Source organism: Hippichthys cyanospilos, chromosome 1 (assembly GCF_059441005.1).
Source record: "Hippichthys cyanospilos isolate Australia breed blue-spotted pipefish chromosome 1, RoL_Hcya_1.0, whole genome shotgun sequence".
Lineage (NCBI taxonomy): Eukaryota > Metazoa > Chordata > Actinopteri > Syngnathiformes > Syngnathidae > Hippichthys > Hippichthys cyanospilos.
Window position 1 is genome coordinate 10,380,538 of NC_142369.1, and position 115,512 is coordinate 10,496,049.

Genomic DNA, 115,512 nt, shown 5'->3' on the forward strand with positions numbered 1-115,512 from the left:
TGTTGAAAATGATATTTGGCTCTTCTAGAACGATTGACCATTATTTCATTAATATGAGATGATTCAATGACAACAAAATGATATAGTCCACTTTGACACAAAAACAACATTTGGATTCATTTAGATTCTAACCAATGACATCATAAATCTATCGATTAAAAATGAAGATTTGACTTTTCAGTGGGAATCTTTCCCTCCAAAAAACCTTAGCTTTTTTTTTTTCCAAACGCATAAGGTTGCCTGGTGCAGGTGTACCTAATGAAGTGTCCGGGTGAGTGTACAAGTGACACGATGCGTGACGTGCTAGTAGAAAGCCGCAAACAATGCGTAAAAAGAGGTGGAGAGGGTGGAGAGAGGGTGGGCGCACAGATCGGGGCGACGGCAAAAGAGTTGCTTCTCGCACACGCTCCGTTGGATGTGGATGCTGTGAGCATCCCCCCGGGGGGCGGTAGGAGTAGGAAGGAAGAGCGAGGGCGCGCACGGCCAACAAGTGGCTCCCCCGCCACGCACAACCACGCTGTCGCAGCGTGTGCGCGCACCCTTGTCTTTTTTTCTTTAATTATTATTGTGATTATAATAATTTTCAATGAACGGCAGTGAGCGAGGCAAGATTTTGCCTCCACCTTGTTCCATGGACTCGCTGCTGACGCCGACGCCGCCGCCGCCGATGCTGCCGCTGCTGCGCTCCCCCGGTGGCCGTCGAGGCGAGTCGGGCTCCCGTCGCTAGATTTTCCCCCGCCCGCCTTTACCCCGCGACTGGAAGGAGGAGGGTCGCAGCCATGCCGATGCATCCGGTCACCTCCACGCTCATGTACCGGGGGATGTGCACCATCCCGGACATCCTCTCCTACAGCGCCCCGGTCAACCTGCCCGAGGATGAGGTGGAAGGTGAGACGTTACTCCCGCAGACCCTCGGTGTAGGTGCAAGGCGCTGCTCCCAGACCAAACATTAGATACACTTAAGGAGCTCTATTTATGGATGCAATGATTTTTCACAGCGCTATCCCTAATGCGGTGCTTCACATTATTTTTTTTTTGCAATGCTCCCCCTAGTAGAGAGAAAACATTTCGCACCCCCTCCACACGCGCAACTTACCGCGGTGACTATTAATAAGATCATTATGTAAAACCGTATCCTTTTTAACATTGACAAAGAAAATAATCATATAAATCGTCTTTCAACAAATGTTAACAGGTTACAGGTTAGTCTGAAACTGAAAAAAACTTAATTCCCCAAATATAAGACACTTTTCCCCCCCAAAATAGGAAAGCTGATGACGTGGATGATACGATGTGCAGAACACACAGAAAGGCCTTTCATTTGATCTAATAATTGTAGTTTTTTCGCATATTGAGGCTATCATAAACTTCGGGTATTTATGGTAATCTGAACTTGAGCTGTGTTGCGATTAAAAGAAAAAACAACTGCTTCGAGCGCATTCGACGTTACACTATGGTGCAGTCTTCACTGACAGCTCAAAGTGTGGGAAATCTGAAACACACTTAACCCGAAACAAATATATAACTTAACGGATAAGAACACAAGAAATTACAAGGCGTTTAAGAAGACGAGATTTATTCTTTTTTGCTCTTGTTTTTTACATTGTCGCCAAACCGCTGGTGCGTCCTATACACGGTAACATAGATAATACTAGAATTTGATTCGCAGGTCAGTCCAATATATGGGGATTTACTGTAGTCTATCAAAAATGTTCATCCTTATTCAAACTCGAAACATTTTGACCACCTGAATTGTTTCGTAATGAAACAAAAGTATTGAATCAATCAAAAAATAATAAATGTAAATTGATCTGAAATAGTAACACTGGGGCTCCTGTGTCTTAAGTCTTTTAACCCGAAGAAATTGTTGTAAAACATTGTGCTGAGCGTTTGGGAAATCACTTCATCAATCATACATCAATAATGTGATGTAGTCAAAAAATGTTGTTGAGAACAATTTCAAAAGTTTATAACGCACACACAGGCTTAGAGTCCCTCTACACCACTTGGTGCCGTGGATGTGCGATCGCACTTCACACGGCAATCACACTTTACATGGCCAAAACAAAGCCTGCCGCCCGAGGTCATTCGCACCCCCCCCACAAACCCCCAAACCCCAATATTTGCCTCTATAGTTCTCCTATTGAATAATAACATAGAACAGGTTCGTTGCGGCTTCACTCTGTTGGATTTTCATTTATGACCTTAACTTTTTGTAATGTTTGCATCCCTGTTTTATTGCAATTTTATTTCCTACAAAAAAAAAAAAAATCAACTACATGGAGTCAGAGCGGACAAAAAAAAAATTGATTTTGTGTATCATTTTTTTTCAACATGTAAAAAAAAAAAAGTTAACAAATGCAACCGGTTATTGCCATTATTTTTGGGGACAAAAAACTCACAATAAACAAGGGAAAAGTGTATATACAGAAATTGTGAGCCATATTGTGTTAATGGGTTTAAAATGTTTTCCTGTATGAAGGAAAGTTTAAATTTTGAGTCACTCTGCCACTTTTGAGAAACCTCTGTTGAACAATATATCTAATTCAAATTCTTTTTTTTTTAATGACAAATTAATCAAATTAATATGATTTATTGATCAGCCCTACTACCCTTAAATATATCATGTAAAGTGATCATAATTGAGCCATTACCATAATACATGCATGTTGTACCGTATAAAGTGAAACTCAGCCCCGGGGGCCAGTCTCATGTAGCTGTAAGAATTTTGGTTTTCTTGTCCATGATGAGTGGACCCACAAAGAAATTTCCAAAATATGTTCCCAAATAGACATAACAAGATAGCCAATTTGGCTTTTTATTAAAAAGCCAAAAATACTCAAGTCTTTTTGAGAATTCAGCCTCCAGCCTCTGTTTTACTTAGCAATGAAACACTTTTTTGACATGCCCGTCAGAAGTAGTCAGAAAAAGTCTAAAACATCAGTGAAACCAAAGAAACAAAAAAACTGCTAAAGCCTCTCAACAAGCTATGTTAAAAAAAAAAGATAATAATTCCGTTATTATGGATCAAAGTGGCCATTTTAAGGTTGTTTTTGGAGTCCTACAAAATATAAAACTCTTGAAAAATCAGACTAACCCTAACCCTAAGGTAAGTAAACCCATAAAAATAATTTCAAGATAGCTAACTAACTAACTAACTAACTAACTAACTAACTAACTAACTAACTAACTAACTAACTAACAGAGATGGGAAATCCAGATCCAAAAAGTAAAAACCCTGCCACAGTTTGACTTTAGCCACAGGTGCTTCTAATCAACTTGCAGTCAAATGAGCTCGTTAACTTACCTTGTTAAGTGAAAACACATGCAAATGAAGCTAAACTGTAGCAGGGTTTTTCCTTTCTGGACCTGATATTTCCTCTCTGCTAACTAACTAACTAACTAACTAACTAACTAACTAACTAACTATCTCAACTTAAAATCCACACAATTCGTCTGCGATTTTAGATCGCGTCTTAGATCAAATTTAGGTTAGCTTAACAACACAAGGCTATTGCTATTTTTGTACTTCCGGGATATGTCACGATAGCGTGTTTTTTTTCATTATCTTCTCAGCAGTTACGAGCAGCTTCCGTAGCAACTTTTCGTTGTTGTATGAAGTTAGCACTAGCCTAGCATTAGCTTATAATTTTTGATTTTGTGAGTGTAGCTGTAAAACTTGCCATTTTGACCATTTGTGTTGTCTTGTGGAGGCCTCCGCTGTCTCCAGTGGATAGTGGAGTTAAGATACAATAAATAGTTAGTGTAACAATGCATTTGTGATGTGCTTCCAAAAAGCCAGACTCCATCCGGACCGATTGTGGCGGGCACGATGTTGCCACTTATTGGCGCATGGGGATACTTGGCGCTAATGCACATTTAACAGCAACGGCGTTAGTGATCCCCTGCGAGGGAGCTCCAAACTCCGCACGGGGCTTCGGCTCTCGGCTTTTGATGGCACACAAGAACCTTGTTGACTTTTAAAGGGCAAACCTCCTCCAACGGCCAATTTGAGGGCCGCAATCATTAGTCCTATTAATCTTCAAGGGACTTTACGCTGATAGACAAAATCCACGTGGTGCAAAAATGATCACTGTATGCACTTTTCTGACCACTTGTTGCTCGGTCAAATTTATGACTCATTGTCTTTTTTTGTAACTCTGGTTGCTATGGAGAATTTGTAGGGCACATTTTGTTGCCGTTCATTTATTTTATTAAGAAGAATTTGGAGGGCACAATCGGTTACACAAGCAAATGTGATGTCTGAGCACTTGTTGGGCATGATTTCAATTGTACATATTTATTTGAGCACCATTTGTAAGGCAAAATTCAATTGGCTCAGGAGCTGGTCAGGTTGACTGATCTTCGCTGTTAGGCGTAGTTCGCCAGTGCGCCATCATTGTTCATTTATGGATTCGTGCGGGCACTTGGCAGAATTCGTCGTTCACTAATTTGCATTTTACTGACCGATTGTTACCATGCAGATGCGGTTGAACAGTGAAGTATTTTGTGAATGCTTGTTGCAAGGCAGACTTTGTGAGTCACAATCATTAGTTTGTTTCCTCATTTGTGAGGTCACCTGTTACCAGGCAGGATTTGTGTGGTAGTCATTGGTTTTGCGTGTGTTTGTGAGACAACAAAATTCTTTTGGCTAAATTTGTGCAATCACTTGTTGCCAGGAAGAATTGATGAGGAAAAAAAATGTGTGGTACAATGTTTTGTCACATTGAATATTTTTGTGACAACTTGCTAGAATTTGAGAGGCACAATTGTTGGCTATTTACTTATTTCTGCCACCACTTTTTGGCGGGATAGTTTTTAGTAGCGATGGGAAAATGAAGCCCCATGAACCATTTGATATTTTTTCGCTACTCAAGATTACGCACATTTGTTTAAAGATGCAGTCGATATTTCATACATTTCCATTGCATTAGCCTTTATCTTTAAACCAAGAGCACCGTCAAGACTCGAGGAGGAAAACATTACACAAGTGGTTCACAGGGCTTTATTTTCCCATCACAAGTTCAGTGTAGTGTTGAAGAAATGAAGCCTCATGGCCCACTAGTAACATTTTTTACTCCTCAAGATGTTTTCCTGGTTTAAAGTTAAAGACTAGTAGAATGCAATTTTATTTAATCTCCATTCATTTGTAATCCAAGAGTGGTGGGAAAATGAAGCCTCATGAAGCACTTATAATATTTTTTATTCTTCTAGATGGCGCTCTTGGTTTAAAGATAAATGCGAACGTAATGAAAATGTGGAAATGGATCTTTTGTGTCTTTAAATTAAGCATTCCATCTAGAGGAGCAAAAAAGTATCACAAGTGTTTCATGAGGCTTCATTTTCCCATTGCAAGTAGCTCGTAGTGATGGGGAAATGAAGCCTCATGGCCCACAAGTAACATTTTTTAACTCCTCAAGATGTTTTCTTGGTTTAAAGATAAACACTAGTAACATTTCGCTTCCCACATTTTGTGGGAGATACTGCTTAGATGCCCATTTTGCCAACCTGTTGCTCAGCAGAATTTGTGGCACAATAATAGAGTGTCTACAAAATTTCGGTGTTTGTCGTGGCACAATGTTTAGTTATATTGCATATTTTTGCAATCACTTGTTGCTAGGAAATGCACAAATTGTTCAGCAGCGCCATCACCTAGTGGAATTTTGCCCTTCAAGAGGTTCACGAGGCTTGATTTTCTCATCACAAATTAAAGCCAACCAAACTGCTCTGAAAAATGATTTTATAGGTTACAAATCATGAAAACTGAAAGATTCCGGTGCAGATGTCGGCGTCTTTCTGTACAGTATTAAAAAAATAATTTATTATCCCGTGTATATAAAATAGAATTTTTTTGTAGTCCAAAAAAGACCCTTTAATATTGTGATGATGATGAGTTTTTTTATTATTATTTTTAATTACAGCTCTTTCTATTCAAAACATGTAACCCAAAACCCAAAGTCCATGCATGATCACAAGAGGAAAGTGAATGTTTTTTCTTCCAGCTATCTGAAAGAGGTTATTCATGACAGATTTATGAAAAATCGCCTGCTTACCATCCAAATAAACAAATCCAATAGCACAAAATGTACACGTACCACAAATGGGCACTAAAATAGCTTTTATTCCGATAGCCCGATAAAAGCAAAGTCTGACGAGCATTTCTTCCTTTGTGGACAATCTCACGCAGCTGCCAATCAACAAAGTGATACCCTGAATGACGTGCAGGTGACAGCTGCTTTTCCAGCCATCATTGCCCTTTTCTCTGGAGGGGCACGTCAAGAAATAAAATTGTATATTAGTGTGTGTGTGCAGTTGGGACGCATGGCAGCACAAGGAGTTGATTTTCAATTACCAGCCTGGAGGCCCTCAGGGCTTGGTGACATGGTCGCCCGAGCTTGAATTGAAACACAATTTTCTGATGCTCGCTACGTGTGTGCGCGCACATGCATGCGTATGAATGTTGCAAGCGCTGCCGTACTTGTGCGGTGACATGGCCATCAAAGTGTGTGCATTTGCTCAATCGGCACGGCAAGGAGTGTATTTTCAGTTAATGGTGCCACCATACACTGCTCGTGTATTGACATGCCGGAGATAGAATTGGGATACTATTTTCCTAATGCTCGATATGTGAGCGTGTGTGTGCGTGGAGGGGGCGGTAGCGCGCTCCTTAATGTACCTTGATGAGAGTGATGGAAAAAAAAAATAATAGATGGAAGCGGACTCCATATTCTCCATTTCACCTCCTACACTTGAGGGATGAAAGAACATAGATGGTCAAATTACTGGAGCTGGATATAGATAGCAACAAACGCACACATGTGCGCGCACGCACACACACACTCAGACAATCACACATTCACAGCAGGTGGAATAAAGTGGGTTGTCCATTTCCATGCTTGCGATGTCAATATGAGTCCCAGTACTCAACTTAAAGTCTGTGTGTGTTTGTGTGTGTGTCAGAAACACCATGCGCACACGCACACACACACACACACACAAAGGTAGGAGCATCCAATACAAGTATCAAAAACATGTATATGAGGTTCGTTATTCATTACCAATGCATGTTCAATGCATACGGTAAACTACAAACACATACACACTTTTGATGGAGACTATAGCGTCTTTGATGTTTACAAAGCAATCGTCTTTGAAATTTACATAAGTGCATATGTTTGGTAACAGTTAATTGTAGATTAAGGTTTTATATTAGTTTGCTGGGGACTAAATTGCCTTTGATGTCCATAAAAATGCACATAAGATTGACTAAATACACAAAGTTCAAGATTCAAGAGTTTTATTGTCATATGTATAGTATTATTTTACCCAATAATGAAATGACACAATGAATAGGAATATTAATGCTGATGAATTGTCTTTTATTTTGAGATTTGATTTTGGCCCCAGTTTCATTCAAATGTTCGGTTCATTGTCATTGATTTGTTGAAGACAAATTGGTCATTTAGTAATGACTGTAAAGTGTCTAATGTTAAGGGGGTTTTAATGTTTACTGTCAAAGGGTATCAATAAGAGAGACTGGAGGCAAACTGAGTCAATTTGTCTTTTATAAAAGGAGAAGTTTGCCTGGTCAGACCAAACGGTTCTGTTCACTGTTTGGCTCTTCCGCCATTTTATTTCTTTGGGTGTTTTCATAATTTTATCCTTACGTTCAGTGAATTTTGTATTGTCTTGAATTTTACAGAAATGAGTTTGATGATGGCTCAAAATCCTGCTTCGATGAAGACTAAAGTGTCTTTGATGTTTACAAATACACATAAGTTGGGTTCATAGTGTAACTTAAAATCGTCCAAAGTTTCCAAAACTTGTTAAACTAAGACGTCTAAAATATTTACAAAAAAAAAAACACATACATTATGTTCATTCGAAAGGGTCTTTGATTTTTCTAAAGCATTTACAAAATTTTTAGTCTCGGCTAACTGAATTTTGTATTGCGTTTGATTCTAACCAAAACGTGTTAGCGTCTTCAAAGGCTCTAACGTCTCGATGCTTTCGTTTGGTTTAGACTCAAACTGAAGGTTTCATGAAGACTAAGGTGTCTTTGATGTTAATAAAAAGACATCAATTAGGTCCTTAAGAAACTCTAAATAATCCAATGTTTCCAGAACATAGTTTCATGAAAGACTACTCTTTTCATAATGTTTACGAAACAAATACAAATAGGTTCACTCGAAACATTCCCCAGACGTTTTCCACACGGAAGATCTGGGGAAGGGGTCCGGTCTCGTGACCGACAGCTCGCTAGCGCCGCCTCAGCCGTCGGCTTCTTGTCTGCTGGCTCGTCCGTCTTTGATGTTTTTGCTTCACTCCTACTGCGGCGCAAACACTGACTCATCCTCGCTTTGGCCGCGAGGTGGAGGAAACATGACGGTACGAATGCAAATCAAGCCTATTTTAAGCATGTAAAAATGGAAAAGCTACTGTAAAGCTGGGGTCATCAGCCTGCAGGCCCCTTCTAAAAATCGCTCGCCAGTTTTGCGATGTGATTTCCTAGAAATGGTTTCATCATTTGCCGAGCTTTAACGTGATATTTCAATTGTTTCCGCGGTGTAATATGTACATATATAAATTGCGTTTTGCACATTGACAATTTAATTTCTTATTATCGTGTAGCTGCCTTGACGCGGCGTAGCTCAATGCCGGCCGGCCAGATAACCCAAAACACGCATCCATCCGTCATCTTGAGCGCTCGTCCTCACGAGGCTCGCGGATGATGAAGACTATTTCAACGGTGTGAATAATGAGGCCAAAAACAGGCGTTTTACTGACATTAAAATGCAAAGTAGTGTTAATACAGCGCTCTCACTAACACGCACAGAATAAGCAAGGAATTCTAAGAAATGCATCAGTGAAGGAAAATAATATTTTGGGAGTGTTTGGTGTGAGAAATCAACACTGCAATATGGTTAAAAGCGCCAAAATGTGAGTTTTCATATTACAGACCCTTGGGAGTTTCATATATTTATGAAATTGAAATATATTTATTATGTTATAATTAGAGTATTATGACTTTTGAAGACTTTTGCATTATGGGTGTCCAGGCTAAGCCAATCGTCAAAGTCATTGAAAGGCTTGCTAATGTCATAAGTTGGCCACTAGCGCCACCCGATGGTTTTGGGGTATCAACACAAAAATTTCTATTGCGCTCCATTTGCAAATTGCCATTGAAAAAATCGGGAGAAATGCATGATAAAACATTGGGTTTTCAATATGTCCAAAATTGACCATATTTCCAATTTTGAATGGCAGTAAATTGGCCCGACACGGGCTAAATTTGACACCTATAAGGGTGTACCTCTCAACCTCTCATTTGCAAACATTTAGAAGGGATGGCAGCGTCATACTGAAGGTTTTCACATTGGACAATCTATGCAATAGTTTAGCCTCCTAGTTTTTTTTTTTTTGTTTGCTTTTCCTTTGATATCACGCATGAAAAACATCCAAAAAGCCCGAGTTTGGTCAAAATTTTCCCCAGGGGTGAAATATTACGGTAAAGAACCAACTGAAAACACCTAGCACTGAATGAGTTATTATTTAACTAGCTACCTTGTTGAACAATTGTTGATTAATATGATGAGAATTCCTTCTCATTATCCTTCATCACAAAGATACACATAAATATATTTAAAATATGGACACCCACCCTGCACAAAAGAACAATATTTCCAACTCAGAGACTCAATCCACTTCCTTCTAGTCGTCGGGTCAGCCGGTGTGGAAAAGCGCAACTTGACACGAGCAAGACGAGAGGGTAACAATGAGACACGTGGCAAAGGGGCAAGTGGCTCATGCGGCGCTCTCATCCAACATCAGGAAGCTCATTTGTCATTCATGAAAACCCTAACACATACATTGTTTGAATTATTCAAACTGACACAAGAGCATTTTGTTGCTTCCAAAAAAAGTAAATGGTCTTTGATGTTCACAGCACACAAGCAGGGCCAAAATTTTTCCAATTAGGGGCACATACAGAATTATCAAAGTATGCAAGGGCCGCTTAGATTTCTTTTCATTATTTCAATGTATTCATAATGCCAAAATCTACTTTGTTTATAATTTTTTTTTTTAAACTACCTTCATCCCACACTTCTTTATGCTTTGATATTTGTAAAATATAGTGATTAAATAGCAAAATGGCCATTAATGATCACAAAGTTGGTTCTTTAAAGGGACAGTGTGTAAGATTTAGACCGTTTTACATTACGGACAGCAGGAGGTGCTGCAGGTGCTGCATTTACCGTTGTCCGTAGTTATAACAAACATGGCCGCCTCCGGAGAAGTGCCACCCCCCATGTAATATCATTTAATGATAACTAGACCTACGATTATATTTTAAACATTCTCTTGGACAATTCATTTGCAAGTTTTTGAAATTAACATTCATTTAATTTATTCCTTTTTAATGAAAAACGGTCTAAATCTGATACACTGTCCCTTTAATGTTGCTTAAGTGCCTTCCTCAGAATATAGTTATTAAAGGGACACTGTGTAAAATTTGACGGGTTTTTACAACAGACAGCAGGAGGTGCTGCATTTACCATTGTCCATAGCTATAACAAACATGGCCGCCTCTAGAGAAGTGCCACCCCACATGTAATATCATTTCATGATAACCAAGGCCTACGATTATATTTTAAACATACTGTTGGTCATTAATAACACACTCATTTGCGAGTTTTTGAAATTTACAATCTTTTATTTTATTCCTTTTTAAACGGTCTAAATCTTATACACGTATAAGATAGGGTTATACACTTATAATGTTGCTTAAGTGTCTTCCTTCCTTCTTTAATCACCTCCCACCCTTCATGAAATTGTCTTTGCTTTACAAAATATAGTTATTAAAGGGACACTGTGTAAGATGTGGCGTTTTTTTTACCACGGACAGCAGGAGGTGCTGCATTTACCATTGTCCGTAGCTATAATAAACAAGTGCCACCTGCCATGTAATATCATTTCATGATAACTAGATCTACGATTATACTGTTGGTCATTAAGAACACATTCATTTGGAAATTTAATTAATTAATTCCATCCATCCATGGAGGGGTCGCAGGCTTGCTGGCGCCTATCTCAGCTGGCTTTGGGCAGTTGGCGGGGGACACCCTGAACTGGTTGCCAGCCAATCGCAGGGCACACAAAGATGAACGGCCAATCACGCACCCAATCACACCTAAGGACAATTTAGTATGTCCAATTCACCTGCCATGCATGTTTTTGGGGAGTGGGAGGAAGCCAGAGAGAGCGCACGCAGGCTTGGGGAGAACATGCAAACTCCACACAGGAAGGCCGGAGCCAGGTGGATTTGAACCGGGACCTTTGAACTGTGAGGCGGACGTACTATTCACTGCACCACCGAGCCGCCCTAATTAATTAATTATTTAATTGATTTCTTTTTAATGAAAAACTGCCCAAATCTTACACACTGTCCCTTTAAGGCGCTAAACGGCCATAGATGTTCACAAAGTTGGTTCTTTTTTTATTAAGTGTCGTAATTCCTTCCTTCCTTTTCTCCTTGTTGTCTTAGATATTTGCACAATATAGTTATTCAAGTACAAAATGGCCATTGACGTTCATAAAGTTAGTTCTTTAATGTTGCTTACGCACCTTCCTTCCTTCCTTTCATGCCCTCGCTTCTTCCTTACTTACCTACTTCCTTTTTGAACTTACTTATCTGATGTTTAAGGCATGAGGTGCTCTGAAAATCAAACTCTTTGATGTTTGCGAAAACAAACTCGCGAGATTAGTTGCACACTAAATGCGTCAAAAATGGTATTGAAATAGTCTAGTCGTCGGCGTTCACAAGCGCATCCTGTGTTTAGTATGTTAAATAAATACATATGCTCATTTCCTTGAGTTGTCATTTATTTTTACAAAAACGTCAGCTGTGAACAATATTGTCTTTGATGTATTTTTCCTGATGGCGTTTTTTTATGTGCGCGCAAAAAAAAAAAAAAAAATTCCATCCATCCTTTTTTGACGTGGCGTCTGGCGTATCGTCTGCTCGGAATGACAGCGATGAGGTTGAAGCCGTTGTCAGATGGCCGCTAACGATCGGCGTCCTTTTTGTTTGAGGCGTAGTCTCGTGATGAAATCTGCCGGCTGCGAGGATAGAGAGAAAAATCAATGAGAGGGACAGAAGCTGAGAAACGAGCCGAGAAATCTCCGGCCGACCTTTTGCCCGACTTCAATCGGCGGAGGTGGAGGAAGATTTAAGAGCGGGAAGTTGGCAGCCGCGTGGATTTTCTTGCTTTTCCTCATTCATGTTAGATTTGATGTTTGCTTTTGTTTTCTTTACCGCTCTTAATTGTTTTCCTCGTCTGGCAGCTTCATTGTAGACGTAGTTGTCAATGGAAAAAAAAGAAAAAAAAGGCTTTGTTGAAGATGGAACTGCCTTTAATTTTCTCAATGTCGTTTTCATTCAAAAAAATTCAGTCTTAGAGGTAATTTTTTTTGGCAGTCATACACAACATGTTAATTTTTTTTTTTGCTGTTTACGAAAGACAGTTTAACGAAAAAATCTAGAATGTTTATTATTGTTAAATTGTTTGATTAATACAAAAAACTGTTTAGTAGTTTGAAGACTTGAAGACAAAGTGCTCTTGATATTTTTTGGTTGACAAAATTGATTGTTTTACAAGACATATTTGCCTCAATTTTTTTGCAAAATCAATCAATCAATCAATCAATCAATCAAATTTTCTTTGCCCTGAATCACCGAAAAAATACATAAAATACATACTAAAAAATGCATAATTGACTTTGATGTTTTCAAAATGTGGTTATTTGAAGATGCTAATTTTTTGTGGTCTCCAAAATTGAGGTACTAAAAATTTGGGTCCTTGAAGCCGCTACATTTATGGATTATTTATTTTTTATGGGAATTCGTCCCTCATTTTTCATGGGTTTTGAACGTGTTTTAGAATAATATAATGGGGTCATTCAAAATATATTTATATTTTTCTTGCCAATGCATTTCAATGGACGTCAATTATATGTGTATTTTCACTATTTATGGGTCCGCTTCATCAGTGTTGTCTTTTATGAATATTTGATGCTAATAATGCAATTTATTAGCATCAACAAACCCAACAGCTGTGTGTTTTATGTTCTTGTAAACCTCAATGACACGCAGGCTATGAAAACAAAGTTTTGAGCAAAAAATACAATTAAAAAAAAAATAGGTGAAACCTTATCAGCAATACTATGTGACCAGTTTGGGAAAAGAAAAACGGCAAAACTAATCCGTCTTTAGCCGGCTACGTTTGGATATTAGCATAACACTGCGCTAACAAGCCTCAAGAGGATTGCCTTATCCCGTCAAAAAAAAAAAAATTTGAATCGCAAATTTATGTGACCGGAACCTCTTTTTATGCACACATCAGGCACGATTTAGTCTTCAATTAACTGAAGATTTTTTCAAAGACAACATTGCCTTGAAATGAGACACGAGCAACAATCTCATCATCCAGACAGCTATAACGCCGCAAATTTCCCACGCTTTCCCGCGCCGCCTGCAAGCCAGCAAAATAGTGAAAATATAACCTGAAAGAAAGGTTTCATCACTCCGATCCGATCCGTCTTTTGATGCTTGCAGACCAAAGGTCCCGTGAGACGTTCTCCCGAAGAAAAGCTTAGTTTCGAATTAAGGTTTTAGCGAGTTAAGATTTCTGACTAAGGCTTGGAGTCAGGCTTAGGGTTTGAGTCAGATTTTTGGTTTCAAAGAGTTCTGCGTTAGAGTAGAACGGGACTAGCAAGAGATCCGTTTTTCAAATAAGGCTTTTAACCAATGGTTAGGGTTTATAATTAAGGGTTATGGATAATGGGTGATGTGAAGGTAAATTGTACTTAAAAAAAAACTGGATTGTAGTTTTAAGGTTGTAAATTCTTTTCACAGTACTATAGATTTCAAACTGGAGATATGGTTTCAAAGTGGTGATGCAAATAAAAGTTTGGGTTTGAAAGTAAGGTTAGGGATTCAAAAAAGTCTCAAACGAGGTGGTTATACAAGATTTAAGGTTTCAAAGTATGGTTTTAAATCGGTTGTTTTAAACTAGGATTAGGGCTCCAAAGTGGTATTATAGTTCCAAAGTATTGGCTTGAATTAATGCTTCTCAAATAGTAAGGCGGTTTGGGGTCAGGGAAAAGACTTTATTGTCATGTGAAGTGTAATTGCAATAAAATAAGATTCTTCATCTTTTTTTTCCAGGTACTTTAATGCGCTTGGTTATTTTTTTTTCTGTTTTAGACTAAGCTGTAACCCATCTAAACACTGTAAAAAATAATTAACAGATGTTGAAAGTTGATTTATATTATATTGCTCTTTTGTTCATGTTAAAAAAGGAAACAGGTTTAGGTATATGTATTTTGATTAATGGTTAAGATTTCCACACCTGCTGTCAACTGAAAATGACATCACATGTGCTCAAGGCTCAGGTAACGATTCAATGTTTTGTCATGTGACATTCAACTGGCACTGTGATTGGTTGTTACTCAAGCCACCAGCACTTGCAATGTTTTTTTTCAGCAGGGCTAAGGTTTCAAAATAAGGTATTTAGCTCGTTTAATCCCTAAAACACATTTTTACATCTTTTTTAAGAAGCCACAAATGAATTCCCAGTTATTTATTTTATTTTTTTAAGTGTTAGGCTAAAGGAGGACTTGAAACTGGCTGGAATTAAATGAAGTGCTTATGTAATCAATAATTAAGTACATCAGGTAATCCATTAATTTAATACTTTAGTACCAAAAGTAATTGATTACTCTATTAGACAATTACTTAAAGTAATCTTTTATTTTTTTAGTACCTAATTACCTAAAATAATCGATTATTTTGCCACTGAATCACCTAAAGTAAGGTGCTTACCAAAAGTAATGGATTACTGAAATACTTAATGACTTAAAGTAACTGATTACGTTAGCGCTCAAATCGTGCCAACCATTTTTGACATTCATTTTGCTAAACAAATAAAGGTGAAAGAAAAGTAAATGAGTGACTGGGTCGAATTAGGAAACTCAGAATAAAGTTTTAAAGCAGGTTTTAAATGAAGGTTAAGGTTTAAAATTAGGGCTAGGGCTGCAAAAGATGCTTTAGAACTGGGTTTTGGTTACCTAATAGGGTTTCAAATTAGGATTTTGAATTCCGTTTTGATTTCGAAAGGGAGGTTTCAAAGTGGGGGTGAAGCTGTTGAAGTCGGTTTAGTGTTTCAAATTGGGATCAACAAGCGTTAGCTTTCAACAAGAGTTTCGACGCGGGTCTCAAACTCGGCCTCGAACCTGCCAATCACATTCAAGCGTATCCACAGTTAATCCTTGCATGTGTGTGCACGCGTGTGTGTAGAGATCCGCGAGGCGTTCAAAGTGTTCGACCGCGACGGCAACGGCTTCATCTCCAAGCAGGAGCTGGGCATGGCCATGCGCTCGCTCGGCTACATGCCCAACGAGGTCGAGCTGGAGGTCATCATACAGCGGCTCGACATGGACGGTGACAAACACAAATTAAAAAAAAAAAAAAAAAAATCTTTTTTTTTTTAAGTTTTGTAAGTCTGGTTGTGTTTGTTGGTAAGGCGATGGGCAGGTGGACTTTGAGGAGTTCGTCACACTGCTTGGTCCCAAGTTGACGGCGGCCGCCATGCCCGATAAATTCAACGGAACTGACTTTGACTCAGTTTTCTGGAAGGTAAAACTATTGTGACCAAATATAGAATTTTTACATTCAAAAACATGCCAGACATGGAACAAAAATGAAAAAAAAAAAAGATCTCCTAACCCTTGTGCAGTATTTTGTCCGATCCTTTGATCTTTACATCAATGCATTTCACAACAAAGGGAAAGCTTTAAAAGAAGTAACTCGTGAGCTGAAATTTCACTCAGATGGTGACAACATTTTAGAGTTCCATATGACACCACCACTTACCAGAAGTGTGCCATCTCCGGTTAAAAAGTTGCGAGAATAATGTGGAGGAAAATGACCCCAAAATGGTCAAAATACCACTGCACAAGGTTTAAACTTTTGATCTGACAAAATTGGATTTTTCCAAAACAAATCAACAAAAAAAATACAACTTAAATTCATTTAATAGAAAAGAGTACATTTAAATTAACTTTTAGGCAGTACAATAGGTTTGAGAAGTCCAAAAATCCGGCAATAAATCACCAACACATCTTTGAAATGGGCCAGATTTGATTTGGCTAATGCAAGCTAACATAAAACCACATGCTAATGGACTCTGAACTAATATTCATTTTCATGCACAACACATACCAAAACTGACATGAGTTGATGTACAAATCAATGTTGAAATGAGTATTTTGCTTATAGTCACATTCAGAACACTTTCCTCTAAACTGACTAATGCTAACATGGGCTAGCATGATCTAACATTGGCTAAATCTGCTAGCATGTTTTGTTATGCACTTGCCGTACATGCAGTTAATAAGTTGACTTTTTTCACCTAGAACATGGATTTATTTGTATTCTATCAGACAGTTTTTCATTACAACTATATATTTTTTTGTATTTTGTGTATGTGTTTTCTTCTTTTTGTTTTTTTTTTGTTGGTTCAAGTGTGATATGCAGAAGCTAACGGTGGAGGAGCTAAAGCGTCTGCTCTACGACACCTTCTGTGACCACCTGTCCATGAAGGACATCGAGAACATCATCATGACCGAGGAGAACCACATCGAGAACCCCGAAGACTGCCAGGTGGATATTGACAGTAAGGAACCCCCGGCGTCTTGCGAAAATTACAACTCACGATTGAAAATCTGAACAAAAATTGTATTTTCTCCATGTCAACGTTGTCAGAAAAACATATGCCTACAATGAAAAAATACTTATGAATATGCTCATAATTAAAGCAGTTTCTCAAATACAAAAAAAATGATATTCTATTAATGGTGAAGTTTATTTTCTTAAAAGTTAGTCAAATTTTTTTGTTCATCATTTTTACAGAATAAATCAAAAACACTTTCATGAAAGGCAACTTAAGACATAACACAATGACTTTGTCCAAAATAAAACAAACCTTTTTTTCTTTGGTTGTTAAACTTTGAGAAAGACAGCTTTTCATTGTAAGACAGCTTATACTGTATTTTTTTTCCCTGCAAAACAATCGCATTTTACAAAAGATTTTTTTTCATAAAGATATTTTGAGTTACATTTTTAAACATTTTTAAATAAAAAAAAATAGTTTAGTGAGCAAAAGAGTTATTTTTATTTGAAAATATCCTGAAAACTATTAAAAACAAAATGGAAAAAAAAACAAGAAGAAAATAAAACTTTTTCAAAAAACATTTCACACTAAAATTTATGTAATTGAAAAAAAAATCCGTTGATATTTGATTATGAAGATATCTATCTGAAAAAAACACGAAGAAGAAATGAATTGATTTGGAAAAAATTAAAAATTTCATGTTTTTTTTCATTAGAATTAAATTGTTTCAAGATAAAAAACTAATATTATAGTGTACTTTAAAATTAAAATTGATGAAGTTATATATATATATATATATATATATATATATATATATATATATATATATATATATATATTAAAAACTTTAAAATACTTTTTTCTAGTGAAAAAAATCCATTTATTTTGAAAAATAAAGCAGAGCCATCCCACCCAATATTTTTACAACAAAAATGAACTTTTTCGCTTTAATCATTGTACGTTGTGTAGTAATGGGAAAATGTTAATCCATGAAGCGCTGGTGATATTTTTACTTCTCTTGATGGCATCGTTGATTTTAAGCTACAGTAGAAATATTTAATACGTTTTTATTGCACCCTCCTTTGTCTTAAAACCAAGAGCAGTGGAGTAAAAATCTACTAGTGCTTGATGAAGTGTCAATTTCCCATCACTAATGTTTTGGTGTTTGCGGTGTGGAGGTTCCAGCCCGACGCAGCAGGTCAAGCAGACGTGCGTGCGCAAGAGCCTGATCTGCGCCTTCGCCATCGCCTTCATCATCAGCGTTATGCTGATCGCTGCCAATCAGGTGCTGCGCAGCGGCATGAAATAGTCAACAAACTGCAAACTTACGGACAACAAAAATAATGCGGATGTTTTCCCAAGGAGCTGGTGTACAAAGACACTTTGTCATCGTGCAAGTCGTGACGTGCGTGTTTGCGTGTGTGTGTGTGTGTGGAACACAGTACAGTGAACCCCCATATATCACAGGGATATGCCCTTAACACACCTGCAAAAGGTAAAAATCCACAATATAGAAAAAGCACAAAAATAATTTAAACTATCATTTTGGCGTTATAGTAACAATAATAGGAATCGCCATAGAAAGGCTAAAGAAATTAGAATTGATGTCATGGTAATCATATACTTTCAAACAACTACTACTTCACACACAGAGACTATCAAATCATACTCTACTCTGAGGGAGCAATCAATAAAAAAAGGTAAAGTATGCTGCATCTATTCTCAGTGCTGCCTTGGCATGTTGTGGCACGTTGTGGTACTACACTTCTGGTGTGCAACTCAAAAATGAGATTCAACTGTACAAATTCATTAGAAAAAAAAAGACATGACTGCTTAACAAGCTGCAATCTCACAGGGGTTCACTGTACTAGGGAGTGTCCCAAGGCTACAGGGGGCGCTGTTGGTGGAAAAACCGAGCAACAAACTGGGATAACCTCATCTATGCATGAAATGCATGGACTTCAGCGACAGTGTTTTTGTATATCCATGTTTACGTCAAGATCACACCAACTGTGTATTAATGCTAAACTGTGAGCCAGAGTGCTTGCGCGTGTGTATTTGTTTGAAAGGGAAGGGCTGCATTACCTTGGGCTTGTCAAATTGGGGAAGGTCACAAAAATGTCTGACGTAGTGCGTGTGTGTTTGTGTGTGCGCAAAGTGCGCACGTGTGTGAGGGAATGTGTTGCAATGAAGCAATAAACAAAGATGGCGTCCAGTGGCGTTCCAACCTCTCATTTCAAAAAGCACTTTTGTAAAAAATGAAATAAAGAAAAAGTCAAATCATCCAAATGAACATTTTGGCAATACAATAGGGTTGAGAAGCCTCAAAATGCGGCAATAAATCACAAACACATCTTTGAAATGTACCTGATTTGAATTGGCTCACACAAGCTAACATATGCTAACATGCTAACATACTATAAATTAATCATTATCGTGTATAAACCATGCCGTCAAGCTGACATAAGTTAATGTATGAACCAATGTTTAGATGGATACTTTGCTAATGGTCACATTAAGAACACATACCACCAAGTTCACAAATACTAATACTAGCTAAGATAGGCTAACTCACGGTAACAAGTGCTAAAATGGGCTAAATCTGCCAGCAAGTATTGTCATGCACTTGACCCAATGCACAACAAATGCTGGAGGCACACTAATACAATGAAAACGTGTTAAAATACAGCATATGCTAACATAGATTAATTTGTGCATCCATTAGAACACACAATGTGCCAACGTATGTGTACATGCTAACATGTGCTAACATTGTCTTGCATTTAAATCACATGCCACCAAGCTGATTTATGCTAACACATACTTGAACACACTAACTCGTGCGAATATTCATTAAGATTATAAAATTGGTCAACACAATCTAGCTAATGCTAAAAAAAAAGCTAACATGCTCTAGCATGCACTAAGATAAGCTACTTTTGAAAAGTAATTACATTCAGAACATACCCCCAAGTTGACGTATTTTGTATCCTCATACATTGTTAAATTGTGCTAACACATGCTAACGTGCTGATATTTACTTACAGCCATCAGACTGACAAAAAAACACAATGCTAACATGTTCTACCACTGCTGTGCTAACATTATACAATATTCGCTAACATAAAAATTCAATTTCAAGTCAACTTCACTATTCAGGTGCACAGAACATATACTGTTCATACAAGACATGCAGCATAGATAAGATTGCAAATTCTCATTCAAGGCGCAAACATGCAGTAAAAACGTATTAACAGTCATTAACATGAAAAAACTTGATTTCAATTTAAATGTTTTCTGGAATGATCAAAAACAGTCTACAATGGCAACTCATTTTAACTTGCGTTAAGACGTAATGCGATAATACTTGTGTACCAATGCGCTAATACTTACTAATGTACGCTAATATTCGTTGAAACACGAAAGACGAACCACCTATCTTATGCTAACATGTTAGCACTTACCAACACACGAACTTGTACTAATGTGCTAACATTCATATACACTCATGCATCAACATGAGCTCACATATGCTAATATGGTTGCATGGTAGCATAATGTGAACATGCTAACATGCTACCATCTTTAAAAATGATAACATGTAGCAAATTGTGCTAAATGATAATAATATGAGCTAACATTGTAACTAATACTAACAAATACTAAAATGCACTAACATGAGCTAACACATGCTAACCTGCTAGTGTGCTCCATGCTAGAACATACAAAGTTTTGTACAAATTGTAAATAAATGATAGTGATCAATTCCCATGACGGAGGTAATGTCATGACACAATTCCATTTTGCACTTTACAACTCGCTGCTGCGCACAACAAAAACGACAAAAATAACAAGTGACCGCCATGATTGTCCCACACATACTATGTGATAAATTAGTAATAAATAGTTCATTTATTGCCTTATTATTTTCTTGATACTTGTTGAAATACAACAACAATAATAAAAAACAAAACAGGAAAAAAAAAAACGTGTTGATGGTGTGAAAGTTTTCGAAGTGTTTTCATGTTTCCAAGTGGACTTGACTTTTGCTGTCTAATTGGCTGTCTGTTAGTGTTTGACTCTTATACGTCCGTGGAATGTGGTGTTTTCTGCCCCAAAAAGAAAACCAAATAAAACATGAAACATATTTTGCATCTCTACTTTTTTTTCTTGGTCATTGACCCATACTTGTTAATGTGCTAACACATGCTAACATGCCTTAGCATAAAAATACATTCGTTTGGCGACATTTACTCTCAAATGTTTAAACAAAGGTCAAAGTAGAATTTTGAACTCTAAATTTTCAGAGTATTTCAGAGTAGAGTTTCGAACGTTTTAAACAAGGGTTTGGATTTCAAAGTAAGGTTTCAAATTAGGATTAAGGTTTCAAAGTAGTGTTATGATCTCAAACTAGGTTTTCAAACTATGATGAAGTTTTCATATTAGGGTTTCAAATTAGGGTTTGTGTTGGGTCAGGGTTTCTGATTAAGGTCTTAAACTTGGATTAGGCATTCACAAGTGGGTTCTAAACAAAAGTTAAGGTTTTCAATTACGGATTTTTAAACAAGAGTTTGGATTTTAAAGAAGGGTTTCAAACTAGGTTTGGTTTAGGGTTAGGGTTGGGGTTTGGGTTAGGGTTCAACAGTTAGGATTAGGGTTAGTGGTTATGTTCAGTAAAAAGCGTTAGCACAGATTTCTCTCTGCTAACAGATGCAGGGTTAGGGTTAGGTGTTAGGTTAGAGGGTGTGGGTTAGGTAAATGGTTTTGAAAAGTGTTTTGAACTTGTAGTAATGTAAAGTTTCTATCTTGTTAGGATTTTGAAGTAAGGCATTGAACTAGGGTTAGGGTTTCTGAGTAAGATTTTAAACTGGTGGTTAGAGTTAGGTGTGTGAGGGTTAGTGGTTATGGTTAGGTTGGGGATTAGGGTCAGGGTTAGAGGATTGGGGTTAAGGTTTGGATTAGAGTTAGGTGTTAGGATAGGGTTAGGGTCAAACTTTCAAAATAAGGTTTAAAAATAAGTTTTTCAATTTAGGGTTAGGGTTTAAAAGTCAGGTTCAAGCGAGGCTCAACTAAGGGTTTGGGTTTGAAAATATGGTTTTAAACTAGGGTAAGGGTATCTAATCAGATTAATAAATGTGGTTTTGGATTCCAAAGTAATTTTTTAAACCTTGGTCAGGGTTTTAAACTTAGGTTTAGGTTTAAAAGTCGTAGGGTTTAAGGTTTCAAAGTCGGTATTCTAGCTAGGAGAAGGGCTCCAAAAAATTTTAGGGTCTCAAAGAAAGATTTTAAACTTGGGTTATGGTTTCAAAATAGGTTTCCAATCTAGAGTACAGGTTCTAAAGTCATGCTTTAAAGTGATCTTAGAATTTTAAAATAGTTTGAAAATTTGGTTAGTTTTTTTTTTATGGTAAAGAAAGGCTTGCATATTTTAACACCTTACCCAGGGTTTTTTTTTTTTTTAAATGCTTTACTATACATAGCTACTTTGAATAAATACTATACTATACAAGGTATTTTATTTTAGTTTTATTATTAATTTTTTGTTGTTGTTTTAGATAAAAGGCACATGGCATGCCACCACCCTGCAACAGCCTATCAGATCCATGTGTCCCATCCGTGTATTACTGTGATAGTTTTTTTTTCTTTCCTTTACTTGGTTGCTAATGGAAACAGGATGGATGGGATTGGGGATACGGGGATACAGGGAGGGGGCGCTGCAGAGGTGCGGATCCATTCTTGGCAAAAATGAACAAAGCACCTCCTGCTTGGTGTGCGTCAGTTTGCCTGTACGTCACACACATGCAGATAAAAATATATTTGAAAATGTAGGCCAACGTTGCCGTGACGACACCAAGCAGCTTCAAGTGTTTTACCGCAAAAAAAAGAGATGGCGTGCACTTTGGTTGTCATGGTGATGATGACCAAGAGTGAAAAAATTGAATTGGGAAAATACCCATCATAAAAACACTTTATGTTCATGAAAAAATTGATTATTTTTGTGGTAATATCACTTGCTATTTAATAAAAAAGTTTTTCACGCTTGTAAAAATATGACTGATTATGTTGCAAAATTTGTAGTTTTTTCATTAATAAAATAAAGTGAATGAAGGGTTAGGGTTACACACTGAGTTTTTTTTTTAAATGCATGTTTGTTAGTTTTTAGAAAAATGTAACCAGTCTTAAATATCCTATATTTTTCCTAAAATGTGTACATATTTTTGAATAATATTTCATTAAATTCAATTCTTTATTGAATACAAATTTTCGTGAACCTGCGTGAAAAGTTGTACATGTTTCTGAGTGTCATTTGACCATTCCTTACCCACATTTCAAGTGTAAAAGATAAGCAAGCTCGTTTAGCTCATGTGCCAGATGTTGGGGATTGTCTAGGCCCCGACTGCCCTCTAGTGGTCATTAATCCACAAAACAAAAGCGATGTTTGTGAGGAGAATATGTGACTTGCAAAATAGTAAAATCACATTGTAAAAATAATAAATAAAATAACATATTTGATATCAATGATTAATATCATGAAATAATATTGCGAATATTATTTTGCTTATGGAGAGCTATTCTTCTATTGAACTTTATTTTCATGACCGTTGACCACAATTGCTAAAAACAAAGCTATTTTCTAAAATCTGGGTCCCCCCCCCAAAAAAAAACGTTAAAAATACACATTTACTCATGCAATGCTAGGGTCGTATTTTCACGTTTTTTTTTTAAGATCCAGACACTCAATTCCAGATACTTAAATATCGATTTACGTAAGGGTCCGGAAATTACTGTCCTTAATGTACTTGAAGATCGATTTAATACTTAAGTATTTTGGGTTTAATGACTGGACTCTTACAACAACATGAAAATACCTCCTTGGTATTGAGAATTGTAGTTCTTAATATCTTTTCAGTATGGTATTTGTGGTAGATCATAGTCATAACCCAGTCACTGCCAGTGCAGTTTGAATCAATTTTTGATGTCTACGAGCTGTCATTGGCAGTGAATGAGTTAAATGGAGTCAAATTAAAAATGTCCATTAAAATAATGTGTTCCATGTGCCCCCACTGTCCTAAAATTGTCATTTTGATTAATATTATGTCGAGTGAAATATGAATTCAGGAGAAAAATGCACTTGTTTTGTATCCATTTCAGGGGCAGCCATCTTGTCACTTGTTATCGACCGGAAATGACATCACAAGGGCTCAGATACCGTAGTGTATTTTGGGACGTGAGCCTTCATTTACTTTTTAATAATTTCCTTATTATGTTGCTAAAGTCTCATTGTAGAAGTATTGGTCAGTGTAATTTGCAACGGGTGGATTTTGCTACTTAATTCAGTATCCGCAGTCAATATTTCGACAAGTGGTGTAACTTTTTTTTTTGCTTGACTTCCCTCTTAGAAGGGAAATGGCAAATAAGCGGAAGAAATCAGCGGACTGTAACCCGGCGATACGCCAGGCCGAGGGCGGGCGCGGCGTGTCCAAAGCTGTCCACCTTGGCCAGCTGGCGGAGGTGGAAGAGCAGCGTCAGCTTCCTGGTCATGTTGCGCAGAGCCAGCGCGGCGGCCACAATCTGGGCCAGCGCGGCGGCCAGGAGCAGGCAGTGGACGGTGCGCTCCAGCGGAAGGATGAGCGCCTCCTCGTCCGTCACGAAGAACAGCAGCACCGGCAGCTCAAACGACAGCGTCAGCACGCAGAAGCAGCACAGCGCCGAAACCTCAACACAAAAATACACAAAGCAGTAGGTCGAAAATGGAACGCGCATTCTACGAAATACACAAAATAAGCGCTATATAAATTCCAGTTAATAATATTTTATGAAGTCAAATCACAGGGGTGTCAAACTCATCTTAGTCCCAAGTGGGCTGGAAAACAAATAGTCGTAATTTTAGTAATATATATTTAATGATATTTAGTGAAAAACACGTATAGGTATATGTAGTTTTTACATACATAAATGAATAAACCCCCGGAATTATATTTTACAAAAATATAATTTCGCCCTCACTACGCTAAACAAACTATTCTGATTAATATCACGTTTGTGGAATATAAATTCACCTGTTTTTAATCCATCATAGGGTGGCCATTTTGCCCTGAGCTACTATGATTTCAGTAGCAGGAAACGTCCAATCACAGCTCAGTTTGGGAATCTCGTTAGCAAACTCAGAAAAAAAGTGATTTATCATTGGTCGTTACAGTGGTGGGCCCTCAGGGCCAGCAAGGTCTTCTCTGCTGGCCTTACATAATCTGACTCTCTCTCTCTCACTATATATATATATATATATATATATATATATATATATATATATATATATATATATATATATATATATATATATATATATATATATATATATATATATATATATATATATATATATATCCATATTCTGTTCTCTTTGTGTCATATTATATCAATTTGGTTACGCTCATTCCAGTGTTGTCGTTTTAGGTTAGAGTTTTTATCCAATCATAGTTCAGCTAACTTATGTTGCCGGGCTGTATAAAATCTGCCCAAGGCTTTCAGAATCAACAATGCAGGCATCTGTGCACTGTAAGTGAATGGGCACATATTGTTAATAGATAGTTCCGATAGCCAATTAGATCAAGAGTTGGCAACAGTGAGGCCAGCTAGAGGGCCTCACGTTGAATGTGACATGTACGCGCCCTGCGATTGGATGGATTGGATAGGAAGCATATGTTTTTGTCATTTTATTACCTTTATATTCCATCAATTGTTTTCACGATTATGGTGATGCAACACCAGTATATGATTTTTTTCAGCCGTGGCCACATAAATGATGTTATTATGAGGGGTATTGATTTGAGTCTAAGCACTGAAGGCCTAAGTGTGAAATGGACGGCTCGCCACTGGGTCGTTACCTGTGCCTTGAGCAAATGTCATATCATTTTTCGTCAAAATTTGAAGGAAAGCACTTACGTTCTCATGGAGGTTTCCAAAGCAGCCCAGATAAAGGCGAAGAATTTCCACGATGGCGATGAGTACGATTCCGCTGATGATCAGTCCCTGATAATATCCTGGAAGGTAAACAAACTGAAAAACAAAACAGGAGTGCTTTCGTTTTCAACCAAAACTCTTAAGCCCCGCCCCTTACAATCCCATGACCACCAACATAACTCCCAAATTGCAACATGGTAAAAGAACCAACTTCAGTGGGCCAACTCCACTTTTGGTCTAGTTCCGATTTGGAAGTGAAGACGACGCCAGTGGAGCTGGCCATTTGTCGTTGTCAGTTTTTTTAGTGACCTTTAGTGACCTTTAGTGACCTTGACTTCCAGCATGCAGACGGAAGAGCAGCACCAGCAGGGGAAATAAAACACGTTGAAGTAGATCAACATCTGCAGAACTACGTCGCACGCCGACACTGAAAATCACAACCGCAGCATGGCACGAGCCACTGTTATTTTCACAAATGTGCAAGGTAAAATGGCATTCCTTTTCCTCGTTAAATATTTGCATCATATTCAACCTTTTATTGGCAACTCGAATATCATAATTTCACTTTTCAAAACTGTACTTTTTTCCTGAAACTGTTGTTTTTAAATAATGTAAATAAAATCTATTTCGCACTATTCCATTTTATTAAAGTGATCAAAAATATAAATCTAAAAAAAAAAAACATGACTTTGATTCTTTAAAACATTAGGCTGATAAAGTTAAATAAATGTTTTTTTTAACAATGTTTCATTTTTTTATGACATCACTGAAAAAACATTTAAAATGTCTTTTTCTTGTCTTTAAAATTTTCCGAATATTTAGTCAATTTCTTCCCCCCAAAAACTACGATTTAACTTAGGTTTTTTGACTTTATATATTTCAAATAAATTCATGTCATAGCCACATTTTTCTTCTTAAAATAATATATTATTTTTCTTACTTTATAACAAGTTTTTTATTTACAATATTCTGTAATGTTCCAACGTTTTCCAGAGATGTTAAATCTATAAAAAAATGACTAAAGGCTTTCTCAAATTTAAAGTAAAAAATCAAACTTTTTCTTACAACATGACTGACAATATGATTAGAAAACAATTTCTCCCCAAATATTTTATTGAACTATTTTTTTTTTCAACGGTATGTCATTTTTTCCTCTGAGAATTGATTTCCTTCAATTATGTTGAAAAAAAATCTTTTAACATTTTTTTTCCTAAAAAGGATGGAAATTTTTGGTACTATCATTAATTACTGCAATATCATGAGTGACTTTATTTACTATATATAAATACTACTAAATATACTGGAATACTCCAGTAAAATATACTTCCATAAAATAATTTATTTACTTTAAAACTTTAATTCCAACCTTAAATAATAGAAAATGTTTCAAATATATGACTGTGTATATGTTTATATACACCATATATAGCACACAGATGTACTTGTTGAAAAAGTATGACTTTTATGGTTTTTCTATAAAAAAAGAAAAACATTTATGATGATGAATGTGCGTTTTCACGTGTTCCTGATCCCCTTTGAACGAACGTACTCAAGACAAGGACCGACCTGAACGTGAAACTGAAGGCGGAGGTGAAAGGTCACGATGCTCTCTGCTGACGTGCGTCGTTCCCACGGTGGCCGGGCCCACGCCGACGTGGTCGGGGACCGGGGAGTAGAACACCGGCATCACGCACGCAAACACATGCACGCGCGCATTCGCATTTACACGCATGCGCTGTACACGCATGCGCAGAGGCCGCTAATCAGATTACCAAACAGGTGGACGTCTGCGGATTAGTCGAAAACTTCTCGAGTCAAACTGAAACAATAACAACGTGCTGGCAAGTCAACATACAGAACACATTTTGAATGACGCACACAATGTTTTTGCTTGTAATAAACATATCTCAATTAGACCAATATCAATCAAATTGGACATTTACAGATGAATTTTGATTCAAACGAGACAGGATTAAACAAAAGAATCGGAAATCTGATCGTTCCAGAATTGGCTGCACGTGCGTCACAATGCCAGTGTACGGCGCTGTGGAGCAATCAGCAGACAGCCAGAGAAGTATCCACATTTCCTGCTGTGTCACATGGGTAGACTCACACATGCCTACAAAGGTGGCCATGTTGGAAGGGGCAACTTTCCTATAAATATAAGATTCGCCTCACCTTAAAAGGAACTAACTTTTTTTTATCTACGGAGCTAGTTGTGTTATGTGCACACGCTAGCCAACATACTTTTTTTGCTACTTATTTTTGTTTTGTCAAGCCCTTTATACGGAAAAGACGCACACTGAGATTGTAACACTATTAAATTAGAAAAGGTACAAAACACTTTTTAGGGAAAAAAAAAACATTTCAATTTAAATAATGGACGGACAATCCGCTATGATTGCCCCAACCACTCCATTAAATCGAGGTTCCTCAGTGCCCCCCAAGGTCAACCGTACCACCCTCCAAAAAGGATTTACAGGATTTACTAAAAGGACTTAGAATTTTGACATTTCGTTTTTTAAAGATGTTTTGTTATTTGTCTTGTTTGGGGCATAATGTAATTTTCTAGAATTAATTACTGGAAAATTAAGCCTCGTGATCCACTTATTATTTCTTTACTCATCTAGATGCCTTGCATGCTTTAAAGGCAAATGCAATGGAAACCCATCAGATTGAACCCATTGCATTTTTAAACCAAGTGTGCCCTCTAGAGGAGCAAAAAATATCACACATTAAGGCTTCATTCTTCCATGACTGAGATTAATATCAATCAATACTGCAAAAATAAAGATTGCACAACGTAAGATGCACACTTGTAAAATAAATAAAGAAATAAAACTTGGTTTCACTTTGCGACATGTAATATTCCCCCCCCCCCAAACAACAATTTTTTTCTACCACTACTAAAAAAAATGTAGGAAATAATCATTTTGATTTTTAGGCATCCTCCTGCATCTTAGATTTTTTTTTATTACTAAAAGTAAATGATGCTTTCTTGTTTGAATTATTTTGTTTATTTTTGTGCATAAAACACGTGACAAACAAACGTTTGAAGAGCGCACACTACGTCGGGCCCAGCGAGCCGTCAGAACGGAGCCGGGATTTTGTTTTTTGGGGAACACCTTGAGGCTCCGTTCGTCATCAATGGCATGCGCGGGACGCAGTGGCGGCATTCGGCCATCGGAGGGCGTCATAGCTCATCGCGAGGGGCGCGCAGGGGGAAGTTCTGGAATTCTTCCGGCACCGCTTCACCCTTTTGCGACCGCTTGTAGAAGCCCAGGGAGTCCAGCAGGGCGGCGATCTCCGTCGCCTTCATGTTTTTCACACTGACCGTCTACAAAGAAATAGGTTTTGTTGAGCTTTTCAGCTTAGCTTAATACAACATTTTCCAAATACACTTTTATTGTTTTAAGAAAAGGGTACAATGTTGACTGTTGTGATTTTGTACAAATCCGACAAAATTAACAGAAATCATTTTCATTTTTTGCACTGTTCGGATTCCTTGAACATCAGCTAGCTAGCTCCACATTGCGGCTAATGCGAAGCATGAGCTGACCTTTACAACCTCGTCCTTGTCATCATAAAAAACAAGTCTGGGGTTCACTTCCTCCGAGGAATCGTACTCCAGGTTGTGACTGAATTAGGAAAACTCGGGTCAAGGAAATTTCAACTTCTGACACAGCTCGCGCACATGTTTTCGGAAATGGAATCAAAACCAATGAACATATTTTTTTTAAACATTGTAAACAATTTACACATCTAACGTTATTTTAAAATCAAAAGTAATTTCGTTAACAGCCACAGTAACTCACATGTTTTTTTCAAATTGAATATTTCATTATCATTGAAGCCAAAGTAATGCCCATGTCTTTTTTTAATTTTTTTTGTTAAACAATGCTCATCTTGTGACAAATTCATAATAAGGTGGTTTCATAAATATTCAAAATAATGTGTCTTTCTTATAATGTTGCTAAAACAAAATTGCATGGAAAGCTGTTGACAAAAAGGATACTACAATGCCCAACGCTCCAACAGGAAGTGATGCAACTCGGGCATTTTCTTGATACCTCATCCAACCAGACTGGGAGCCTGAAAAACAAAACTCATTTTTATTCACTAATTCCTCATTGGTTTTGATTGAATTATTAACTCATTCAATCTCAAATACTTTTTTTTTTTAACTCATTCAATGCCAAGGACGTAATTTCACTTTTTTTTTTTAAGATTCTGGACATTAAATCCCAGATACTTAAGTATTACATCAATACTTAAGGATCTGGGATTGAATGTCTGGACCCTGGAAAAAAAAAGTGAAAATACGTCCCTGGCATTGAATGAGTTAATTGTCCAGATATTCAATTACAGGTGCTTTTTTTTTTTTTCTTTTTAAGCACTAAGTTCTAAAGTTAAATATCTAATTTAAAAAAATACTTTAGAACTTAAGTACTGAAGTAATTTAGGAACTCAAAGTGCTAAAGTAACCGATTACTTTATGCACTACAGTACTGAAATGATTAATTACTTTAGGTAATTAGGTACTGAAGTCATCAACTAATTTAGATAAAAGGTACTAATGTAAGTGATTACTTGAGGTAATCAAGCACTAAATTAGTCATTACACAAGACCTAAAGTAATCGAGTCCTAAAGTAAAAGAGTCCGGACATTAGATCCCCGATACTTAAGTATAAAATCGATACTTAATTACATTAAGGACATTCATTTCCAGATACTTAAGTATTAAAAAAACACAAGTATCTAGGACTGAATGTCAGGACTTGTAAAAAATGTGAAAATATGTCCCTGGCATTGAAAGAGTTAATTACCAAAGTACCTACAGTAATTAATTACTTTAGTACTTGATTAATTTAATACCAGCCATTCTTAGGCTTTCCCATTAGCTAAACAGGTGAACAAATGTGAAGAAAAAAATATATAATCACCTGTGATTTAATGTCTGGAGTCTTAAAAACCAAAACTATGTCTTTGAGATAGAGATTTTTGATGAGATTTTTTTTTAATCAAACAAACATATGAACATATTTTACCTGATCCTCTTTCATGTTTTAAAAAAATATTTGCCTCGTTCCACAATTGCGTCATTCGGTTATTGTCAGTGAGTTCTTGGGTGATTATAATTATAGTATGAAATATTATTATAGAATTATAAAATATGATACATTATAAAATATAATTATAGTAGAAAAATTGACATAGAGGCAACAAAAGGCTCACCAATAATTTTCCCCGTGCAATGACGACCTGGCCCTCCGTTCCGGCTGTGGTTATGTTATCGCTTCCCGTCACCGCCACCATAGCGGTGAGGGTTAGCATCATGAAGTTGGGCAACATGCTGATGAGCTTCTATGAGCTTCCCTGAGTTGCTTTGACCCACGCAGATGCTTCCTCCTGGACTTGACTCACATGGGTGAGACTACCTCACACTTTTTGGGAGGGGGGGACGGGGGACGGGGGTGCTATCTTCTAATCAAGAAAATTGTAGTTATGATATTATGAACATCTCTGAAAACATTGACTTCAGTCGACACAAATGTCTTTTTTAGCCGACTTAGGTTTTATATTCTTGGGTTGCTTTAATTATTATCATTTTCAAAGTCACCCGTCAACCCTTAGTTGGTGTTAGCGTCCATATTTGGTGATGTCACAGACTGGCAACACCTGGGTTCTTATCACATTTTCCCATGTCAAAAAGCTACATGTGGATTTTTAAAACACAAAGAAAATGCAGTCTTAAAGATCTTCCTAAAGTCCATTTCTTCATAAATTTGAATGCCAATTCATGCAAAAAAAACATGTTTATTTAACCCATTCAATCCTAAAGACGTTTTTGTACGTTTTTAATTAAAGCATTCAATCCAAGGCATTTGGTCTTAAAGATCTTCCTAAAGTCCATTTCTTCATAAATTTCAATGCCAATTCATGCAAAAAAACATGTCTATTTAACCCATTCAATCCCAAAGACGTTTTTATACGTTTTTAATTCAAGCATTCAATCCAAGGCATTTGGTCATTTCAGGAACAGACAATGCGGATGCTAAAACATCTACATTAGTTTGAAGCTTCCCAAAGCCATGTTGTCTTTTAATTTTGCATGAGTGGAAACGCACTGAGGCGCACCTAATGGGTGCTGCTGAATATACGGAACACTTTGTTCTTTTCCCTTATTCCAAAATGGTGTCCAACAGAAAAAAAACGAATGATACAAAAGTTGCTTATTACTATTAAAAATGCTTATAAAAACACTTTGTGAAAAAGGCTGGAGGGAAAATTTGTTTGATGAAATCTCATTATTCACTTTTACCGCTAGCTAAATGTGCTCTTCAAAGCTAATGACGATAAACATCGAGGACAATTTAGAATCTTTCACTCATTAATGTATGTTTTTCTAGACTAACGACACTTTAAGATCCTTTCAAACATCATTTGTATTGGTCCACAATAAATAATCAACCTAAAGTGTCCTCTTTTGGATCATAGATGAGAAGACATAACCTAATTATTAATAAATATTATCCACCAAAAATAATCAACATAAAGTGTCAGACCTGTTCTCAAAAAGAAATAATTACAAATATTTGTCCACAGAAAAATATTCAATATGAATCTTCTAGGATTACAGTAGAGATCGCTTCACAAAAATACATCATTAACTTAATTATTAATAAATATTTGTCCACAAAAAATGATCAATAAAAAGTGGCAGACCTGTTCTCAAAAAAAAGAATTATAAATAAATATATGTCCACAGAAAAACATTCAACTTAAAAGTGTCCTCTTTCTGGATCACAGAGGGGAGGGATGTGATCACAAAAATAAATCATTATCTTGACAGGTAACGAGAGGTGGCACATGACAAGTCGGGTCCAACCATTCTAGTATGAGGGAGAATCTTGCTTTTTACAATAATGAAAATGAATAACCTACTGAAAAGATTTTTCCTGAACTTGTATTTTCCTGAAACAGCGAATGAACTCACTAATTATTTTGAAAGGATTTTTGCTTGTTTGTTGTTTATCGAGTACCCTGGAGTTCCTTCAAGTACCCCAGGGGTACCCCTACCCCCATTTGAGAACCGCTGATAGACCATTTAGAATTGACAACAACCTCTTATTTTTTTTTCCATGAACTTAGAAGAGGAGTGTGTCACTTTCACGCATACGGTCAAACACACATTTGGATCCTGTGTAACAAGCAGAGAATGTGTGTGTGTGTGTGTGTTTGGGGTGGGGGTGGTGGGGGGGCATCACTGTATATAGAGTCTGCTCTCTGAGGCGCTCCTTTCACTCCATCTATTATTTTCATCTTGATCCGTGATCCTCGCACAGCGACATGCCCAGCAATAGGAAGAAGAAGCAACGTCGCTTAAGGAGACTGGTGAGTCAACTGCACGCCATAAAATATTTACTGTACACTCAACTTCAGCAACATTTATTATCATTCAGTTTTTTTTAAGGAGGCGCTTTTAACGAAGGAAAACTTCTTTCGAAGGCAGAAAATAAATGGCGCATTAAAATGCATATGATGTGTGCAAGAAAACTTCAGATTGTTGTCATTTAATGAAAGTTGTCATTCTGATAGAGTGGCTAAAAAGTGCAATGTCAGAATGATAGGATGGAAGATGATGATGATGATGATGATGATGTTTTCCTAGAAAGCGAGGCCCTGCCTAGTTTTGGTTTGTTTATTGAAAAAAATCTTTTCAATAATTCATAATTCACTTGAACAATTTTCATTAAAAAAAAAAAGAAAAGAAAAATGCATTTGGGGAAAACACAGAATAAACACCATTGATGTGAAATGATGCCGACAGAAAACCTATGGCATTTTTTTTTTTTGTTTTTTTTTTAAATACTGGCATTTAAAGAGTTAAGGAGACATTTATGGAACTAGGCAAGAGTTTCTATATTGAGCTAGGCGAAAAAAATGTGGTGGATTAAGTGGAGATTTTGCGCAAGTTTTTAATAGCTTGACATTCAGGAGGCTTGCTGGGGAATGCGTTTTTTTTTTTTTCCCCTCGCCTTACCCCCGGTGTGAATTCCTACCATACGAGAGCTTCCACGCTGAGTCATGACACCAAATCGGACATGGACAGTCGACCCCTGATGAGCGATGGATGAATGCTGAGTGGGGGACAAGTTGGAGTTTTAGTGGGAGGAGTTTAGGATGTGGAATACCCAACAATATATATTTTTTGTGAGCACTGCAGACTAATGTCTTTGATTTATTTTAATTTTATTTTTGTCTCTTTTTTTGGTCTATTTTATTCGTTTTTTTATTTATTGATTGATTTTTTTATTTTTGTAAACATTTACCACAATTGAAGCTAATATACAGTTTGAGTAATAATTCAAGACAATTTAATGAATTATTTTGCAAGCAATGTTTTTGTAAACATCGTAAGCATGTTTTAGCATTAGGACGTTAACAAAACCATTGATGGTTTTTCAAACAAGGGCAAAGCCTTTGAAAAACCTAGCGCACATTTTTTAACATACACTTTTAAAAATTCAAGAAAAATGGAAGGAAACTTCGAGATGTCGCAGTACACATGTACTGCGAGTAGTATTTTAAAGAGTGAATTCCAAGTATTTATTTTTAAATAATCAACAATGAATTTAAAGTTTTTGCTGAGTTAAGTGGTTTTGGAGTCTATAGGGACATTTTTGTAAACATTAAAACCAGCTAATGAACAAAGCTAGACAACTGGCTCTTATGAACATCAAGCAACATTTTGCATCTTTAAACAAATGTTTTTCGTAATTTAGAAAAAAAAGCTAACTAACTCTACATGATTGTAAGCTTTGGTCTCTGACAAACTTAACAATACGGCTTCATTGACGTTGAATACAAAGTTAAACAAACAAACTAACATTTGTCTGTAATTTTATAAGTTCTGGCAATCAAACAATTGGGCTTTGTGATTCCTATGGGTGTCTCAATACTTTTGATCACATACAGTACCTCCCATTAGCCTTTGCCTGTGTTGCACGCCACCAAATATGGTGGAGTGTCCTAACGGAATGTCTTGAATGGACGTCTGCACAATGTCTTCCACTACAATGGAGGTGATATGCTGTCCAAAAAAAAAAAAAAAAGTAATCTAAAGTCAGTCCACGTTATCAGCCTCGCGCCATGTTTGGAGAGTGTTGTTTGTGCTAGCTGCCCCTGACGAAAATATTCTCCGAACATTAAAAGCAGCGCAGAGCAAATGATTCACTACTTCATTGATCTCGAGTGCATTTAAAACGTTTAATAACAATTTAATCTTGACCAAAACCAGTGTATGTGTTTTGTTATCACCCAGTGTACGTACATTTTATGCAAATGAAGATCATTAAAACTTAGATAAACCTAACACCGCCTATGTGTTTTGTAAACATTGTGGACAGTCTTCAAGAAGCCTAATGTACAAAACAATGTATAGTAATAGACAATTCGTGGACAAAGGAGAAAACTAGCATGAAGTACGCGCTTTGTAAACATCTGAACAATTTCGTCTTTAACAAAAAAGCTAATATGCATTGGTAAACACGATAAATTGACTCGCCAAACAAACGCAATGTACCGTTTTTGTAAACATTGAAGACACTTTAGAGATCGTGATACCATTTATGTGCGTTTCTATAAACGTGCTAATGCTAACGTGCTAGTGTTTTCAACATAGCTAACGTGTTTTTTGGGGGGAAAAGTATAGTCAATTTACTCTTTTACAAATTTTAAGTACATGCTGATAAACGTTTTGTATTGTACATTTTTATAAACAAAGACAATCAGGACTTTGCTAAAGCTAACAAACGTGAAGCTAACATACAATTATTGCTAGCAAAAGCAAAGTCATTAGCAAAATACTGTAATTTTATAAACAATGGAATTAATTTTGGGGCCTGAAATGACAAAATGTTTTTGTTTTTTTTAATTACAACCCTTTCAAGTAGCTTCCAAACACGAAGAATATCTTGTGAAACCAGTGTTTCTCAAAGTGGGGCAGCGCGGATGACCCCTGGGAAAGGGACTTGTTTTTGCCATGTGAAGTATCATTTTGATAAAATAAGGGTTGACATCTTTTTGTTCAGGCACTTTGATGCACTTGGTTTTTTTTCTGCTTAGATCATAAAGCATTTCAAGTTTTTCCTTTATTAAAAAATTCAGCTCATTTTATCCTTAAAAAAAACATCTCACAGGCCAGATTAAACTCACTTGCGGCCAGAACTGGCCCGGGGGCCATATGTTTGACACCCCTGGCTTAGACAAACCTTTAACCTGTAGAAATACTGTAAAAAAATATTTAACACAGTTTTAGGTATACTAATACAATTTTTATCGATAATAATCTTATTTATGTTCAGCGTGGCAAGTTTCAGCCTTGACAAAAAATTAAAACAAAATATACAAGGACCTGGATGTCTTCACTCTAAAAAAACATTTCAGGATCATACAGCCGTTTTGAGCCACGTTTATACGTTTTGGTGAGCAAGGGTTTTGTTTTGACGGCCATCGGCAGGGCTAACAAAAGCATTTTCCCGCCAGCGATTGTGTTGTGATTGGCACGCGGCGTTGATGCGATTAGGCTGGCTGCCTCTCGTCTATGCGGATTCTGCTGACCGTCACATTTTCATGCTCGTCGCACCTGTCAGGACGCTTCGCGTTCTGATCGCTGGCGTTGATCCACTTACATAACGGAATGGACTTTGTTGTTGTTGCTATTGGGCACTTGATTTGAAAGCAGATGCAGAACTGTAGGGGGCGATGAGCTTGCAGGTTTTGGGAATAATAGTACGCATTGATATAAACATTTAAGACGATTCGGTCAATGTAGTCATATACGAAGCTACTGTATCATACTAGTTTTTATAAATGTCATATTTGCACCTGTTGTTCTATTTCCAGCTAGTGCAGCGACAAGCGCTGGAGGAGCAAAACAGATGCGGCTCACCCGCAAAATCCTCACCTGCAATTGCCCTCAAAGAAGCAAAAAAGAAGACAAAAGAGGTCCAATCTGAAGTCATGAAGGAAGCGCCAGCTCCGGTTGGCCTGGCAGTCCGGAAACCGGTTTCCACTGAAAAGGCGCCTGGAGAAGTGACTCGAGAACCACAACCAGTAAGTCATTTGAACCCAGCAAAGGTGGTGTATTTCCACTTTTAAGCCGCGAGCCTAAAAAAAGAGCGGCATCGAGATGTTTTACAACTTTGTAGCATGGGCGCTAATCTGGGCATTTTCGTGCTTTTCACACAGAGTACTGCAAAGACACCAATCTTCACATTCTACCAAAGATATGCCAAAAAAAAAATGTCAGAAGACATTTTCCCAACTTTACACAGAGCTCAATGAAGACAGTCATGGCTTGACATTGATCCCTTAAACCAGTGGTCTCTAACCTTTTTATTACCACAGACAGGTGGACACTTGAGAGTCGGGGGGGCTCAAAATGTACAAAAATGCACGCAAATTACATTAAGTGCGTCTCACTACAAAATGTAATATCAACAGCGGCCAGGGGCGGCGCCCAAAAACAAAGATCAAGCCAAACAAAGCACAAATGAATAAACTAACTAAATCAGTTCCAAAACATTATTTGGGTGCGGCCCGATATCAGTTGATCCACGGACCGATACCGGGCCGCGGACCCATGGTTGGTGACCGAGGGGGTCGCTATTATGTATGTTTTTGAACCTTCTCGTTGAAAGACACCCGGTTCAAATGATCAGGATAATTTTCAAGTTCCTATAGTGCTTGCTAATAAGCTAATCACTTGAGTCAGGTGTGTTGGGCAAAGAAAAGCAGAAAGCATGCCTTACTCTAAAACATCAGAGTTCAAATCCAGCATTTATAGAGGATTCCGATTTTAGACATTGAAATTGCAAAACTTTGACATGTTGTCTCAATCTGGGTGAAATTTCAGCTACTTAGTGTCTTTTTTCAATGCTTCCCCTTTGATGTATAGATAAAGGGATTGGACAAAATATCGCACAAGGGTTAAACAGAACCGAGCAAAAGAATGAAATCGCCCTCAAAATTGTCGCTAACACTTTCACACAGAGAAGGAGAAACGATCGTCCGAAGATTCTGCATTCGTCCAACATCCAAACAAAGGTTCAATTTTTTACTAGCACAAGACTCCAAACCCCTAAAATCCCCATGCGAGAGTCCAAACAGACTATCTGTGTGAAAATTGCACACATTTGGCAAAACCCTCATTTCACTAGATTCTGTGTGTACAAAGTGTGTTCGACACCCTGATGTCCCAAAGTTTTGAGAAATCTGTCAAAGTCTGTGTGTATTTATTCATTTATTTTTTTGTACTGCAAACAGCTTGTGACCTTTTTGATGGTGAGGAAAAAAAGGGGCGGAAAACAGCTTTTACGATTCTTTTGCTCTCACTACATAGCCTGTGGCAGGGCCATATGGAAAACGGGGGTGCGTATGTACGCTGCAGGTCGGGTGGTGGCATTGGATGGAGGGAACAGCGTGTTCCATTTAGCAAAGGGGTGGAAAATCAGAGGACGCTTTTCACTGATGCCCTACATGTTATTAACACGCACATGCTTTCGGCTCTAAATATTAGGGACAGCTCTCACTGGCACGCAGTATGTATTTGTATTCAGAAATACTTCAAGATTCAAGAGCTTTATTGTCATATGAATGCTAATATCACACATTGAAATTCTTATTTTGCTCACTTCCTCGAGCGGACTACATTCCATAATCGAGCAAGTAATAAGGCAGGCAATAACTGTAATAGAGCAATAAGGGCCGTAATAATGAACCACTAATAAATGAATAGACTTCAATAATTAAATTAGATCAGAATTAATAAATAATGAAATAGACTGAGTAGACCTAACAGACTTAAGAAATTCTTTATTGTTCTCAAATAAATAATCTGATGTACAACATCAGTACTAGTTTAAAAGCCCTAATTTTTCAACTACTGTAGAAATAAAAGTTTTTGTCACTGATGCATAATGTAATGACATTATCAAGTATTTATGCCTTGCATCTGTGATTATGCAATTTTACTCAAACTGGGGCAGTAAATGTGGTTTTCTGCGAGTTTATTGTGCTCATAAGCGCTCCAAAAAAGAAAAAAAAATGCTGATCCGCAGCACTTTTCCTTGATATGGGGAAAATTGGTGAAGATATCTGTAAATACTAAAATGTACTTGTCAATCAAAACATAAAAATCTTTTGTCAGAGGCCGTTTTGTATTTACTGATTGTCACGATTGTCCTGTGGATTTGGGGGTTAACTGCCCGCTTTTCATACACATGGAATGAACAGAATGTTCTGTTTGGGCCATGTAGGTGTTGTGCAAATGACGTATGTGCATAAGGCGTGTGTGTGTGTGTGTGTGCGTACAATGTGTGTACAAGTGTCAGTGGCAGTCGGAAGGGAGGCCCACGTCAGTCACCGCATGAATAAAGACTACAGAACACAATGTTGGTTGTTAAGTACACGAGGCAACCATGTTTTTTGTCACTGTTGGGCAAAGTATAGAAAAAAAATATGTAAGCGTCCTTAATGATAGAAATAAGATGAATTTAGAATGGAAATTAAAGCTTTGTTAAAGTGATTTTCATGTCGAAATCTGTGTACAAAAATGTGTCGCATCATAAATGCGAAAAGTACCAAAGGAAATTTACTTCATAAATTAAAAACCAAGCCAGTATTAAAAAAAAAAAAAATGGAATGGAAAATATTTAAAAGTGTGAATGAAAAGTAAAACAAAAAGTTTAAAGATGAAATCTTAGTAATATATGTGTAATAGTAATCATTTGTCAAACACAAAAATATAATTTAAGAAACTATTTTTAACTCAAAAGCTTATTATGACAATTTATGTTCAAGAAATCTTCAATTCAAGTTTTGTCTGAAGATTTATGTATTTTCAGCAATTTTTCAACTCAAATTTTGCATAATTATTGTACACCGAAAGGTTTGTTGAACAATTTTTCTAAAACATTTCCAACAAAATTTGAACATAAGTTAGGTCTGAAGACTTATCTAAGATCTAAAATATTCTAAGCTCATTTTCAACTCTAATTTTGTATTGATAATTTTTCTGGAATTTTCCCCACTTTTTTTTAACTCCAAAGGTTTTGTTTGATAATTTTCTCAATTTTTCAACAATTTTTTCCAAGGTTTTGTCTTACAATTTGACCCATATGTTTGATTAAAAAAAAAAAAGAAGTCAACTCTATTGCTTTCTAGAACAGCGGCTCTCAACCTTTTTTCAGTGATGTACCCCCTGTGAAATATCTTTTCAGCCAAGTAAAAAAGCTTAAACTTAAAACATGCAATCAGAGTCTGATTTAACTTTAGACCCTTTCAAACTTCATTTGCTTCTGTTTTGGTCCACAAAAAAACAAACAAACAAAAAACAATCAACCTAAAGTGTTGTCTTTTGGATCATAGAAGAAATTGGCTATAAAAAAAAGACATAACTTATTAATAAATATTTGTCCACAAAATATATGGTGTCAGACCTAATCTCAAAAATAAATAATTATAAATAAATATTTGTCCACAGAAAAAATATTAAACTTTTGGGAACTTTTGGATAGTGTTCACAAAAATAAATCATGAACTTGACAGGTAACGAGACGTGGCACATGACAAGTTGGGTCGACCCATTCTAGTATGGTGCAGAATCTGGCTTTTAAAAATAATTCAATTGAATAACCTAATGAACATGAAATGTGTTTTATGAACATATATTTTCCCGAAACAATTAATTAATTCAATAATTATTTTTAAAGGATTTTGCATGTTCATTTGTTTTACCTAAAATCTCAAGTACCCAATGAAGTTCCTTCAAGTAGTAGCCCAAGCTGAGTATTTTTCAGATTTTTTTAACTCAAAATTGCAGTTAAAAAAGATCCCCCCCCCAAAAAAACCCCCAAAACAATCAAATATTTTCCCTTCCAAAGAACTCCACAAAACATTGAGCCCTGTCTTCCTCTGCGACAACAGTGCTGTGCTTTCCTCACAAATGGGTGGCGGCATTCTTGAGGTGTGAGGCACTTTTGAGTTACCACTTGTTGATGTCTTTGTTTGAAGAACTCCCTCACCGGGTCCTCTTACATAAGCGTCAACGCATACTGGGCCCGATATAGCTTCCTCCTACAGTGGAAGGCCGCCCCGGTATACATTGCAAAGCTGGGAGTGCCCGTCCCTCCGTCCTCCTGTCCCTCCCGCTTCTAGACAAGCGCTCACACGAGCTTCACCGGCTAGCAAACGCAGACGGGAGACGCCGACCCGTAACCGCTTTTCATAAGGGCCGTGGAACGTCGCGGTAGTCAGAATGGGGATTATGTTCAGCTGGCTCTGGCCGCAAGCCAAGGTGACCACGACCACCGAGGATTCAGAGGTGAGCAGGGATTCACGAATGTGTGTGTGTGTGTGTTTCCAGCTGAGTCAGAACATTGTGTAACTCACCCTTCTGCCCTCCCCCACCTTCTGCATCACTCATCATCCCCCTTACTTCTCCTTCCTTTTGCTATTTGTCTGTTATCACTTGTTTGCCTTGGAGGGTACGGTGGAGAGTTGAGGAGGTATGGCGGGGTGCTCCTTGACTACATTTTGGGAACACTATGTTCTACAAGGGAAATTACACCCACACGTGTATAATATGCCCTCCCGTTATCAGGGTTAGAGTTAGGCAAAGTGACACTCTCTCTGATTGGTTCTTAGTCAGGAAATGCAAGATAGAAGTTTTAAAATTCCCCCCAAAAAGGTCATCTGGTAAATTTAGGTAGGAAAAACTGCATTTTTAATTGTAGTGTATGTGACAGATGACAAGTAACAGTGATGATGGAAGTGCCATAACTCAAGTCCAGACATTCTTTTCAAGGTAGTTATTTCCATTTTTTTTTCCAATTCAAGTAAAAAAAAATGACTGCACTAAATGAATTTAGCAATCAATTACTTCAGATAGTTAATTAGCAAGTAATTGTAGTGCCTAATGATCTAAAGTATTGACTAGATAATGAAGTACTAAAGTAAAGAGATCAATAATTCAATCCATTTCGTAGTAACCATTTTAAAAGCCCCTCCCAATGACTGGACTCCCATAAAAGAAGACTCCCACCTGGTCTGTAGCCACTGTGAATTGACTTTCTAACTGGGTCCACGTTTGCTGCCGTTTGGCTTTTATGTGCATCTATTTGGAGACGTGAAGCATAGCTATCCTGGATTAAAAATGGATGTTAGTAACATGGATGAATTATTGAATGTCACACTATGACTTGCAATTATTCATGTGACCTCAAACACTTGGCCGCGGCTGAGGGCTGGGGAAGTGTGTGTGTGTCTTGGGGGGTATTTTTTTTTATTTTATTTTTGGTTGTTTGCTTTACTTGATAAGTAGCAACCTCCCTTCTTTGGTCCTGGTAACACATTCTATTTTAGGAGCCAGTGTATCTTACTTCCTGTTATGGTCTGCTCGCCTTCCTGGATAATAAGACCTGATTTACTTGTTAGAAACGGCCTTATTGGGTCTTGTTTGTGGGTAGCAAAGTTCCTTCTTTGGTCTTTTGAACTTTTTAGGTAAAAAAAAAAAAAAAAACTTTAATTCTTTGGTACACGCTACTTGATGCACAAAACTCATCATTCTTACTTCCCAGGTAACAACATTCCTCATATTGATTCTAGGTACTCGTCCAATTTCTCTGTTTTTTTCCCCCGTTCTTGTGTACTGATCTGACCAACACACTTGGGCACCATACAGTTTTTTTTGCAGGGTGGATAATCAGAGATTTTGCTTACACTTGGAAACCAAGATGTCCAAATTTGAGATTGGATATCATGTCTCAAATGTGTCCTCTTCTCTACAGGTCAAGGCCAAAGTCTTGGCACCGGAGCCTGTGGCAGAAGCATGTGGGCCTGTCTCTGCCACCGCACCTGAACCAGAACCAGTTGCTGGGCAAAAAGTAGAACCTGAATCAATGCAGAAAGTGGCCTCCAATGATCCAAAACCAAAAACCATAACGGAGAAAATAAAATCAGTAGAGAAAGTTGTCACTAGTGGGCCGGAACTGGTCAGTTGCACTTTTGACCCACAACCAGTCACTGCAACAGAACCAGCCGCAAAAGTGGAACCGGAAGCGGTGGAACAGGTTAGCAATGTTGTACCTGAAAAGGTCCGTTGCACCTTTGACTCACAACAATTAATTAAAGCAGAACCAGTTGTTAAGGTGGAACCAAAACTGGGAGAGCTGATTGTTGCCAGTGTACAAGAACCAGTTAGTAAGGCAGAACCAGCTGTTAAGGTGGAACCAGAATTGGTTGAGAAGGTGATTGCAAGTATACCAGAGCTAGTCAGTTCCACGGTGAACCCAGAACCAGTAAGTAAAGTCGAACCAGTAGTTAAGGTGGAACCAGAATCAGTGAAAAAGGTTGTAGCCAGTGTACCAGAACTGGTCAGTTGTGCCACTGACCCCAAACCAGTAGCTGAAGAGTTGGTAGAGAAACGTGTCGCCAAAACTGAACCAGAACTGGTCAGTTGCACCTTTGACTCGGAACTCATCAAGCCATCTGTTGCAAAAGTGCCAGAACAAATGGAACCCAAAAAGATTCCTGAACAAGTAGCCGGAGGAGAGCAGACAGCCCAAATGCTGGCCCAGCAAGTCGTCGGATGCTCTCCTGACCCAGAACCGAAACCGGAAACAGTTGAACCACAGCACGTAGTCGTACCAAAACCAGAACTAGATGTTGCTGGTTGCATACCAAAGTCAGAACAAGAACCAAAGACTGAAACGGAACCTATTGCGGTTAAGGTAGAAGCAAAATTGGAAAAGCAGGTTGTTGAACCTGCCACAGGTGTCCCAACAGAAATCCAAGAGGTGCGTACCACACAGAGTTCTGTCAGTACTGATTGTTGAATGGTTAGATGCTAACTTTTTTTCCCCCCACAGGACACCACACCCCCAAGTCTGACATGTCCCTCAGAAGAGAGTAGCACACCATCATGTCAGATGCAGTTGGGATCAACTATGGTGAGGTGGAACACACGCAGATTTTTTTGTGGTACATAGACTCAAGATTTTGTGTGTTCAGGAAATACCATTGGAGCCGGCGCTGAACGGTCAGCTAGTGTCCAGTGAGGGATAGACCTTCAACACACTCCGTTTTTTGGTCTTGGTAAGTTAGGAGCCTTGCCTTTGTTCTTTGGTACCAGCCGAGCAAACTTTCCCAGTGAAAAACGTCCTTTTTTTTGGTGCCAGTTCAGCTTCTTTCCTGACAACTCCTTGTTCATTAGTAGCGGTTGACCTTACTCCCTTCAAGCAACAACTGGTCTACTTTTTATTCTTTGCAAGAACCCTCATTCAAATCCACCATTGGTGAAGGTTCACCATGCAGTTCTCTGTGAAATAATGAGGATCACAAACCTGTAGTTCTGGCCGTTTGCTCCTAAACACAAATTTTCACCACTTGGACATATTCTACAATCAAACTTTTTAACATACATGAAATGTTGTTACTTGGCCGACTCGGTGCAAAATCTCTCCTTCTCCAACTCTGGTGTAAAACCAAGAATAAAAATAAGGAACGTCTGTTCGGCTAATGTGGGCGTGTGTTCACGCTGCACGTGGGATATGGGGACACTATTGAGGCGATACGAGGGCCTTCCTCTTCACGCTGACTTCATCGTGTCTCTCGCCAAAATTGAGAAGCACTGAGCTCTCCACCAGCTTGCTGATGAGTCTGTACTCATCTCTTTTTTAATTTCTTTTTTCCAGATAGCACACGCTCATTTGGTGGACTGGAAGACTTACTGCGGATGAACCGGATGCCTTTGTTTCATTTTATATTCAGGGCTTAGAGCAGGAAATTGAAGGGGCATCCACACTTTGAAGTGCCTTGGTTCCTGTCCAGAGTCCCCAGAAGCCCCCGTTTGTGTATGTTGCCGCGGGCCAAGGCCGGGCCAACCAAGTGCACGCAAGTGGAACCACATTGTAGATCTTTCGGCACGCTAATCATTAACAGCGAAAAAAAAACATGCAAGATGTCTGCCTGCTAAAGACTAAGGGACATTCAAGCCTGGTTTTCACCAAGCACTACAGTTTAACACTTGTAATTTTGGGGTCTGAATCTGTGACAAATGATTACAATATACGCCATTGATACAATTGACATTCTCCGATGAAAATGCAAACCTGGTAGGGATTAACCGATGTATGCCGAACTCAAGCAAGCCACTTGGTAGAAAGGAAGCGTAGCGGGATCACTTTAACCTAGAACATTATATTTCTGGTGTGTTCTTCCCCCTTCTTTTCTACATTCTTTTGTATCACTTGATGTGTCCTGTTATTGAGAGTGAGGTGTTGAATGCAAAAGCACCACATAATTGCCAACTTTTGAAATAAAGATGTAAAAATTGTGGATTTTTTTTTTTAATGCAAATACAACATGATCTTCGTCAGTGAAATTAGCGGAATGCTAACTGCTAGCATTTGACTAGTGTGTAGTAGTGTGTTCTTGTGTTTATTGCAGCGTTTACATTAAGTAAACGATTAAATGAGTTATTGGAATTTCCTTTTTAATATTTTTTTTAGGTTTTCAATTTGTTTTATCATTTATTAGTTTGTGTATTATGTTTTAAGGATGAAAAACCCCTTGCTACAGCAAAAACAAAAAGCACAAAAAAGAAGTCTGAAACAGCAAGGCCGTAAAAGTCAAAGCACATTATAGCGAGGTATCATTGTGAATGAATTTTTAAAATGTACCGCACACAGCTTCAGTTATGTGAAGTAGCAAATTTTTTAGAGTATTTTTTTAATATTAGAGTGGGTGGGAGTCCTTTGAGTTAATGGCTTCGGAAAGTGCAGTCGGTTAGCTAATTAGCAAAATAGCATGACACCGATTAGGCCATGTGGAAAAAAAACAGACATGAAAATGTTTGCGGTCATTAGGTAAAAAAAGGAAAAAATATGTTTCCCACAGAACTTTGAATCATGTTTTTCCTACATTCATATTTATTAGTTAATGACAATTTGATGCAGTAAAGCTGTAATGAAGTTTTCCGCCCTAATACTCATGATCATACTGTCAACTGAAATAAAAAAACAACAAAAAAAGCAAGTAAAAATAAAAGTGTATAACAAGATAGAAGGTGATATATATTTATATATTTGTAAAAAGCACATTCATATTAATAACCTTTGGAATGAAATCAAAGTGGTCCCCCACACGGCCTATAATATATTATCATATGAAAATCTAACCTTTGTTTTTTTTCCCCAATTAATATTAGTTTTGATCAGGCAAGAATAGAATGTGAAAAAAACCCTAATAACAATAAATAAGAAAATGATTGGGTTGGTCCATGAGGTAAAAATGTGAACTAAAACGAGGAAGTCAATGAACAATAGAGTGTGATATTATTCTTAGAAAACACACGCACCCGTATGCACAAGAACCTGTCACTCAAACATCATCTTCACAAAGTCACTTGATGAATGTGTTGTATTTACAATAATTATGTACACAACAGACCCTCAAATCAATCACACCCTGTTCCGGTTGATGCATGTCAATCAAAAATCGTAAGCCTGCCCTGTTCGCACCTGTTAGCAAGCAATGCTAACATGTGAGAGCTCCTGTCCGACATTCAGTGTATGACTTATGTGGTCAGCGTTACGATGCTAACTTCACGCGGTCATTTTTTGCCTAGTTAGCATCATACGTAGCTTTAGCCTAACGAAAACTAGCTTGACTGTCAAGGTTCATGTGATTGGCGAGTTAGGACAGCATCAAGCTAACGGACACGCTCCCTTCAACATTAATTGCTTCATAATCGGAGAACATCCGGTTAGCGACAAGATTAGCATGAGGCTAACCCGCCACATCAAAAAGCCTGATTGTCGGGGTGCATGATGTACAGCACGATGCTAACTGCATGCACACCATCCTTCATTAAGTGTCACATTGTCGTGAGCGCCAAATGCTGCGTCGTTTAAGTGTAAGTACTGAGTGGTGGGAAAGTGAGGCCTTATAAACCACTTTTGATATATTTTTTTGCTGCTCTAGACTGCACTCGTGGTTCACAGATACAAAGGAAATGTAATACTTTTCTATTGCATTATTTTTAAACAAAGAGCACAGTGAAAAGGAGTAAAAAAAACATTGCAAACGAGGCTTCAATTTCCCATCAATAGTTAGCGGTAGCACTTCGCAAACAGAATGCTTGCCACCCACTATCTTTCCAAGCTACGTTGTTAGCGGTTAGCAACATAGCATACCACAATCGTCATAAAAAAAGAGCACTTTTGTTAAGGTGGAGGTTGCTTTTTTTTTTTTTGTCGGAAATTAGCGCTAGGCTAACTAACCCAATCTATGAAAGTGAATGTGTTAGAATAGTAAATGGCACCACATTCTTTTGGCAGCCATTTTGTATGCTTATCAGCAATACTGACAGGCACTAACACAGCAGATATTAGCATTTTAAACGTGATGTTTTTTGTTTGTAAAATTCATTACAATTTCTCGGCATTCAAGAATTCCTCATTCTCTCCCCGATTGTCACTCCTTGAATGTTTGCCGTCAGCAGTTGAGTGTTTTGTTTTTCTTTCACGGATGTGGCAAGGACACGGAGAGATAGCAAAAGGTGTGTGAGCGTGGACGCCTCCAAAAAAAAAAAAAAGAAGGCCCAATGTGGGCTCAGTCCTGTCCAATCAGGCCCCATGAGGCTGGATATTTTGTTCAAAGGCAGTCCAAATCCGGACCGTCTATTTGTGTGTGTGGGTTATTTTTGTTTTTTCGTACTAAAAGAGCGCTTTGGATCCCTGGTTCTCAAACTCTGACCAGGCGTCGTTCAGCTCCATGAAGATCATCTTTGCATAGTCCTCGTAAGGCTTGCCAGTTGCCTGCAGGAGGTGCCGACGAATCAAAAACGGGAAAAAGGAAGAGACAACATGACTGTGTGAGTGGTGGACAATACAGGTGCAAAAAATATTTGGTTAAACAACTATTTCATATCACCAGATTAACTATACTGATTATGAGATAAAGTGGTTTAATTTAAAATGGTCCAAATTCTCAGAATTTTAGCCTCTCAAAAATAACTAAAGTGAGAATTCTGTGGACCTCCTTTAAAGAGGACTGAAAATTATCTTTGTTTTTTTACCTTATCTGGATGGACCACCAGGACGGCCTTCCTGTAGAACTTCTTCACTTGGTCGGGCGTCACCAGGTCGGCCATGCCCACCGGCTTCCAGCGGGTCTCGCCCTCCCACAGCACGGTGTGTAGCGTCGACAGCAGCGCGCGGATGTTTCTCTCCTTGCCTTCGATCCAGTCCAAAATCTAACGGGAGAGACGGCAAATAGTCATCTGAATGCATAAGGGAAGTAGAACATCGGAGTTACAAGCAACTACATTCAATACAAAGACAGTTAAATTGGCGGTTAAATGATGATAGTTTTTGCATGCCTGGAGAATTTTTTGAATGATATCTTGCGGCCTTAGTGAGCAATTCAAGTTATATTAGTACTTTGCTTTAGAGAAAAAAGAAAAATGTGAGCAATATAAGAATAATAACAGCAACAATAATAAAAGTAATATAATAATATAATATTGCTATTGTTTTATATAAATATAATTGCTTTGATCCATAGGATTTATCGTTGAGATAAATAAATACATAAATAAATATCTTCGCAAAGTCAAAAAAAGCCACACCTTGTTTCATCCCAAAAAAATGGTTTCACACTAAAAACGGGAGGAAATGAACATGTCAAGCAGAGCAGAGGCTTTGTCGTGTTTTTTGTGACACTTCAAATAACAAAACAAACAAACAAAAAACTAAGTCGAGAAGGGCTTTTTCAGCAAAATATAAACATCCAGGAGTGAGTGAGTCAATGTGGTGGACAGCCCGGTTGAATACCTGCAGTTTAAGCGGGTCCATTTCCTTTGTGATCTCCTGCCTTCTCATTTCTGCGATGGTCCTGGGCCCTTTTTTATCCGTCTTGGAGGAAAAGCCCTGAGTGGACAGCAGGTCCCCAAAGTCATCCTCCTTGACTTTGGGCTTGGGGCCTGCATCGGACAACACAAAGTGCAAAGACAAAAACATTTTCAGACGACGCGTGAGGCACGCGAGCCGAACTCGACGATGGCCAAATACCAAATCCCGGCGGCCGAACGCCTCTCTCCTCGCGGCCTCCGATAACGCTGGGGAAGTTGAGGTTGTAGTTGGGCTTGCTGGCCTGAGAGCTGGTGGACGGGGTGGCTGACGAGGTTTTGGGCGCGGACCCGGATCCCGACTGCCAGGGCTTGCCGTGGCCCTGCGGGGCTTTGCCGCCTTGCCAGGACGACGACCCTTGCGGCTTGGCCGAAGACGCGGAGGAAGAAGACGATGATGATGATGGCGCCGTTTTGGGAGGTCCGGAAAAGGTGCTGTTGGTGGAACCTGGAACATTGAGCACTTTAGCTTGACCTGATGCCTTATTCTGATTCAGTTTTAGCTTTTTAATAGTAGTAAAAGGCAATAACATTGAAACAATGAATTGCACTACATGAAAACTGGAGAGAATCATATACTTGAGAAATTGGGCAGAAAAAAACCTCACATTAAATAAATTCCATCGAAAAAATAGGTGCTCTGTATCATGCTGTTTTTTCGGACTCACGTTGAATCAAATCATATCTGCGTGAACGGTATCGTAATTGTGAATCACGCAAAGGGAGTGATTAAAATTGATATTAGAGTGAATCATATCAGCAGAGTGGTGTAAATTTTAGTGCGCGGCAATTGAAGTGGGTTTAAGTACATTAGAATAAGGGCTGTCACTGTATTTTTAGATTTGAATCTTCTATTGATTATTCCATCGATTATTCAAAAAACTGATCAACTTTTACTATGCATTAAAGTGTATAACAGAACATTTTTTTCATCTTGAGATGTACTACTAATTGTTTCTTTTTTTACTGTTTAGTAAGTAAAAAACAACATTTAAGCAATATTAAAAAGAGGGATTGATGTACAATTGGTCTATTATTAAAATATTTTACAATTACAGTCGGCCCCCGGCTTACGAGCACCCTGATTTACGAACAATTCGCCTTACGAGCGTGGATCAGGGAGATTTTTGTCCTCCGCTTACGAACTAACCTCTCGCCTTACGAGCAATTCGACATTCCGGCCATTGAGTATGTAGAAATGTTCTCGCCTAACTGCGTCAATATATTCAGCAGATGCGTCATCTACAATCATTAATAGATACTTATGGCGGTAACGTGAACGCTATTGGTCTTACAATCTCACACTGACTGTCTCACTCACGGTGTCTAAATATATTACCATTTAAGTGTAGTGTTTGTACAGCTAAAGGGAAAAACAGCTGACATGAAATTAAATGTGCCGATTGCAGGACAAAGAATTGTCATTGGTTTAAATGTGTGTTTTTTTTTAAATTAATTGTCAATACATTCCAACCGTTTAAAAAAAAAGTGCGAATAAATATCAGTCAGTCACGGAGATGCGAATATGCTATTGGTCGATTAAGGTCACCCGGTCTCACTCACGGAGATGCTATTGGCCGGCGTCACACGTCAATCACAGAAATGCCGATATGCTATTGGCCGAACGCCTTTATCTAGCTTGATGGGACAGGATGGAAGGAAGGAAAGAAAATTAGTGAAAAACGGAATGTTGTGAAGACTTTGCAAACTTTATCTGTTAGACATAGCTTCTAAAATTACTAGCAGCGGTAAAGAAAGAAATAAGAGGATGATGTTTTAGTATCTGCGTGATTTGCACCCTGACTGAAGGAGTTACTGTAACACTGTAAGACCAATAGCATATCTATCGCCGTGTTGACTTTGAGCGTTGGACTCTGCCCCCCTCCGCTTACACCCAGCTCAAGTCTCGTCGTTTCAAAGGTAAAAGCTTTGAAAGCTTCCATTGTATTTATTATATAATGCAAGTGTACAGCAGATTATGTCACTCAATTTTAAGATATGTATACAGTGTGTCGTTTTTACCTAAGGCTTCGACGCGCGCTGCACGCATTCACGAATTAACATGGGTTTGGATTGCCCGCTATACGAGCAATTTGAGATACGAGCGTAGCCGCTGAACGGATTAAGTTCGTAACCCGGGGGCCCACTGTACCTTGATAACCGATTAGTTGTTGATTAATTTTGACAGCTCTAATTAGAACGTGTGAGTCATAGCATAATTGAAGTGAAACAATGTTGTAATGATGAGTGGTTCTGTAATTGGAGTGAATCATATGTCTATCATATCTAGTCTGCTTTGTATCAGAGTAATTGGAATGAGCCATGTGCAAATGGCGACTACAGTATTGAATCATAATTAGAGTGACTGGTCATATTGTAATAAAAGCGAATCCGACTTTACTGTAACTGAAGTTTGAATGATTCATGTATCATAATTATTAGCATGTCTTATAGCGTACAGTAAATGGAGTGGATTACATCATATTGTTATTGAAGTCAAAGTTACGAAATTGTAATTTGTGTGAATTGTATCGCAAGTGAAGCCGGATCATCTTGTAGCATAACCGGAGCTAATAGTATTTGATTGGAATTAATCTTGTGGTCAAACCAGAATTCGTCAAGTCAGAATTTTCATCATCAATATTACATTTCAGGGGACACGTTATCACTTACTTGGTACATTGGAGCCCAGATTCCCTAAATCAGCAAAGGGATCGAAGGTTTGAGACTTGGCCTTGGACATGGATGACATACTAGAAGCTACAAGCACACAGATTTGACAGTGAACAAAATAAATACATAAATCAAAAACAAACAGGTTGCATGGTAATACAATTAAATAGGAAACCATTGCTAACCAGTGCTGATGTAAGCGGGCCTACTAGCACTGGCGTTCATGCCTGCCGATGTGCTCGCCGCCCAGCTGTCCCACCCGCCCAGGAGGTCCGGGTGACTGGCCGATGATGTCATCTTGGGAGCGTTGTTCGCTAACTTATCTGAAGTGTATGTATAAATATGAATACATTGATCTCAGCGTAATATAGCACCAAGCGATGTCAACTCACTGAGGTTTAAGAGGCTGGCATTGGAAGGCGCAGCGGCTTTGCCTGGCGCCGAACTGTCGGAACCCATCAAGTCACCAAACAGGTCGGGTCCGGAGGCCTGCCGGGACGAACCCAAGCTGGATCCCACGCCGGAGCTGGAGCCCATCCCAAACGGGTCGAAGGGATCGCTCATGGCTGTGCACAAAAGCATATTGTGCCTTGCCTATTTAGTGTATGGCAAAACGCTTTTGTTGACTTTCTATTGAAATTAAACCACATGTTTTCTGGATATCCCGCATTTTTTTCTCTTATGAGTGGATTATCAAAACGCTAGATCCATCTTCTCCTACGATGGCCCTTTGGTCCAATTTTAGAAGCTTTTGTGACAAGCGAGTAAAAACGTTTGTCAACCCCTGGTATAGAAGATACCGAATAATGAGTCGTGATATCCACTGGCTTCAACTAATGTTCGGCCTTAGTAGATTATATAAAAAAACTTGGAGGGTGATTATTTCATTATTCGGGTAATCGATTTTAAAAGGCTTCAGTAGTAACAAACCTAATTTTACCAACAGTTCCTTGGAGAATGCATCTTAAAAGTCATATAAACAAGAGTAAGGCGCATAATAACAACTTAGAAGTTAACATAAAAAAAAGACAACATTTTAGTGAAAGGTGGCACACTTCTGAATATTTTTTAGAAATAGAAAATACTCATTTATAGTAAAAAAAAAGTGTAGTTTGAATCACTATTATTAAGAATGGCTCAAAATTGAACACAATACAATAAAGATGCTTACATTTGGAAGCGCTGAAGAACAAGTCCTCCTGGGTCGACGCCGTGGGTCCAGCAGGTGGCGCAAACAGGTCATTGAGGAGGTCGCTGTGGCTGGACGAAGTTTTCAGGCCAGCAGAGGATGTTGGCGGCGGCGCTTGGGGCTCTGAGTTCAAACCTAAAAGATCGGCTGTGTTTTCGGCAGGAGAGTCCTCGGCGGTGGGGGTCGGAGTCTGTAGGGTGGGAGCATTTGAGTGAAGATCTACACTGCTATGTTAGCTTCTAATGCTAATCAGTCATGTGCAGTTCACAACGTTTTTCAACCCTTCTTATTTTTATGTCAATGTAACATGGACTGCTAATTGAGCAAGTGTTGTGTAACTTCTCCCCGGATGGTCAAATGCTATTATTAGCGTACCTGGAAGTCGGCATCGAAGAGCGGCTCGCTGGTGTCCCGCGACAGAGGCTCCCCGCTGGGGGCCGAGTATGAGTAGGACTCTCCTTCCGACTGGTCGCTCTGGTCTTCTTGTTCATTTGAGGATCCTCCCGTTTGGATGCCCGATGAATCCTGAGGCCCGCCCACGTCTGAACACAAGAAAAGACAAAAGGGTCACGAAGGTCAGTTCCCATTGGAAAGAAACACTGTGGATCTTGGATACATTTAAAACGGATAACTGCTTACGTAAAGTATTCGTCGGGTAAAAAATCCAACCACTCACTCTCACTGAAGTTATTTTATTATAATAATTGTTTTTTAAATGTTCTCAGCATGTCACAGTGCCCCGTCACTGGCAAGCTATTTTTAGACAAAGAGCAAGACAAAAAAAGAGAAGAAAGTAATACATGAATAAAATAAAAAACTGTGATCGCCATCTAATTATTTTCAAAGCAGCAGACTGTTGAGCCAACTCTGCAAGCAGCCAATCATATTCTGCCTCATTTAAGCGCCCCTTTGTTAGATTAAAAAATAAACAAAAAAAGTGCTTATTACCAGCAAGGGAAACAGCATTAGCAGTAATTGAAAGATTGATTTTTTTTAACATCAGGGTAAACTGTAAAAAACAATTATCAGCCCATGCCTAGCTTTAACTATGTTCATAATTATTTGATCGCAATTAATCTGTTAACCTGAAAAGTAAAAAAAAAAGTCAAAAAAAAAAAAGTAAAATTAAGGCTATTGTTATGCTTGATGTTTCAAACTTAACCTGGCGAAAGAATGGGACAATTCTTTCTGCTGGTTGTTTTTATGTTTCTCTTGTCACAAAACACCTGAATGGTTGGCAATGAATTTGTTTCAAGAATTTTGCAGCCATAAAGACCAAATGAAATGAAGTGATACCTTCCCAATCCAGCGTCTGGAAGAAGTTGTTAGGGTTGGTCTCGCTGCTCACGGGAGATTCTGCTTCCGACACGGTCGAGCTTTCTGAGGTTTGCGCGGGCTGCTGCGGCGGTAAACTGGAGTCGTAGAAGGCCGAGGATCCTGGCTGACGAGGCAGTTCCGGTTTACCTGGGGATCATTAAATATGATCATGAAATCATGACATTGAGTTGGTCCAAAAAAAGGAACGTTGTTCCCAAAACGTGCGAGTGGCGTCATTTACCAAATTTGCTGAGGATCTCCTGTTGCTCGTCGCGAGACGAAAAAAGGATCTTGGGATTGAGGCCCTTTGTTTGGAAGCTATCCCACGGCGGAGTCTTTCCGCTGGGTCGGTCTCGGGGCTCTACGTCGATGTCAAGGTTAACCTGGAACAAGTCCGGATATTTCTCCTGGATGTCGCATGCGTCCAGGTCGTACCTGCCAGAAAGAAGGTCATTCGTTGATCTTGGAGCGGGGGTTTTCAATTTTTTAGAGACATTTTACAAAGGACACATCTCATAAATTTAAACATAACTACTATGAGTAATGGGACAAGTGCTGTGCTAATTGGATAAAATATTACATAATATTTTATGTGTAGCCCAAATGCTACAGGAAGTCTTAAGTTATCTATTTGCAAGAAATAAAACATATATTAGAATTAAAATCTCCAAGAGGCTAATGGGTGGGGGTTCTCTGTTTTGTGAGATAAGTCGAATTAGTGAAATCAAAAAGTATTTTTTACTTACATTATGACTTATTATGCAAAGGATGGTTTTGCTACTTAAAAAAAAAAGACTAGAGCTCTATGATTATAGTATAAAATAAAACAGTTCTTTATTCCTGAAGTAATGCCTTTGGTACAAAACCCCCCATCTTTTTTAGTAAATTAGTCAAAGTAATTTGTTAAGTATGTTTTTTTTGGTTGTTTTTTTTTTAAACGCTGCACTAGTACCATACACACCCTTAAACCCACATGGTGGATGTTCAACAGTCAAATAGGACGAGAGTAAGTGGCAGAAGAAAGTGATGCTCATGAAATTGCAGATAAAAAGATTCACTTGATTTAGAAAAGAACAATTTTTCCTTCAAAACAGAGTTGATACCTACTTGGCAAACTTCACAGTGGTGGCATTTCTGGGGATGAAGCCTGTGTGGAACTGGATCTGAAACATTTTCATGGAGGCCATCTGAAACCACAAAGAGTGAGAAGCCAATGAATTAGTAGACAACTCTATCATGAGATGACAAAAAAATATTGTCAACCTATCCGTATGTTAGGTTATAATGTTATAACATTATGTGGAATAAAAAAAAATAAAATCCTTGGCAGAGATGTTAATTTTGACCTTGGCCTGTAGACGACCCCCCAGCGTGGACCTGGCGTGGTATATCACCACCAGAACATCACCTTGAACTGTCACATTCAGGGGAATCTCTGCACTTCCGTCTTCCATCTTAAAATCTCTGCAGACAGAACACAAGCAATATTACAGTGTGGGCCAAATGTAGGTATGCATTAAAAATATACTTTATCACAGTTACTTTTAACAAACATTTTAATCTTGAATGTTCTTCAACACAGAAACACTTGCTATTGTGGGGATTGCACGTTTTAAGCACTTAACATATCTTGCACTATGTAAAACACTATGTAAATAAAAATATATTGTTTGATAAGAAAAACAGTCAAATGATATTTTTTTTCCATTGAGTGCCATTGATGTCACTAAAGTGTGCCATAGACGTCAAATGACGGCGACTACGTTTTAATTATATTTAATGGGAATCAGCAGAGTAAAGATTTGAGCAGCTCCCATTTGAAAATAAAGAAAAATAAAACACTAACTCCTGTCAGTCAGAATGTTGAAAATTGGCTGGCAGGTTCTCTTTTGGAAATGGCTAGAATTAAAAGTTAATTGCAACCTTTGCATTTTTTAAAATAGCATAATACTACATTGAAATGTCAATTTAAATTTGATCCAAAATTCCCACGTTTGATATCTTTATCTATATTCAGGAGCAGGTCACCAGAAGCACTGAAAAAAACAAACATACTTCATCCTGTCGTACTCCTGTGAGGTTGTGAGCACCCTTTCATCACCGACGTAGACCTCACAGAAGGGCCGGCAGCCATTGCGCTGCTTGTTAAACAGAGGCACGGGCGTCATGGTAATGGCGCGGATGACAACTGGCTTGCAGTGCGGGATGATAGGCTCCTCTGCCATCATGTCACACATGTATTCAATGTACCTGAAAAAAAAGAAAAGAAAAAGAAAAAAAAGCACAGATGGTCAGTTGGCTGTGAATTAAAATGGACACAAAATGGTATTGGCACCTCTTGTGTGATGGGGCTATGCCAGGTGGGCAACGTTTCATGGAGAACATGTAGACCGCCGCTTCGGCTGTGGTGAAGAGGCGGCAGAAGCACAAGAAGGAGCAAACGGCTACAGCTGAGGCTGCCCTCCCGTCCTGTAGCCCAAGAAACGAGAAAAAAAAAAAAGAACATTAATCGACATTTACACACCCCAACATGGCCACGCTTGTTCTCCTTCCTTACCAGGCAGTGGACCACACAAATGTTTCTCTGGTCCTGCTTGAGCCACTGGTGCATGTTCTTGCACACGCTGTACAGACTGCGCAAGTTGGGAGAACGCCGCACCTGCCAGTTGCACTCGGAAACCTGGAGCGTAAAATACATGAAAAAAAAAACAAAACAACAAAGTGATAATGTTAGTCAGTCATCGTAGACGTTAGCATGAAAGCCTGATTCATACGGAGACTTGTACTCAGATTTAGGGCTGCAACAAACGATTATTTTAACAATTGATTAATCCGATGATTATTTTGTTGATTATTTGATGAATTGAATTTAAAAAACATGTTATAATTTCCATTCCTTTAGTTAACAAACCTTCATGTTAAAAGAGCAGGTTTTTTTTTTTTTTTTTACTGTCCAAAACACTAATACGTGCGCTGTCGAACAGTGGCACTTGCACAATTGGTGAGTCAGAGTAGAAATTATCGAGTCACAGTCATCCATCCTGACAAGCTGCCCACATGGACTCATACCCGGTTGTGAAAGCGAGACGGCCTATAGGAGCGTTTGGAGAGGTTGTAAACGGCATAGTGTCCTGGGTGCCGCGAATCTAGAAATAGGCGCACGTCCTCGATATTGTTCTTTATCGCCGATTCCACTCCTTCCGCTGGGAATGACATGACTGCACACCAAAAAAGAAAAAAAAAAAAGACACATTCAAAATTCACTTGCGAATAAGGGATTAAAGTTGTGCAGAGTTCAAATCCAGACGATACTCGCCTGCTATTCTGGACGTGATGTAGGATATATCCAGGTCACCTTTGGCATAGCTGCAAGAGAGATCACAGGGCCAGAAAGGTGAAAAAAAACAAATGATGAAAACAGTATACTTGTAATAAAATTTATTAACCCTGCTGATAGGTTATTGGTAAAGTTGATTCATTTTAAAGCCTAAGAGGAGGAGATTCTGTTGTGGTTTAGCACTTCAGTTACAGTGCGAGTCAAATTTCAAGTAAAAAATACCTGTAAACTGTGTACATGTAAAGGCATATCTCTCCTGTTATGTTGCTTCTCATGTGTAGAAATAATGCTCTTGGTTGGGGTTGCCCCAGGCACATTTCATGCCAAGTCGAAAAAACAACAAAAAATACACATCATCTGATTTGCTTTACCAGGGTCAATTTGGCTCCAAAAATAACATCAGGGTTAACGTGTGTAATCAATACATAAAATGAAAACAGAGTAGCTCACATATGTCCATCAAATCTTCAATATTATCTTGATTTGAATTAAGCAAATAATTTGACACAGAACACACACGGAAGAGCTTTATTTGTGTGCATGTTTTTTTTTCCTTTTAAATCTGCTATATAACTTGGTACACTAATTGATTCTCTATTAGGCAGCACTGAACGCCGGTTAGGACATTGCTTAGTTAGCAATCAGTCATGCAAATATTCACTTTGTTTCTTAGTATCTAAAGGAGACACATTATGTCGTTTAAATTCATATTACAAAAGGCGCAAACATCAGAGAATAATAGCAGCTTTTTTTTACTGCCATGCTTATTTTCTCAACTGAAAAAAATACATACAGTAAAGGGGGTATCCAGACAAAAGAGGTTAAATGTTTAGGAAGGTGCAACAATTCATCTTCATTTTAGAAGATACAAAATTGACAGGTATGACATTGTTAAAGTTTAACAATACCAGTATGTTTCCTTTTCAAGGAAGGGCAACACTATTAGTTGAACTTCTTTTTAGGGAGGTCTTAAATTACGACTGTAGTTGATTTTTTTTGCATAACGTGAGCAAACAGTTTCTTTTTCTCTCTTGTTTTCTACTGAGAAAAATGCAAAGGCAAAAGTTCATCTTTTTCGTGAAAGTGCAAGATGGATGATTAAGCCTATTCTTAGGCAACCATAGAAGTTTGTCAATTGTATGGCAAATTGCTTGTGTACAGTACCCCCTATATATGGAATACAAGTAACTATTACATCTACTTGTCTCTACTTGTAAGTGTGGATGTATTCAAAAATAAAGCCAATAAAACTATTACTAATTTGTGCACCCAACAGCAGCGCTTAGATTTGGGTTTTGAAATCATAGCACATCTTCACCCATGCAGCTTTCCATAATATGTCCCCTTTAACTCACCGACAGGTGCTTGATTCAAAACAAGCTTATGAAATGAGTCTGGTCAGTGTGTTTATGTGATTTTACTTGTGGGAATTCAAGCGAGACGTAAAAGAGGTGATGTTAGCACGAATTAGCTGTTATTTTGCAGACAATACAAATGTAGCAGAGTTGAATTCCTCTAAAACAAACACACAGACTACAGGAGCTTGATCGAGGCTCAATGTTTACCTTGGGTTGCTAGGAGATGGTGACATAGTGAGGGATTGGACACAGAGGAGAAAGAAAAAACAAATAGACAAAATGTAAAGGGTGATAATCATGAATACACCCAAAGAGATGGAAAACAGTGGAATAGTCAAATACCTTCCCGGTCATCAAAAAGAACTGGAATTTTCAAAGTTGAAAACGTTCAGTTGGAAATAACAGTAATTTATATGGATAAACTGGAAATTTGGAAAACTTGACTAACGCTCAATTTTATTTATTTATTGTTTGTCCATAGCTCGCCCCATTCAACAGCAATGACTTTTCTCATGAATAAAAACATACATTTTACTAGGGCTTGGTATCAATTAAGAACTTTACTTTCCGAGTTTGATTCTTTTTCGTGTAATACAAACACATTTCAATTCTTTAGGTTTTCATTCAATTTGATCTTATATGCTATATCAATTCAGTACAATAAAAAAAATATCCCAAAAAACTTTTGTGTGCTTATGGTGAGAAAAAAGAAAACAATGCAGTTATCTTACAAAAGAGCATGTAAGCTTAAACAGCATTTCTTCCTGGAAATTGAAATGAAAATGGAAATTCTGCCAGGCACCGCTTAGAAAAGACCTTCCTTTTACAGGACAAGCCAGATTTCATGTTTAAAAGTTTAAGGTACTTGATTCACACTGTCCATTTATTATGTTTTAGTCAAGTGTGACCTCTGCGAGTACAACGCAAATCACACACAATGTGCTACCCACTGGCCAGACGTTGAACCAATTGAAAATAATTGCTCAGGGGAGGAGGCGATTTATAATCACCATCATTACAAACGTACTTGGAGAATATACTGTATTACAGTATGTCAGTCAATGATTGGATTTCATGGCAGTGAATGAGTCTGAGCACCTTAATGGACTTGTACGTGGACAAGCAGAACTCAAAGGGCCTTCATCATAGTACTTTAAGCTTTTTACACCTAAATATTTGCTTTTAAGTGATGGAATCTTACCTTTGGTGCATTGGAAATTCAATTTTTTTTATGAAATATGAGTTTTTGTGGTGGCTGGATTTCTAACCAGGAAGTGAAATAGCTCGTTCACTGCAATCTTGCCTCTCACTGTGTAGCTGCCATGCCGACAGTCACCACAAAACCACAACAACAAAAAGATAAAGTTGTAGCGATCAGTATCGGAGTCAAGAAGTGGAGTGAAAAAGGAAGCTAAAAGCAGGCGTTATTCTGACACTGAAATGAACTGTAGCTGTCAACGAATCAGAAGATGTGTCAAGGAAGCGCACTCAGTCACATTCGTTCCTCCTATCAAATCGGTCCCCCCGGGAACCAATTACTCGTAACTACAGTTCCGGATGAATTATGTACTACAACGTTCGTTGTCTGGGCCCGTGCTCCCAAACTCACAGTTTAGCCACCTGGACATTTTCTACAGTCAAACTTTGTAATAATAAATTTGTTGTTTAGCTGGCCGGTGCAAATTTTTTCCTCCCCAACCCCGGAATGAAACCATAAGTAAAAAATGTAAAGATCAATTTATTCTTGCAGGGGTAGTATGAGGGTGGTGTAGAGGCGGTATGAGGGCCTGTTATCGTCATAATTTTATCAGTTTGGGCGGGGCCAGCGCTGAAAGTGCAGAATAAGCAAGGAATTTTTAGGGTTTAACGTGACAAACTAACAAAGAACTCTTTAAAAAAAAATCCTACTAATGATTGAATATGACACATTTGCATTATATACTTTTAATACCTAGTTAATTCCATTAAATTCTAATGAAAAGTTACCAGTTTAGCTCCATTTAATTTCCAGTCCTTTTCAAACCTGTTGCAATGTATTTGTGAACAAAATATGATGGTCAACAATAAAATACAAAATACGTAGATCAGGACACAGTGATATACACTCAGATAAATTAAGGGGGAAGACAGTGAGGATGCCCATGTTATGTCATTTGATATAAAACAGGATTGATTCAAATGGACTAGACGGCATATCCGGACAACACGCATCATACCTGGCTACGGACTGGATGACCTTGGAGGAGGTATCCTTGATGTTAGTCAGGAAGCGCTCTGTTCCTCCCTTGAGGATGTCCAGGAAGCCGCTGCCTGACTGCTCAGGATCGTAGATGCCTTTCAAAACGTGGATGAAAAATGGAAGTTACACATATATTTGGTTTTACTTCATAAACGCAAGTATTTGTATGTTTTTCATGAAATAAACATTTACTTGAAATTCGTTTTCATTCGTAAATCAATTAACAATTTATATAAATGTTTATTTTTACCATTTAGTTTATTTTGAATTTATCAAGTATAAAAAAGGGTTTAAAAGTATTTTACAAATATGTAGCTCGAGTGCAAAATCTGAGAAGAGCTATTGTACCAAAATAGAACTATGTCTACTAGCTGACATTTGCAAACTTAGAAACCTTTTAAAAATATGGCTCTAGGTGCGATCATGCACAAAAAAAAAAAAAAAAAAAAAAAAAAAAAATCAAAAGCGACTCTCACCTGCATTGCTGTGTACATTATGCTGTATCTGTGAGGGTGCAGCCACAGCCGCTGTCGTCGTCGTCATTCCCGCCGCCACTGCCCCGTTACTTCCAAACCCTCCGTTCTGCTCCAGGAGCTGCAGACATTCGTAGCCGTCATACATCGGACGCCAGCAATAGTACGCGGTCAACATCATGCCTTTCAAACAGTTTTTCAACTCGAACAAAACCCCAAGCTGATCCGCGGCATTTACTCCGTTTTTCTCCTGATCATCCTTGTGGTCAGTGGACATCTGAGAAGGAAGTTCAGGAGGAGGCGGAGGACAATAATCTTCTTATGGGCAGCAGGGAAACCCCTTCTTAACGCTAATCAGATTAGCCTGCTTCCCCTGACATACACTCGCCGCCCTTGTTTTTGAAAGAGTCGCGCGCTGAAAAGCGGTGCCTCTTAAACTTTGTCCCGCGAACCTTAGCTTGGGAAGTCCACAAAACAAAAGCCAGTGAGACACGAGCGATCCAATATAGTAATTTTTATAAGACGGGCCATCATCCGGTCCATTTTTTTGTCTTGGACTCGCGACTTCCTTGGTGAGGTTAACACTCAAACTGAACATAAAACAAAGGAAACTCATTGTACATTAAAAACAACGCGATAACTTTGCTTTAGAAAAAAAAAAAAAAAAAAAAAAATATATATATATATATATATATATATATATATTGCCTAATACAAACAAGCAATGCAAAATATCATTGATAGGCTAAGGAATAGCGTGTGTGCAATATTTTAAGTAACTCTTTAGGCAGCTGATATTGGAATATGAACTGTAGCGCAACACTTGTAGACTGACAATGAAACTATTAAAAACAGGCATATCTTCTTTATGTACTATGAAGAACAACTAATATTACTGTGGCTTACTTTAGAGTGTTGACATGTGATGTGTTATCTGTCTGGGTATTAAACTGCCCGATATGGCCAATGCGTACACCCCAGAAGAATCAGCACCATGTCATTGAATTGAAGCAAAAAAAATGTGAAAAAACATTTATTCTTTATCATCTAATTCATAAAATATACTTTAATAACATACAATATTAGAGTAAAATGTGTTTTATTAAAAACATATTGCATATTATTTTGTTTGATTTTTTTTTTTGGGGGGGGGGGGCACTGGAACGAATGAATAACATTTCCATTCATTTCAATGGGGAAAAAGTTAGTTAAAGATATGAGAGTTTTGATCACTGCATAAGTATCCATCATTTTGAAACGTGCATACCTTCTTCAAGCGAAGAGTGAGCCAATAGAACAAAAACGTTTTGTGTTTATGGCCCCCAAAAAACATTTTCAGTGTATTTGTGCTTTTAAATATATGTTCTCTATTCTGCAGATTTTCAAATATCACAGGAACCCTAGCTGTGAACGCATTTATTTTGATGGCAGTGATCAATTATATAAGAAGATGAATTAAGATATAATGGCTATAAAATGGCAGTTTTCTGACCTTGAAATCAGCTTTAAATAAGCCGCAACTTTGGTGGAGGATTTGCTCATTAGCGGCACGATTTGGGATAAGGATCGTGACTTAACTGCTAAATGTGAGGCACCATGCCAAGACGGAATGAGGGAGTGGGTTCAATCTGTGATTTGCTTTCATTTCAGTCTGTCTGGTTAACCGGGTTAAGTCAATAATGCGTCCATGTTGGCGATAAATGACTCCACTAACATACTTACAAGCACAGTGCCAATATATGTTGAAAATAATGAAAGAAAGGAGTCGAACTGCGCATAGGTCGAGTTTTCTTTCTTTGGGATTATTTTATTAAAGTAATGCAGTTAGAAAGAGGCGGTTGCGCTGTTGTGGGTGTGAACACATCCGTTTTGCTTTCCGGCTCATTGAAGCTGCTCCTTAGAGTCAGTGCTGAAGAGGCGCACACACTATTTGACATGACTGAGGCAGAAATCGATTTGCTGGAGTCCATGAAGAATTTCAATGTGTGTGTGTGTGTAACCCCTACACAATGCATGAAGTCATTTTGGTTGGTTGTTACATCTACAATGTTCTGATGTCATTCATGTGCAGGTCAAAACTAGAGTCTTAAAAAAAAACACTCACAAAACTATAGAACAAGGGATGTAAATGATGACACTACCTCTGTGATGGGAGACTTGGGGTTGACGTTTCGCGCAGCTGCTATTTCCTGAAGCCGGTTGACCAACTCTGTGATGGAGATCCGTTCCACAGGGTTCACCTTCAACATGGAGCCTGAAAGAAAATAAAAAGTGACGAAAACAATACTGCCACAAATTCGGAGTATCGACGCCAAACATGCACTTACGAATGAGATCGTGGTATACTGTGTACTTGGTGTCGTTCTGCGGCATGGAGTACTTTCCGTTGACGATCTGTAGCTTGGCGCCCTCCTCAAACGGGTGCTGCTTGAAACACAACAGGTAGAGGATGCAGCCCAGGGCCTGTGGGGGACAGGACGGAATTAAGAATGATAACTGATTGACACTTTATTGGTTTGATTAATTGGCGAGGAAATTAAGTACTGCTATATAAATGAGTTTGGGTTAAGGGCTTTTAAGTTTCAACATTGGACAGAAGAAGATAATGCATATCCAATATGGACTATTATCTTTAATGTACCCTTTTAGAATCTTAACGCAGTCTTTGCATGCTCTACAAGATATCAAAGTATCTTAGGAAATTGCCCAGTTCCACTCTTAGACTAGGCTCACAATGCTGGGCTTGACGTTCAATTTTTTTGTGATATCTGATTTTTCCATGAGGTCGTTCACATTTCCCAATAAATGCAACGTATATGTTACCTGTGTATGAGCCCCAAGCAGGCCAAAAGTGTCCCGCATGCGCAGAGGACACCGTGGCGTCACACAGCGGGCGCGGATAACGTTAGTGTTTATGGAAATACCACAATGGATGGCCGTACGGCTGTCATATCGTAGCCACAATATTTTCAATCTGTTAAATTCAAGTTGGAAATTAAGGGGAAATTTGCGGTATTTGGCCATGGCATTTAATACCGTGACAGCAACGTCTCTCTTGCTCCGCAGGAGCGAAAGAAGACACACACAAACACACGGAGAAAATACACTTTGTTCTCGATCTCTCAGAATATTGTATGAATAACTTCTCCACATTCCGCAATAGTTGTTTTTTCCAATCTGCTACCGCCTTAATTAGTGCAGAATTGTGACATGTCGCATGTACGAGTTGAATGATTGCGACCTGGTCCTTCAGACGAAAGTCGCATGTCAAAAGATCAGATACGTGGCGGATTTAGTACCACATACCAAAGTGGCCTGGGTCGCATTTTAAAAAAGTGGATATGTATCTTTCACACTCACATCAAAAGATCAGATGCAGTCTGGATAGCGACGAAAAAAATCGGAATTGTGTCAATTCAGGCTGCATTGTGAACCTAACTGTAGTGGTCCAAAAAGAAGGACGCCTTATCTACTGTGCTGCGCCCAAACTTCAGCTTTTGTTATTACTGTGCCAGCTAACTTATTACAGACAAAATTCTATGGTAAAACAGAGATCTGACCCAAATGTCTTGTTTCTCATTGATGGGATAGTTAGAGTACAGGTCGATCATTTCCGGGGTCCGGTATGCTGGAGTGGTATTCCTTGTGATCTATGAATAGAGAAGGACAAAGTTACTGACGACACAGTAAGTTTAACACAATCAGAACAAGTTTTATGTAAGACTTTAGCTCGGTGAGCATCAGGTTGTTATTTTGTGCCCCAAAACTAACATTTTGAGAGCTTGGATTTTTTCGTGTGTAAAACATCAACATCCTGTCCCCTTTGCAAATTCAACAAATAGGATTGCTACAATGCGAACATGCTAACAGTAGCTATACTCAGCAAAAATGGGAACGGAAAATGAAAGCAAATGTCCCGGAGCTAAACATTTTGAGATACTGTATGCAACTGTTTAAACCGGTTGATGAATGTGGAAGGTTGATATGAAAATGATGTCAATGAGGTGAATGAGTTGAAGTTGAAATGGTGCGTAAAATGTGGACAAAAGCTAAACATGGGAAAATGCTTGGACTAATTTGGGTGAAGTCTTTTGGCCAATTTGAAAATGTGACAATCCAGTGACAATAGTTTGATAAGCGAATGTGTAGGATGAGGTAATTTTGGAAACGATCCCCACAGATTTCATAGGGATATTTTTCATTAAAATGTGGATAAAGTGTGATGTCGGATTTAGGATGGACGAAATGAGAGCACATGATCAAGCAATAAATGTGCTGTAATGGCATGACGGATGCATGTGCTAACAGGTTTACAAACACAATCTCTGGTGCACATCTCATTGCGGTCAAAGCAGGACTAAACATCCTGGACTGCCATCTTTATTGAATCAAAAGCGTCTGGTCTTTGTCAATGTCAAGTCCCCAACGGATGCAATCATAAACGAAAAAGAAAAAAAAAATCTTAATGGCCCTTAATGGGAGAGAAGCCTTACCATGAGCTTATGGTGTAATATATTATTTCAACACTGTAAATTAGTGGGGGAAAAACATTTTGATCCTTTTTTTTGTTACTTCCTTTATTCTAATAATAACAATTACAGTATAACTCCTGTTAATTGGATTAAAAAAGTTAAACAAAATAAAACACACAAAAAAATTGTTCGGCAAAACTGCATGAACTTAAATTTAATGTGAATACAATTACATACCTGATTCAATCTCTAGAACAATCAAAATAAGTATATTATCCCTACATATTGCAAATTACAATATTAAAATTAGCAACAAACATAGAAACTCTACAATATAATACAGTATCACGATACTTATGCAACAATTAATCCGTTTTATAAATATATTTACATATAATCATGACTTATATTACTAATACAAAACAAATGACATTGGAAATCTTAATTGAGTAATTGTATTTAACAATTTAGAACAAAATACACAACGATAAAGCATGAAGATAAGAAAAATATAATTATTCACATTGAGAACAAGATATGTAAATAATTCTGAAATAGATATAGTAGTCACTAAAATAATGCACATAAAGTGGTTTATTAACGTAATAGTTTAGATTGCATTCTTTTCCTCTACTTACACTCCTTTGCACCTTTTTCCTGAATCCGTAGATAAATGTAGTTAGTGGTGCTTTTTTAAAACACAATATACGTTTCTGCTTGCTGAAGGCTGACAGTGCCACCCGTTGCTTTTACCCTTTGCTTGACAGTCTCCGAATGCATTTCAATGAGACTTTTTTCCTTCATTAATTTGACACCATTCCCAGAAGCCAAGAGTAAACTTCAAAATCCCTTTGAAATGCAAAAGATGGCAAAGAAGTGCGACGTTGCGCACGTACCTCGTCCTCCACCATGGACCTCTTCTGTGCAGACCAGTTGTAATCGGGGTAATGAGCCACGGTGGTGGCGCTGCCAAAGTCGCACAGTTTGATGGTGCCTTGGTTACTAATCAGCAGGTTCTCAATCTGCAAGGGAGAGATAATGGCATCGCGCCCAGCTCAACTTTCTCGATGCATCTCAATAACTACGCGAGGGTGTAAAATGGATTGAGTTGGGATTTTGAGTAAAACTTATGACTGCTTATATACTTTTGCAGAAAAATAATATTTTTTTTCTGTGGTATGGAGCAAAACCTATGACTGCTTATTTATTCTTGCACGAGTTTTTTTTTTTTTTTTTTTAATGTTATCATGGAGACAAATGCGTCATGAAGCTTTATTTTTACATTTGTGGGGAGGTTTTTTTTTTTTTTTAAGAAAACCATGTATATAATATAATAATGACCAATTATAAAATGTGGACGAGCAAAGCGCTGCAAATACTATTGTCATTATTGGATAGGCTTTATATTTGATTTGGCTGACAAATTGTCGTCAAACTTATTTTCACACAAAATTATACCATTGGTCATTTCCCACAGTAGAAACCAAATGAAAGTGCTCAAAATTCAAACGAACGATTTTTTAAAAATAGTCTAATAGCAAATTCTTCCCACTCAATATTGCTACTGTGATTTAATATACCGGTAATCGCTTTTTCCAACATCCTCTTATATTTTAATAAAAGCAATTAATAAATTAAGTAAAAGTAATCTGTATTAGAATAAACAATACCTGACTTATTGCAATTGAAATCTAAATTAATATTAGGTGAAATATGATTCTCGATGCGGGGAAAAATTACTAAATCATTTATATTTCAGTGGGATTACGATAGAAATTTTATATGTCATGGATATAGCTTTTACAATTTGTATTCCTATTAAATGACATACAAGCCCAAATATTGAATTTATTTCATTTCAAAGAAAGAGCGATTCATCAGCAATGTCAAACCGATTTATATTTGGCATGTGTTGCTCTGAAAAGACGATATTATGACTACCTGACAAACACATTTACGTAAGCCTGTTTTGTTCAAAATCGATCTCTATAATGCCAAGTTGCGGAAAAAAGCAGTCAGCGACGAAAATTCACCTTCAATTCCGACGATTCAAGTGCTTTGAATCAAGCATGATGCCAAATCAAGCATGATGCTGATTTTTTCAATTTTCTAAAGACAAGTCATTTTGAAGCTGTGCGACACTATGCATGAAAATAAGATGTGGTTCTTTCTAAAAGGTGTAGCCCACCTTGAGGTCTCTGTGTATGACGTGGGGCTTCTGCTTGTGCAGGTGCTGCACAGCGCGGCACGTCTGGTAGAAAATCTTGAGTACCGTGTCGCAAGAAACAGGGGCGCGCTGCTCCACTCGCCGCAAGAAGTCCACCAGCTGGCCTGGAGGGGTGAGAGGAAACCTTAGTGGGGTCGACATCATTCCCACCACGTTCTGTGTCACTGTCATTTACACAGAACAGGACCATGGAATGTACAAAGGTCTGTATTTGAGTCTGTCTACAAAACATATTTACAAGGTAGGTTTGGATGCATATGTAAACATCGCACTTTCACGAGACACCGAAAAAAGGTGGAAATTAGCTGATTTTACCAGCAACATTTTTATACTGCCTCCAAACACGGAAAATTATGATACAAAATAGTAATGTAAGAAAGATGACAAGAATATATTTTTAATACACTTGCTTTGAAATGCATTTACTACCACCTAGAGGAATGAAGCAGAACTGTACATGACCAGCAACCATCCCTCAGATCATTTTTTGTTTTTAAATGCAAACATCATTTTTGCGTAAGTGTACTAGAGGCATCAAACTCCACAAAAAAACACTATTTTGTTTTTTTTTTATTAGTGCCACACCCATCTGAGGTTTGCTGTCAATGAAGAGAATTACACATTGTGAATTTAAAACTGGCATTCAAGCTTAAGATAGTCAGCCATCTTAATGCTAACACTACATGGAAAGTGCCATGGACATGCTAAAAAATATCAGCATTGATGTTGCAAAAGTTAAAACAGTTTAACACAAATGGTGTAGAAACACAAGTAGAAAAAATAACACCACTTAGGGATGTATTTTTCAATCTTGGTGATTCCTAATCACCCAACTGTTAATTGGCTGTTCAATTTAATTGCATAATGTCAACCCTTTTCAAATCTGCAAAAATCAAAAACTGTTTTTGCAGGGATTCTTATGCATACATGGATTTTTCACAACAAAAAAAAAAAATATATATATATACACACACTTATACATATACAGTGGGCCCCCGTGTTACGACCATAATCCGTTCAGCGGCTAGGCTCGTAACTCAAATTGGCCGTATGACGGGCAATCTAAACCTATGTTAATTAGTGAATGCGTGCAACGCGTAAAACCTTAGGTAAAAACATCACGACTTTATACACTTATTAAAAATTAGTAACATAATCTACTGTACAGTTAAATTAAATAACATAAATATACAAAGGAAAAATGACATTCACCTTTGGGGCGACGTGATTGAGCTGGTGGTGGGTGGAGGCGGAGGGGAGCCGAACCAGCAGAATTATTTTTTTCTTAAACGAGAATTTTTTTTTTCAAACGAGAACTTTTTTTAAACTGAGTTGTTTTGTTTAAACGAGAACTTATTTTTAAACAAGAACTTTTTTAAAATGAGAACATATCACCGGCAATTTCCTTCTCTTTAATCCATAATAGAAGAAGCCTCTCCATTATGTTGTTGACCGAGGTCCGTCCCCTGGCAAGGAAAGTCATGCCCTTCCAACACTTGCTTGCTTTAAAGGCTTCCTTGTTCTTGATAATTGTACGGATTGTCGAGCGGTTACGGCCATACTCACTAGCAAGGTTAACTATGCGTGCACCTCCTTCGTATTTTTTTATTATCTCCTGCTTCGATTCTACTGTCATCATCCTATAACTTCTTCTATTACCGCCACTTGCAATTTTAGAAGCCATGTCTAACAGATAAATTTTGCAAAGTCTTCATAACACACCGACCAGCTCGTACCATCAAGCAAGGTGAGGGAGTTTGGCCAATAGCATATCGGCATTTCTGTGATTGACGTGACGTCGGCCAAATCCATATCGGCATCTCCCTGACTGCCTTAATCGACCAATAGTATATCGGCATTTCCGTGACTGCCTTAATTGACCAATAGCATATCGGCATTTCCATGACATGCGAGAAAAGTTGTTTTTGTTGATGCAGCAAAGCGAAAAAAATAGAGCGGACACACTGACCAGCATGTTGGATGGTTTGTAAGACGAAAGGTTTTTATGTAGGAGGGGGACAAAAAAACGCCGCGGTCCACGTCCTAAGATGAAAAATACGTAAGACAGGGGGTTCGTAAACCGGGGGCCTACTGTATATAATTTATTTTAACTGACCACCTGATCAATCGGTTACCATATTTCTCGTATCTGTCAAATTCCGAAATAAACGAAGGTCTAAAAAAATCCACATGGTCGGGCCCTAAATATTACTGGAGCTTACTGAGCTGGTGCAACAGTCTTCTTTGTGTAAACACATATGTTATACTGCTCCCCAGTGGCCAAGGCATGCACACGAGAAATCACACAACAAGCACTTTCATGGATTTTTAGTGCCTCCTTTCATTTCAAACAGGAATAGAAAAGTTGCCCCGAAGCATTGAAACTAGCAATAGTAAAACACCCGAGTGAGCAGGCAGGAAGTGGGGGAAGGTTCAGCGAGGTCGTAGACGGACAGGCAGGGGTTTCGTCACCGTCATCTCCGAGCAGAAAGTGACGACTCAGCGTTAAATACACGCCACTGCCATGAATTTACCTTTGCAGAGTTCAGTGAGGATGAGGAACTCGGCCTGTCCTGTGTCCGACTCCTCTTTACCGATGGAGGCGGCCGAGCAGAACTGGACAACGTTGGGATGTCCTGAAAGTTTTTTCTGCCAAAGTGGTACATTCAGGAAAGTTTTAGAACAACTTTGGGATGGATTATTGAATACATTCAATTAAGTCATCATTATAAAGATTGATGATTTTAAAATGTACTTAAAGGCGTACAAGTGGCATAATGTTGAATGGGTTGTTCACAGAATTTGCTTGTAATTGATGCCAACAACTTAATTTCACAATTTAAGGAAGTTATGCACAAGCCATGGATGAAGTTTACGATAAAGCATCATCAGTCAGTAAATGGTACACATTATAGTTGTCTGAACAGTCTGAACAAGATTTATTTATGATAAATGAAATATTGTTCAACTACTTTTTTGTTGGGCTTATAACTGGTTGACTTAAAAAAAAGAAGACGACTTTTTTACATACCATGAAGCAAACTTCCTGGATTATTTCCTTGTTCTTTTCATCTTCATTGGACAAGAGTCGCTGAAACAAAACCAAAAAGCAGAATTTGATGTACGCATTTTGGTAATAAAGTATATAAAAGTGAAACTAGTACAAATTAAAGCACTGGATGCTTGTATTCAACAAGGTTCTTCTTACCTTAAGAGCGTAGTCTTTACCAGTGCTGATGTCCTGGGCTTCGTAAACAAAAGCGAAGCCACCTGAGGAAAACACGCGGTTAATGATTCTCTCAACGTTCTTATTTTTTGCTTTAATTCTTCTCTTGCAAACAAAAAAAAAATCCACCCCCAAAATATTTTGTTGCTAAATTTCTCCTTTGTCACTTTAATTCTCATCATTACCTGGTTGTGTTTGTTTCTCAACTTTTCCTGCTCCTTTATTAATTGCTTGAATTCTTATTACTCAGGTGTGTCTGTTCCGCAAGAATGTAATTTAACGTAAATGGTGTGTCACTAACTTTTTTGATTTGCTGCTTTAATTATTACAGCAACTTGGTTGCTTCACCTTACCTCGATTTTTATTATTGCATTAATTCTTACCACTACCTACTGCATTTGTTCCGCAAGGACTAAACCCTAAAAACATTGTTACTAACGTGTCGAAGGTCTTTTTTTGCTTTGGTGTCTTAAACTGGTTGTTTGTTTCTACCCTTCTAGCTAGTTTGTTGCTTATGTTTTCATTGGCTCTTATTGTTACTCACTTATTTTTTGCTTTACATTTTTTTAGTCACTCAATTGGTTTCATCACACTTTTACATTTGCTTCCATCCGTGATCTGGCCTACAAGAGTAAGCTTCACAGAGGACCACTCCTTAGGACCATTTTTGACGCCATCTTAAAAATAAAAAACAAGTGTTCACCTGCAAAACTGCAATTGTGAATAAATTTTAGTCTAAATAAAACGGTAACTTTCTAATCACCATATTTCCTTGACGCCACGAATTTATAAAAATGGTAATACTTGCTCTGGCCTCACCACAAAAACAGCAGATGGTCGAATTTTGCACGCAAATACGGATATGTTGTAATCCAACACACAAATACTGTATCTGCAAACAGGTGGATTCGCGAATGGTGAGGCGCGAATGAACGTTTCACTTTAAAGACAATTCAAGCTTCCCGCAAAGCGCAACATCGTCATCAGTTTGCAGTCCAGGTAAGAATGCAGTCGCTTGAAAAATATATGAAAAGCACTTTAATTGCATCAGAAAGAGTAAGTGGAACTGTTACTGATATCCAAGTGAATTGATGTTAGCAAGTTAGCTTCCTCAATGCTCGTTGGCACAAACCCACTGTCACTACATATGAACATGTCACTCTTTTTACCTTCGGCAATCACCCGCTTGATCCGCAGTTTCATGTCGCCAAGCTCGACCATCTGCCCCACAAAATCGTTCTGGTCCCGGCTTGCAGCTCCGACCGAGCCGGGCCCGGCGAGGAAATCCAGCGCCGATTGGAACAGCGACATTTTCGTTCAATTTTTTTTTTGTTTTTCCCCCAAGCTTGGCCTTTTTTTTTCTTTCACGATCCACCAAAATACAAGCCTAGGATAGCTGGGGACGCCGACCGCGTCCGAACGGACACGTTGCTACTTCTCTTAAATAAGTCGAAATTCTTGTAACATTTTCTTCCTGTTGTCCGGATGACGACGAGAGGCCACAGCCGTCACTCCATTCTAGCTAGGTCTACTTCCGGGATGGGTGGTGAGGTCACCACGAGCCGATCACGTGAGAGCGTATCGGCGCTGACTTCCGCGACGGACTGTGACGTCGAGATCATGTGAACGGAAGTAGAGAATCTTTTAATTTTGTAGTTTGTATTTGAATATTTCTTGGGTTTTTTGCGTTTTTACTTAAATATATATATATATATATATATATATATATATATATATATATATATATATATATATATATATATATATATATATATATATATATATATATATATATATATATATATATATATATATATATATATATATATATATATATATATATATATATATATATATATATATATATATATATATATATATATATATATATATATATTGTGGCGGACATACAACAAAGTCCAAAACAGCAAAGACAAAGCCAACAGGAGCAAAGCATCAAAGGATCATAGAGACATGCCTACTGGGTGAGAGACATGGTCCTAGTGTCCGCCACATAGCTCCCCCCCGAACACCCAGAAAGGCATAACGGAAAACCCCACAGGGTATTCACCAGTCTGGCACCCTGAGACTCAGTCCGGTCCTGGGCGGTGTATGTGACACCAGGGCCCCAGGTGCGACGGGAGTAAGGGTGAGACGCTCAGCGTGAAAACCATGAGGTAGCGTTGGCAAAGGGATGTTCTGAAGTTCCGCAGGAGCCGGAGTGGCAGTGCTGACCCGCATGCTGGCAGGCACAGTGGCCTCCGAGGGACGGCCGGTCACGGCTGCGTCCCAGACTGTGCCTGGGCATGAACCTGCTGCGGCACCAACACCAACTGACCCGCTCCGATGTATACTCGGACCATACCTGCGGGCATGGTGAATCGGAGGGGCGGCTGAATGATGATGGCTGGAGGTCTACTGCTGAGGCCGGACGGACATCGGTAGTAGATGAGGCCGCCCGGCTGGAAGATCCCGGTCAACGGCCAGGGACTCCGAAGTTGGACTGCACAGCCGTTCTCACCAGCGCCCGTACCAGCCTGTTGCTGGCTGGCTCGATCCCTGGTGCGCCAAGGGACTGGGCGACGGGTGAGAGGACCCTCGTCGGGGTGTTGGCTGGCTGACGTGGTACCAGCTTGCTGCATTACCTGACGTATAGTAGGCTGGTGGAGGAATGTCACGATGTGGGACGTCTGCGGTGATTCCTCGCTGAAACATTCTGACGTCCGGGGTCACCCATGTGGCGAGACTACATCTCCAACAGCCTGACGAAACTTTCTAACGTCTGGGATAATAATATGGCAAGATGACCCATCCGGGGTCACCCATTCTAACGTCTGGGGTCACCAATGTGGCGAGGCGAAGAGTAAAGATCTCCACTAGCACAGCAACGTGTGGTTTCTTCGCCTCGCCACATTGGTGACCCCAGACGTTAGAATGGGTGACCCCGGATGGGTCATCTTGCCATATTATTATCCCAGACGTTAGAAAGTTTCGTCAGGCTGTTGGAGATGTAGTCTCGCCACAATGTGGCGAGGCGAAGAAACCACACGTTGCTGTGCTAGTGGAGATCTTTACTCTTCGCATGCCATCACAAAACTGATACAACAAAGTCCAAAACAGCAAAGACAAAGCCAACAGGTTCAAAGCATCAAAGGATCATAGAGACATGCCTACTGGGTGAGAGACATGGTCCTAGTGTCCGCCACAATATATATATATATATATATATATATATATATATATATATATATATATATATATATATATATATATATATATATATATATATATATATATATATATATATATATATATATATATATATATATATATATATATATATATATATATATATATATATATATATATATATATGCACACACACACAAATAAGTAAAGAAATAAACGTGAGTACGGCAAGCCTTATGTGATGGAACTGGCAGTTATTTGCAATTCAATTTTGCATAGTCAAAACATATCTGTAATTTCTTTCTTCCAATACCTACAATTTTCATTTGAGGTATCTGCCAAGTCATTTTGCCATCATATATAAGGTTCATTATTATATATAGCTACAATTCTGCTGCACATATCTGGGATGTGAATGATCAATATTTTCGAAATTTCTCTTGAGATAAATAAATGTTCATTCTGACAGGCCAATTCCATTTCCAGGAATCTTTGATTCACTCAGATATTATTTTCAACTCAAATTGGAATTAGCAATTGTAGCAATTGTAGATATATGTTATTGGAATTATTACAGGTCACAATTAATCTGTAAATTGTATCCCAAACTATATAATGTACACACTGTTAATTTAAGCAGTGAAAGAAAACATTTGATTTTAATTTTGACTGCACGGGCAAAATACAATAATTTTATTTTCACTTTTAATGCCAGCAAAAAAAAAAAAAAAACGAAAAAAAAAGAAAACTGATTTTGGTAGATTAAGTGCCATTCACTTAGCCAGGCCCATGTTCTTAAAGAATTTCTCTAATAACATGGTTGTGTCGCTATCTTGTGGTATCTTGGAGAATTTTAGAATTTCAAAAGATCACATGACAATTTTAAAGTTGTTCGAAAATTTCGCTTCCAGGTCTTCATACAGAAAAATCATAGGATGCAAACGCCATTTGGATTTTTTTCCAACTTTATTTTTCAAGCACACCAAAATCAGTGAATGAAGAATTGCAGCCAAGACACATTACTACATTTAAAACTAAAACAGGAGCATTTTTAAAGCACTTACTTGTGATCAATATTTTAATACCTTCACAATTTGGATCTTGGCACAAGGAAACGACTTTTGCTTGTAATAATCAACTTTATATGGAGGAGTTTACAGTTTTAAACTAGAGTTATTATTTTAATGTAGGATTTCAAAGTAGGGATTTAAACTAGGATTAGGGTTTCAATCTAAAATTGGGGTTTTAGAAAGGGTTTTTAACTAGGATTACTAAAGTTGTAGTTACAGACTTACTCAGCGTCAATTGTGCCCTGTGACAACTTGTGATTTGGCACAATATCAATGAAATAAAATTGAATCGAAACATCGTTGTGACGTAAATAATATTTCTCCTCCAAATTACGCCATAGTAAATTTATGTATATATCTGCAACAACTTCCAACTTCGGCTGTTTGAAGAGAACTTGCAACGTACACAGCAAACTAAATTGAGCGGCTGCGGTGTTGTCCCCTTGCCTCCTGATAGGGCACACCCCTTATACGTCACGCTTACCTCGCTTTCCGATTGGCTTCTGTCGAGAGTTTAGATCCAATGGCGAGCCGGGATGGAAGCAGCCCCTTGACGCCATCCCCGGCAATATGAAGCCATCTGTCGGCTGATGTGGAACCAGAAGACCAAGGCCAATCACAGCCTTTTAACAGTCGTTTGGGATTGCGTGCGCGTGAAGGCAGGCATGCGCGTGCACGCTGTGGAGCCCTTGCACACCCCGAGGTGCACGTACAAAGCTGCGGGAAACACTGCAAATAAAAGTAATCGGCAGTAAAGAAAAAGCAAATTATGTATTCAATACATATACAAATATTTAATGTTGTTTTTACTTTCAGACTCAATGATACTTTTATAATGTACAATACACGTAAAAACATTTAACAAATTAAAGTCAATAAATTATAATTAACGTGCTACATTTTCAAATGACTCATTTTAACATAAATGTACGTAAGCAACATTTAGCTTAAGTCATGACAAATTGCACTTAAACGTTTTTTTGTGGAATGTGCATGCCAATTATGCACCCACAGAGCTAATTAGACAGTACAAAAAACCCCAAAACGATTGCTGCAAAATTTCACAATGTGGGGAAAAAAATGCAACACAAAATGATTCGCCTGCTTTAAAAATCTAAGAAATAGAGACATGGCAAAAAAAATAACTGTGGTATGGTGAGGGATGAATCTTCGACTTCTGCATAATTGAGGCTCAGTACCCACTGCGTTCTGACAATTCTATGCGGAATTTGGAATTTTGCTATTAATAGGCCGCACTGGTTCCATATCCCACGTAAATACTTGGGTTTGATTGTCCCTATGGCTGTGAATATCTCCTGAAGTGATTAGTTACATCCCTATTCAACATTGTGTCAAAAATAAACCATCAAGTCCAAGTTACATGCTTGACCAGTGGTTTGCAAACTGTTCCTAATGATGCACCCATTCTGACAATTTTTCAGTCAAATACCCCAACCATTTCAAAGGTTATTTTGATTAAAATACAAACAAATACTGAAAACAGAGTGCTGTGCCATCGCTGTCTGAATTATCAAACTTTGGAACTACATTTGCAGTGGTAGCTCTAGGCTTCTTCTATTCAGCAACTTTAGAAGCAAGATTTGTTTTAATTCTAGCAAGTTTAATAGAAAATTGTGTCACAACTGACAATGAACATTTGTATAAAACTCAAGAAAATAAAGGCATTCAATTTTTTTTGCGTCACTATAACAATTTAGCAATAAGTAGCTTCCTGTTCCAATCCATTTGCTTTTTGAAAAGAAATATGTACTGTGCCTTCACTGCGTTAAATGAGCTCTGCTGATACTTTCAAAAACCTTTCAAAATACAAAGTAGTCTAAGTACGTTGTGTAGGTGAGAACAAAAGCAATTCATAGTCAATTGTTTGCAATATACAATGGCTAACGGGCACAACAAATAATAACAGGTAAGTGACATATATAAGTGGAAAATAACTAATACAGTGTGTCATATGCAACAATAGATAACATTTGCAAAAAGCGACACTATAATATTCATAACGTGGATAATTATGAGTAGTACGATAAATATAACGCATATAAATGAATACAACAGAGATTAACGCTGTTAAAACAAATCCTGCTGTTTCGGCCCTTTTTTCGTGACGTCACCTCGTACGTGACCTACGTCTCTTCGCCGGCCCCGCCCCTAGCGGACACACTTCCTTGACAGCCGCGCACACGCGCGAGCTTCCCACTGGAGTACACGACTCGGACGGGCCGGCACATCTGATCGTTAGCTTAGCTTGTAGCATTCAGCCTCAGCGAGCGATCGAGTGAGGCGAAAGGACGCCAACATGTCCAAAGACAAGAGCGACACGATCATGGAGGCGGACAACAAGGTGCTGTGGTACCCGGACTCCAAGAGGGACACGCGGATGGACCAGTTCAGGCGGCAGGTGAACCGCGAGCACGGGCTCAATCTGGGTGAGTTGGGTGGATCTCATTGTGTTAAGTGGCTTCTGTTTGGCTTTCATCGTTCCGGGATTACTGGCCGGAATGAAGCAGGACAAGTGAGCGCTGTGTACCTCCGCCGAGGCCAGCCAGTGGGAGTAGAAAAGAACTGGTTCACACCCCCCTGGGCTGAAACAGACACGCCTTCGTTTTGGGTGGCTGGCAGCTGGGGCGGTTCGAGGCTCAGAGGATTTGGGGTAGTACCTCTGGGGGTACTTGAAGGAACTTCGGGGGGGTACTCAAGATTTCTAATTAAACAAACACAAATGCAAAATTCCTTTAAAAATATTTAGTGAAATAATTAAATGTTTCAAAAAATACAAGTTAATCAAACACACTTTATGTTCAGTTGGTTATTCAATTTCATTACTGTAAAAAGCAACATTCTCCCCCTCACTGGAATGGTTCGACCCACCCTGTCCCGCGCCACCTCTCGTTACCTGTCAAGTTAATGATTTATTTTTGTTACCACATTTCTACTACGATCCCCAAAGAGGACACTTTTAAGCTGAACATTTTTCTGTGGACAAATATTTATTTATAATTATTTCTTTTTGAGAACAGGTGTCTTCATACATCTCTACATACAACTTACAACTTACAACTTCATACATCACTCGTATACAATTGATGGCAGTGGTTAGCATGTAGCATCCACAAAGACTTCATAGAAGTTCCTTTAATGCTTTTCAGTTTTAGTGAATAGAGTCAAGAGTTTTATTCTCATATGTATAATATTAATATACAACACAATGAAATTCTTATTCTGTTCACTTCCTAAGCAACAGACTACATTCCATAATCGAGCAAATAAACGAAAAGCAATAAAAAATGGCAATAAATAGCAATAAATTATGCAATTCAATTTCAGTCAATCTCAGTTACACAGAGGTGATTTGCCGTTTTGATCGTTTGTGTTTTGATGTTTGTGTTTCTTACCGCAAGTCAACTACAGGGACTTATATCAGTGGTCGGTGGACTGCTACGCAGACTTCTGGGCACATGTGTGGAGATTCTGTGGCGTGGTTAGCTCCAAACCCTATCACCAGGTGAATGGCACTCACACCTCCAGAAAAAGATTATCGAAGATACAGCAATAATAATTGTGTGTGGCCTTGTTTGTGTGCATGTGGGTGTATATTTGTGTTGTGTGTGTGTGTGTGTGTGTGTGTGTGTTTGGTTTTCTCTACTCTGCGGTACATGTGTGTGTATTCCAGGTAGTGGACGTATCCAAGCGTATTTCAGACGTTCCTGAGTGGTTTTCAGGCGCTCGCCTGAACTATGCAGAAAACCTACTCAAACACTCTGAGCAGGACAAAGTTGCTCTTTATGCTGCAAGTGAGTACACACACACATGCACACACACACACTCTCCTACATGCACTGGAGACACATGCTTAAATAGAAGGGGCTCTGTCAAAAATGCATGTCCTCATATTGTAAATACTGTACATAGCTACACATCATTACATTGTCCTTCTTAGTTTATAACATTTAAAGTTTATAGGTGATATTTTCGGTGTATGTTCGGTGTACCCAGTTATTCGTGTGTAGAGAGGGGAGGGGTTTTCCTTTGACCTGTCTGATAGAAAGGTGATGCTTCGCTCCCATCTTGCATTAAGGGTGGTTCAGAAATTCACATTTTCGATATACCTGTACGCGACAGTACTTGGCTCCTAGGTACGGTTTGATTTTCATTTTTTTTAATTGCATATTTATTTTATTTTTTTCAATTGTGTTTTTGTTGTTGTTGTTTGTTGGAAGAATTTTACTATAGCAGTCATGTGGTGTTGCTTTTTTTTAATTGTTCTAGAATATTTATTTTTTATGATTTTTTTCCATTCCATATTTGTATTATTTTTTATATTTTATTTTTACTTTAATATTGTATTATTATTATTAGCATTAATTTTAAACCTATTTGTATATTTTCATTTACTGTATTTTCCACACTATAAGGTGCACCTAAAAGCCTTAATTTTTTTAAGAGCTGATGGTGCGCCTTATAATCAGGTGCGCCTTATATATGGATCAATATTGAGATTGGGATTGGTAGATGGGGAATGAACTGATAAAGTAAACTTTACCTGTTTTTTTTTAATGTGTTTACAGTTGAACAAATTTGGTCATATTGACAGTGAGTTATTATGCTATTGAGAGTTTAATTTTATTATTTGAGTTATTATTGTTATTACTTTGAGTATTACTATATTGTGATTGAAAACATTTTAAAATATATTAATTAAGGATGCGCCTTATAATTCGGTGCGCCTTATATATGGAAAAAGTTTTAAAATATGTCATTAATTGAGGGTGCACCTTATAATCTGGTGCGTCTTATAGTGCGGAAAATACGATAATTCTTGATTTTGTAGCGTGCTCTATCCTGTGGTGTTATCCTTTATTCTGTTTGTGTTTTTTGATTATTACTTTTATTGCATTACCACACTCTGCAGCGTATCGGCTTTTGCGTGCATACAGGCTGTCTAAAGATAGCCTGCACTCACGTCCTCCCTGTGAAGTTTTAATATAATTATGGTTCCATCTATTGGCTGTTACTGCTTGCTAGTGTCATCCATCCTGCTGCTCCGTCTTGCTGTATGTTTACGTTGGTATCAGCAATACTGGCCCTGTATGCTACTTGATATTGGATCGATACCAGTGTCATTACATTTGCAATTTTTATTAACTTCTCTCTCGTTTGCATTTTTAGCATATTTAGTCATATTGGTGTAAGAGGATCTTTTTCATTTCATTGATGCACAAGCTTGACAAAAACAGATGGGCTCATGTTGGAAAATGCTAGTTAACTGACTAATTTATCTTATTTTTCCAGCCGAGGCTAACGAAGAGATTGTGAAAGTCACCTTCCGGGAACTGAGACGTGATGTAGCCTTGTTTGCTGCAGCCATGAGGAAGATGGGCGTGCAGATGGGAGACAGAGTTGTGGGTGAGTTCTCAGTATGCTAATACAAAAAGAAACAGCAAATGATGCTCAATTTATCACATAATTATACTGTACATAAGGTCTATTGAGGTTCAAATATGTTGAGAAGACACTGACTTTTAATGCTAATGCTAGAAAAAAAAAACTAAAAAACCAATGGCGTGGTTCACAAAGTGTTCACCATGCTAAAAATGTATCCAATGTACAAGGCATCATCGGAGGTGAACTGTGAAACGCAAATGAAGCAGCCAACTCAAACAGCTAATGCTAAAACCTAAACAAAAACTATTTCTGAATTACAGAAAAAAATAAAAAATGCTTCACATGCTAAAAAATATATCAGACATCCATACCACCGGTCATTAGAGATAACTGACAGTCAAGGAAATTCCATGAGTTGAAATGCTAATGCTAAGAAAAAAAGTGCTCAAGTCTTACAAGATTTCATTTTGAAACAATAAACATTTGAAGAGCAAGCTTACCCAGAATGCAATTGATTTGTCTTGGCACACCTTCCAGCGTCCTTTTTGATGTGGACATTAATATTTGTGAAGGGTGGATTTTTTTCTGTCGTGCGTGATTCATCCGGTACATAAAGAAAGAAACATCCTGCACAAGTGAGCAAATTCAGTTGCTTGTGCAAAAGTGTTAGGAAAAAAAAAGTGTAGGAAATTTAACTCAAATTCAGGCTTACTTGTTAAAATTATGATGGATTGTTATATCTAAGGATGGCCGACCAATAATACCTGTCACAGGCAAAAATAAATTTTACAGCATTTAGCGCTTTATTGTGAGTTTGACACAAAGCTCAGTCGTCATCATCTGCATCAGAAAGAATTTTTGAAGACATTTTTTGGCCTTTTGTTCAATTTTATCAAAGTGCTGGAGGTTCCTACACTGAGTGCTTTTAGTAAATACTCATCTCAGCTAATCTCAGTGCTTTAGGTTGATCTGAAAAAAAAAAAAGTGGTATTGAACATCCTTGATCATATATTTTTAAAACTCCTTATTGTTCTTATTTTTCTGGACCGTTTTATGCATTCATGGTGACCAATTCATTGAAAAAGGGGAAACTCTTAATCTGATCTCATGTATGAAGAGAAATGCACGAAGCAATGTCCGAATTGTCCTTGTCTACAGAGACGATATATATGAGCACTTAGCTGATTAGCTAGCGCGCACTAACACACACAAAGACACACACACGCACACACACACGTGCATGCCCACACCCACACACACACACAAACGCACAATGGTGCTTGCTCTATTAATTGTGTCAGTAAATCATTTATGACTCCACACAGAGAATGATGGCATTTTCATTCCATGCGGCAGCACTTCGCACACATAGTGTCTAGTTTGAAGAGGTTTCACAATCATCTTTGGACTTTGGATGAGTCACAATTAATTTGCTTCTGTCAAGAGCGACTAAACGATTGTTTGTCAATTTAGATAAGATCAAGTAAGATAAGACGGATGCCATTTAAACAGAAGCTAAGGTGCTTCTGTTTGGATGGACAACACTGTGATTTACATAAAAAAAAAAAAGAACAATGAAAGAGATTTGAAAACTTGTTGAAACCCTATGACTTAAAACCCTACTTTTTGAAGGTCTTTTTTTTTGCTTTGAAACAACAACGCCTTAGCACAAAGTAAAATACAGTATTGATAACAATATAGTGTAGTTTTTAATTGTATGAATTTCAGCCTCTTGTGTTAATGTGTGCCAAAAGGTTACCTTCCTAACGGCATCCATGCGGTGGAAGCTATGTTAGCAGCGGCCAGCATTGGAGCCATTTGGAGCTCCACATCCGTCGACTTTGGGGTCAATGTAAGCAAGTTTCTTTTTCTTTCACCAAACAATGCATAGGAATATTGTAATGTAATACAGTATAACACTATAATGCAGCTGATGTCTTTTATGGTGTTTTAGCGCCTCTCCTGGTTAATATTAGCACAACATGCAAGAAGCCCTCCAAAAAGTGTAGTGTGTGTATATATATATATATATATATATATATATATATATATATATATATATATATATATATATATATATATATATTTTTTTTTTTGCATAAGGACTTATTTTTTAACATTGAGTCTTGTTATTCTAACATAATTGCACTTCTGTGTCTAAATCTAACTATGGATTGAAATCCATCCAGCCATCCATTTTCTAGAGCCGCGTATCCTCACAAGGGTCGCAGGCTTGCTGGTGCCTATCCCAGCTGAGCAAACATTAGGCAGGGCAACCTTAGCGACCCTTATTTAAAATCCTGATTTTTGTTTGAAACTTCACTTTGGACCCCCAACCCTTGTTTAAAACCCTACCCCTACTATATTTTTGGTGTTATCAGGGCGTTCTAGACCGGTTCTCGCAAATCCAGCCCAAGCTGTTGTTGTCAGTTGCCGCTGTGGTTTATAACGGAAAAACTCACGACCACATGGAGAAGCTCACCCGTGTCGTCAAAGGTTTGGAACACCAAGTTGAAACGCTAACCCTGACTTGAAACTAACCCTAACTACAACTCAAAACCCTACTTTAAAATCTTAACTTGTTGAAAACTCGTAAGTTTGACTCCATAACTCCAATTTGAAACCATATTTTGAAATTCAGCTTGAAATATGTATTTGACATAGCAGTCTTTGTTAAAGACACTAACACAGTTTTGAAACCCTAATGACCTTGCTTTCAATGCACTCCTTTTGGCTTGAAACCATAACTGTCATATTTTAAATTCCCAATTGTCACCCATTCAAATCCTACTTTCAAACAGTGTTTTAAAACATTAATTTCTTACCATAAACCTTGTTTAAAATAAATATCCGGTTGTGAAACTAATAAACATACTTCAAAACTCAAGGCCTCGTTTGAAACCGTACTTACAAACACTAACTATGACTTCATACCCTAGTGAGCTCTAACACTTCATCTAAAAAGTCTTATCCAGTCTTGAAAATTGAACCATTGATTGAAACATTAATTAAGAACCTTAACTTTTGTTTGTAAACCTTTGATTCCAACATTAATTTAAAACCTTAACCTTTGTTTGTAACCCTAAACCATTCTTTAAGTCCCAATAAACTTTCTTCAAAACCCAGTCCTGGTTTGAAACCACTTTGACTTCACACCCTAATTTGAAAAGTTAACCATTGGTCCAAATCCTTCTCTAGGCCTGAAATCCTAACATTCACTTCGCACCCTATTTTGAAATTCCAGCTGTGGCTTAAGTATCCTACTTTAAAACCTACACCTGGCTTCAAAGACTACTTTGAATCTGTCAACCTTGTTAAAACCCTTACCTAGACTTGAAACTCTATCCCTGACTTAAGACCCTAATTTGTATAATCATTATCTTAAAACCCTAACCCTCCACTACATTACTGTCAACATCAAGTAAATACCAAAAATGTTTAGATTTCCTGAGGGAATTTTGCCGGTCTCTGCATGTGTGTGAAGGGCAAAAATACCCAGTGCTTGCAAAAATACACAAAATGCGCATGTGTGTGTGTGTGTCCGTCCCTCAGGGCTTCCTGACCTTCAGAAGGTGGTGGTGATTCCATATGCTCGCGAAAAGCAACACGTCGACTTGTCTAAGATCCCCAACAGGTATGCTCATAAAAATGTCTAAATACGTCATGCATCGTCTAATTTCTAATTTCACAGTACGTGTTAGCACAAAGCTAGTTGACGTTGCTTAGAAGAAATAATTGACATTTTTTTTTGTTTCAGTTGTTTGAATTTTTATGACAAGGCTCATTTCCATTAGCCTTTCTATTGTGGTTTTGAATTACATGTTAGCATTAAGCTAGCGGACTCATTGTGATAAAGTTTTGGAGAACGCTTCCTTTTTAAATATACAATGTTGGTTTCTTTATTTTATGCTGTTTGTTGGTGTTACTGCTGTCTGTGTGTGAGTAAAGTTGCAGCTGTGTGAAGATTCTAAATTACTGTGATTTCTTTGCTAACTTCCATTAGCCTTCTCAGTGTTGTCTCGCTTTGCTGTTTGCCATAAGATAGCAAACTTTAAAATGATAGTTTGGTTGAACTTTTTGGTGTTTTCTTGTATGCTGTGTTTGTATTTGTTGTTGCTCAGTGTGTAGGTTTAGAGTAACAAAGACATCTATGCTAATTTCCTTTAGCCTGTCTCACCCTTCACTTTTATTTTGATAAGCTTCGGCTCAGCATTTTGGTGATTTATTTAACTGTCTTTTGTGTGTCTTGTAGTAAATTTAAACGTAATGGATCAGCTTTTTATAGGATTAATTCCCCCTCCATCAAAATTTATGCTATGCAAAAGTGTCTTATTGTTGGGAGGATGAAAACAGGTGAAAAAAAGTCTTTTAATTAGTCCAAATTTTGATTATCACTAAGGTGCAAATTTTTCTGATATTTTCCATTGTTTCATCCGCAGTGTATTTATCGATGACTTCCTGGCGTCAGGTCGTGGCGATGGTGATCATCTCCCCCAACTGGAGTTTGAGCAACTGCCGTTCAGCCACCCGCTTTTCATCATGTACTCATCTGGAACCACGGGAGCTCCCAAGTGTATGGTCCACTCTGCTGGGGTGAGAACAGACGAGAAAACACTATCGAGCTTGACACGCCAACCATGACCTATAACCTCACTTTCAGAATCAAGCTCGAGTTCATGGTATTGGAATAGTCCTGTCATTGTATAATTTTCCACTAGGGGGGAGCAGAGTTCTATCATCACATCAAATGGGCGTTGAAATCCACTTTTATTATTGCTTTTTACTATTACTTTTTACTATTATGAAATCCACTTATGTATTCCTTGCACTCATACCAATTTGTGGATGAAAATTAAAATTTTGCACCCCCAAATGGGTACTTTTTGGTCTTAGATTCATACTTTGTGAACACAAATTATATTGTTGCCACAAATTAGTATTTTGTGAAGTCAAAACAGTATATTATGTTCACAATATACAAACTAGTTTGAGTATTTTGTGCACACATTCTACCAATTTTATATCCTGGTCAAACATTACTATATTGTAATACTTTATATACTTTTTCCTGACCAAAATTAGTATTTTGCATACATGTTGTATTGTGTCTGTTTAGTTCTTACGTAAAAAAGTGCTGAACCATTTTTCCATAATAACCTGTAATTTGTGATTTATTTATTTATTTATTTTGCCTCAGAGCAATTGCGATTTAATAGGCAGTTGCTATTTCTCATGGGCTTCCTCTTTTTTTAAAATTATTATTATTATTATTTTATTAATCTATAATATAATACATTTAAATCAAATTATCCAATCTATGATACAGTTTTTTTGGTTTTAAAGTTTAGGCAAAATAAAGGGAAATTATTTCACAACCAAGACAGTTTATTTATTCCTATTTGTTATTCTTTAAGCATACGTTATGCAAACTTCACAAACTTTCACCCAAAAGTGTGGCATGAACACAAATCAGATTACAACAATAATGCGAAAAAAAAAATCTTTGGCTTCATCAACTTTTTATATTTCATCAAACTGTGATATTTAAAGTGAATTGAAGCAGGGTTTGAAAATTGCATTATACTACATTGCAATGTCAGTTTGAATTTTAGCCTTTTTGTAAGTGCGGGCAAACATGCATAAGTGCCTTCCACCATTTATTGTTTTTCCCCCATCCCCTTTGCTGTTTTTTTCCGGCACCCCATCTGCCGTTTATGTCGGGCTCACACCCATTTTGCCCCATAATTGGCAGTAACGCCCTCATCAAAACGAGCGTCCGCCAATGATGGCCTTTTCCCGCCTTTGTCACGATTCTCAGGGTAATAAGTGTCAGGAATAAAGATGGCATCCGGCATGCAGATGAAACATGTGGTTGTCGTGCCGACATCCAGTGGTGACGGCTGGCGACTGCAAGAGGAGGAGGATGTCGACATGTTTTTTTTTTTTTTTTCTTCATGAAAAGCAGTGAGCCAGATATGTGGAAAAATGTCAAATTAGTGTAGAACGCCAACGGTCTGGCTGTAAAAAGAGCCCAACCAGTAAATAAGGATGAAAAGCTACTTTGAAATCTAATCCTGGCATCAAACCATACTATGTAGTGCAAAGCCAAATGTGAAACCCTCTTGAAACCCTACCATGACATCAGAAGACTTATTTGAAACCTCAACCCTTATTTAGCAATGTTGAAATGTGATTGCTTGCAACCAACAACCAACTGAAACCCTAATTTAAAATTTTTCTCGAAACCTTTAGTTGAATCTTTGAAGCATGCTTGTGACCTTGATTTGGAACTCTAATCCTATTTTGGAACCCTAATTTGAAGCCTGAAACCCTCATTTTAAACCATAACTCTTGATTTAAAAAACCTAACCCAGGCTTCAGCTTGAGCCCATGATATAAAACCTTAACTCATGATTTGGACCCCAATTAAAAACCCTAACTTGTTTGAAACCTTAACTTGTATTACTAATTGTACTAATGTTGTTACGGCGGGACGAGGGAGGACCCAAGAGCACGCACGCACTGGTAAGGGCAATGGCAGAGTGTTTATTGAACAGAAGGTGCGGGTAGTCGTGGGAGCTGACGGGAGCGTGGCACAGACGTCTGGGGGGTTCTGGAGTCGGGAGAGCTGGGGTTTGGCTGGGAGTCGGGCAAAGGGAGCGAGACGGGAGGGGGGCTCGGGCATACAGGTAAAGACGGCAGGCTAGCGGGTGGTCAGAGGCAGGCAAGGTCGAAATACCAAGGATCCAGTCAATTCGGCAGGCAATCGGGAGGTCAAGGGCGAACAGGGTCGGACAACAGGCAGGCTGGCAGGAGGAATTGCTGGAGAGCTCGGCGTAGCGCATAGAGACGATCTGGCGGGTTGTGGAGGGAAGTGACCGGGCTTTATACTGAGCGGGTAAATGGTTGCAGGTGTTGGTGTTCGAGGCTGATTAGAAGGAGGGCTGAGCGGGTGTGGTGAAGCTGGAAGTGAGGTGGCTGAAATGGTGGACTGTGACAAATGTACCAATTGTATAACTTGTATAACTTGTAACTTGTAAAACTAATCATTGAAAACACTTGTGTTATACCTTAATTTAAAACTAACCGACATTTAAATATCTAATCCAGACTTTTACCCATAATTTGAAACCCTAACACAGTTCTAAAACCCTAACATTTGAAAACCCCATTTTGTTTTCAAATTTAAAACCCTAACTGTTTTAAAACTCTACTATGAAATGCTAACCCTGGTTTTCAACATAAACGACACAATTTGAAACCCTGCAGTCCTGCATTACTTATACTGTGTTAAAACACTAATATGAAATCCTAATGCTGAGGCAAGGCCGGCCAGGAAAGCAGGATGCAAATGAGCGCACAGGATGACACTGAAACCCAGACAGACCCGGTTTGTCACTTCAATGCGAAGCCCTACATCATAATCTTGTAAGAAAATCTTGAACACCTTATTTGAAACTTTAGCCCATGTTTAATACCCTGCTTTCAAACTGGAAACTCTAAATTCAAGTCCTAACTTGAAACCCTAACACTCATTGGAAATCTTATTCCGGTTTTAAAACCTTACTTTGAAACTGTAACTCTGGCCTGAAACCCTATGTTGAAACCTCAATCTTGTCCGAGAACTCTAATCTGAAATTTGAGTCCAAAATCCAAATCCTGCTTTGAAACCATAACCCTGTTTGAAAACACTTTTTTTTTTAATACCAAGACCTTGCCTGTAAGCTTTAATTTGAAACTAAAACTTGAAACCGTAACACTGGTTTGAAACCCGACTTTGAAACTATGACTGAAAACCCCGATTTGAAACTTGACACCCTAATTTGAAACTTGCACCCCAGGTTTGAAACCCCATTTTGAAACTATAGTCTTCTTTGTCAGAAAACTCTTAATTTGAAACCCTAACTCCGGTGTCAGACCCTAATTTGAAACCCCCATCTCAGGATTGAAAACCCGTTTTGCAACCCAGATCGGGAAAGCCTAATTTGAAGCCCTGATTTGAATCTCTAATGCTGGTTTGATACCCCAATTTGAAACCTCATCCCAGGATTGAATCCCAACTTGGAAATCTTAACCCTGCCTTGAAAACCCAAATTTGTAACCCTAATCTTAACCCTAGTTCGAAACTCTTCTTTAGACCTGGCTTCAAACACTAACTGGAAATGCGACTTTCAAAACAGAAAGCCTGTCTTGAAATTAGTAGAGGGGGATTACAGATATCAGGTATCAGTAATGGGTTGATACCGGCCTCCATTCAAGCCAATGGGACCCAATGGAGGCCGCCGATACCAGCCACTAATACTTACACATATGAAGCAAAAAAAACCTGACATTAAGTAAGTCCTCCTAGGCAGTAGCTGCTGCTAATTTATGGTAGTTTCAACACAGATGCTTCTGAAAGAATCCATAGTGATAAAACAGTAATTTGGTGTGTGTGTGTGTGTGTGTGTGTGTGTGTGTGTGTGTGTGTTTCCTCATGTGTGTGCAGGGCACCCTAATCCAGCACCTTAAAGAACACATTCTCCACGGCAACATGAGCAGCAGCGACGTTATCATTTACTATACCACCGTAGGTTCCCACGGCGACGGGGCCGCGCGGTTATATCATGTTGTTTTTAACCACTCGAACGGATTGTGTGTGTGGCGTCAGACGGGCTGGATGATGTGGAACTGGCTGGTGTCGTCCCTGGCTGTGGGCGCCTCGGTGGTCCTATATGACGGCTCGCCCCTCATGCCGACACCCAACGTCCTCTGGAACCTGACTGAGACTCTGGGGTGAGCAATCCAATGAGTTTTGGTGTGTAGATGGAAAACAGGTGACCAAGATGGAGCAAATGGAAAAATAGGCCTTGAAGGATGATTTGTTGTTTGAAAAAATGACGTTACATGAAGTTAGTTGCCAGTGAATCTCAAATGTTGTATATCAACACGTTGATTAAAAAATACACACGGTAACTGACCATGGATTGAGAACCTCACTCAGGCTGGAGGATTTCATGTGAAAAACCTTATTTACCACAATAGACGTCAAAGATCAATTTCTGCTTTCCCACTACTGAATGAGTTCATTAGAAAATGAAACCTTAATTTGAAATCTTACCCACTCGTGAACCTGATTTAAAACCATAATATGACACTCTGACCCTACTTTGACACCAATATTCTACTTGGAATGCCAGCCCTATTTTTAAACTTGAAGCAATGTTTGAAAACCTACCTTGAAGCTAAAATTTTGTCTTGAAAGCCCAATTTTCACCCTACTTTTAATCTCATTTGAAAAAAAAACCTTTGCAACTCTAACCCTGGCTTGGAAACCTTACCCGGTTGAAACCTTTACTCTAGTCTGATGCCCTACTCATTATTTGAAACCCCAACTCTTGCTCCAAACCCTTATTTGAAGCCGTAGTCATGAATTGAAATGCTGCTATAAAATCCCAACCTAAGTTTGAAACCTTAACTTTTTGATCTAAACTCTAACATTTTAGAAAAAAAAACAATTGAAACCTTAACCTGGGTTTGAAACCCTATTTTGAAGTCCTAACTCTGTCTTGAAAAAAATTAATGACATCCTACCTCTAAAATCTGGTTTAAAACCCTGCTTTAAACCTCTTGAATGAAATACTAATTTGAGACCCTCTCCTTGCTTTGAAACCCAACCTTAACCCAGTTCTGAAGCCCTAACTCTTTGTTTCAAACCCTAACTCTTGCCCCAAACCCTAATGTGAAGCCGTAATTAGACTTGAAATGCTACTATGAAATCCTAACCCCAGCTTTGAAAGCATAAGTCTTGATCCAAACCTTAACGCTTTATAAAAAACAAAACAGAAAAAAACCCTAAAAACTAATGTGGAACCTGCAAATTGTAACCAGTCTGGTTCTAATCCCTGCTTTGAAACCCTAATTTGAGAGCCTAACGCTGCCTTGAAACCTCAATTTGAAGCCTTAGCCTGCAAATACAGAAAATGCAGAAAATAAAAGTAAAAAGTCAACAGAAAAACAAATCTTGTACAGAAATAGCACAGATACTTCAAAATCTACTTGAGCTCAGAAACAAAGTAATTATACTTCGCCCGACCAGGGTTGGGTGAATGCTCGGCGGAATTGTTTGAATATGAGGTCAGGCATGACCAGGACACGTTCACTGACGCGTCGCACGGCAAAAGACGGAGAGAAAACAAAAAACCCAATCTGGGCTATCGACTATGGCGCCGAGCAAACAATAAATGTCAAAGATAATGCCGCTTGCACTCGCGTAATGTCTCATCCCGTCAACCGGAGCGCTTCGATCGCTATGGTAACCATTGATGTCAATCCAAAAAAAAAAAGACGAGGTACACGTCCCTCGGGGCAGGCAAACAGGAACGTGGACATGGAGTGATGGGACTGACTGTAGGTTCAAATCAATCCATTTTCATTTGAGCTGTTGATGGGGTGAGAGTGCACAGGTCGCCACGAGTTACAACACAAAGTGAAATACAGTAGAAGTGAACACAATCTGTTCAGGGACGCCGGATTAAGCAGCCCTTTTTCGGCCGTGGAAAATTGCTTCATTCGTCTGGGGTGATTCCCAGAAATTGGTTTTACAGAGCCTTACGGAATGATTTGAAAATTCGGCCCAGCCCCCAAGGCAGTTTGCTAGACATGTCTATCATAGGTAGACTCCCCCCAAAAAAGTCTCATACTTGAAAACAGACGAGACATCAGCCAATTTAGTTAAAAGGGACCGTTTAAGAATAATTTGGGTGTTTTCGAGGGGTTCTTTGTTTGAAAATTCAGAGCAAGGAATCGGTTTTACTCTGCAAAATGAAATTCAGCAGGCATGCAATGTCTGTCTTGAGTAGAACCACAGACATGTTTCAAGAAGCCATGCCTGGAAACAAAAAAGTTGGCCATTTTAGTTAAAAAGAAAAACAAAACATCTATCTGTCCATCCATCCATCCATCCATCCATCCATCCATCCATCCATCAAATAAGGAAATAAGGAAGGAGGAAGCCAGAGTGCCCGCAGAGAACTCACACGGGCTTGGGGAGAACATGAAAACTCCACACAGGAAGGCAGGAGTGAGGTGAATTTCAACTCGAGCTGCCCCGTAAAGAAAAACAAATAGAATCATTTGTATCAATACCAAGAGTTCTTTGAATTGTTTGAAAATATGTGTATCAGTTTTTCCTCACCTTAATATATTATTTACCAGTGTGAAATGGCATTGAGTTTCTCACCTGATTCCTAATACATACAGTACTAGCTGTCAATTAAGACCCATTTTGAAAATTCCCATTGGCAACAAATTGTAATAAGTTCGGTTTGAAATGACCGAAAATGACATGTTGACTGCTAATTGATTGAAATTTGCTTAGAAGTAAAAATGTGCTTGGTTCTAAGTAGGCTTATTTTTTTCATTGATTTGTACTCAGCAAGTAAGCTCGCCTTGTTGCCCTGTGTGCCGTTTAATTAAGTAATTATTTACTTTATTTATGTATTTTAGTTTATTATTCTTATTTGTAAGCATTAAACTTTAAATCCTTGTTGATATACGTATCGCTTGTTTTAAAAAAGGGCAATAAATAGACATGTTGGACCAAACATGATGTGTAACCGTGATTAATAATTGTGATTTCAATATTGACCAAAATGATTGTGATTATTATTTTAGACAAAATCATGCAGCTTACAGTTAAGCTTAATGAATTCTTTATGTACCGTATTTCCCACAGTATAAGGCACACTGGATTATAAGGCGCACCCTCAATTAATGACATATTTTAAAACTTTTTCAATCACAATATAATAATACTCAAAGTCATAACAATAATAACTCAAATAATAACTCTAAACTCTCAAAAGCATAATAACTCTGTCAATATGAGCAACCTTGTTCAACTGTAAACACACAAACGAAACAGGTCAAGCTTACTTTAGCAGTTCATTCCCCATCTACCAATCCCAATATTGATCCATATATAAGGCGCACCTGATTATAAGGTGCACCATCAGTTTTTTAAACAAATTAAACCTTTTAGGTGCGCCTTATAGTGCAGAAAATACGGTATATTGATTGACTAATTAGGAAGTCTTAAAAAGCCATGCCAGAAAAGACATAGGAAGGCTGCCATTTTGTGTAGGGTCATTTCAATTTCCAGACGAATGAGAGTAAAATGCAAAGCACGGCAGCCAAGTCTGACGACTCACCCTAAAACAAATCTCGACCAAGCATGTCCTGTGCGGCGAAGATGCCAGCCTAAAAATTGTACTCTGGTTCGGGAAAAGATTTTTACGTTAGGAGATTCCCATCAACATGTGCGAGAAAAAGAAACTGCGAGTAGCTGTAAATGCCAATTATAGGACGTAATAGAGCGAGTGGACCAGTGGAAGTCCAAATCAAAAGCCGGGAAGCTTCACAGTGAGTTTAAACCTCTCGGAGGCTCTGACAGATTTAGCCCCAATTAAATGCTCCAACCTCCCTTCGCAGGACGAGGGTGTAAAAAATGTTCTTGTCAGCCTCTCCCATAAGGCTTTACTCACCCCTCCGTTGCGGCACCGCCATGCGGGGAATGTGTCTGCACCCTAATTGGTTAAAAAAAAAAAAAGTCTCCCCCTTTAAAAGTGCCTATCTGTCTTGGTGTCATGGCGGCAGCTCCTCTTCGCGGTCATTTCTGCCAAAAAGTAGACACACCTCCACCCTGTCTCATTAAAGTTCCGTCATCGCCCTAATCAATTAAAGCAGCGGCGGATTTTTTAACAAGTCGCAAGCTATCTTCACAAGGTCCAATAAATCCTGAAATCCATATTTCCTGGTGAGATGTGAAAGGAGCTCATTAGTCAGCATTTTTTTTTTTTTTTTCAACCTGACATGTCTCCCGCCACAGTTTCCCGTCTCTTTCAGAAAGACAGGGACGTTCTTTTGCTGACGGCAATGAGCCATTTGGGCCGCGCCACCTTAAATCGTCACTTTTGCTGACCAGTGCGCATTTTAGTTGGGATTCAGGAGTTGAGATGACGCCGTATAGATGAGACTACCGGATACTGTAGAGGAGGCACAGTTCTCAAAAGTTTTCCAAAAAAAAAAAAGATATTCAGCAAGATAGTCTTGTTTTTTAATGACAACTGCTGAGTTCATAATTATGGAGGACTAAAAGTGCCAATATTAAATAAAGCAATGTTTCATTAAATAAGTGTCATTAATGAATTAAATGTTTCATTTGGTAAAAACATGTTTTATTAATTATATCTTCGTCATTGATTAATTAAATATTTCATTAATTCAGCGCTTCTCAAATAGTGGGGTTGGGCCCCCCGGGGGGGGCGAGGTGATGCCTGGGGGAGTACAGATAACCCTTGGCTTTGTTTTTGTCATGTGAAGTGGGATTTTCATCTTTTTTTTTTTTTTTTAATGCACTTGGATATTTTTCTCCGTTTTGGATGAAGCTATAACCTGTATAAACGCTGTAAAAAATAACAGTTGCTGAAAATGGATTTAGATTTCAGTTTTTTGTTTATGTTAAAAAAGGATACTTGTTTAGGTATACTTATACTATTTTTATAGATATTAATCTCATTTATATTCAGGCGTTGAGTTGGGGGGGGCGCAAAAAGTTTTTCTCTTTCCTGGGGGAGGGGGCTTGGCAAAATATAATTTAGAAGCACTGCATTAATTAAACATAGAATTAAAAAAATCAGCCCCATAGTGGACTGTGCACATGCAATGAAACATTGATACATTTCATTCCATAATTAATTAATTAAAAAGTCTTGAGAAGCTATACCAAAAAAGATACAGGAATCCTGCCAAAGTCACAATTTAATATTTATTTCACTGCAGAAAGTAAAAAAAATGAAGTCAATTTAAATTGTCTTTGGATGCTAATTTTTTAAAGACATTTTCACTGAGTAATGTGAAACTTGGTAGACATGTCTTTGATGAGTAAGACCCACAAAAATGATGAAAGAATTCATGGCTGAAAAGGCGTAGAAAATCAAACTCCTGATTTATTATACTTTTTTAAATTTAACCCTTTAGGCCTGTTTCTCCTATCAATTCAAAATTGGATCGCAATATTTATCACGAGTAGACCATCACTCATTCTTATTTCAAGTGGCCCTTTTTGATAAAGTTTTTTTTGGCAATTCATCCTTCAAGGCCAGTTTCACGTAGCAATGTGAAATTTGCTCAGCACGTCAACTGTCATTCGACACGCTGACCAAATAACGCTGCTTATGTGGCAACTTTCTCGAATGTCGTTGATTTACAAATTTTTCTTCTAATCGTTAAGTTACTCTGTATAGTAAGCTTGCATGCTTCTGGGCTTCATTTTTGGGTTTAAGAGTGCATCATATCCATGGGGAAATACAGTAATTGAACATTTTTTGAACATTCTTTCCTCTTCTTGTTTAGCATCAGCATCTTTGGAACTGGAGCCAAGTGGCTGTCGGTGCTGCAGGAAAGGAACCTCAAACCTGGTCAGCAACACACACACACATGTTAAACAAATGAAAGTGTCATCACTATGGCAACTTTGCATAAGTCTGCGTTTTGTGGCAAGTGGTGTCAGAAGTGGGATGTCATTTCTTGGATTGACTATGGAATAACTGTGGCACAGCAGAATTACAACTGTCAAAGGCGAGTGTCCATATAAAGTTTGCCTGAAATCTGGGTTGTTTACTACTCCCTAAATTGTGGTGTCAGAAGTGGGACAGTTACTGTAGCTTTGAGGGAAATGACAGTGATGTGATCATCCTGTTGTGTCAAACTGTCTTTGGTGTCATCAACTATAAATCCAGGTTCCAATCTAGGTTTTTGTGCATAACTCCGCAGACGTCTCTGACAATTGGTGTAAGAAGTGATGTGCATTGTGTCCGTGATGCAATACAAGGTACCGTAGTTCCCTAAATATAGGACGCACGTGTGTATAGGACACGCTCTTAATTTTAGGGTCAAATTCTGGTATTTTCGATGTTACCATGTACAGTATAGGACGCAGTAACAAACAGAATGAATCTCAATTATGCACATTTTTTTTTATATTTTCTTGTGTTCATACTCGTGAGTTACTTTATATATCTGTTGCAAGTTAAGTGTATTTCAGATTTCCCACATTGTGAACGCAGCACGAGTGTAACGTTGAATGCATATGAAGCATTATGTCATAAATACCCAAAGTTGTGCACCATCCATGTTCCACCAAGTTTATGATTGTGTGTAAAAGCCAAAGGACCACAATTAATAAACAAGTCAAATGGAATATCTTTCTGTGTTGTCTAACCATTGTGCGCAGCTCCATACTTTACCATTCCTAATTGAATTATCTGGTAATTGTCATAACCTTTACATAATCTTCTCCATTTTGGTAATATTCTTGTGCGTAAACAAGGATGGACTCGGACTTTGGTTCAGCATGCTCGCTTCTTTTATTGAAAATAATGCCACAACATCCTCAGCTAACACCAGTTGCTGTTAGCGCCAACATACATTGGCTAATAACAACCATTTGGCGTCCACCTTCTAGCTCGCACCGTTACGGTAATTATTGCAAGTAAGAATATGGCCAATACATAAATGTGAATCTTTGCAAACAAAACTCGACGTATGTAGCTGCCGGATCAATTTTCCTCGAATGGTGTCTAATAAATAAAAATTATAATCTTTAAAGTTACTGTTTATCGGACGCACCCATACTATTAGCCCTAATTTTTCGGAAAAAAAATTGCGTCTTATTTCGGAAATTAAGCTAAAAACGGTCGCTTTCAATGCGGAACTAACCTGATACACTTTACTGTGGTTGCTGGTCCTCAAATTCTTGGTGTCAGAAGTGGAATGCTCATCCTTGTGCCTACAGTAGATGCAAGGATCTTAGAATTAGAATTTCGATTTTTTTGTGGACGTGTGAAGTGGGGCACCTACTGTGGTTGCTGGTCCTCAAATTCTTGGTGTCAGAAGTGGCATGCTCATCCTTGTGCCTAGATGCAAGGATCTTAGAATTAGAATTTCGATTTTTTGGTGGATATTTGAAGTGGGGCACCATTAGATTGTCCCCATCTCTTGTGTGATGAGAAGGACGCCTCAGTGGGCCGGGGAAGAAGGCGGAGGTTGTTTCCCCGGCTGCCCCGACGGAGGGGCCCTTTTCCCTGGGCTGACATTTGGACTGGACACCTGGAGGCACCGTGGGGGGAGCGCAAGCCTTCCTGCTCTGCACTTCTCTCCTACTGAGTGTGTGTGTGTTTGTATGTGTAAATATGTTAATATGTGTGTGCGTGTCGCACATGTGCATTTGTGCATACGTGTGTGTACGCATGTGTGTAAAGTAGTGCATCTTGTATGTGTTTCTTGGGTTGTACTGTGTGTTAGTTTATTTGTGTGTGCACATCCTGTTTTGTGTGTGTACTAATCAGTGTTATTGTTGTTTGTGTTGTTTTGCATGTGTTTGTGTGTACAGGTGTGTGTAATTGAGTGTGTACACGTGCATACTGGGTGTGTGTGAATACTAGTGTGTATAAAGACTTGTGGTACTGGTGGTGTGTACTAACGTGAGCTTGTGTTGTTGCTTGTTTCTTTATTAGTGTGTGTTGTACAGTACTCTGTAAGTGTGCGCGTGTGTGTGTGCATGTACTGTGTGTGTTGTATATGTTTATCAGCGTATGTAAATGTGTGTAAGTGTCGAGCGTGTATTAGTGTGTCAATCTCTAACCAGTGTTTCTTCAGAAGGAAATACATTTAGCTTGCACGCGCTCTTTAAATTTAGAAACATTTAAAAACATGATTTAAAACTGAAATTCAGTAGGTTGTTCAATATTTAGTGAGATGTTTTATTCATCTTGTGTATTCGTGATGGCTTTTTAACCAAGCGAAAAAGAAAAAAAAAATGTTTGGGATGCTTTCTCAAAAAATCATGCTTCTGTTTCCAAACATAACTTTGTGTACTCTGTACACACGTGTACATGTGGTGTTTTTATAGTATGTGTGTTGTGTGAGCTGTTTTGTGTGCGCATTCTCTTGTGTAGGTCCTTGTTTGTGTTTTGTAGTACATGTCCGCGTGTACTGGGGTGTATAGTTGAAGGTGTGTTGATGCTGGTGTGTGTACCTTTATTAATGCGTGTACTTCTGTGTCTTAATATGCTTCTATTGTGCGTGTAGTTTGTTTACTATTGAGCGTGTTCTTTTGAGAGTTTGCTTTTATCGTGCATTTTCGCTCCCACTTCTAGCACCATGTGTCTGAGACATATGTGGAGTGGTATTCGCAACTCGAATTCCATCTTGAGCCCACTGGCTCTTATACATGGGAGTTTTCTCTGACAGCTAACTATCCCACTTCTGACACCACAAATCTCAACAAGAGTCACCACAATGACCGACTTACTTCCTTTTCTAATGGCTCTATATGCAAGACTTTCAATGAACATCCAACTTCTTACAGTGTTAATCACAGACCCAAGGAGTAGTACGAAATCTAATGGCGGCCATGCTAGCTTGCGGCAATTGGTCCCACTTCTCACACCAATTGTCTTCTGATCGTGGTCTTTCCTGAGCTATGCTCTTTGACAGCTCTTGCCCACACACGGCTAAGCATCCCACTTCTGCTACCAAACCAGAAAATGGAAAATGAACGTTCATCTGTTTTCATCAACCGCAACTCAAACCGCCTGCGTTAAGAGGCACCAGTGAATCATTACGCCTCCGACTATTTATGTAACCAATTTGCCGCGTTTATGCAGATTTTTTTTCCCCGGCCAAAACAAGGGCGACGGCGTGGCCGTTAGCTGAGAATGAGGACGCCGCGTCGGGCTCGGCGGCGGTCGGGGAGCGAGAGTAAAGGGTCGTAAGATTAGCGGTGCGGCTAATAAGCACGGACACGGCAGCCATTACGAGCGCCGGCCCGTTTTCCATCTCGGGAGAGCCGCAACACTAAAAGCAATTAGCCGGCGCGCCCGGTGACTGGTGTGAAGAAGCGTAACGGGCCCTTTTATGCTGGTGATTTAGTGTCAAGCACGGCAAACTGTTGCTTTCGGCCAACCGGGCCGCTCATCGTCGTCATAGCCATCATCGTTAGCATTATCGTGTCCATCTGCTCTTATTGTTGAAGCGCAAATTTACTGGCGCTGGTTCACTGTCGACTGATGTCAACTGCTGCATGTGGGCAGTCATTAGTGAGTGTGTAGTGCTTGTGTTTTGGTGGCTTTGCGTACATTTGTGTTTTTGAGTGTTGCTGTTGACCAGGTCTGAGGTTCTATTGGACAGCACACTCTCTGAAGGAGAGTCTCAGGAGTCTCTGCGTGCCAGGGTTCTTCATTTATTTATTTATTTATTTCATTACCCTTTGTTCCTAATTGGTGGATTTTAATTTGTTGGCTTTTTAGGTGAAACTAGTCGGAACGAGATAAACACAAAACTAGAAGGGGAGCGGAGTCTGTAGGTGAACAATGGATAGGACAAAAGTAGCAACTGAAAATTAACGAGTAAGAATCTCGGATCATAAAGTGCAATCAAAAAAACACTTATGCAAACGGGCGCAAGATGATCGCTGGAAAACCACGGGTTAAGGAGACGTACAGATGATAACCCGGGAATAACCCGGCGTCTTTCTCCTGCCGCGGCCGCACTTTCGAAGAGCTCTGATGACTGATGTTAGCCAGGTGTGGGGCCGGGGTCGCAGCCCCTCGTCAAGTGAGGTATGCCGCCTCAGAACAGACAGGACAGAAAGAAAGAAAGAAAGAAAGAAAGAAAGAAAGAAAGAAAGAAAGAAAGTGTACTTAGTTAGTAAAGAGTTAGTGAGTTACTAAGTAAGTAAGTGAAAGACACTTACTAAGTAAGTTACAAAGTAAAGTAACTTATTGTGTTAAGTAAATAATTTCCTCAGGTACTAAGTTATTAAGTAAAGTTAGTAAGTTACTAAGTAAAAGTAAAGTCAGTTAGTCACTAAGTAAGTTACAAGTTACTAACGAAAGTAAGTAGGTTACTAAGTAAATTACTAAGTAACCATGTAAGTTACTGAGTAAGTTATTAAGTAAACTTAGTAAGTAAGTAATCAATTAAATTACAAAATCCCTTAGTAAACATTTAAGTTACTAAGTTATCAAATAAGTTACTATTACTAAGTAAGCTACTAAGTAAGTAACTAGGTAAGTTACTAAGTAAATTGCTAAGTAAGTTACAAAGTAAGTAATTACATTTTGTTTGTTAGTGAAGTCAAGCCAAGCTAGCCACTACAAGAATAGTTCATGCTATGCATGACTGAAATGTGTAGTTTGGTCATGATTATTATTATTTTGCACCAAGCCATTAAACAAACAAAAAAATCACATCGTATAATGGGATAGGACGAGACATAATCCCGCGAAATGAGATGCCTCACAAGTTAGAGTCCACAAGAACAAGATGAGATTTTGGCAGAATTTGTCATGTAAAATAATGCCCAACACAAATTTTCCAGTTTTCAAAGGTTAGAAAATACAGTACAAGTTCAGAAAATTAACAAGGTTTTAGAAAATCAAACAAAAAGAAAAAAGGCCAGTTTCCCTTGAGAACACAATTTTCCGTAGACATGTTTACCATGAGTAGACCCGCAAAAATGTCCCTATTAACTATAGAACCCATACATGCGTACATGCACATGTGTGGTGACTCAAGCAATCTTTTATGTCTAACAAAAGACCGCCAACAGCTTCATACAATACGTACATGTTTTTGGCATTATCTGCTATTGTGTGAGGACTGTTTCTATAGCAGTTCCATTTCAAAGAAAAACATACTGTGCAGCGCATTATCTCAACCGAGGCCAAACAATAAAACAGTACGCTATTGTGTATGTTTTGACATATTGTATTGTATTCACTTGAATAGCTTCCGAGTGAGGCGTTATTATGCATTTATGTTATTTATTGCACTTTTTTTTCTCCTCAAAAGTGTATCTTTGCATATGTTCTCATCCACAAACAAAAAACAACATTTATTTTATTTCCATTACATACATTTTTTATGACTGATTTAGTTTTAGGGCCTAACCAATTTAAATCGGCCATTTTAGCTCTCTTTAAAATAATTAAGGTTGGCACAAATTTTGCAGATTAGCCTATTATTTTAGTATCTCTGAAACAGCACGTATTTACTTAGATGTTGCATAAATTTGCTCTTAAATGTTGTGAAGTAAAAAAAAAAAAAGCTTGTGTAAACCATGTAATCTTCCTTTCACTATTCCCCCTTTCTGAATTGTTTTTTTAAGTTGTTCTACCCGTTTAATAACCTAGCTCTAATTTGCAGTTACTAATTGCTTTGTTTATGCTGATTTTCTTTCACTAATTTCCTTAAGGTTTCATGCTTTTTATAATATTTGTTTTTGTCCTTGAATTTTTTTTCTGTTTTAAAATTTAACAAATACCAAAATGTCAAAATATGGCATTGTAAAACAGTCAAATGGCATATTTTTCAATCATATTTGTTTGAAGTGAGGGGGGAAAAATAATTTATTCGCTATATGTTCTTATAATTAATTGCCCATTATTCCGTGATGTTTTTTCATCATGTATCGTCATCAGCTTAAAAACGTTCTTATTGTTTTGATCTATATATTATCACGTAAAATAATTTGAAGTTGATTATTGGTTACATCTGTTAAACATATTTGGTATAAAACATTAATTCATAACCAGCAAAATACATTTTTTAAACATTATATTACAGAATTTTAATCAATTGAAATGTATTTGTCAATTGGTATACAGGATATACTGCACAAAAATGTGGGGTGGTCTTACATTTTCCCAGCATTTTTTTGTTTCTTTTTTAACGATGAATCCTTTGATCTTTTTCCCCTCTCCGCAGCCGAGACCCACAACCTTCAGTCTCTGCACACCATCCTGTCCACGGGATCCCCTCTCAAACCCCAAAGCTACGACTACGTGTACCGCTGCATCAAGAGCGATGTGCTACTGGGCTCTATCTCGGGTGATTATTAAATATATATTTGTTTTTTTTTCTATCTTTTATTCCCCTCCGAGGGATTCGCCGCACACGATCTTACAAAAAGGATTGACACATAAAGGGAAAAATGTATAGAGATGCACATTTTTGCACGCACTCCCACCCACAGAGGCCCTTTCATCCTTTTGTTGTGTTGACAGGTCGGCAGAATGCTATCTGTCTCTCTGTGTGAGCTCTGAAACGTTTAACATTTACTGACTGACACATTACGCACACACACATTCAATGGAGGAGCCATGAAAAGACGGACAGTAAAAGGCTTTTACACGTCCATAAATAGATTTTCCCTCCCTCCCCCAAATCCTAAACAGAGCCATTTTTTGTCATTTAGAGGTAGGTTTTCACGTGTTGTTTTACAGTAGGGTTTCTAAGAATTCATCCCCTGAGTTTTACTCGGCATCGTGAAATTTGGTAGGCTTGTCGATCATGACTGAAAAGACATGTAAAGGCAGCCATTTTGTTTTGAAGTAGCATTTTGGCCATTATCCCCCCCCAAAAAAAAAAAGAAATGAAAGGAGCAATGTCCGAAAAGATAGAGGAAGATAAGATAGGCTGGTTGAAAGTCACCATTTTTGCTATTTCCGAGGGTAACTCAAACTGAAAATTCAGCCTCCAAAGCTTCTTTCACTGTCGGGTATGGGTTTGGTTGAGGAAGCGGAATAAGGATGTGGACCCCAAAAAATGAAGAAAGGCTGGGAGGATGTGGCTCAAAAAATGAAGGATGAATAATGAACTGAGGAAGGAGCAACTGGAACAAATCAATACAAAGTAACAATACTTTGTTTTTAAGTACTGAAACAAACTCACAGGAAACAACGAAGGTAGACGGGGATACTCGAATGGGAAGCTCAGATAGAAGAAGACATTGACAAGGAGAATGAAATATCATAGTTTGACCATGACCTGAAAACTAACAGGAACTAAACTGGGACTTAAATACACTGACACTAAATTAGAAAAACACAAAACAGCTGGACAGGCTCGAAAGGCAGGGGAACCTGAACGCTTGACTCACAGGGGGCGGGTAAACAGACAGGTGGACAAAATCCTGCTAATGAGAACACAGACAAGAAAGGCAGATGCGAGGGAAACAGCACCCTGAACAAAACCCCACAAGAACAAAAACCCATAACAGAAAAAAAAAAAAAGCAACAATAACAAACCCCCAAACCAAACATGACAGTCACATGGGATTTGTTAGGAAAGTCTACCATGAGTATATCCGTAAAAAGTTAAAACCCATGCCTGAAAAGACACAAGAAGTCTGCCACTTTGGAATTTTGGTTCCATTTTATGGCTCATTTCCCCGATTTTTTTTTTTTTGTGCCCAATTTAACTAAGTGGCAGTGTAGTGACATACAACATGACATCCATGTTCATTTTCACCCATTTCAACCGAGCCTCACCCCATTTGCTTTTCCTGCTGGTTGTCAAGGGCAACAGCAGGCTGCCATGCTATTGGCTGCCAGCCCACCTAACCTTGACCCCCGAGGCCATGACTGTGTGTGTGTATCAAGATTTTTCCCAGCATATGTGGCCGACCGGTGGTCACTGTGACATATGCGACGGGACCCCTTTGCCCATTTCACCCTGACAACACACCCTCTCTGAACAAGTGTGTGTGTAGCGGTGAGTGCCTGAAAAGAGAGAAATCACTTCAGCAGGTGATGTGAGACCCCCATTGCTTCTCATTGGGGGATTTTAACACTCTGACTGCTGGGTTCCCCCAATCCTGATTTAAGGCGGCCTGACTCACCATATGTCTCCTTTTCTCGCTCTACTCTCGTCTTTTCACCTCACATTGTTCTTGGTTTTGAAAATTCAGTTACCAATTCTAATTAAACTCAGCAACATGACATTTCAGAAACGTCTGAAAACAAATAAAAAGTCTCAAAGTGGTTATGTATGATCTAGGTAATTGCGGTATATGTCAGGTCCGTTTTTAAAACTCGTCTTAAAGCAAGCTTTTATTCGACAACATGACGCAGCATTAGACTCGCTTTCGTTTTTTGTGGGGTTTGCAGGCTTCTGGTTATTAATTTAACATTTTAACTAGGAGTGTCAGATTAAAAGTGATCAATTAAATACGATTCAAGATTCAAGAGTTTTATTGTCATATGTATAGTAATGTTTAACACACAATGAAATTCTGCAGTCATAGTGAACAAAATTTGCAAAATAAATTTGCAATTTTACTCTAAAATAGAGAAAGTTATGATCATAAATGAACATTAGTTGCAAAAATATACAAATATTAGAAATACATTTGTGCAGAAAATCAAAAAATTTAAAATAGCACAGTTGGAAAACAAATAATTACTTTAAAATAAATTGTATTTGCCAACGTAAATTTGTATACAAAACATATATAAAAAATGTGTTTATATATTGAATACTAATATGATGAATTGTATTTAAAAAAAATAAGGATTTGGAGAACAATAGAAATTATTAAATGCAAAATACACTACCTGTCTGATTCAAATGGTTTAAATCCAAGCATCCATCAAATCAATCAAGATTTCATGATTTTTTTTTATTTTGGTGATGTCCACAAAAAATAATGAAAAGTAAACTGTACTTTTAAACTTCGGGTTAGCGTTTGAGCAAGTGCTAGACAGACAAGATTGATGATGTTTATTTCAATGTTATTTTTTTAATTATTGGCCATTGACAAACGAAAACAGTACCATTCCTCCTGATGGTGGAAACTAAAGGTTGCAGTCAGCACTTGGGACTAGTCTCAAATACAGCAGAAGGTAAATGATTACAACTGCATCTGTTAACAAAAATACATGACTCAAGCCACTTTTTAATAACGCGATGTATCAAAGAAAAAAAAAGAAAAAGACTATTTTCTTGGACATTTTTAGGTGGATTAAAAAGAGATTAATTAAATCAATTAGTACAGAATTTAATTATCTAAATCCAAATCACTTTTCCAGCAGCCAACCTCCCACGATCGACCGTGGAGAGATCTTTGGGATGTGATCTGTTTATTTTTTTTTTTTTAGAAGTGCTACTACACCAGTCCTTCTCATATATATTTTGCAAAGCCCCCCCAGGAAAGAGAAAACTTTTCACGTCCCACCCCACTCGATGCGCTGACTATAAATTACATTGTTATCTTTGAAAAAAAGTATAAGTGGACCTAAAGCCGTATCCCTTTTTAACATTAACAAAAGAAAAAAGCAATATAAATCAACTTTCAGCAACTGTTAGTTATTTTTTACAGCCTTTATACGGCTTACAGCTTAGTATGAAACAGAAAAAAACAAATCAAAGTACCTGAAACTAAAAAAAAAAATAAAATAATAATATATTTCACATGACACAAACAAAAGCCTTTCCCCTGGGGTCATCTGCCCCCCCACCCCCCACCCCCATTTGAGGACCTGTCAAGCCACGGTATCGTAGTCAAAGCCAAACCTTGTGAGGAAGTCAGGCAATCCTTCCAAGCGGGACTTACTATAAGTAACATACTTTTATTTTGAAGTTCTTCCCGGAAGCATAGTCACGACAACACTCATCCAACTTGAAAATCTCCGGTTCCCGGAGTGAACGAGCTGCGTTCTTCGGAAATCAATCAATGAAGTTCAAACTGTCAATTCCGGCCACTAAAAAAACAACAATCAAACCATCTCTAAAATTCTTTTTTTTTTCCAATTGGTGCTCTATTTTTGTTTTGATTGCCTTTCTTTTTTTTTGGGATGGCAACCAAATAGCTTGGCGGTCGACCGGTATACCGCATGTGACACATTGAGCACCCCTGAGATAGATAGATAAAATCAGACCAGCTATACTTACAAATTCTACAAAACGACAGTCTTTCTCACATTTTCATCTTCGGTAATTCAACCTAAGCAAACTCAGGTCACGACCGCCGACTCTGTCACAAGATGTGGAACAGATCTCTCACTTGAGAAACATTGAGATCTAAATATATATCTGGTACTAAGAAAATGCGGGATACGTTTGGAAGTATCTGCCATATTCTGTACTTTCACCTGCACATGACACCAAAAAAAGCAACAGTGCCTAAAATACACTTTTTGTGCCCGCCCATACAAGTCTGCACAATAATGAAATAATTGCGCATCTTCCCACTCGTGAGCTTGCGCGTTTAATCAGAAGTTTCTTCTGGACCCCCGTGGGATCTCATTAAAGCTCCGTACGAGAGCCTGATATAATAAAAGTGAGGCCCTGGGATTGATGAGAAGAAGAAGAAGAGATAGAAAGGAAGCAAGGAAGGGCAGGGAGCAACAAACAAGATGGATGACAGCGGCTGCCATGCATACCAGGTAGACGTGGAACAATGGCGAGAAAGGAGATGAATGGGAGGCGTCGGGAACAGCGCATTATTGGAAAGTACAAAGAGACAAATGGAAAGAAAAAAAAAATCTGCCCCTGAAGCCATTTTCACTGTGCGGCGTGGAATTCGCTGGGCATGTCTACAGTCAGTCGACGCACAAAAAAAATAAATCTAAAGCAATATCTGAAAAAAACACAGCATGGCTGTCCTCGTCGTTTCACGTGACCATTTTAGTGTCCGTTTGGTCATTTCCACAAACTTGTTGAAGAGTTCATGAGGACCTCCCTGTTTAGTTTTTTGTTGTTATCTATTGCTATCTATCGTGATTTCAGTTCACAAAAGTTTTGAGCATATTGCTGTACAACTCTGTCCAGATTTATTTTAAGAGTTCTTTTTCGATTCAATATTTCGTCTGAATTTTTTTTGGGTCTGACCACAGGCGGCACGGACATCGTGTCATGTTTCATGGGTCAGAACCCAAGCGTTCCAGTGTATCGAGGCGAGATCCAGACAAGAAACCTGGGCATGGCCGTGGAAGCGTGGAATCTTGAGGGTAAGAAATAAGCAGAATTGGTGAAAAAAAAAAAACAATGTGCAATTGTTTACAGGGCCTGCCTTGAAAAGTTAACCTTAGGCAAGGAGCTGTCAAAACATAGCACACTTGTTCTCCCGGGTACGCTTTTTAATCCAAGAGTAATTAGGCAGAACATTCCCAGGGTAAAGTGCTGAAAAAAAAACATAAGCCAATTTTTTAATAGGAGTTTTTATCTAGCTTTAAACCCCTTTCTGTGTTTTTTTTTTTTCCCCCCACATTGATTGCGGTCCCCAAGTCCCCTGCTGGCCAGCAGATCATTTAAAGACACTTTTTTTTAAAGAAAGAGCCTGCTAAGCCCCTTTAACACTGTCCCGAGGGAGAAAAGAGTGCGGGATATACCAGCAGGTGTGTGTGTTTAATGTGTGTGTGTAGGTAAGCCTGTTTGGGGAGAAAGTGGCGAGCTGGTGTGTTTGAAACCCATCCCGTGCCAGCCCACGCATTTCTGGAACGACGACAACAGCAGCAAGTACCACAAAGCCTACTTTTCCACCTACCCGGGTCAGTTGAAATGCCTCATTTTCATACTTTGAAATTTGACAGCTTGTTTTGATGTAGCGGAACATTTTGAAGGGTCTCACGGGAGCGTGATTAAATCGTTTGCTCAGTACCGGGAGACATCATGGTCACAAGTGGAAAAAAACTCCAAAATATTAACCTATTTTGATTAGTATTTGTATTGAATGTTTTATTATATTGAGTATTTTAGTATTTGGGTGATTTCCTTCCACATCTTTCTAAAAGAATTTTGGCAAAGGCATGGCACACTCCCGCTAGTGTGATAAGTCGTCGTGCCATGTTGAACTTTGACATGACGTCACCATGTTTTCTTGGTGAAATTTCAGCTCCCTTGTATCTTCTATCAATGCTTTCGCTTTAGTGTCAATGTAAAAATCGACAAAATCGTCCCGAAATTTAAATCAAAATAAAATGTTGATTTTAGTAGAACTGTATGAGGCAAAAATGGAAAAACACACATATATATATATATATATATATATATATATATATATATATATATATATATATATATATATATACACACACACATTTCATTTAATTAAACGTTTTTGTTGGATTTTCATGCTTTTTTTTCACATTTGTCATGCTTTTGTTCACATTTTTAGTTTGCTTCTATGTTAAAAAAAAATACTTAAAATAAATATTTTGTTTTTGGGATCCGACTTAGAAGGTGGAAAAATATCAAGAAATATAGCGAAGTAAACCTGCAATGGATTTGGTCATGCATGAAAGTCCATGTAGTTGAGTAAATTAAAAAAAAAAATGCTAAAAGGAAGAAAAAGAACGACAAAACTGCAATAGAAAAAAGGTTTGGTCATAAATGAAAATCCGTGGTTGAGGGAAGCTGTTATAACTGAACCGTGAGGAAACACTGTACATAGAGACTGCAAAACTAGAAAAATAACAAACCATTATTTAAAAAAAAAAACAGTTTTTGACAATGAAAATTTGAACAGAACATACACATTTTAGAAAATGATACCAAAATAAAGTAGAAAAATAAAAAATATTAACTGCAAAATACGCTACCTTTCCTATGCCGATAGTTTAAGTCCAGTCATCATCAAATCTATCAAGATTTCGTGGGAAATGTTGGCTCCCAAGTTATAACCTAAAACACAGGTTACATTTGAAGCTCACTTTCTGGGATTTTTTTTAAGGTGTCGCAATAAAAAAAAACATGAAAAAGTATTTCTGCACTGGACTTAAAGGAACAATGTGTAGGATTTAGACCGTTTTTCATTAAAAGGACTAAATTAAATGATGATACATTTTAAAAACTTGCAAATAAATGTGCTCTTAACAACCAACAGTGTATTTTAAATATAATCGGCCTCCGGAGGCGGCCATGTCTGTTATGGCTGCGTACAATGGTAAATGCAGCACCCCCTGCTGTCCGTAATGAAAAAGAGTCTAAATCTTACACATTGTCCCTTTAAAACAAAAGAAACTTTGTCTGACTTGTCCGGTTGCAAGAATGAAAGAACATGTAGTTTGTTGTTGTTTGTAGGTGTGTGGGCCCATGGCGACTATTGTAAAATCAATCCCAAGACTGGAGGCATCGTCATGCTTGGCAGGAGGTCAGTCGAGCGCGCTGGCCGCTCATCTGCCGTTTTTAAACCGACAAGCGCACGGAAAGGCCGGCAACTTCCTGTTATGTCATTCATTCTACATAGAACTCAACACAATATTCAACACAATATTGAAAAGCACAATTTGTCCACAGACTAACTTAAAAAGAACCTCCAGTGAATTTTCAATTCAAAGCATGTTTCTGATTTTTTTTTTTTTCAGTCCTAAGGTTATGCTTACAGCAAGGTATTTAATAAAGAATACACACCACAAAAAAGATAATTGAAATTCAACTGTTTTCTTTCTAAGTCGTGTCTTCTCCATAGGAAATGAGTATACCACTGTAACATAAAAATGATTGAGAAGTACAAAATCTTGAGCAAAATATAGAATAGCGGACAACGACTATGGTAAAATGGAATAAGAAAATGGACAAAAATAGAATAAAATGCTCCAAACTATTTAAAAATACTAAGACGTTAATATACATGAATAATTTAAGGAAAAAATACATGTAGAAGTATGAAAATGATAAGTCAAAATGGTTCAATTAGATGATTTCAATTGCATAACATTCAATAACTCAAAGAAAAGAACAGGAAATAATATAAATAGTAAGCAATGTAATATTCACCTGAAATCATTTCGTATTAAACTACATATTACTAAATACTAACCACAAATAGAGAATAATTTGAAAAAAATGGAAAAAAAAGTATAAGAAATATAAGAAGGTTTTAAACCATATAAAAAAATAATGAATGGGCAAAAATATTGTGTAACCTTATAAATATATTTTAATGTAGGATATGTAATAACTGCCCAATTTATTTATTGAAATACTCTGGGACAGTTTATTATAAGAGCTACTAACACTCTGAACAACACCAAAAACAAAAGAAACATACTGAAAATATCAATCATTGCTCTCCTAGATAAACTAGGATTTCTCTTCTTTTCTTTTCTATTACTAGACAAAAATGTGACTTGAAAACTACAGTAAACACATTCAAGTGCCTTGTTATCAAAAAAAACAATCATGCCTTCTCAACAGTATTTATGGGTACTCCTCCAAACAAAATGATAATCATTTCTGTCTGATTGTTTGTTCTGCAGCGATGGAACGTTAAACCCCAACGGTGTCCGCTTCGGCAGCTCGGAGATCTACAACATCGGTGAGCCCCCAAGGAACCGAATGAAATTGTTTCATTTCAAAAAAGGGAAAGCAGATTTTAATAAACCATTCCAACAAAAAAGGAAGAGCCAAGATTGTTGCCCATACATCATCATAAGACGAGCCCATGCTTTTTTGATTCATACTTTGTATATTCAAGCTGTCACGATTTGAATATTCTTAGGATCAGTTATCCTATTGATTTAATCAATGAATCAAATGGTAGGATAGAATTTTGTTTTGCATTAAAATGTATCGCAAAATCCATTTATTCACAATTACTGTTTATTTCAAATGAAAAACGGTTTATTGAGAAAAAACATCAATTTAGCAACGTCACACAAGAGGGGTTGATGTCCTCACCAAATATTTTGAAACTGAGTCACCGGTTCAGTCGTCAAATTGCAAAGTAAAAGCAGATGTTTGCAAATGTCTTATTTTGACAAAGCACAAAAGATAATCCCTCTGTTTTCATGAAAGACTACAGAAATCGGATAATAATTGCAGCAAAGAGGCTGAAATGAAAAGACCTGAACAATTTTACGTTAATCTTGACAGCTTTAATGTAAATATGTAAAAGTGTGCTTTTGGTAAATTAATTACACACTGTACATGTCAGTGAAAGCCTACTAGAACATCTGAATTTTATTTGGGGTTCAAGGGCGGCAGGCGTTCTCCCATTTAGCACCGAGTCTGTAACTGTAGCTAAAGTAAACCTGGCACATAAATGTGATAAAAAGCCTCCTAGAACATTTGAACTTGATTTGGAGTAAATCCGAGGCCGTTGTAAATGGTGTGAGCTGATTCACTGAGTTGGAATGATATTTCTTATTTTTATGCGGGCACATTTCCGCAACCACATGATCTCAGCAGGTTTTTCTTACTTGCCCCCTCAAAAACGTTTTTTTTTTCCCCTCAATACATTTTTACAAGTTGTAGGGAGTAATAGTGGAGAATGTTTTAAGGCGATTCATCTAGATCTCAGTTATTGGGTATTTGCAAAGGGGTGTGTAGACTTTTGCAAGGCACCCTAAAACAATCACATGTTTTCCAAATAACCTTTAACCCTCAGTGGAGGCCTTCGAGGAGGTATCGGATAGCCTGTGCGTGCCTCAGTACAACGCCGACGGCGAGGAGCGAGTGGTCCTGTTCCTCAAGATGGCGCCCGGGAAGCCCTTCACCGACCAGCTGGTGGCCGACGTGAAGGCGGCCGTGCGGAAGGCGCTGTCTGCTCGACACGTACCCGCCATCTTGCTCCAAATCGCCGACATTCCCGTAAGTCATGCAGTAGGTGCTGCGGAAAAAGCAGGTGCCTGCTTGCGTCCTAAAATCTTAAGATTTCAGGAAATCAGCATCAGTAGTAAATAATTCTTTCGCAGGCGGAAATGTTGTTATGGCCGGTATTGAATGATATAATGAAGGGGGCTAGGCAGCCACATAGCGAAAGGTGCGGCTTCAGTAAACAAGACGTTTCACTTAATTATTAGAAATACCGGCTCCATAAAACTCATATTTTATAAGAAATTAAATCTCCAATGTGCTATATGTGAATTATATGCATTTTTTTAACTGTGAAAGGTAGAAAAATACCACGATCCAGGCGCTTTTATATTGTCTTTTTCGAATATATATTGAGCTGCAAACTCCACCATTTTGAAAATGACATCACTGTCGCGCAAGGCTCAGGTAACAACTAATCACAGTTCACATGTTTTCTGTGTTTGGTCACGTGACATTCGCAAGCTGAACCATGATTGGTCGTTACTGAGTTCTGAGCAACTGTAATGTCATTTTATTTTCAGTTTGCTTTTGCGGTTCATTTTATTTATTTTTTCAGAGTAATTATATGACCGGTCATAAGAAACAAGGCCAAACAATCGTAGTTGTAGTGATTTTTTTTTTTTTTGTCTTGCGCTCCACATAAAAATAAAAATTAAACAAAACTTATATGAAACGTTGTTGAAACAAATTCAAACTACCAAACCCAGTATATAACAACCTAATTTACTCTTTCAGTGCCACGGACGAGAATTCTCATCTTTTAAAATAGTAAGGATAATAAATTAAAAAAAAATAATCGCATGTGTTTTTAATGGAGGGTAGCTGACACCCTTGACTAATGCTCACCTAATATGTTAATTGAGCGCTGTAGTGATAACTTTGACCATTAGATGGTAGTGTTTCCACACTTACAACACAGATTTTACATATAATTCAAAGTAAGGAATGGAAATCAATCTTTCATATGATACCCGCCATATTTACAGACGTAGCATACACTATTCTGTCGGCGTTGAAAGATGAGTGAAAATACTAAATATAAGGGCCCTCCAGAGGTTTCCTTTTCCAATAACGCTTGGCATTAAAAGAATTAAAACAAATTTGAAATCAAAAGCCAGCATGAAGAGAAAATTAACTCTAATGACAAATATGAAAGTCACAGCACAACAATCCAGTGATTTGCATTCTTCTCGTTTAGTACACGCTGAGCGGCAAGAAGGTGGAGGTGGCGGTAAAGCAGGTTCTGGCGGGCCGAGAGGTTTCCCAACGCGGCGCTTTCTCCAACCCTGACTCGCTGGATCTCTACAAGAACATTCCGCAACTGCAAAACTTTTGAGCCACCAGGAAGTAGCAACAGAGAACAAAAGACAATTCCATTGAGCTGCTTGATTAAGTGGTGAGCAACGACGCCGGCAACAAACAAAGCTGCTTCTAGCCTTAGCATTCTTGTTAGCAATTTGTTTTAACATCAGCCGCCATTTTCTCACCCGCTTTGAGCTCCCGAAACCACAAAATTCAAAAATCATGCTAAACTTTGGCAATGGACGGTACAGCAGTTGGAGATAAACTTGAAATCTTATTGTTGTGGTCTGATGAGTCAATATGTATAAAAAAAATAAAGTTTTGAGACATTTTCTGTTTTGGTAATATGAGACAATATGGACAAAAGAATTGGGGTATTCTCATATCTTCTGTAAAATGCAAGGAAAAAAAAAAACTTGTGCAGAATTCTAATGCATAGAATTGGCTTTAACTCTTATTCTTGCTGTTCCATGAGTTTAAATGGATTTAAATATTGGAACAACTTTGAATTCTTAGAGGCTCGGCTTTGATGATGTGATCCCAGGAAATTTGAATCATAAATGAGTAAAATTTGAATGGTTGACAACAATTGAGGATACGGGAGTTAAAGTTGGACTTTAATTCTTATGACTTATTCCTTAACCAGGAGATTCAATAGACAAAAGCATTGGGAAATCTCTCTCTGTTTTGGCAGAATCACAATTAAGATTCTGATGGTTAACACCAATTTTTGAAAAGCCAACTTGCTTTGAGCTTTAATTCTTATTATTACAGTCTAGAGAAACTGTATGAATAAAGTTATTGGGATGACTTCCACTCATTGAAATTCAAGATAAACAAATATTTTTTAAAACTCTGATTTACAGGACATGTCAAACTCAAATCTGGCCACCTCATTTTATGTGGCCCATGAAATGCTAATTACAACATCGTCACCAAATTTTCAAGTTGTCGTCAACTTTTAGTTTTTTATGTTATCAATACATTCGACAGAAACTATAATCACAATGTGGCCCGTGATAAAAATGAGTTTGACACCCCTGTAACAGCCATGGCCGATTGGGTTTTGAACTTAAATTCTTACTACTTCCCTTCATAAATACCTAATTGGGACAAATGTGTTGCAACAGCTTGCACACATCTAGGTAAAGAAAAAAGCTCCAATTTTGCTTGATTAACAACAACGGGCAATTGACTTCTAACTTTAATTCTTATTGTAATGATTCATAAATACATTATTGGAACTCATGTACTGGGGCAGCTTCTGCTTCCACTCATCAAGAAAAAAAATCAATTTCTCCTTTCTCTTGATTGACAGCAATGGGCGTCTGACTTTAATTCTTATTAATGTGCTTTATACATAAATTATTGGGACAAAGTATTGAGACAGCATACATTTTTCTAGGAAATATAGAAAATAGGGAAAAAAGTCAAAAAGTCATTCTATGAGTTAGAAATACAGAAAAGGATGAGCGGCTTTGAAATTTTAATTCTTATTATTGCGTTTTAGAATTTGATAATTTGGGGGAAAATTTGGGGACAGCTTCCACTCCTTTTCTATGACATGGCGTAAAACTTCACTTTTATCATTCTTATTATTACCAGGGTGGGGTAGACTGTGCAACTTGGATTTTATGAAATATTACTTTGCAAATTACAGAAAATTGTTCAATGCTTCTCTGAGTGTCATTGTAAAGAAGTTAAGATTTTTTTTTTTTAATAATCGTACAGTAAATTAAAGGGAGTATAACTGGTAATTTGGTTCCATGAACCAAGAAGGTACCTAGCTAGCCTCAACATACCTACAAAGGTGTACATATGTGTGCAAAATATGGAAACATGAATATAAAAAATGAAATGTTATTTTTCTTGCTTCATTCCATGCAAACATGTCACAGGCGTGTTAGTCAACGCCAAACGTCTTGTATTTTTTTGTGTTGTGTATTTGTCATAAGGCTCGGGACAAAATGCATTTTCCTGAAATAAGTATAAATTATAAATAATTTTCTTGTGAATATTATCAAAGTGAAAGCAAACATTTACACTGTAATAAAAGGTGTTCTGTTGATATTTCTGTTCAGTGTAGAATGACATATGTTCACAATTTAAAACAATTGGGAAAATAATTTAATACATGTGTTTATTTTAATATATTTGATTGACAACATTTATTTAATTCATGATAATTGTATTTGCTTTTGTTTATTGATGTGATTTCATTACATTTTTAATGAATTTTATTATTTGCAAAATAAATATGGCAAAGTAAAACTACACAATTTAGTGTTCATTTGATTTATTTATCTTCATGTTATATTTATTATTTACATAGTTAAATATAATAGCATTTTGATGGATGGATGGATAGTTTCAGCTTCCACTCATCAAGTTCCACTCATAAAATTAATTATTATTATTTTTAAGTATATAGCTCCAACTCAGTCAATCCCCAAAACATTTTTAGTTTTTTATTGTATTTGTTTTTTAAAAAAAAATTAAGTGTTGACTGAAGGGTCTACAACTGGCTTGTATTAAATTAAGTACTAAAGTAATCAATTACTTTAGGTAATTAAGTAGTAATGAACTCAATCAATGCCAGGGATGTATTTTCACGTTTTTTTTTTTTAAAGAGTCCAGACACTCAATTCCAGATACTTAAGTATCGATTTAATACTTATCTGGAAATTAATGTCCTTAAGTATCGATTTAATACTTAGGTATCTGAAAATCAACCTCCTTAAGTATCGATTTAATACTTAAGAATCTGAGATTTCATGTCCGGAAAAACGCGAAAATACGTCTCTGGCATTGAATGAGTTAATTAATGTCCTACTTTAGTATATAAAGTAATAGATTACTTTGGGTATTAGGTACTAAATGAATGATTTAGTAATTGATTATGTTAGGTAGTGAAAAAACTGAGGTATGAAAGTAATTAATAACC

At 38.0% G+C, this 115,512-nt stretch overlaps 7 protein-coding genes and 1 long non-coding RNA gene across 10 annotated transcripts; 3 read left to right on the plus strand and 5 right to left on the minus strand.

The window, feature by feature from the left end:
* The first annotated feature begins 380 nt into the window (after window positions 1-380).
* cabp7a (calcium binding protein 7a) lies at window positions 381-20,880 on the plus strand. Of its 2 annotated transcripts, none has more exons than XM_088423611.1 (5): window positions 381-888; window positions 15,359-15,502; window positions 15,585-15,697; window positions 16,586-16,736; window positions 17,912-20,880. In XM_088423611.1, the coding sequence occupies exons 1-5, from the start codon at window positions 780-782 to the stop codon at window positions 18,040-18,042; spliced, it is 648 nt and encodes a 215-aa protein (XP_088279737.1). In that variant the 5' UTR covers window positions 381-779; the 3' UTR covers window positions 18,043-20,880. The 2 variants fall into 2 exon arrangements, with proteins under 2 accessions (XP_088279737.1, XP_088279745.1); XM_088423619.1 differs by having other exon boundaries at window positions 16,586-16,723.
* Window positions 20,654-27,429, minus strand: LOC148429092 (transmembrane protein 17A). The gene is made up of 4 exons (XM_088423597.1): window positions 27,261-27,429; window positions 26,024-26,121; window positions 25,677-25,790; window positions 20,654-24,449 (listed from the first exon to the last, which is right to left on the minus strand). Exons 1-4 carry the CDS (start codon window positions 27,424-27,426, stop codon window positions 24,162-24,164), a joined length of 666 nt encoding a protein of 221 aa, XP_088279723.1. The 5' UTR covers window positions 27,427-27,429; the 3' UTR covers window positions 20,654-24,161.
* A 1,259-nt stretch (window positions 27,430-28,688) lies between these two features.
* On the minus strand, window positions 28,689-31,086 carry selenoe (selenoprotein e). Its single transcript, XM_088424583.1, has 4 exons — window positions 30,931-31,086; window positions 29,710-29,786; window positions 29,254-29,332; window positions 28,689-29,031 (listed from the first exon to the last, which is right to left on the minus strand). The coding sequence occupies exons 1-4, from the start codon at window positions 31,045-31,047 to the stop codon at window positions 28,888-28,890; spliced, it is 417 nt and encodes a 138-aa protein (XP_088280709.1). The 5' UTR covers window positions 31,048-31,086; the 3' UTR covers window positions 28,689-28,887.
* A 1,865-nt stretch (window positions 31,087-32,951) lies between these two features.
* Window positions 32,952-45,094, plus strand: LOC148429094 (uncharacterized). 2 transcript variants are annotated; one of them, XM_088432142.1, is made up of 6 exons: window positions 32,952-33,090; window positions 36,604-36,813; window positions 42,549-43,556; window positions 43,629-43,709; window positions 43,771-43,854; window positions 44,454-45,094. In XM_088432142.1, exons 1-5 carry the CDS (start codon window positions 33,046-33,048, stop codon window positions 43,822-43,824), a joined length of 1,398 nt encoding a protein of 465 aa, XP_088288268.1. In that variant the 5' UTR covers window positions 32,952-33,045; the 3' UTR covers window positions 43,825-43,854; window positions 44,454-45,094. The 2 variants fall into 2 exon arrangements, with proteins under 2 accessions (XP_088288268.1, XP_088288279.1); XM_088432153.1 differs by lacking the exons at window positions 32,952-33,090; window positions 36,604-36,813 and adding an exon at window positions 40,792-41,083.
* Window positions 45,095-45,666: 572 nt separating this feature from the next.
* On the minus strand, window positions 45,667-72,824 carry gak (cyclin G associated kinase). The gene is made up of 29 exons (XM_088423691.1): window positions 72,351-72,824; window positions 71,164-71,225; window positions 70,987-71,046; window positions 70,490-70,604; window positions 67,917-68,059; window positions 66,625-66,750; window positions 64,817-64,906; window positions 63,584-63,719; window positions 63,398-63,510; window positions 61,260-61,377; window positions 60,761-60,878; window positions 57,166-57,215; window positions 56,919-57,067; window positions 56,407-56,529; window positions 56,185-56,318; window positions 55,905-56,099; window positions 55,196-55,313; window positions 54,957-55,036; window positions 54,091-54,284; window positions 53,829-53,996; window positions 52,908-53,074; window positions 52,515-52,722; window positions 51,736-51,909; window positions 51,529-51,666; window positions 51,344-51,430; window positions 48,834-49,118; window positions 48,597-48,745; window positions 47,840-48,016; window positions 45,667-47,579 (listed from the first exon to the last, which is right to left on the minus strand). Exons 1-29 carry the CDS (start codon window positions 72,490-72,492, stop codon window positions 47,478-47,480), a joined length of 3,921 nt encoding a protein of 1,306 aa, XP_088279817.1. The 5' UTR covers window positions 72,493-72,824; the 3' UTR covers window positions 45,667-47,477.
* Window positions 72,825-73,171: 347 nt separating this feature from the next.
* Window positions 73,172-74,038, minus strand: LOC148429096 (uncharacterized). The gene is made up of 2 exons (XM_088415875.1): window positions 73,827-74,038; window positions 73,172-73,756 (listed from the first exon to the last, which is right to left on the minus strand). Exons 1-2 carry the CDS (start codon window positions 73,894-73,896, stop codon window positions 73,458-73,460), a joined length of 369 nt encoding a protein of 122 aa, XP_088272001.1. The 5' UTR covers window positions 73,897-74,038; the 3' UTR covers window positions 73,172-73,457.
* Window positions 74,039-77,617: 3,579 nt separating this feature from the next.
* aacs (acetoacetyl-CoA synthetase) lies at window positions 77,618-114,847 on the plus strand. The gene is made up of 18 exons (XM_088426693.1): window positions 77,618-77,887; window positions 78,860-78,963; window positions 79,132-79,252; window positions 80,751-80,864; window positions 82,598-82,695; window positions 83,225-83,339; window positions 84,396-84,477; window positions 85,283-85,436; window positions 89,332-89,412; window positions 89,494-89,618; window positions 95,238-95,302; window positions 101,655-101,777; window positions 106,565-106,678; window positions 107,093-107,218; window positions 108,750-108,819; window positions 109,928-109,986; window positions 111,058-111,260; window positions 112,465-114,847. The coding sequence occupies exons 1-18, from the start codon at window positions 77,758-77,760 to the stop codon at window positions 112,600-112,602; spliced, it is 2,022 nt and encodes a 673-aa protein (XP_088282819.1). The 5' UTR covers window positions 77,618-77,757; the 3' UTR covers window positions 112,603-114,847.
* Window positions 96,600-108,351, minus strand: LOC148429098 (uncharacterized). Its single transcript, XR_015867090.1, has 3 exons — window positions 108,269-108,351; window positions 96,744-96,799; window positions 96,600-96,672 (listed from the first exon to the last, which is right to left on the minus strand). It is a non-coding gene; the product is annotated as an uncharacterized LOC148429098 (long non-coding RNA).
* Window positions 114,848-115,512: the final 665 nt, after the last annotated feature.

What these genes read in the sequence shown, in the direction of transcription:
- cabp7a (XM_088423611.1), top strand. Translation starts at nt 780, where the DNA reads ATGCCGATGCATCCGGTCACCTCCACGCTCATGTACCGGGGGATGTGC. An exon ending in GCCCGAGGATGAGGTGGAAG is followed by an intron (nt 889 to 15,358) that starts GTGAGACGTTAC and finishes GCGTGTGTGTAG; the next exon opens with AGATCCGCGAGGCGTTCAAA. An exon ending in TTGACTCAGTTTTCTGGAAG is followed by an intron (nt 15,698 to 16,585) that starts GTAAAACTATTG and finishes TGTTGGTTCAAG; the next exon opens with TGTGATATGCAGAAGCTAAC.
- LOC148429092 (XM_088423597.1), bottom strand. Translation starts at nt 27,426, where the DNA reads ATGCGTGTAAATGCGAATGCGCGCGTGCATGTGTTTGCGTGCGTGATG. An exon ending in TCTGCATGCTGGAAGTCAAG is followed by an intron (nt 25,791 to 26,023) that starts GTCACTAAAGGT and finishes TTTGTTTTTCAG; the next exon opens with TTTGTTTACCTTCCAGGATA. An exon ending in TTGGAAACCTCCATGAGAAC is followed by an intron (nt 24,450 to 25,676) that starts GTAAGTGCTTTC and finishes TTTTGTGTTGAG; the next exon opens with GTTTCGGCGCTGTGCTGCTT.
- LOC148429094 (XM_088432142.1), top strand. Translation starts at nt 33,046, where the DNA reads ATGCCCAGCAATAGGAAGAAGAAGCAACGTCGCTTAAGGAGACTG. An exon ending in TGACTCGAGAACCACAACCA is followed by an intron (nt 36,814 to 42,548) that starts GTAAGTCATTTG and finishes TCTTCTCTACAG; the next exon opens with GTCAAGGCCAAAGTCTTGGC. An exon ending in TGCAGTTGGGATCAACTATG is followed by an intron (nt 43,710 to 43,770) that starts GTGAGGTGGAAC and finishes TTGTGTGTTCAG; the next exon opens with GAAATACCATTGGAGCCGGC.
- gak (XM_088423691.1), bottom strand. Translation starts at nt 72,492, where the DNA reads ATGTCGCTGTTCCAATCGGCGCTGGATTTCCTCGCCGGGCCCGGCTCG. An exon ending in CCTCACTGAACTCTGCAAAG is followed by an intron (nt 68,060 to 70,489) that starts GTAAATTCATGG and finishes TCACCCCTCCAG; the next exon opens with GCCAGCTGGTGGACTTCTTG. An exon ending in GGTCCATGGTGGAGGACGAG is followed by an intron (nt 64,907 to 66,624) that starts GTACGTGCGCAA and finishes CTCTATTCATAG; the next exon opens with ATCACAAGGAATACCACTCC.
- LOC148429096 (XM_088415875.1), bottom strand. Translation starts at nt 73,896, where the DNA reads ATGTTTCAGCGAGGAATCACCGCAGACGTCCCACATCGTGACATTCCT. An exon ending in ACCAGCCTACTATACGTCAG is followed by an intron (nt 73,757 to 73,826) that starts GTAATGCAGCAA and finishes CCCGTCGCCCAG; the next exon opens with TCCCTTGGCGCACCAGGGAT.
- aacs (XM_088426693.1), top strand. Translation starts at nt 77,758, where the DNA reads ATGTCCAAAGACAAGAGCGACACGATCATGGAGGCGGACAACAAGGTG. An exon ending in GCTCCAAACCCTATCACCAG is followed by an intron (nt 78,964 to 79,131) that starts GTGAATGGCACT and finishes TGTGTATTCCAG; the next exon opens with GTAGTGGACGTATCCAAGCG. An exon ending in GCTACTGGGCTCTATCTCGG is followed by an intron (nt 101,778 to 106,564) that starts GTGATTATTAAA and finishes GTCTGACCACAG; the next exon opens with GCGGCACGGACATCGTGTCA.